Consider the following 120,944-nt stretch of genomic DNA (forward strand, 5'->3'; position numbering starts at 1 on the left):
TTTTGCCTAGTTCAGCTCACTAAGGCTACATCTACACTGGAGACCTTACAGTGGCACAGCTGTACTGGTGGAGTTGCGCTGCTGTAAGATCTCTCACGTAGCCACTCTGTGCTGACAGGAGAGATCGCTCCCATCAACATAATTAACTCATCTCCTACAAGTGGCAGTAGCTATATCAGTGGGAGAAGCTCTCCCACACACATAGCGCTGTACACATTTCCACTTATGCCAGTGTAACTTATATCACTCAGGGGTGTGTTTTTTTTAACATCCCTGAGTGGCAGAGATGGTAATATAGACATGGCTTAAAAGCTTGCTTTCTTCTCTAGAGCTGGTCTTTTCTCCTTAGGAGCTTTTTTCTTTTTTTCAGCTGAGCTCTCCTAAGCTTTTTATTAGGCCCAGGTGCTCCTTCTTTAATTACCTGTCTTCCAGCTACTTAAGCAGTTCACTGTTTCCTAGTGGACCTGGGTTGGCTCATTCCCTTCAAGTAGGTTGGGCATCTGACTCCTTTAAAGGGCCAGCCCTGTGACAGGTATATGTGGGAATGCAAATACTATTGCAGTTCCGTTGTGGCAGGAAAAAAAATTGCAGTGAGGTTGTGCTGAACTGTGTTAGCTCTAAATGTCAGGTGTGTGTGTGTCAGCACCCACTTGCACAAACACAGTTCTGTCTTCAGTGCTCATGATCTTTCTTTCTCATCACCATGGTATCAGAGCACCTTAATCTATAAGAGTCTTCAAACATTTTGATTGCTCCGCGAACTGTTTTTGCCCCATTCAGAGAGTTAATTATTACTAAAAAGGACTTGAAGAGGCTATACATGAAAGGAGGTCTTTTGATCCTGGATGATCTTTAGACTCTGAAGGCTGCTGTGGTGATGAAAAGGAACCATTGTTTGTTTTGGATTTTCTTTAAAGTAACTAGTTAAAAATAATAAATAAACCTTTTAAAATGAGACATTTTCTATCATTGCCAAGCTGCCTTTTAAAGGAGTCAGCAGCTTGTCTCTAGAAAGTTGTTTTTTGGGTAGGGCATTAGACTTTGCTCCTTGTTTTTTATGTCTATACTAACAAATCCCTGTGGCTTTTTTTAATTCTGTTTTAATTTTCTGCCATCATTTGAGATATTATAGTGCCCCCTTGGTACCTTGGAGATACATCTGTGTTATGCATTGATATTTAAAGACTTCAGAGATGAACCCAAACAAGAATCCTGAATCCAAATGCTTTCACATCTTTGAGGTTTTAAAAATCTAGGTCCTGATCTGAATCTTGTGGCTTAAACTCACGCTATTAAAAAAAAACAAAATAAAACAAGCCTCTAGCCCCCAAAGGTATACACTCTCAGATATGCACTCCTTGGACATATCAGCTTGTAGTCTGCTGTCCTCTTCATTGTGAGGTCATGTTCCTGCCACTTCCATGTAACCCCACAGTTGGCAAATTTCCTTCTGGTCCTGCATAGTTTGTCTTTGTCTTGATTCACCTCTGCTTCATACTCTTGGCTAGTTGGCAATGCAGGAATTTGAATGCTATGGAGAGCAACATTCAGGGGTGGGGAAAGGATAAACAAGATCCAAAGGCACCAGTAATCCAAGGCTTCACCCATCTCCCACAATACTTTTCCTCCCAAATGAATTCCTTCCAATCTTGAATCCCAAGTGTGGCAGCTAAGCTCAGATGGCTTGTGGGCAGCAATTATCTGTGTTGCTGCAACTCAATCTGCTGTTCTCAACTTCTGACTCACTGTTCCCTCTGGGTCTCCTCTGAATTTGAGACCATTTTCCATGTAAATGCACAGTGTATGCAATGGGTCTAAGCCTGAATCCTTTATTCATACTAAACTCTCATTGAAATTTGAGGGATAGAAGGATAGCCTTATGGTTAAGGCACTGGCCTGGAACTCGGGGAGATTTGGGCTCAATTTCTGGCTTAGCCTTGGGCAAGTCCCTTAATGTCTCTGTGCTTCAGATTCCTTATCTGTAAAATGAAGATAACAGTACTGTTACGAACCTTAATGTTTATAAAGTAAGTTGAGATCAGTGGATTGAAGGTGATATATAGAAATGGAAAATAGTTAGTCAGTGGGAGTTTCAATTAAGAAAGTACAGCTGGATAGGGCCCAGATGCAGCAGTGTTTTTGTAAGACATCTCTTACTGTTGCTCTCTTTCAAACCGCCAAGACATTCGGGTTATGATCTGTGTGTTTATTATCGACTTATATCTATAGCATTAGTTTGTTGGAATATCTGCAAATCATATTACACCCTCTTTTCAAAGTTTGCGTTCCTCTGTTGATTGGATTTGTGAGCTCTGTGATCAAGAGACCCGCATCTCAGGCACTGCTGCACTTACATGGACCTCCTTGCAGGATTACAGCTTGAGAGGCTGTCTTTGCTGGAAGCTCTTGCTTACTTGGATACTTGCTTACACCAACAAGGTGTTAATTTATATAAAATTGGTTCCACTAACATTTAACATTGCAATCCACCCATGGCAATTTGCAGATAGAGCTTTCTTTTTCCTGGAATGGGTTAATTCTGCAATCTATTGAGAATTCTGCTGAGTCTAGGGTTGCCAACTGTTCACTTTTCACCTGGACAGTCCAGTTTTCAGCTTGTGTGTCTGGGTGCCATTTGACAACCCTTGATTTTCAGTTTTTTTTAATCTGGAGAGGAAGAGCTGGAGCAGGGGCCGGGCATTGGGGGAAGAGGTGGAGAATGGGGCAGGGCCTCAAGGGAAGAGATGGAGCAAGGCGTGACCTTGGAGGGAAGAGGCAGAGCAGGGGGTGGAGCTTTGGGGGTCCAGTTACCAGCCATTAGAAAGGTTGAAACCCGAGCTGAGTCTGTGTATTCAGATAAAAATTCATAGGGCCTGATGCAGTCATGGTTATTCAGTTAAGCAGACCCAGTGACCCAGTTCCTAAAAGGTACTGAGCACATGCTACAACCATTGCCTTCAGTGAGAGTATTGCTTGGGTAAGTACTGAATAAAAGCTTCATTGTCTGATCCATTGACATCACTGGTTCTATTAGCGTGAGTTAGGTCTCAGGATCTGGCCTACAACATGGCAATAGTTTCTTTGCATTCTTTTTAAAGCATTATTTGATCTATATTAGGGCTGTCAAGCAATTAAAAAAATTGTGATTAATTGCACGATTAATTGTGCTGTTAAACAATAATAGAATACCATTTATTTAAATATTTTTTGATGTTTTCTACATTTTCAAATATACCAGTGGTTCCCAAACTTTAACAGCCTGCGAACCCTTTTCTCTGAATTGTGAAATCTCATGAACCGCCTCCTAAAAATGAATATTTCCAGGGTTTTAAGTTTAAATTTCCTCAATGTGATGGATGCACTTGCTTTGTTCTGCATAGCTCTTGGAAGTCCAGAACCTCTGGAGAAAGATAAAGTCTCAGGTCTGGTTCGGCATCAAGTCTGTTTCTGTATTTAGTTTTCAGATGTGCATATGAGGAAAACGCTTTCTCGCATGAGTATGTTGTTGAAAATGGTAACAAAACTGCAGCAGCTTTTTCTGCCAGAAGGGGGTACTCGTTTCTTAAACTCAGCCAAAAGTTGATCAGTGACAGATTTCTGAAACTCCTTTTCAGTTCATAATGACAGAGATCTCAATCAAGTTCTCTTTTTCCTCAGTGTTCAATATCTGTGTTGAAAAACTGCTATCATCAAAAGGGTTGCGAATCCCGTCATTATCGCCAGATATAGCTGGAAAGTAATCCCTAAAAGTTGTGCAAAGTCCTTTTAGGTGTGCAGTTATATTGGTTTTAGTGCACTGATCCAACAGAAGTTTATGTTCTGCTACGAAGTCATGAAGATTACTGAAAGACTCGGTTTGATTGTTTTCCGAACAACTTGCCCAGAACTGCAACTTCTTTATCATGGATTCAGCTCACTCTTGCACACTGAAAACTGTTATATTGAGACCTTGAAGAGATAAATTTAGGTCATTAATTCTTGAGAAAATATCTGCTAAATAAGCTAGGCTCTGGAGCCAGATTTCCATACAGTTGGCAAGGTGGAAAGGGTGGCTGTTGAAAAAAACTAGGATTTCCGTTCTAAGCTCAAACAAGCTCACAAGGATTTTGCCCCGTGAGAGCCATCTAACTTCAGTATGGGTCAACAGACAATTGTGTATATTACGCATTTCTTCACAAAGTACTTGAAATATTCTGGAATTTGTTAGCCGTGCTCGGGGAGGAGGCGGGGCAGGGGTGAGCTGGGGCGGGGAGTTCCCCTGCATGCTGCCCCCCCCGCCTCTTACTTGCTGCAGGCGGCCCTCCCTGCATTCCCCTGCCCCAGCTCCCTCCACCTAAATGCCGGCGGCGACCGGGGTGGCCGAAGATCCGGCCACCATGGTCGCTGCCGAAGAAAATGATGCCCCCCAAATCCTAGTGCCCTGGGTCGCCTAAGTGGTTGCACCGGCCCTGTCCAGGACCATCATGATCATTAGACTTAGATTTTCCAAAGTATGCACTTGAGGAAACACTAGGTGATTCTTGCATCTTAACACTTTCCTTTTTCAGCCACTTATCCATTGAACTTGTGTGCAAAAGTTCTAATAAAAACAACAGAGAGACTGCTAACAACCAACAAACTAGAAAATGAGACCATTAAGTCTCACTGAAGCAAACAGCACTCCAGGGAGAATGGCAATTACTGAGGCACTTTACCACTGCTACACTGGCTACAACATGCTTCCAGCTGGTTTGGCTTGCAAACAGCTTTTCTTTTGCCATGAGGTCTCTCCCTACAAGAGTGTCCTGCGAGTGACAAATTAGCTTGCACCACCCCCCCATGTACAGAGTGGCTCCTGCTCACTCTGCCCTCCATATCAGCTTCCCCTGTCTGACAAGGACAGGAGTCTGAGCTGCCACCTGCAGGCCTAGGGGGTCTCAGCTCACTTTATATTTATAACTGCATTCAAAAATAAAACAATGTAAAACTTTAGAGCTTACAAGCAGGGCTGGCTCCAGGGCTTTTGCTGCCCCAAGCAACAAAATAAAAAACAAAAAAAGCCGTGATCGTGATCTGCAGCTCTACTGCTGCCGCTTCAGTCTTCGGCGGCAATTCGGCAGCTGGTCCTTCGCTCCGAGAAGGAGTGACGGACCCACCACCGAATTGCGCTGAAGACCCTGATGTGCCACCCCTCTCAACTGGCCGCCCCAAGCAGCTGCTTGCTGGGCTGGTGCCTGGAGCTGGCCCTGCCTACAAGTCCATTCAGTCCTACTTCAACCAATCAGACAAACAAGTTTGATTGCAATTTGCAGGAGATAATGCTGCCTGCTTCTTGTTTACAATGTCATCTGAAAATGAGAACAGGAGTTTGCATGGCACAGTTGTAGTCGGCGTCACAAGATATTTACATGCCAGGTGTGCTAAAGATTCATATGTCCCTTCATGCTTCAACCACCCTGATGATGGATTCTGCTTGATAATGATCCAAAGGAGAGCAGACTAACGCATGTTCATTTTCATCATCTGAGTCAGATGCCACCAGCAGAAGGTTGATTTTCTTTTTTGATGGTTCGGGTTCTGTAGTTTCCATATCTAAGTATTGCTCTTTAAAGACTTTTGAAAGCAGGCCCCACACCTAGTCCCTTTCAGATTTTGGATGGCAATTCATATTCTTAAACCTTGGGTCAAGTGCTGTGCCTATTTTTAGAAATCTCACATTGGTGTCTTTTTTGTGTTTTGTCTAATCTGCTGTGAAAATGTTCTCAAACGAATATGTGCTGGGTCATCTCTGAGACTGCTATAACATGAAATATATGGCAGAATGCATGTAAAACATAACATGAGACATACAATTCTCCCCCAAGGAGTTCAGTCACAAATGTAATTAACGCTTTTTTTTTTAATGAGGATCGTCGGCAGGGAATCATGTCCTCTGGAATGGTGGTTGAAGCATGAAGGGGAATACGAATGTTTAGCATATCTGGCACGTAAATGTAAAAAACCTGTTTGTCTTAGTGATTGGCTGAACAAAAAGTAGGACCGACTGGACTTGTAGGCTCTAAAGTTTTACATTGTTTTGTTTTTGAGTGCAGTTATGTAACAAAAAAATCTACATTTGTAAGTTATACTTTCATGATAAAGAGATTGCACTACCGTACTTTTATGAGGTGAATTGAAAAGTACCATTTCTTTTATCATTTTTACAGTGCAAATATTTGTAATAAAAAATAATATAAAGTGAGCACTATATACTTTGTATTCTGTGTTGTAACAGAACTCAATATATTTGAAAATGTAGAAAAACATCCAAAATATTTAACAAATTTCAATTGATATTCTATTGTTTAGCAGTGCGATTAATCGTGATTCATTTTTTTGAGTTAATCATGTGAATTAACTGCGATTAATCAATAGCCCTAGTCTACATACATGTCTATTTAAACAAATATTGCAACAGATACTCTTTTGATTAACTAGTCTCTTATTATATTTACGCTCCTGTCATACTGTGTCTGGACTAGAATTTTCTAACTTTGCACAGAGTTCAAGTATAACATTTACTAAAAACAAATGGAAGGGGGAAGCAAAAACCTTACAATACAGTATAGAGATGAAAGTTATGCAACAGAGAACAAAGACCAAGCCTCTGCGATTGTGTTGAATAAACACCTCCTGCAAGGTCATGAGTGCCCTTGGTTAAGTCAGTGGGAGCTGATGATTCATAGATTCATAGATTCATAGACTCTAGGACTGGAAGGGACCTCGAGAGGTCATCGAGTCCAGTCCCCTGCCCTCATGGCAGGACCAAATATTGTCTAGACCATCCCTAATAGACATTTATCTAACCGACTCTTAAATATCTCCAGAGATGGAGATTCCACAACTTCCCTAGGCAATCTATTCCAGTGTTTAACTACCCTGACAGTTAGAAACTTTTTCCTAATGTCCAACCTAAATCTCCCTTGCTGCAGTTTAAGCCCATTGCTTCTTGTTCTATCATTGGAGGCTAAGGTGAACAAGTTTTCTCCCTCCTCCTGATGACACCCTTTTAGATACCTGAAAACTGCTATCATGTCCCCTCTCAGTCTTCTCTTTTCCAAACTAAACAAACCCAATTCCTTCAGCCTTCCTTCATAGGTCATGTTCTCAAGACCTTTAATCATTCTTGTTGCTCTTCTCTGGACCCTCTCCAATTTCTCCACATCTTTCTTGAAATGCGGTGCCCAGAGCTGGACACAATACTCCAGCTGAGGCCTGACCAGCGCAGAGTAAAGCGGAAGAATGACTTCTCGTGTCTTGTTTACAACACACCTGTTAATGCATCCCAGAATCACGTTTGCTTTTTTTGCAACAGTATCACACTGTTGACTCATATTAAGCTTGTGGTCTGCTATGACCCCTAGATCTCTTTCTGCCATACTCCTTCCTAGACAGTCTCTTCCTATTCTGTATGTGTGAAACTGATTGTTCCTTCCTAAGTGGAGCACTTTGCATTTATCTTTATTGAATTTCATCCTGTTTACCTCAGACCATTTCTCCAATTTGTCCAGATCATTTTCAATTTTGACTTTTGACTTTTGATACTTAGTACCTTGTCGTATTGAGGCAATAGGGATATAATATTTTATTTGGGCCAATAGAAATCCATTTCAGAAATGGATACAAATCCAGATCAGAAACTGTATTAGTCAAGAAGATAAATACTTAAAGAAATATGCCAATGGCTTCAGGACTATTATTTAACTTATTTTAAAATTACTGGGCATTTCTAGATTCTGCAGACTCAATTTTCAACCAACATCCAAAAATGTGTGTGCATAATTTTCGGGAGCACCTGTTTGTGTAACTATAGGGAGATATCTCTTTAAGAGACCCATTGCGGGGAGATAGGAGTGAGTTGTGTCTGGATCATTGTTCCTCGCCTGCCCATTGCTAAAGGACCTCACCCCAGCCTAAGGCGAGGATCCACAGGTCTATGACACCAAATAAATCACATGGGACAACCCATGAAAAAAGCAGGATCGGGAGTGAGGTCATAGGGCTAAACGAAGGGAACCTGATGGGGACACTGAGCAGAGAACCCCAGACAACTGGGTCATTGTTGCTAGGCAGGTTAAGCACTCCACATCCAGAAGCTTCTGGAATTGGATGTGGCAGTTTTGGGTATGCTCCAATAGGTTCCCTGTTGTTAGGGTCAGATTCCATGAGGCAAGCAGTCAGGGCAGCTGCTTTGCAGAAAGCCATGTGTCCTGTGTGAGTTGGGAGATACTGACCCCAGGAGCAGAAAGCAGGCTATTATCCCCAACTCTGAAGCATTTTGCTGCAGCTCCTCTAACAGGGAAGCCTGGGCAATGCTAATTACAGCAAAGGGAAACTGGGAGGGAAAAATAACTTCTATTTTAATTATATGCTTTGAATATTGTTTTGATTTTAGCAAAACTGTTCCAGTTAAATGATCTCAGCTAGTCTGATTCACCAACTTGTCTTTAAATGTAGTTAATGGGGAAAGAGTTGTTTATATTTTGCTATTCTCAGTTTTGTATTTTCTTATAACAGGGTTTCTGTATACAAAACTGAGTGGTTAATCAGTTAGCTGACTGGCTAGCAGTGATTTCAGCAGAGGAAGAGTCTGCATGGATTTCAACTGAAGATTCCTACAAGCAAGTGGAGGGAAGATGTTGTTTTAGACTCAGCAGACTGTGTAGATTTGGCGATCAAAGACTCTAACTGAGACTTAGGTGAACAAAACCTAAGCTTTTGGGACCTCTCAGTTTCTTCTCACTGTATTTCTGTGGGGACTGAACTGTTCAGATTTTAATTTGTTTTATTTATGTTTATGTATAACTGTGACAGTAATGTCTCTGGATTATAAAATAGCCATGTCAAGCTGTAAAAATTTGATTATTTGTTTCTTTATCATAAGATTTTATGAAGTTATTTAATTAAATTCATTTCTTTAGTTCCTTTTGGGACTTGAATGGGAGGAGGTTGACCCTGTACAATTCTTGCTGAAAATCTTTAGAGACTGAACTCTGGGTCTCCAGCTACTTTCTACGGGAGTTTTTTTTTTCCCCCTTAAGGTACTGGAGATGGGAAATGAAGTGAAGTCTAGCCCACCCAAAGGTTACATTTGCATGTGCAAAACTAGGTATTGTGTGCTCACACAAATCAGACAGTTCAGCTCCAAAGCCAGTTTGGTGTGAGGCGGCATGCTTTTGAAGGATGGCTGAACATTAGGCCTTAAATACCAAGATTTTCTTTTGTTAGTTTTGAAGCTACTCTTCCACAGCCAATTTTTTGGGAGATCCATAAAACCACATTTTGTATTCTCATGCTGGCTCTGCATAGCAGTTAAGTATGAAACCCTATCCCCAGAGCTGTAAAAACACTATCAAGCTACTCTGAAGCCAAAGAAATGAAAGTTGTTAAACAAAGTCAGCCATGTTAACTTCAGGCCCATTTAAGATAGATGGGAAAACAATCAGTTTGTTACATTGGAAAAGACAAAAATAAGTGGAAAAAATGTTGTTTACAAACTTCTAAGGATGTGTTACAAACAATTAAACCCCCCCGCCCTACACTGGACAGTCTATTTTTATGGAGGAAAATTCTCAACATCATTCAAGCTGATGCAAAATGAATGAAAAGTCTAAAAGTTAAAACAGTGATCTGGGAATAAGGAGATCCAGGGGCCACTCCCAGTTATGCCACTGATTCTCTGTGTTCTGCAATTACTAATCTTTCTGGGCCTGATTCTCAGTTACTCTATGTCTCTTACCTAGCTGGAGCAGAGCTGACCCTTCTTCCAGCCCAGCTTCTCCAGTTTATACCAGGGTCTAAAAAAGCTCTTATGTAGCCACTCCATCTTGCCTCATGTATAGGAATGGAGCAACTAATAATAAATAAAATATGGAGATATAACTATCTCATAGAACTAGAAGGGACCCTGAAAGGTCATTGAGCCCAGCCCCCTGCCTTCACTAGCAGGATCAAGTATTGGATTTTGCCCCAGATACCTAGGTGAACTCCCTCAAGAACTGAGCTCTCAACCCTACGTTTAGCAGGCTAATGCACAAACCAGTGAGCTATTCCTCCCCTCTCTCTGTGTTTCTTTCCTCAGCTGTAAAGTAGGAATAATAATATTTATGTACATGTCAGTGGGGTCATGAGGCTTAATTAGCAAATGTTGGTAAAGCATTCTGAGATTCTCAGATGGAGGATATTGAAGAAGTGGAAAATGTTTACTCAAGTAAAATAAAATATATTAATCAAATCAATAATAAATAATGCTTTGCACTTCTATAGCAAGGTGTAATGCAAATATCTCCGATTGCTGCAGAGATATTAATTAATTTACTCTCACAATACCCTCCATGGTGCAAGGAAGTATTATGCCCATTTTACAGATGGAGAAAGTGAGGCACAGAGAGCTTAAGTGACTTGCTTACAATCACATTGTTCATCTCAAGGAGAGCTGGTAAAATAACCCCACACTTGTGATTCCCAGTTCTCTGCTCTAGCTGGTAGACAACACTCCTTCCAAACCAATAACATCAGAAGCATTTAAGAAAATCTGCGAGAAATAAAACACTACACATCCCTCAGTTAATCCAATTATCTCTCTCTAAAAAAAGGTTTTTCACACCTCCCACACATAACAGCAAATTGGTGATGTTAACAGTGCATAATCAAGAAACAGGAGGCTGTGCTTTTGGGTAATGTATATCCCATTCTGTGGATGAGATTTTTGTTTCATTTTAATAAATATACATGTTTGGAAATGTTTAATTTTTAAGTGTCTTCTGGACGATTTGTCATAATACTACTCATTGTATTAGCCTAATATAGTTGCTACAAATGTCTCACTGCAGAAACATCTGTAGGTAGATTGTACAATTCCTGGTGATGGTAGGTTAGAGGGTAGATTTTTGTATCTTTGTCACTCTGATAGTTATTTTTCTGAAGGCAAAGAGCAACATGGGCAAGTAGTTAAAGCATGGGACTGGGAGTTAGATTTCCTGTATTCTACTCTTGGCTTCACTGACTCACTGTGCACTTTTTTCTGACTCACAATACCTTATTGTATCACACTTAGAAAATGGCACTGGGAAATTTTGCACTCTGACTAGTACCTCTGATGATATCCTAGCAGAGTGGTCCCCAGCCTTTTTGTGGCCGGTAGCACATTCATGTTTTCAGAAGAGTGGGGCGGGCGCCAACAATTTTTCAAGGTTTATTTTGTATTTGTACATTAAATAATACAAAAAAATCATATTTAATCTCACATAATATATGAAGCCGGAGAGAAGCCGCAAGGACAGAAAACACCGGCACCTGCAGCCCCAGAGTTCTCTGTCCCGGGGAGGCACGGGGTTGCGGCTTCTCTCTGGCTGCACCTGCCATAGACTGAGAACACTGGCACCCACAGCCTACAGCTCTGGAGTTCTCTGTCCCCGGCAGGCACGGGGCTGCGGCTTGTCTCCCCTGCTGGGCACTAGGCGGGCCTCGCGCCTGCTGGGAACAGAGAACACCATGCTTGCAGCCTGAGTTCTCTGTCCCCATCAGGTGTGGGGCCGCGGCTTCTCTCCCGTGCTGGGCACTAGGTGGGCGCACATAAATGCCCCGGCGGGCGCCATGGCACCCGTGGGCACCATGTTGGGGGCCACTGTCCTAGCATAGCACCCAGGATATTGTTGGCATCTTACTGGTTTAAAGGCCTGACGTTCAGTTTTGATAGGTGGATTGTGCAATAAATGTATCTGCTGTATCTAAGACACACTAACTGCTTGTGGTCTCACTGCTGAAATGAGAACATCTTTATATTGTAAACTTATGAAATGGCTACAGATGTATCTATAATCCTATTGTATGAGGCACCTAGATACTATGGTGACTTCCACGTCAGACATGGCTACACTGATATGTATAAGATGTGGTCTTTTATCACATCTGCAGTGATAGTGCTGTAGTCTGGATAATAATGATAGAAAATGTGGACCCAACTAGGGCCGTAGCAACAAAGAACGTGGCCCCCTCCGAACATATGTCCAGGGCACCTTGCAATGCAGAAACTGGAATGCGGTATTTATTTTATACAATATACAGGGTTCATATTATGTATACATAGGCCTACAGTGTACATGTATTCCGTATTTACGCAAAGCGCTTCTTTCGAGCCTTGTTCTCCACAAATTGGTTAATCAATGCGTCATAGTCCAGAGATCTGGCAATCTTGTTTTCGATTGAGATAACTGCAAGCGCAGAAAGCCTGTCATCTGTCATGGTTGAGCGCAGGATATTCTTGATCAGTTTCATTCTGCTGAAGCTCCTTTCAGCACCAGCGACAGTAACTGGTGTGGTCAGAAGAATTCTGATGCAAATGCAAAGATTCGGATATATCTCCTGAAGGCTGTTCTTGTATATGTATGTTAAAAAATTGTTTGCAGTGACAAGTCCTCTCTCTTTCTTGATGACATAAAAAAAAACAATTCAATTCCATTATGAGTTCGTTGGCATCAATGTCTCCCATTTTTCTTTCAAAATTTTTGCTGTGATTCTCTAGTTCATTTTCTCTGTGACACTGCTTCAGGCTGTTAACGTTGCACAGAAATCCAAACAACTTATACCACTCCACGAGTTGGTCAAATCACGACGAAACAGAAGATATGGCCTGATCAGTAAGAACAAGAAAGAACTGCGATTTGAATTTTTCTTCGGCAGAAAGATGACTTGAATTATCAGCACATTCGTAATCAAACATTCTCTTCTTACGTCGCACCCTGGTTTCTGGAAACACCTGCTCAATACCCATATGCTCTGCTATTTCACGTGCATTTGTGACCACAGAGTTATATCCTGTATTTCGATAGTCTTCCAAAAACTTCATTGTAGCACCGACTTCTGCCTGCAGTACGTCAACTGACACATCTGGTGACTGAATTAATTTGCTGGTTTTATTGACGTGAAATAGTATATCGTACCATGTGTACACAGTCAGAACAAAAGGCCACGTAGTAACATGGTCTAAAAGCGCACCGGCTTCTGTTGCTGTATTGCCATCTTTCTTTTCGAGCGCATATTCTTGCAAAGATGACAAAGCACTGCACAATTCTTCAAGGTGATAACGCAATGGCTTCACAGCATCAATTCTCGACTCCCAGCGAGTGTTCGATAACCCTTTAACAGATAGTGGCATATGTTCTTGAAGTATATCTCAACGTGAAGGTGAAGAAGAAAAGATAACGTATATTCTGTTAATCAGACCGAAAAAGTCAACGGCATATTTCGATGACTTTGCCGCATCTGAGATCACAAGATTCCAAGTGTGAGCTCCACATGGTACATACAAGGCACGGTCATTTATTTCTAGCATGCGGGCTTGAACTCCTTTATTTTTTCCTCTCATATTTGCGCCGTTATCATAAGCTTGGCCTTTCATGTCAGCAATGTCTATTCCTAAGTTGTTTGTCTTTTCAAGAAACGCTTCCAATAAGCCCTCGCCAGTTGTATCATGAACATTAAGAAAACCAACAAACACTTCACGAATATTGACACCATCTTCACCGATGCATTCAACAAAGCGTAACACCACAGACATCTGTTCTTCATGTGACACGTCGGGAGTACAGTCCAAAATAACTGAATAATATTTTGCTTTTTTAAGCTGCGCTGTGTTGGCCTCTTGAATGTTTCTGGCAACAAGTTGAATCAGCTCGTTTTGGATCTGTGGACTGAGGTACTGAACATGTGTCTCTGCCTTCTTAATCCTCTGTAAAAGTTCTGAGGACAGTTTCATACTTTGCAAGCAATTCAAACAGTCCCAAAAAGTTGCCATTTGAAGGATCGCCGAGCTTTTCATTCCTTCCTTGAAATGCCAAGTTTCTTTCGGACAAGAAAATAACGACATCAACCATGCGTTTGACAACATTTCTCCAGAAATCTCTTTCTTTCAGAAAAGCCTGCAATTCGAGTTGGTCAATAGATGTACAGTTTACTATGCCTGACCGAAGGTCAAACCATTTCACCATACAGTCTTGATGATCTTTGCCTGTTTCATGCTGCTGAAGTCTTTTTGACAGTGCTTTCCAAGCAGATGTTCCACGATGTAGCGGTATGTCGCCAGTGCCAAATAATTTACAACAAAAACAAAAAATGGCATCTTTCTGAACTGAGTACATTAACCATGAACGTCTTATTTTCTCGCCATTTGCCATGTTTCGATAGAAATGAGTACTTGTGAACCTCCGTCTTTCCTCGTTAAATGGAAATTCGTAACTTTCATTCTGCTGCGGTGGGCCACGTGCAACAATGTCACACACTTGCCTGTCCGATATTATAGACGGCCAATCTCCTGGATCATCAGTCAGTGGTTCAGATTCAGATACTTCTTTCCCGGCAGCAGCTGGAATATCTGTCACAGTTTGTTTGGTAGAACAACTGGTTTCACCTTCGACCTCACTTGAAGCACTTCTGGATACTTCTGGATATGATTCATCGCTGCTAGCGCTGTCCATTTCATGTGCCTGTACCTGTACGTTGGATTGCAGCGCAAAATACATTGACAACTTTGGAATTTTCTCAAGTTCCTTCTCGGCATCTTTTGCTGCCTTTCGTTTACTAGCTCCGCTCTTATACATTCTCTTAGACATCGCAAAGCACGCTTCTGCATTGGAAATGATAAAAAACTAAACAACTAAAGTAATAACATTTATCCGCCAACCGCCATTATGAACGCAAATACACATTCTTTGAATGGGTCCAACTAAAATTCGAAACTGACCGACAGACAACTGATGTAGCCAATAGCATTATGATGTATCATAATGACTTCACGGTTTTGTCAGTAAAACCAGCATGGATTGTGCAATAGCGTCAATAAATGTCACTTACCTAGTTATTCCTTACATTTTTTTTGCCACTTTTAGGGGCCCCCGTCCTTGCGGGTCCCCCTCCGGTTGGAGGGTACGGAGGGCACTCGCTACACCTCTGGACCCAACACAAGATAGAGGGAGACAGAAAGGCCCCAGTACAAATGTCCTTGTGACAGAAGAACCCACTTAGTGCTGCTAAGGGGGTACAAGATTATCCTGATTCTGGTACGTACATTCTGGCTACCGAAGAATGTCATGTGAGGTCATAAATGTAAGACAGGGTCACTCTGGTCAGTAATATCATTGTCAAATGTATGTACAGATACTATTTAGGAAGTTACATACCTATACTGAAAATGTTTTAAAGCCTGTGTAAAGGCAGGGTTGACAAACAGGTTTTCAGTCAGACAAAAGATGTTTATTCACCTGTCTGTTTGGGCAGCATGTAAATTAAGCATTGTAAGCCAACACAATGGATGGATGTTCACATTCAAAATCAACAGGGAAGAGCACATAGGTAAAACAAGCAATGGTGGGGTTATATTGTCTGTGAGTACATACAATTAACTATGGCGATATAAGGAGAAGGCAAAAAGGATACCCCCCTTATCCTGGACCTAGGAAGTAAACTCGCAGTGTGCTGTATATTCATGAAAATGGGATCACAATCACCTTTGGCTGAAGACGCTGCAAAAGGCTCTGGGTGAGCTAAACTTCTTTAGACAGGAGGTTAACCTGTTAAGTTTAGTCTCTAGAAAGCGTATTATGATTTTGTTTTATATGTAATCTTTTGTTTACATTATCCTTACACACTATTTCTTGAAACTTTGGTAATAAAGTTATCCTTGTTTTCACTATAAATATACCTAAGTGCTGTGATATTAAGCAAAGTGCTGATCCTGAGCTGAATCATATAAGCTGGTGTGTGCACTGTTTCCTTGGGGACAGCAGACCTGCTGTTTCTGTGAGCGTTCCATGGATATGAGGCTGGACACTACAGGGGAACACTTAAAATGCACTTGGGGACTAAGAGAAAAATCAGGCCCAGATATTTTAGGGTGAAAGAAACTGCTTTTCCACCTAATTCCTCTCCTTCGTAAGGGTAAGAATGACTAGTTGACAACAGTTATGTCTGTGCTGTATGTAGCCTTGTAACTATTATGATTTTGTTTTCTGTGTACTGCACTGTGATTAGTCCCACTTATTGAGGGTGTTACCCACTGTAAACTTCTTCCTCAGGGACTACAATGGTAAACTAATAATGCAAAAATCTGGCACATCACACCTTAACCCTCTGGGACATGCCTTCTACATTACTGTCCTTTGGACATTCCCCTGTTCCTCTCTCAAGTCATATCTCTGGGCAGAGTTCCTCTAGGTCATGTCCACCAGGACCCCGGACGCCTTTGAGGAGCAGTGGGTGCTCTCTGCTCAGTGTCCCCCTCTGGATCCCTGATTTTTATTTGTTGCCTCCCGAAATTATATGATGCCTGGGTCTGGTGGCTCCTCCCCTTAAGATGAAGTGAGGGAGGGGACTCCTGCGTATCCCCAGTGCTTCAGTAGGTGCACTCTGATGGGGTGTCTACCGCACACAAGGCCTGACTAGATAAAAAAAGGCCAATTAACTCAGTGACAGGCTGCACCTGGAGGAGAATCAGGCCTGAGAAGGCCTAATGGCTGATGAAACCCAGCTGGGGGAGGAGCTTGGCTAGGCATAAATAGAGGAAGTTGCAGGGGGGAGGGATGGGATTCTACACCCACTTGTTAGAGAGCAGGGGTGTTGGTGAGAGACAAAGAGGAGTCCTAGGGGAACAAACCCTGGGATCCTGCCTGAGAATACAGACTTTGGCAAGAACATGAGAGAATGTGAAGTAGCCACAGGGAGCAGAGGAGGCTCCAGTTGTAACCTGGGGTAGGGTGGATGGCTATCTGGTTTTTGACTATAAAGTCTGGTCAAAAAGGGGACCTGAGAGTTTCTAGCTAGATCTATGGACTGGACATCCAAAGTCAGTTACTGTGGGTGGGGGAGGCACTTGGTCATTACCTCCACCATTCCCTACTTTTACCTGCATCTGGTGGTTGCATCTACCAGCCCTGGCTCTGCAAGTGAGTTCCTCCTGACTAGGGAGGCGGGAAAGCAGTGAGCAATGAGGGGCAGAGGGTAAAAAGAAGCAAGTGGGGAGTGGGGCCTTGGGGAGGAGAGGCGGGTGGGAGGGATGTCTTTGGGGAAGAGGTGGGGCAGGTGTGAGGCCTCGGGGCGGAAGTAGTGGGTGTGACACTCTGTACCTTCATGCAGCACCCTGGAACCCCCATATTTACCACTGTCATAATTATTATATGTTTTGTAGGATGACCAGATAGCAAGTGTGAAAAATCATGACCAGGAGTTGGGGGTAATAGATGCCTATATAAGAAAAAGTCCCTAATATCAGGACTGTCCCTATAAAATTGAGATGTCTGATCACCTACCTACTTGTGAGTTATCATTTTAAAAGTCTTGACCTGTTGAACATATGTGCTATCATTGTTTATGAAGTTTTAATATATGTGTGTTATTGAAATACATTGTGAGTTTGAGAACACATGCAAGCAGCCTTTCAGGTACAACAATGGAGGAGCCAGAGGTGCTGATGGTCCATTAAAGGGAAGCCACACTCCCAACAACTATCCCAAAAACTGTACACAATGGAGACTTCTCGGAGAGAGTATGTATACAATGGAGGCTGCTTGATCCATGTCATAGCAAAAGATCTTTCCAGGAGGCAGAAGAAACTATAAAAGAAGAGGAGTCACATCATGACTTGGCCTCACTCCCTCCCACAACTCAACACCTGGAAATAGGTCTGAGGGCCAAAGATTTTGAACTGGGGAGATGGTCCTGGGATGGAAGAGAATTCCAGCCTGTGTATTGAAGATCTGTGACTTGTGTGTACTATCTATCAGGGTGAGACACTGCTTGACCCAAATCCTGTTTAGTTCATAAAACTAAGACTATGAATCTGTTTTATTTCTTAGGTAATCAACTTTGATCTCTATGCTCACTACTTAAAATCTATCTTTCTTAGTTAATAAATCTGTTTGATATTTTACCTAAAACAGTTTGTTTTGGTTGAAGTGCTTGGGAAAACTCAGCTCTGTGTACAAAGGCTAGTGTATGTCCTCTCCACTTTGAGGGAGGGGTGGACTGGGTGATAAACTTACGCTGGTCAGGCTTCTGACCAAGACAAGGTGGTATATTCTGGGGGTGCAAGGCTGGGGAGCTGGGGGAATTGGCTGGAGCCTCTCTATTGTTGGTTCATGAGTGGCTGGGAGAAGCATTCATGTAAATCAGTTGTGTGTGTCCCTGCCTGTGGATGTCCGTGTAAGTGAGGTACCTGCCAGAGGGTTATAGCTTATCACAATGTGAGAGGGATACTCCAGGTTGGTGGGACAGAGGTCTAAATAGTCCCACAGTTCAGGTTGAACCCCAGGAAAAGGTGAGGTGGGGGAGGTTCCATCTCTCCTGCTAGAGTGTCTGGTTTTTAAATTATTACTAAGTTGGCAACCCTAACCTGGGGGTGGAGGGTAGGAGGCAAAAGACATGGGAAAGAGCCCAGGGAAACACTGACAGGGTCTGAAATGGGGTAGACTGTGGTTGCTGAGGCACAGGATTCCTGGGCTGGGATCTGGAGTAGACAGTGGGCCTGGCTACCCCTACTAGCCATTGGGAAAGTGGTACAGTCTGGGAAGCAAATTGGAAGACTGGCTGGGATAGTTAGGGACTCTGATACCTGGAAGGGGAATACTATAATGACCTGGCAGAAGGGCCAAGCCTCAAAGAGGGAGCACACTGCGTCATAAAGAGGGAGTAACCAGACCCCAGAGAGAGAGACCACAGGGTGAGCAACTGAAGGAGGCGGCATAAGACTGGTCAAAAGCTAAGCTCCAATGAGCCACAAGGAGGTGTCACTGAAGTGAATAGTGAACCCTGTCACATCCACTTTAATATTTCTATTCTGTCTGAAGGAGCAGCTGCAATTTTCTGAGGCAGAGTTAATGTAGTATATTACAAATGAGACACGCTCTACTCTCTCATGGAAAGCTTACTTTTTGTTCTTCTCTTGTTTTGTTGTTTTCCCTCAATCTGAAATAAGTCATTCAGATTGAAGCTATATGGTTATTTTTTCCATGTACAAACAAGATCAATTTGTGGGTAATATTAATCCACAAACACATTCATTTTAGGGCTAACTTCTGCCCTCCAATGTCTGAGGCGTGCACTGATAGTCAAATAAAAGATGCTCTGGAATGGTTCACTGCTGGTTTTTAAGAACTGACAGTATGGAGCTTTAACAATACAGAAAATGTATTCTAAAATCAAAAAAATTTCTGCATAGCACTGTGCAAGCAAAATATTTCTGAGAAAAAGGAAAACTAATTAGAACACCTTAAGAATATGGGTCAGTTGGTAATAAAATTGATGCCATCAAGCCAGCGATAGGATATTTAAAGGAGACACAGAATAGTTTGAGTTGAAGTGGATGCTTTTTTTGGGGCAAAATGACCTTAGAAAAAAAACTGCTTCAAGATGTAGGAAGAATTTGGGTTTGCGTGTTGTCCTGGACATAATGTCATAATTTCCATTTAGTTCATATAACTTTGAAGTCTTACCTGTGCAGTTAATGACTATATCTTTAAACAATTTGTGCTCCGACAGCCATTATCTAATCTTGATGTAAATAGCCTTTTCTGCTGAATTATTGGGAAACTGGGAACCTAATTTGCTACCCATATCATATGTCTCAACTTTTCCTCATTATATATAGCACCTCATTTATTAAGATTAAAAACACCCATTTATTACACTTAATATTGTCACCTTGCTTTAACTTATTGTAATTTTTAAATGTCAGAAGAATTATGAACCTAAAACATAGGAATCTGTATCTTATTTCTACATCCTCTGGTGTTTTTCATTTTCATTTAGAGTGTTCTTTATTGAGGTCATGTTCAGCATTAGAAATCTACATGCTGCACAGACTGTATTTAGGTGTGCCCATCTGTGACTGTCCTTGTTGTCACGGTGCTCCCCTGAGAACTATTCCCCCAAGGAGTACAAATAATCCAAGTTTAGTGGTCACTGATAGGGTGGAGCTATATGTGTACTGTTGTCCCTTTCTCAAGCTGAGAGGCTGGTCAAAGTTTGGGGCTCTGTGGATGTTCCAGTACGAAAGAGAAGTAGGCATTTCTTTGCAGTTTATTTTAGCTATAAAGAATGTACATAGTGCACGGGGCATTTGACCCCAGGAAGCCAAAAGGGTTTAAACTACACCCTAGGTGTCTAGGCCAGGGGCCCAGCTAGCTCAGGCAGATGGTGACCAGTGGTGGCACTGGCACAGGCACAGACACAGGCAAGGTGTGATGAGAGGGATTACACCACTGCTAGTGACATAAGGAGAACCTTGGCTCTAGCCTTGGCTTCTCAGGGGATGAATCCATGATAACAGAGGTGCCCAAGGATGAAAGTAACTTAAAGGACTTACGGGTACACTGGAGTCCTGAGTAGGGGGTGTGGTCTCAACTGGAACAGGAGGGCCTTTAAATCAAGATTTAAAGGCCCTAGGGCTCCAGCTGCAATAGTGGCGGCCGGGAACCCTGGTCCCTTTAACTCACCCCAGAGCTCCCAGCTGCAGAGGTAGCTGGGAGCTCCAGGGCTTAGGGGCGAATTAAAGGGCCTGGGGCTGTGGCTGCTGCTACCACAGCGGAGCCCTGGGCCCTTTAAATCGCTGACAGAGCCCCAGGGGCTTCTGGCTGCTGCTGCTACCCCAGGGCTCAGGCGGAGATTTAAAGGGTCCACGGCTCCACTGTGGTAATGGTGGCCGGGAGCCCCTGGCTCTTTAAATCACCGCCACAGCCTTGCCACTGCTATCCCAGGACTTTGGCAAGGGGGGCCCGGGGCTCTGGCTGCTGCGAGGAGCCCATGGCCCTTTAAACCACCACCAGAGCCCTGCTGCCGCTACCCCAGGGCTCCGGGAGCTAGGCTCGGGTGGCTATTTAAAGGGACCGGGGCTCCGGCCTATGCCGGGAGCCCCATGCCCTTTAAACTGCAGGCCCTGGGAAGCTGGTCCGGTCTGGCACGGTGCTCTGGCTCTGCCAGTACGCCATATCTTATCGGCTGACTTTCACCTCTGGGGGTGCCTAGCTACCAGACGGGACGTGTTGGTGGCATGTGCTAGGGAGCTGAGGCCACAGGAGCCAGTGGGTGCTGGCATCCCACAACATGAGGGGTCAGGGAGCTGGGGTTCCCCAAAGGGTACTGCTCCCCCGCCCCCTCCAGGGGTGCTGCTCTCACTTCCCTTTCCTCCTTCCAGGGGGCGCTATTATCCCACCTCCTCCCATCAAGCCTCTTTGCGCACCCGCATCCTTTTAGTCCCACCTCCTGAATCTGCGGTGCCCTAGAATCGAGTTAGCTCCGCCCCTTTGTAACGCCCTAGCCATATCCGAAACGTACACTGATAGGTAGACCTACTTGTCAGTCACGCGTTCGCTCCGCCTCACTGCCCTGCTCGGTGCGGGTTGGACTGCCGGCACGGATTAACACCGTCCTTACCCTACTCCCGCCTCCGGAGCGTGAGGCTCAGGCGGATTGGTGCTTAGGAATGTCAATCGTCGATTAGCTCCACCTCTCCTGGTCAGGTAGCCCGGAAGATGGCGGCGGGTGCGGGGGCTGGTTGGGTTCTGTGAGGGGACGGGGGATTGTGGTGTCCGATGCCGGAGACCGCCTGGCCGTGGCGGAGGGGGGAAGCGGCTGCAGGGGGCGCTCGCCAGAGACCCTGAGATCTAAGTGCCCGTGTCCGGCGTTGAACGTTGGGGCCTGGAGCGGGCGAGATGCGGTGGCGGCTCTGGGGGCGCTGCGGGGGGAGCGGGCAGCGGCGGGGGTCGCTCCTGCCTCTCGGACCCGGGCTCGGACTCGGGCTTTTTCCCCTCTTGCTGCTGCTGCTAGGAGGTGGCGAGGCGGCTCCACTTCCGCAAACAGGTGCAGGTGAGAGCGGTCGGAAGCGCCTCGCGTAAGGGGGTCCGGGGCCAGGGGAGCGGGCGCGTTGGGATGAGGGGCGAGACCTGCGAGGGAGACCTACTGTGCGGGGGGGTTGGGGGAGGAGGAGAGACCCGCTGTTCGCGGGGGCTGGGGAACGGGTGGGGAGAGACCTCCTGGGGGGGGGGGGCTGTGAGGGGAGAGAGACTTGGTAGACGAGGGGGTCAGAGAGGTTACGGGGGGGCGAAGAGACCTGTGGGGGGGGGGGGGGTTGGGGGAGGAGGAGGAGACCGGTTGTGTGATGGGGTTACGGGAGGGCGTAGGAGGGAAACTTGCTGTGTGAAGGGGCTGTGATGTGTACTGGTTCGAGGGGGCTGGCCGGGAGGGAAGAGGCAGATCTGGAGGGGAGTAAGCTGGGAGGAGCAGTGCATGGGGGTGAGAGACACACTATGGTCCTTGCTGAGGGTGCTCATTGTGATTTGGGGTAGGACAGGAAGGCTGCAGTCTTGGGGGGTTAGGTGATCCATGGTGGGAGTGGGAAAGCAGGATCAAGTGTATCCAGTAAATTCTCCCAATATAATTTCGGTAACATTTGTGCTATTTGGAGTCAGGGAGGAGCTGCTCCCCTTCCTTGTTCCACCTACAAGGTGTCACATTTAGCTAGGTATGTTGTTATGGTATGTGTTAAGGGTTTTATCTTCTCTGAAGCATCAGGTATTGGCTATTGACTGAGTCAGAATCCTAGATTACATGGTCCAGTGTTCTGATCCAGTTGAGCAAATCCTGTGCTTGTATCATAATTAAATATTGTCTGTCTTTATTTATCTAAGTCTCTGAAGCTGTTGAATTTTGTGGCTTATTCCATCTATTTCCACAGTTTTAAGTTCTTTGTGTGTCTTCTACCTCTGTGGCCCCCAGCTATGAGACCTTTACATGATTCTCTTTTTTTCTAATTTTGGGAATGAATCGCTGAGACTAACATGCAGGGATTGGAGGCGCCCTAGTACAGATTTTGCTTACCCTGTTTCTGGCCAGATTACTGTAATTTTTTACTTGCTGCTTGTAGTTTACCTTTGCCTGTCACTTTTGTTTGCTGGCTCTCAGCCTTCATTGGGTTTTCTTCCTGTTTTCCTGTACACCAATTAAAAGTATGCATTTGGGGAAAAAAACCCTCTCTGTATTGGTAGTATAATTTGGTTTTTAAAATCTTGCTAGTGGTAATGGGAATGATGTAGTTTGTTTATTTATTTGTATTATGTTAGGGGCTAGCAGCCCTAACTGAGCCTGGGACCCTATTTTGCTAGGCACTGTACAAAAGCAGAGTTAAAATGGTCCCTGCCCCGAAGAGCTTTCAGTTGGAATAGACAATATGGTCAAAGGGTGGGAGAACGGGATACAGCATGTAAGCAGAGATTGGGATCTAATGGACAGAGATTAAATGATTTGTCCAAGGTGCCACAAGAAGTCTGTAGCAAAACTGGGGACTGAACTCAGTTCTTCTTTAATTTAGGCCAGAGCCGTAACCACAAAACCACCCTCACTCCTGAATTTTCTTCTGAGTAAGCAATTTTAAATTGTTTATAAACCACTTTTTTAGTTCTCCTCTTCAAATATTCATATTTACATAGAAATTGGTAAATCAAATGTATATGCTTGTTAAGAATGGAATGGCAGTTTTCTTACTTATGAATTTTTTGAAGATTATCCAAATAGGATAAATTTGTCAACAGGCTGTATGACTTCTACCTTGCAAATTCAGTTTTGTGATTTTTCCTTCCTTAATTGGAATGTGGGGTTTGTTTTTCTAGCATGATCTCAAAAGCAGAGGACTTTTCCTGATGACATTGAACTCATTCTCAAAGTATCTCAGCTTTGTTTTTTCTGTTTAAGTTCTTCTTTACTATCAGTATTATGCAGTATATCTTACAAAGCTAGAGACTCAAAACATTAGTTTTTTAGTGTTAGTAACAAGCTTCATCCTCAGTCTGGAAGATTGGTCCAAAACTGAATAGATGTTATATGGGATATAGTAATAAAGATGTATTAATAACCTAAATATGATGTGCCATGTACAGTGCAGTTAAAGAGATACTAAGGTATAAAGCCCTTTGCTTGAGAAAAGCTATTACTGAATGGAGTATTGTATCTCTGCATGAATTCAGTGTTAGACCAAAAAGGCATTGAATACTTACTAGACCAGTTGAATTCAACTTTTTTCATATTGGGAATGCCAAGTGTCAGTAGGTCACCACCATCACTTCTCATTTTGTGATCCCCAAGTTGAGTTTTCATATTCTGTCTCTGGAGGTAAGCATTCAAAGCAAGCCAGTGCTGATCAGTGTAGTATTCTGCAAGAGTAGAGGAATGTTCAACATGGAAAATTCTTGGCTCTTCTCTGAGCTTAACCAAATGAGTGATTTTTTTTGCCATGAGAAAGTCAGTGAACTTTCGTGTGGAAAGGGGAGCTGCTGATGTTGCATGACCATTTCTTTGCGTAAAATAGTGGAGGCGTGCATTGGGCTTAACTTTTAATAAAGGTCAAAACTGTTAGTCTCATAGAACCTTTGTCAGTTCCACTGGCATCCTCTTTACTTTCAAAAGTTCTCAGTGTATTCACTGAACAAAGTGTTCAAATGGTTTGGTGAGTAAGAGACTGGCTTCTAGTCTCAAGGCTTCTATGAGAGTTCCTGTCATAGCTCAGGCACCATCAGTGGTAAATATCAGTACAGCAATACCAATTCAGTAGCAAGAGTCAATTGTTAGAAAGCTTCTCTTTTTTTCTCCTGTAGCATAACCTGTCAGTGGACAAAAAAACTGGCAGTCCTCATGTATGAGCCCTTTGCGCTTGCACCGAACAAATGCTGAAAGTTGGGTAGAAGACCCATCTGTAATTTGATCCTGTTGTATTGAGAAGCTCTGTTCCCAAACATCTGCAGCCATGTCACAAATTCATCAGGTAACTGCATCACAAAGAGAAAGTGTTTTGACTGACTGACAGCAGTAGATTCCGAGACAACATTTAATGACATTTGAAACACAGTCTGCAGTGTTTCCCATGTTATGAAGATAGCAGCTTTCATTATTTGCAATGACAAAGTATGATGCTCGGAGGGCAGTCATGCTTACAAAATTGCTGTTGTTAAGTCATATAGGTTTGTAAATCTGTAGCTTTTGCTTGAATAATTCAGTTGGTTTCTTTCATAAAGATGGATGATTGATCTCGAAAGAGCTCAGTTGTCCCTCTTTTTAATGTCTGTCTGCATGCCTCAGAATCCTTTGCCAGCTATTGTGACTGCTCCTTTGAAGACTTTTGGTAGCTAACAAGCATTCTGGGGTATGTGTGTGCATGCGTGTGCTGAGCCCATAAGAGGTAAGTGAAGAAGGGGTGGGAAAAACTGCTCTGTTGCCAGGCTCTCTTGAACAGTGTAGGGAACAGACACTGTAATCAAGTTAACTTCCTTCTGGCCTTGGCTACACTCACACTTTACAGCGCTGCAACTGGGGTGTGAAAAAACACCCCCCTGAGCGCTGCAAGATACAGCGATGTAAAGCGTCAGTGTAATCAGGGCAGCAGCGCATGCTCCCAGCGCTGCATGCTACACCCGTAAGGGATGTGGTTTACATGCAGCGCTGGGAGAGCTCTCTCCCAGCGCTGCCGCTCTGACTACACTCACACTTCAAAGCGCTGCCACGGCAGCGCTCCAAAATTCCAAATGTAGCCATACCCTTAGAAGCTAAAGCTGAAGAGAAGTTGCAGCTACAGGCAGATCCAAGCAAGACAGATAGACAAAAAGATTACATTGGACATGTGACTAGAAAAAGTTGAATTCCAAAATAAAAAAATTGCTTCATTTTGTGGCATCATGGAAACATGCTAGATTCCATGACCACAGAATTTCAGAGTTGCCATGGCCTTGATTGAGATGAATGAGGCAGTTCATACCTCTTGGAGTTACTGTTTTTCAGGGTGTTTGGAGACTCAGACAGCCATTTCTGCATCAATTTACATTTGGCTCAGATTTTTGAGGTTATCTTCCCAACCATAAGGGTTAAAAATATGCCTTTTTTTAAAAAAAACAACAAAAAAGTAGGGAGGAAAGGGAGAAAAAAGAAGGATGGCTGTGATCCCCTGGTGATTGCAGCCCAGAGATTGAGTGCCACTGTGGTACACACAAGAAAAAGTTAGATGGGAAGGGAAAGAGTGGCTGAAGAAAGCACCAGCTAAAAGTAAATTGACCAAGATCAACTTAGTTGATGCTGTGAATGTAAAAACCTGAATGGTAATATGCATAATAATTGAGAGCTGGAGTGAAGGCTTAATCTTGGGTCAGGGAAAAGTAGATGTCCGATGCTTACGGATTTACCCAGTATCCCTTCAGCATAGAGAAGTCCAGAAGGAAGCATAGTTGTTAGCTATACTTGGAGCGTCAGTGGTTTTAAATCTGAACGCCTTAGGATGAGAGGCCTGTCTTGTAAAATTTTTATATTTTGTGTGGCACAGAGCTAAAGGGGTTGGTGGAAGAATACACTTCTATGAAGATCCGTGTTTGCAAACAAATCTACTGCACCACCATCTGACACTTCTGTGTTAGCACCTGCTTGAGTTAAGTCCAAAGTCAACCCCCTTTCCAGTATTGCCAGCTTCTGCCCTCATATCTGACCGTATGCTCTTAAAACGTGACTCAATCCCCTTCCCCAACAATGAAAATAATTGAAATTAATAGGATTATGTACCTCCCATCAAACAAAATGTCTGTCATGATTATAATGCCAGAGTCCCTGTCAAGGAATGAAAAGAAGGAACAGCAATTCCAAAAATAAATTCTTCTCTGCTGTAAAACTTGAATAGGTGGTAGAATTTTTTCTGAGAGTGGGTGTGTCTGATTTTATATGTATGAAGAGTTATTCTGAAAATGCTAAATAAAAGAAATGGGTTTTGCATTTAATTCCATATGCTGTGAAGTTGACTGTCATGTTGCTTTTGCAGGAATAGGTTCCGTTACCTGGATCTGGCTCCCATGAAAACTTCTATTGGTGCTCACAAGTCCGTCTCAGTTGCCAGTTTTGCAGTTCCAGTGGAATGTAGCTGTTAAGGGTGGTCATGGTCCACAGATAACTGGGAGGTGATCTGTTATCTAGCTTAGGCCACTTTTGGAGCAGGTTTTAAATATTAGGTGGACACGTGGAAATAGATTGCATATTCAATAGATAGTCAATGTTAAGAGGAGAGCGTTGGGTGTGGTGTGTTCATAATCACCTACGTGGGACTGTTGCATTTTGTACTGGTTGTAGCTCTTTCAGGGTGTGGCCTCATTTCTAGTTAGAACTTGCAGTAATCTGCTTTGGTTATCACTGTGGCCAGATCTATGCCTCATAGAGTGAGGTATAATCTTCTAGACATCTGCAAGTGGAAGTGAGACTCTCTCTCAGTCACGGGCAGTTAGGAAGTTGAGAAGGACAATGGGGACAACTTTTCAATCAATTGTTTGGTGCCCTTGATAATGAGAGATGTTATGGAGGAGGAAAGTCCTTAAAAGCATTTCCGTCTTAGAACTAGTGTCAGCTATGTCTTTCCTTGGTTCATCTTAAGATAGCTGCTTTTGAAGTAGGTGCTATTCTTCAGTAGGTCTTGGAAGAGCTGGGAGACAATAGTGTTGAAATCTGCCCTTAAAAGATGTGAACTGTGTATTGTTAGAGTTTCAACTTGTGTTGTCTACCAAGCTTTCTTCTAGTTGAGGAATTCTAGTTGAATCTCTTTTCTACCTCTGATAGTTATTACTTACTGTTATATCTAATTTAAATGGTGAAGCACTTGGAGTTAATTTCTGTGAGTCCCATGCCAAATCTACCCCACTATACAAGTAACAAAATAGTATATTTAGTAATCTTCAGCTAGGTGCTATAGAATTTGTATATTCTTGGAACTTAGCTGTTTAGGTAGTTAAACAGGCTTTTTGTAGCATATGCAGGGAAAAGGGAAGAATTAGAGCCACCGCTATCAAATTAGATAAGATTATACATCCTGTCATATTATGTGCTAGCACATGTTTCTGTTCTTGAATGTCTTAGGGTTCACCCAACTAGGGAGGTGGTAATTTCAAAGGCATGTGTCTGCAAAATGTACTTAATCTGTGAACTGTGTGTGAAGTTTAATTCACAGTTTTATGGATCACTATTCTCTCAACAACATAGCAACAGCAGATGCTGGTTTGGAGAGGCCAGTGTTTCAATCTTTGCTCAACTGCAGCAGATCCACATGGCCAATTAGTGAATGTCAGGCTAGGGTGCTGTAGATATACACTCTGGTTTGCTGTGCAGTAAATTGTGATATAGTCAAGCCCGTTAACATCTGAGTTTCCTTTGAACTGTGGCAGATTTAAGAAGTCTGTGTGAGAGGTTCAGGTTTAACCTAATAAAAACCCCTGTATGCTGTTATATCTTTCTGCTGTTTTATGGACACATTGAAATGAGTGAACATGTTTAGTCTCCACTTGAAATAGTTTCAGTGGTCTGAAATATATTATTTTTTCAAAATACTAACATTGTGCTGAAATTACCACATCAGCAGAAGTCAGATGAATTGATAGTGTATTTTCTTACTGAGTACCAGTTGCTAATAGATGTTTGCAGTACAATATAAGACAATAAGAGCTACCTGAAGGTGTATGAAGAGCATGTTTCAATTTTCTTTACTTCCTTTTAAGAGGTTGAACTTCAGGTTACATTCCTTCACCAGTTCCTATTAACCTGTGCTTGTTGCTTGATTGCAGTGTCTCAGAAGATGATGAATGGTGCTTTCTGAGTAGCAGACCTAGTGTAAAACGTATAAATGCTGTAATTTTAAGGACTGTTTGATTTTATTATGCAATGATATATTTTATTGTACCACTGCAGAAAAGGCAAAAAGTTGTTAAAGGCATGAACCTGAGATGAGAAAAAATGTTATTTTTGACTCAGAGTTGCTCAATAGAGCACAGGATTAAAAATGCAGGATGACAGGAATGGGGCGAGCAATGGAATGCGCTCCAGAGTCTGTCATTCTGAATCTAGGAATGTCCACTGGTGGTACTGTTTTATTTTAACGTACAAATCGGGCCTTATCAAGAATATGTATTGTGACATAGTTTTAAACAAGCTAATTGGTTTAAGGTCCTAGCCTGTCATCTGTATGCATTCAAAACTCATGGACTTGAGTAAGAAAATACTAGGAATGGCACCATCATGTTTCCATGTCTATGCATGCTATAGATGTCCTGTTGATGTTTAGATAGCTCTTAAAATGTATTTTGGAGATTTTGTAGAGCAAACAAAGGTCTGATATGGTCCTTCTTCTGAACTGCTAACAATCTAAGAATCAAAGACTTGTGAAGAAGTCAGGTAGAATTTCCAGAATATTTCTCCATTTGAAAACAATTGCTAACATGGAAGAAAAGTCGATACCACTGTAATTTCTCACCAGTATGTCTCTTGTTTGAAGCGTGAAATCTCACATCTATCTGTAAAATTGATTATATCCAAACATGTGCTCTCAGTAATACCTTGATAAGACAGACCCTCAAATAATACATTGTCCAGAAAGAGAGAGGCATGATACTTATAAGTATGAAGTAATGAACTGGAAAACCAGAGAATGGCCATAGAACTACCAGAGACACCTATCTAGCATAAATATTTCAGAATAATAGAGACTACTCTGGGTCTGACTCAATGTCAAAAAAAAGCGCTATTGTCCACTATCACATTAGTATTGTGATGTTAACTCTCAGTAGTAATATTGCTCACTCCCTTCATGATCCCCCCCAATTCACCTTGCTTATGGATTCTATTTGTGACCTCCGTTGGGCCCCCCCCAAGCTCCCATTGTCCTAGTTTAATGCTAAGTGTGTAGATGCATATGTGAAATAAGTGTTCCCTTCAGGTTTTTACCTTTCTCAGTGCATGTTCAGTTGATACTCATATATTATATGATAACTTCAGGATTAGCGCTGTAGTAGCTCTGTTGTTTTCCATGGAGTGCCAGAGGATTCTGGACAGTTTTGACAGCATCAGCTAGAGTGCTACCATGATAGTGCTGGAAGTAGATACAGCTACAAGCATAGAACCACCAGGTAAGTAGCTACTCCCAAAAGAGGGATATTAAGTCATGCAATGGGACTGCAACATAGCAAATACTAGGAAACTGCTGAAAACTTAAAATCAGATACCGCTTTGAAGACTATCCCATTTCCTAATTCTTTAATTCTATATAGGGGTAGGCAACCTATGGCACACGTGCCAAAGGCGGCATGTGAGCTGATATTCAGTGGCACTCACACTGCCTGGGTCCTGGCCACCGGTCTGGGGGCTCTGCATTGTAATTTAATTTTAAATGAAGCTTCTTAAACATTTAAAAAACCTTATTTACTTTACATACAACAATAGTTAGTTATATATTATAGACTACTAGAAAGAGACCTCCTAAAAACGTTAAAATGTATTTACTGCCTGCAAAACCTTAAATTAGACTGAATAAATGAAGACTTGGCACACCACTTCTGAAAGGTTACTGACCCCTGTTCTATATAGACACTTGTAAAATAATCACCGTGTTATCTGAGTACCTTCCGGTAGTCCATTGAGTGACATGACTGACATCTGTCATGTGTGACTTTCTTTCTCTTATCTTCCTGGCAACTGGAGAATATTTGTTCAGTATAGTGTTTTCTTTTGGTAGGGTTTTGTTGTTGTTTTTGGTCTGCTATAATTACTGTTTGTTAGAGTAAGCAGTGTTGAAGTGCATCTTGTGCTTAGAAGACACTTGCCTTGCTGTTGAAAGCCAATACTTGATATGCTGTAAAGAGAATACACTTTTGTGTGCGTAGGTGCTAAAATTGACAGATTATCTCATGCATGGAGTAGTTCATTTACGGACTACAAGACAAATAAAAGGAGAGCTGGGGACCTAAGCCCATATAAATTTCTTTTGAAAGGCACTGTGCACCAAAGTAACTTTCCTTGCATTGAGAGTACTAAAACACAGATTGAGGCTTAAAAGAAAATAGTTTAAGTGAAGCATATGTATTTCACCTTTATGCATATTTTACACTCCAAATTATTTAATGTTGGGAGTTACAGAGCTCTTCCTTCCCCCTCTCTCTGGAATTTCTGTGCTCAGCTCTCTATTCTGAGGTTGTCATCTACCTTTTTTTTCTTCACTAGCTTCCCCAATTGATTGTTGTGTCTTCACATTCTTCCTGTAGCTTGGAAGGTATAAGTAGTCTCTCTTTTAAGGCTGTTGTTTTGATGCTCCTTCCTAAACCAAGCAATAGAAGTAATATGTTCAAATTCTCTATATTTATCCCAATGCATTTTCAAGGGATTATGTGAAGAGGAGACAGATATTGCCAAGGGCTTTTGAAAAAATCTGATTTGTATATAAACATTTTTTCAAGCTTTTAGACTCCAATGCTGTTATGATTTTCTTCTGAAAGCTATTTTGCACATTTTAAAACTGGCATTCAGAGTCTTAATGAGCCACTTTTTAATGTAAGTTGCATGGACAATGAATTTAGTATGTTAATTCAGTAGTAAATAAAGCTCATAAACATGACTTCCTTCACTCCCTGTATCCAATTCTAAAATGTGGTAAGCACAACAATAAAAGAGTGGACAGAAAGTTTGGATTCACAGACATGAAGAATTAAGTCATGAGGATTTGGAAACAAGTATCTCAGACAACTTTATAAGTGAGTATACAGGTTTTAGCAGTTCTAGCCACCTATAACTTTTACTAATCCTGTTTCCATTGTTAAAGGGGTACTATATCCTGAGTATACTTTTTTGCTATTAACTGCAAACTGATTGTTCAATAGACATCCATGTTTTCATTATGCACTTTCATCAGACAAATATATTTTGGGATAATCCAAGGAAAATCTATTCTAAATGTGTAAATTTTCAAATATCCCAATATCTGATGCAGTCTGAGATTGTTTCATGCCGTTATTTTGTATTTCAGTTTTCATAGATGGAACCACTGTGTTTCTTGACTTAGTACATATCTGTCTTGAAAAGCAAATAGGAAATTCCAAAGGTCTAGGTTTGTGTCTCTTCTCCTCTCTCCCACATTCAGGGCTTGTCTACATCAGAAAGTTGCAGCGCTGGTGAGGGAGTTACAGCGCTGCAACTTAGGAGGTGTACACATCTGCAGGGCACCACCAGCGCTGCAACTCCCTGTTTGCAGCGCTGGCCGTACTCCCGTTTTGTCTCGGGTGTAGAGGATCCAGCGCTGGTGATCCAGCGCTGGTAATCCAATGTAGACAGTTACCAGCGCTTTTCTTGACCTCCGTGGAAGGAGGAAGCCTCTGGTAATCAAGCTGGTTTCCTTTCCCGGTTTGCTCTCTCGGTCCCGGAGCCACCCAGCAAACCGCAGGGAAGGAGACCTGCTTGCTCGGGGTTCCGGGACCGAGAGAGCAAACCGGGAAAGGAGACCAGCTTCGCTGCGGTTTGCTCTCGCGTTCCCGGAGCCACCCAGCAAACCGCAGGGAAGGAGACCTGCTTGCTCGGGGTTCCGGGACCGAGAGAGCAAACCGGGAACGCCGCGGTTTGCTCTCTCGGTCCCGGAGCCACCCAGCAAACCGCAGGGAAGGAGACCTGCTTGCTCGGGGTTCCGGGACCGAGAGAGCAAACCGGGAAAGGAAACCAGCTTCGCCGCGGTTTGCTCTCTCGGTCCCGGAACCCCGAGCAAGCAGGTCTCCTTCCCTGCGGTTTGCTGGCTGGCTCCGGGACCGAGAGAGCAAACCGCGGCGTTCCCGGTTTGCTCTCTCGGTCCCGGAACCCCGAGCAAGCAGGTCTCCTTCCCTGCGGTTTGCTGGGTGGCTCCGGGACCGAGAGAGCAAACCGCGGCGTTCCCGGTTTGCTCTCTCGGTCCCGGAACCCCGAGCAAGCAGGTCTCCTTCCCTGCGGTTTGCTGGCTGGCTCCGGGACCGAGAGAGCAAACCGCGGGGAAGCTGGTTTCCTTTCCCGGTTTGCTCTCTCGTCCCGGAACCCCCCTTGAAGCCGCCCAACAGCGCTGCAGTGTGGCCACATCTAACACCACTTGCAGCGCTGGTTGCTGTAAGTGTGGCCACTCTGCAGCGCTGGCCCTATACAGCTGTACTAATACAGCTGTAACAACCAGCGCTGCAAAATTTTAGATGTAGACATGGCCTCAGTGACAGGACAGACTGTATGGTGATAGCCAATTTGTAGTGTTGCAAGTAGTTTCCCTGTATGGTGAAAGGAGATGGTAACATTTCACATGGAAACACATTTTGGACTGTACAACCAGCCTACTTGTTGAAGAAAAACCTTTCAAAGACTTGCTTGAAATAGCTGAGTGTTGCTTCCTTCACAAGGAGCATTTTAGTTGGTCAATTTCCAGTAAAAATCAACCTAGATTATACAGTATTGTCAAATCAAATTTTTTTGAATAGGCAATCTACTTAACACGTCTTTCCTAATGGTTCTACATTTTATGATTTGGTTTAAATTAGAAGGTCAATGTATATTTCTTCAGCTCTCCAACTAAGGCTATCTCAAATTGATTGCAGCACCTGAGAAACCACAGTAACCTTACTACTTATATCTCAGATTCAACAGAATAGGAAGTAAACAATTTTCCGTGCTCTACCTGAGGTTACTGATGACAGAGTACTGGCTAACTGATTTTACAAATGAGCTGTTGAGTAACAGCCTCACCTTTTCCCTAATTATATTAGCAGTACTTGTCTAACACAGATTGAAGTCTGCTTAACAGTCCAGTTCGATTGCTTGAGAAATAATTTTTCAAAATTAGCAAGAGCAAAAATTCCAAACTTCATGAAAAGAATGTGTCTGATCTCCAAGAGTGACTTTAGTTTGTGTGTTTGGTAAATAACTGAAAAATAAAGTAAGAGTAGTACAGTTTTAAATCAGCTACATTTCTTAATTTCTTTCCACATTTAACAACTCTTTTGGAGGACTACTTTTCTTACTTATGTTTCAAATAGGCTGTTTTCCTTGATTAAAGTATTGAGATACCGTTTTTGTACCTCATTCAATATAGCTAGAATAATGTTTTCAAAATTTAAGATGTTAGTTTGAGCTAGGATTTATATTCTTTAAAATGTAATGAGTTATTGTTATGTGGCCTGTTGAAATACTTCCCTCAGTTAATTTTCCTATTGACAGATATTTTTTCCCTTTAAAGACTTAGAATTTCTCAGCCCCATGTTCAGATACAGAGGAGGATTTTAGGTTTGGCTTTTGTCTAAGGCAGTTTTGCATGAAAGAGCTCTTTTAATGGAATTTAATATCACATGACTCTGGTGAACACCCCACCCATATTATAAAAAAAAAAATTTCCTGCTAAATTATAAACAGCTTTTTAAAAAATGCCACTACAAGTAGGGTATCTTACTTGAGTTTTATAGAACTGCTTTAGGCAAAAAAACAAAGTATTAAGGACCTGAGCAGATATGTAACTTTACTCAAACAAATAGTCCCATTGAGGGCAGGGGTTTCTCATGTGCTTAAAATTAAGCATGTGTATGAGTGTTTGTACAACAAGGACTAAAATTTTGTTTTCATTAAGAATGTCTTATTGGCTGGCATCAAACCTGTCACTTCAAAACAATATTGCATTTGTGTTAACAGGGCAAAGTTTTATTTAGATTTTTAGTGCATTAACAAAGTTATTGTGAACTTTTTTTATACACACAGGCCAAAATTGTACCAAAGGGTGGAATTTTAAAAGCACCTATGGGAATTAGGTACAAGTCTCATTGAGTTTAGACTGCAAACCCTGACAGAATATAGCCTGGTCAAAGCATTTCAGCTTTCTTGACTTGTGGAAGTTGAATTCGTTGGGGGGAAGTGGTGTTTGCAAATAAATCACGGACTATTTGCTTAACTATCTTGTGTTTGGGTTTGTGGTGTTTCAATAGTAAGTGTATTAAGGAGACCTGGGTTTGTCCTTTTCAGCAGCTGAACATTTTAAGGGTGGAACCTCTTAGTAGTTTAAAAAAAAAAGTCTCTGTAAAATCTGAAATTCTACTACTAGGAAACTAAAGAAACAAGTACAGAGTACATTTTTTTTAAACCCTGTTTAGCATTAACTTTCTCTCTTTGAAAAACTTTTGCCTTAGACAACAGTTGTTGACCTCAGTCACAGAAAAATATATACTAATTAATTTTTATGAATTGTACATATTTTTGAAATAGGCTTTTCATAAATCAAAATGTCATGATTGTAATAGTTGATGTCTTTTGATCAGATAGTAGGAATAAATAAAGAAATAAACTTATTACTGTTAGAGTGGGAGTCTTGGCCAGTCACAAGATACAGAATCTTAAAACTATCATTGGTTTTTGACTGAATATAGAGGATCTGATTCATTCATATGCAGAGTGCCGTTCTGGTGTTTCAAAGAAAAGTGCCTGTTACACCAGCGCTACATCTACTTTTCGTTGCCAGAGCAGTGAAGAGCACCCTGGTTGTGCTGGTAAATATAGCCCCAAAAATGTAATTTTCAGTCAGTGCTTTTATCTGAAGCACAGCTAGGTGGGAAAGAAGGAAAGTTTTGTGTAACTTTCTTTTCATTAAAAGGCAGTTACTTCTAAGGTTCAAGTAGCTTTCAGCCATCCTAAAAGAAATGGATTTGTGGAGAGAAAGGTCTAAGGTACAAAGTAAATCTACAAACAAGTATACTGATTCATCGAAGTCATTGTCAACATTTCTTGTTTTAAACATCTGTAAACGTTACATTTTCAGTGTTATAGGTACTGTTGCTTCCAGAATTCCGAAAATTTGGTTTATGGGTGTGTGTGTGTGTATAACTTCATATGCTCTACCCAGCCTTATTAACTGAGGAAACGTGATTCATAGATGTGGAATAGATTATGTAACAAATTGCTGACATTTCTAAATAGGCAATTACAAATGAAAAATATACAGGCATTATATAGAAGACTTTATTTGAATGCATATAATTTGTTTTGCCAACAGAGCTCTTCGCGTGCCTGGCTACATAATTCTGATTCAAAGGCGATAGTTGAGTAACCCTATGGTGTACTAAGATGTCTGTGGTGTTCAGATAAATAGTCAATATTTACAGTAGCAGTGTGTGTGTAATCTAATTAGATTAGCATGCCTAGAGCCATTTTGAGGGAATAAATCAAAGCACCAACTGCAGTTGAAGTCTCTTAACTTTTGAACTTGTTATAATTTGTGCATTAATAATATTTCATACTCTTTGTCTGAGTAAAAAAGTTTGTCAACTGAAGTAATTTTAAAATGTGTACAGAATAAGTGAGGGTTTTTTTTTCTGTTTAACTCACATGCTGAAGACCAAGGCAAAAATCTGTTTTACAATGAATCTGTTAAAGCTTCAACACTAAGGGCTTGTCTACATCACAAAGTTGCAGCGCTGGTGAGGGCGTTACAGCGCTGCAACTTAGGAGGTGTACACATCTGCAGGGCATCACCAGCGCTGCAACTCCCTGTTTGCAGCGCTGGCCGTACTCCCGTTTTGTCTCGGGTGTAGAGGATCCAGCGCTGGTGATCCAGCGCTGGTAATCAAGTATAGACACTTACCAGCGCTTTTCTTGACCTCCGTGGAATAAGCAGGTATCCCAGCATACCTGAGGAAGCCTCTCTGGTAATCAAGCAGGTCTCCTTCCCCGGTTTGCTCTCGCGTTCCCCGAACCCCCGTGCAAGCAGGTCTCCTTCCCTGCGGTTTGCAGGGGGGTTCGGGGAACGCGAGAGCAAACCGCGGGGAAGCTGGTCTCCTTCCCCGGTTTGCTCTCACGTTCCCCGAACCCCAGTGCAAGCAGGTCTCCTTCCCTGCGGTTTGCTCTCGCGTTCGCCGAGCCCCCGAGCAAGCAGGTCTCCTTCCCTGCGGTTTGCAGGGGGGTTCGGGGAACGCGAGAGCAAACCGCGGGGAAGCTGGTCTCCTTCCCCGGTTTGCTCTCGCGTTCCCCGAACCCCCCTTGAAGCCGCCCAACAGCGCTACAGTGTGGCCACATCTAACACCACTTGCAGCGCTGGTTGCTGTAAGTGTGGCCACTCTGCAGCGCTGGCCCTATACAGCTGTACTAATACAGCTGTAACAACCAGCGCTGCAAAATTGTAGATGTAGACATACCCTAAGCCCTGGAAAGAATATTGAAAAGGTAGAAACAGACGTTTATATGTGTTTTCTCTGTAACAAATAGTTGACCTTCAATAAGTAAAGTAATTGTGTCAGAAATAAAATTCCTTTGATTGTAGCCCTACACTGTTGTTTTTGTTCAGATGACTTGAACATTGTCCACAGTAATTGAGGGTTACCTTTAGGGACAATTAGTTGACTACTTTTTTCCTTTTAAGTTCTGACCCTATATCAAGATGTCATTTTGGGTGGATGTTCTTAGTCATGAAAGTGTTTCAGAGTGCATTTTGTTTCAAAGTGTAGCTTTTGATGTTAGTAAAATTTTATGGAAATGAGTGTGTTTGTGTGCTTTAATTAGTACAATATTTTAAAAAGACTGTAGTATCTTAAAGAAAGAGAAAAGACAAAAATTAACTCAAATTCTTAGGCTTTCCTGCACTTGGTTACTAGTTGACTAGGGTGGTTTTATAGATGTCAGTTTTGATCTAAATGGTATAATATAATGTTCTATAATGAGGTATTCCAGCTGTCCCTCCCCAGCCCATTCCAGGATTTTTGTGTATTACAATGGTTACTTAGTATTAAAAGTAAATGGGAAGTTAACTTAGCAGTCACTCAAGACTTCCAAATAAACATTAATATTTTCTAATTGAAAATGTGTTCTCCTGACCAGATCAGGTATTCCTTTGCTGCATATGCAAGGTTAGAAAAGTCATAGAATCATTATGTATTGACGTGTTGGAGTAGAAAGGAAAAGTTTACAGGGAGGCAACAAAAGGAAATGTTGAATCACTTTGTGCGGTGGAGTACTGACATTCTGCGGCAAAACACTGGCAGAACTGGTGAGTCTGCAACTGAGAGTATGCACTGGCTTTAACCCCTTTGTTTAGGGTGACCAGACAGCAACTGTGAAAAATTGGGATGGGGGTGGGGAGTAATAGGAGTGTATATAAGAAAAGGCCCCAAATATCGGGACTGTCCCTATAAAATTGGGACATCTGGTCACCCTACCTTTGTTTGGAGGAATACAACGGGCATTGATATACTGGCTTTCTGCACTCTCCTGTTTGAGATGAATTGACAGCTCTACTTCCTATACTCCCCTAAATAACCCTTACTCACATTTTATAAGGGTTTTCATTACGTGTACTTTGGTGCACATGCAAAGTCCTTGCCTTGCTCTGATAATTGGCCATTCATCTGCAACCTGAAAGACTATATGCCTTGACATTTTGCATTGTAACAACTCAGATTTATCCTTCAGATTTATGGTCAATTATGCTAACTCTCATGCTCATGTTTGTATTTCCTTAACCTTTTTAAAATGTTTTGAATAACTTGTGTTCATGAATGTGAGACAAATGACAAGGGGTAGCATTCTTGTTTGCAGTGTTGTAACTGTGTTGGTCCATATCATGAAAGGAAACCTGCACAATGCTTTAAAAAGCTTGAAAGCATAACTTTGGGTATGGCTACACTTGGAGGTGTGCAGCGCTGGGAGTTACAGCTGTCTTCGTACAGCTGTGTAGGGACAGCGCTGCAGTGTGGCCACACTGACAGCTACCAGTGCTGCAGTGGGTCACATTTGCAGTGCTGTTGGGAGTGGTGCATTGTGGGCAGCTATCCCAGCGTTCAAGTGGCTGCAACGTGCTTTTCAAAAGAGGGGGATGTGGGGGAGAGAGAGTGGATTTTTGGAGCTGTCAGCTCCCTGCCTTGCAAGTTCTAAGGACTGGATCTAAGGATACACATCACCAACCTGCAATCACTTTAAAAGTTTCGAGCCCTTCCTCCACCCCTCTCTTATTCTCTAAATGCAAATTATGCACTCTGAGCTCCAACACGGACTCCTCCCTCCCCCTCTGCCCTGTGGCTTCTCTACTGAAGTAAACAGCTGTGAACGTTCCAAAGCAATTCCCCTGCCTCTTCTCTAGCAAACAGGAGCAGTGTTTGTTTTTTAGATAAGCAGCTCCTGGGAGCCCGGTCTTCCGGTTTGTTGTGAACAGGCATTCTGGGATACCTCCTAATAACCTGGAGGCCAATAACAGCGCTTTTGGTGGCCACACTTGACGAGCATCGCTGCATCACCAGCGCTGCAATCGTTATACCCCAAGCAGACCAGGTGTACAGCCAGCGCTGCAGCCAGGGAGTTGCAGCGCTGGATGTGCCTTGCAGGTGTGGACAGTTATTAAGTTGCAGCGCTGTAAATCCACCACCACTGCTGCAACTCTCCAGTTTAGCCATGGATTGTTGGACACTAAAAATCATGGATTCAGTAAAAAGACATTGGATTTATGGCTCAATAGAACAATATGTAACTCACTAGTGCTCCTTTGGTTTAGGACTGTGAGGTATTAACTGCCCACTTCACCTTTAATGGTCTCTTGCAACATGTTAACTTATTTGCTTAATGGTCTGTTCCACCTTGTATATAGCTGTAGTACTCTGAGTACCTTTCCAAGACTTGGGCCTTAGCTATAATGACGTTTTACAGCGCTGCAACGTTCTTGCTCAGGGGTGTGAAAAAACACCCCCCCTGAGTGCAGCAAGTTACAGCGCTATAAAGCGCCAGTGTAAACAGTGCCCCAGCACTGGGAGCCCGGCTCCCAGCGCTGTAAGTTAATCCCTACGGGGAGGTGGAGTACATGCAGTGCTGGGAGAGCTCTCTCCCAGCGCTGGTGCTGGGACCACACTCACACTTCAAAGCGCTGCCGTGGGAGTGCTCCCGCAGCAGCGCTGTACACTTGCAAGTGTAGCCATACCCTTGAAGGAGAAGAGCTCTGTGTAAGCTCAAAACCCTGTCTGGTTTGCCAACAGAAGTTGGTCCAATAAAAGATTACATCACCCACCTTATCTCTCATAAGGGCTATCATTGCGAATAGAAAAGCAGTGTTCTATACCAGCTTTCCCACATAACTGTCATCTTCCAGCTAGAGATATGTCCTGAGTTTGTTCGTTCATGATATAATTTATGACAACTGAGAACCAATTGAAGACTTCTAAGCAAGTTTGACCTACATTGAAATAACTTTTGCTGACCTGAATTCTATCTACTGTACATGTCCACTAACCTGGTTTTTGTATTGCCCTTCTGTTCCCCTTTTGGCTTTCTCCTCTTCACTCTTGCTCTGTTTCACAGCAGCTTTGGCTCCCAGCAGTCTACCATAGTCATCTCTGTCGTGCCTATGCTCATGCTTTCCAAACCTTATGGTGTCCTATATGATCTTAAGACTCATCTGCAAGCTCAAGCTGTGTCAAAAACTGAACTAATCATTCTCTCTTATTTTATCATTTTCAATATGTTTATTAGTCTCTCTTTCCACATGTCAGCAAGTTTGGTGTTATATTTGGCTCCTTTCTCTTGTTCTGTCTTATGAACATGATCCCTAAATTCTGTCAGTTTTGTCCCTGATGTTTAAGATGCTCTCATTCCTCTGTTCGCACTGTAAAAATCTTGTTCAGTTCTATATCTTCGCTTCATCTCTTTGGCCTTCCTAACACTTGAATCACCTTCAGCTTCACTACAAAATGATTGAGTGTGATTGTAATATCATGTAATGCCCAGTGGCTGAAGCAGGTTGGAGCAGTCCAGAGCACACCTTCAGGAAGTGATGAAGTTGATGTTCAAAGGTTACCGAGTTGATTTGCCTGCGGATCTGGTAGGGTCCTCGATGCTCGTGATCCAGCTTATGTGCAATCTATTCATTTTGAATTATTTGTCCATTAGCCATACCTTCAGCCCTACTGCAAATGTAGAGCTCTCCTGCCGGCAATGGTGAGCATGATGTTTGTATAGTGCCTTGGCTGCATCTGTTTTGTTTCAGCTCTTCCTGTGTTTGATGAATATGATGACCCAGATCTAAGGCAGTAGGAACTATGAGTGCTATGGGTAGTGTCGGAGAAAAACTCAGTTCTCGCTTTTTGTTTGGGTGCAGCAAAATCAAAGGGCTTGTCTACATCAGAAAGTTGCAGCGCTGGTGAGGGAGTTACAGCGCTGCAACTTTGAAGGTGTACATATCTGCAGGGCATCACCAGCGCTGCAACTCCCTGTTTGCAGCGCTGGCCGTACTCCCGTTTTGTCTCGGGTGTAGAGGATCCAGCGCTGGAGATCCAGCGCTGGTAATCCAATGTAAACACTTACCAGCGCTTTTCTTGACCTCCGTGGAAGGAGGAAGCCTCTGGTAATCAAGCTGGTCTCCTTTCCCAGCTTGCTCTCGCGTTCCCGGAACCCCGAGCAAGCAGGTCTCCTTCCCTGTGGTTTGCTGGGTGGCTCCGGGAACGCGAGAGCAAACCGGGAAAGGAGACCAGCTTCGCCGCGGTTTGCTCTCCCGTTCCCCCAGCAAGCAGGTCTCCTTCCCTGCGGTTTGCAGGGGGTTCGGGAACGCGAGAGCAAACCGCGGCGAAGCGGGTCTCCTTTCCCGGTTTGCTCTCTAGTTCCCGGAGCCCCGAGCAAGCAGGTCTCCTTCCCTGCGGTTTGCTGGGTGGCTCCGGGAACGCGAGAGCAAACCGCGGCGAAGCGGGTCTCCTTTCCCGGTTTGCTCTCTAGTTCCCGGAGCCCCGAGCAAGCAGGTCTCCTTCCCTGCGGTTTGCTGGGTGGCTCCGGGAACGCGAGAGCAAACCGCGGCGAAGCGGGTCTCCTTTCCCGGTTTGCTCTCTAGTTCCCGGAGCCCCGAGCAAGCAGGTCTCCTTCCCTGCGGTTTGCTGGGTGGCTCCGGGAACGCGAGAGCAAACCGGGAAAGGAGACCAGCTTCGCCGCGGTTTGCTCTCCCGTTCCCCCAGCAAGCAGGTCTCCTTCCCTGCGGTTTGCAGGGGGTTCGGGAACGCGAGAGCAAACCGCGGCGAAGCGGGTCTCCTTTCCCGGTTTGCTCTCTCGTTCCCCGAACCCCGAGCAAGCAGGTCTCCTTCCCTGCGGTTTGCAGGGGGTTCGGGAACGCGAGAGCAAACCGCGGCGAAGCTGGTCTCCTTTCCCGGTTTGCTCTCTCGTTCCCCGAACCCCGAGCAAGCAGGTCTCCTTCCCTGCGGTTTGCAGAGGGGTTCGGGGAACGCGAGAGCAAACCGCGGCGAAGCTGGTCTCCTTTCCTGGTTTGCTCTCCCGTTCCCCGAACCCCCCCTTGAAGCCGCCCAACAGCGCTGCAGTGTGGCCACATCTAACACCACTTGCAGCGCTGGTTGCTGTAAGTGTGGCCACTCTGCAGCGCTGGCCCTATACAGCTGTACTAATACAGCTGTAACTACCAGCGCTGCAGAATTTTAGATGTAGACATGGCCAAATACTTTATTCTAACTCCAGCAATTGCAATAGAGGGAGGGAGTGCCCTAGGACACTGGGTCGCCCCAGTCCCGGACAAGTCTCTCCACAGGTAAACAATTACAGCAAGTATTTATACCTTTGTTACAGACAATAACAAGCAATAATATAGACAATAATGAGCAACAACTGCATTTTGTTTATACATAGGCTATCCTGCTATCTTATTTTCCTCATGTTGGGCGCCAGTCTACATATTTAATTATTAGTGCAAGGTCGTGATAACTTCTCACACAGTTCTTTCCTACTCGCCTCACACTAACCTCGCTTCTACAAATCTCGTGTCATTAGGGTTACAGCTGGCCTAACTCTTGCTAACAGACTGACATGCATTAAGATCCCCTACAAATCCTCAATTCTTTCCCTACTTCCACAGTAGTGTGGGCTGGGAACAGAGGTGGAATCCATAAGTGGCAAAAAGTGGGCTCATCTTGGTCAAGGCATGGTCTGCATTGTTGTACAAGAATTGTGCATATGGAAGCAGTAAAGCCCAGTAATTTTGGTGATAATTTGTGAAGCATTGCGGGTATTGGTCCAGTACCTGGTTCAGTCTTTCTGATTGACTGTTTATTTGTGGATGGTAGGCAGTTGATGAATAGACATGCACTTCTAGTAGGTGGCATGCCTCCTGCCAAACCTGAGATATGAAGTAGGACCCTCGGTCTGAAGTGATGTAGTTTGGAAGGCTGTAGAGTAAGGGTGGGAACCTCTTTTCTATCACGGACCATTGACCCACAGAAAAAATCAGTCGCAGGCCACACCCGAGTAAAAAGCAACTTGCTTTATTTTATTTTTTTAGAGAGAAATATAAAACGTTCAACTCACCTGCTTTTTTAGTGTCATGGCTGAGGTTGCAAATTCAGTCAGATAGCAGTTTTTCACACGACAGCCCTTGCAACTGAACACCACCGTAGGCACACGTGGGCTTGGGGACACTACTGGCTGCTCCACACTAGAGCGCTGGAAGCACGCGAGGGCCAGGGACAAGGTATGTGCTCCTGGGCTCCAGCACCAGCCGTTGTGGGGTCATAACACACTAGAGTGGCTGGAGGCTCCACCTTGCCCCGCATTGCTATTACAGCTGCTGTTTGCAGCTTACCTCCTTCCTTGTCCCTGCCACTGTCTCCTCCACCCCCCCATAGGCTACTGTCATAGGATTAGTCAGTATTTAGAAATACTTGCTGCAGGCCAGATGAAATTAAGCAATGGGCTGGATCCAGCCCGTGGGTCATAGGTTCCCACCCCTGCCGTAGAGGGAAAACATGTGCAATGAGGAGACTAGCAGTATCCTTGGCTGTGGGAAGATGTGTCCCATTGACAAAAGGCATTGCTTTTGTCAATTAATCCATTACTATCGATATGGTTTGGTGTCTCAGGTTCTTGATGATGAAGTGTGTTGTAATACTGGCCAAAGGCCTTGAGGGGGTCTTGGCAGGTATTAATATACCAGAGTTTTATTTAGGGCACTTTGGTACAGCTGCAGGCATCACAAGACCTAATGGAGACCTGAATGTCAAATTGGAACTTTGGCCACCAGAACGACTGATATGCCATGCAAGTAGTCTTTGCTTGGCTAAAGTCTCTGGGCTAAGGGACATTGTCACAGATGCACTATGACAAATGGGGGCTTTACTCAGGGACATAAATACACCAATGAACAAGGAGAACTTAATCCTTTTGTGTGAGCTTTTCCTGAGGTTTGGTGAGCCTCCAAGGAAATGGTGTGGTTTCAGGATGCCGGGAGGCTCCTCATAGGATCTTTTAGGATCATTGGCATTTTCCCTGTTGTGGAGCAGATTGTCTGCCTTCCTGTTGCGGGAGCAGGGCAGTAGGTGATAGTGAAATCAAATCTTGAAGAAAGATCCAAGCTTAACTGTTGTTGGGTTAGGGCTTTAGCAGTGTACAAATATTCTAGATTTTTGTAATCCGTGAACATTTTAACTGGGCATCTGGCTTCTTCTAGGTCAGGGTTTCTCAACCTGTGGGTGGGGACTCAACATTGGGTTGCTAGAATGTTTCAAAGGGTCATCTGACAACTCCTCTGGCTCATGTCAGGGAGGAGGGATAGCTCAGTGGTTTGAGCATTGGCCTGCTAAACCCAGGGTTGTGAGTTCAATCCTTGAGGGGGCCACTTAGGAGTCTGGGGCAAAAATCAGTACTTGGTCCAGCTAGTGAAGGCAGGGGGCTGGACTTTGATGACCTTTCAAGGTCCCTTCCATTTCTAGGAGATAGGTATATCTCCAATTATTATTATTTTTTTATTATATTATGTCGCACTTGGTTGGCTGGGGCTCACCTCCCTGCTCTATGCACTGCAACCTCTGGGGTCCCAGTGGCAACTCAGGTTTGGCCCAGCAGTCATGATTATGGCAATCCGGGTAGGCCAAACTTGAGTGAGTGGCCCTGCAACCCTGTGAGCCGGGTCACAATTCCACTCTGACAAATTTGGTCCAGTCAGGGGAATGAGGTCAAAACTGAGTGGCACTGCAACCCTGGAGGTTACAATGCCCGGAGTGGAGAGCCAAGCCAAGCCCAGCCAGCCACACCGCACAGGAGCTGCCAGTGTAGGGTAAGTGCTGGGCAGGATCTCTCACCCCCCTCGGGCCAGGACCTGACCAAAACCACCCATGAGCCTTTACCCCCAGATGGGTTGCAAGAGGCCACAAACATTTACAAATGGGTCCTAAAACCAGTAAGGTTGAGAACCACTGTTCTAGGTTAGTGATTCTCAATCAGGGGTACAGGTACCCCTGGGGGTACAGAGAGGCCTTCTGGGGGGTACATCAACTCATCTAGATGTTTGCCTAGTTTTACAATGGGCTACATAAAAAGCACTAGCGAAGTCAGTACAAACTCAAGTTTCATACAATTACTTGTTTATACTGCTCTATATACTATACACTGAAATATAAGTACTGTATTTATATTCCAATTGATTTATTTTATAATTACACTGCTACCTCGATATAAAGCTGTCCTCGGGAGCCAAAAAACCTTACCACGTTACAGGTGAAAGCGCGTTATAGCAGACTTGATTTGATCCGCCAGAGCACACTGCCCCGCCCCCTCTGAGCGCTGCTTTACTGCGTTATATCTGAATTTGTGTTATATCGGGTGGCATTATATCGGGAAGAGGTGTATATGGTAAAAATGAGAAAGTAAGCCATTTTTCAATAATAGTGTCCTGTGACACTTCTGTATTTTGATGTCTGATTTTGTAAGCAAGTAGTTTTTAAGTGATGTGTAATGTGGGGTATGCGAGACAAATCAGACTCCTGGGAAGGGGTACATAGTCAGGAAAGGTTGTGAGCCACTGTTCTAGGTAATGCCTCCAGGTCTTGAAAGCTGCTTTGATGGAAAGTAGCTCCTCGTCTGAAATCTGATAATTAGTTTTAGAATGTGAGAGCACAAGGCTGAACTTTTGTCGAGGCCCTGTTTCTGTGACAGTGCTGCCTGATAATGACATTAGAATAATCAGTTTCCAGGATGAATGGCTGGCTTGGATCAGGGTGTAAGAGGCTGAGTGTGGGAGTAAATGCTGTCTTCAAATGTTTGAAGCCTCTTTGGGCTTCTGGTTTCCAAGCAAACTTGGCGAGGTTCCACAGCAAAGATCTTGTAGGGGCTAGGATTCAGGAGTAGTCCTGTATAAAATGTCTATAGAAATTTGCCAATCCATTGAAATGTTGAATTTCTCAAATGCTTTGGGGTGTTGCCCAATCACAGTGCTTTCTGATCTCCATGTGAACTCCCTTTGCAGGCAGAATGTAGCCTAAAGAATTTGATGGGCTGATCGAAGATGCATTTCTCCAGGTTAGCATGGAGCCCATGTTGGCAAAGTTTTTTTTTCTAGAATGTTGTGCACATGCTGGTTTTGCATAGACTGGTCTTCAGAGTAAATTGGGATGTCATCTAAGTAGGTGTCCACACAGCAGTTTAGCATATCCCATAAGACATCATTTATTAGATGCTGAAAGATTGTGGATGCATTAGTAACTCTGAAAGGCATCAGTAGATATTCATAATGGCCATCCTGAGTTCAAAAGTCAGTTTTCCAGTGATTTCTGGACTGGATTGTAACTGGGTTTTAAGCCCCTCTGATGTTTAACTTGGTAATACTCTAGCTGCTCTTACTTGATCCAGGAGCTCTGGGATGTAGCAGGTATCAATTTTGCACTGTGATTTTTATTTAGGGCATTGTAGTCCATACATAGTCTTGGGGAGCAGTCTTTCTTTTTCTTTTTCAGAGGACAGAGGCCCTGATGGGAAGGTGGAATGCCAGATAAAAATAGTCGTTAATGGCAGTTAATTCAGGCTCTGACATGGGGTACATTTGCCCAAATGGAGTCTTGGTTCCAGGTTGTAAGTTAATTGGGAAGGTGTATTCCTGCTGAGGGGGTAGTGTCTGTGTTTTGTTTTTTGAATGCATCTGAAAATTCTTGGTACTTTGTGGGGAAAGCGATGGCTGACCCTAGCAGCAGAGAAGCCCACTGTGTTGCTTGAGCATCTCTCCCTGTTTTTGGAGTCTGGGCAAGGCATCCAATCTGAGGTTCTGGGGAGTCAAATTTGGAAGTTGAGAGGCAGTTGTCCTAGCAAAACTCAGAGTTAAATGTCGTCGATTTGCTGTTGCCAGGAGATATTTGGGTCATGTTTCACCAATTCAGGGATTCAGAGAATGAAAGGCAAATGTAGGGACTGGGTCAGGCTGAACTGGAAGGGCTCATGGTGCTCCCCAGCCATCACCTCCGAAACTGTAGTTTCTTGTTTGACTGGACCAGAGGTGAGCAGTGAACAGTCAACTGTTTTGACTAAATCAGTGGTGGCATTTGACTGTATGGGTATTTGAGCCACATCCATGAAATTGACTCTGAGGCAGGTGATAATCAGGACTTGCTAGGGGAGAGGTACCTGTTGGGAATCCTAAAGACAGAGTTGCAACTGGAGCTCTAAGTATAGGGACAACTTCTACGTATTGGGTGGAATGTGTGGTATGGGTTGCGGGAGGGGGTTTCCTGGGGCTTTCCTGGTATTGCCCAGGCTCAACCTCTTTATTGTGGCTTGGAGTGGTCTTTTTCCTAGGGCCATGTGGTTCAGGGACTTGGCAGATAGTTGCCACCGCACAAGTTTTATTGCCATCGATTTTCCCACTTGGGCTTGTGCTGAGTTCACTTGTATGGGCTTAGGTGAGTGGACCTTTGCAGAGGTTGGCTGTGGGTGGAATCCCTCTTCTCTTGAGTTGCTGCTCACTGTATCTTGTGTTGATTCAGATCAAAGCTCAATAAATGTATCTAGACCCACTGGAGACTCTGTGTGTGCAAGCTCGTCTTTTATTTCCTTGCTGAGACCAAGACAGAATTGGTGTAGCTGGTCTGACTCATTCAAGGCGTGTCTGCTGCTAGACATTGGAAATGAGCTGCATACATTGCAGCTGACCCTGAGGTTTGATAGACTCTCTATAAGGCTGCCTCTTCTGGGTGAGCCCAGTGAGGGTCAAAGAAAATTGCTGTGAAGGTCCTGAGGAAGGTGTCCCAGCTAGCCAGTATGGCTAGCAGAGAGAACACATACTCTAGGACCTTGCCTGTTAAAAGGCTGATGATCTGTCCCACCTTTGCCTGGTCCGTCCTGTATATGTTGAGCCATAGCAGGAAATGGATCCTGCACTACTTCACAAACCCTCAAAACTGGATACAGGTCCTGTCTTGGCAGTCTGGTAAAGATGCCATGCGTTCAGGTTCAGAAGGCGACACTGACCTGGGAAAGGCATTCCTGCTTGTAATTCTGTAATCTGTTCCTGAAAAGTGTGGTTTTCTGCTCAAAACTGGTCCATAGTGTCCTGTAAGGTTTGGTTTTCCTGCCTATAAGTGGGTGATCCGCTCCTGGGGGCTCAGCATCCCCTCGGGATCCTTTGATGCCATACCTATTGGGTCCATACCATTTTGGAGTAGGATGAGCTTAGGAGGAGACTGAGCAGTGTGAGCAAACTCATGCCCAGTGCCTGAAGTGGGTTAGGGGAAGTCCAGAGCCGTGCTCAAATGGTGCATGGGTGGTCTGGTATTCAGGAGGTCAGCTGCTATTAGAGGCAGTACAGAGCTATGGTCGGAGTTCTTACAGGGAGTTCTTGTTTGTAGCTGGGAGATCTAGTTCTAAGGGCTGGGATGTCAAGATAGGTAGGCAAGGTCAGATGGGGCAGCAGGGCAAGAAGGCCAGGTGCTCTAGGCAGCAACCGGTAGGCAAGAACATGTTGCTCCAACAGCTTCCTCTTCCTGTTGGGGTGTTTATATAGTCCAGGTATCCAATGGGAATGCTGCCTGTCCAGCCAATCAGGGGTCTGGAGTGTGATTCCTTTGGAACTGTACACCCTTAGAGCTAAGGCTGCTGGTTGGGGCAGTGGCTCAGCATTACTGCCATGGCACAGAGGCTGTGGGATGTGGTTTAGATACCCAGCAGGCCTGAGTTCAATACTAGGGTCCTGTCACAGCAGGCATCCTCTCTGAAAATCTCTTCACTGGCATTCTGGCCTCCCAAATAAAATTCAGACTCCTCGTTCTTGCCTTGAAAGTAACCCTCAGCTTAAATCTAATTACTTCCCTGATTTTTTTTATTAGTATTTTTTACTTAGCCCCAATAATTTCTCCTTCATACAATCCAAGCTCTTCTGCTTTATTTATTTGGTAAAATGCCATGCAAATCTGTGACTATGTATGTGATGACCCAGTTTCTCTATAGGCAGTATTTTTGGACATTTCTCATAAAGTCCCTACTAAAAAGCAGTTGATCCTAATCGATTGTACATGTGCAGTGCTGTAAAGGAAAGTGAAAAAACTTCTAGATATTTGCTAATATGTCATATTTCTCCACAAGCCAAACTTAATTCTTTGGATGTGAGCAGGAATTATCATAAGCACTTAGGGTACATCTACACTGCAGTCGAATACCTTGGCTGACCGACATCAACTGACCCGGGCACTAAGGGTATAAAATTACAGTAAAGGTGTTTGGGCTTGGGTTGAACCTCGGAAACCCCACAAGGGGGTGGGTCCTGGAGCCTGGGCTCCAGCCTGGGCCCAAATGTCTATACTGCAGTTTTACAGCCCGGCAAGCCCAAGTCAGCTGATAGGTCAGTCATAGATGTTTAATTGCAGCATGGACATATACCCTAAAACTCATTTGTATCTTACATTGCCAGTCACTATTTATTTTGCATGTTTTAAAAGGTTTTAAACTTTAAGACTTAAATAAATTTGTTTAAAACTGCATGTGTGTTTATTTCTAGGGGAAATAGCTGCAGCTGAAGTTTCTTCCTCTTTTGTGGCTTTGGCTGCATGTAGTTTAGTAGTCCTGGTAATACTGCTTGTGAACTGTGTGTCCTGCTGTAAGGATCCAGAGATAGACTTTAAGGTAAGCATCGAAGTTAAAAATGATACAAAAGTAATCTGGGATGGATAATGATATAACTAACGTACAAATGATTCAGAATATTGCTCTACAATGGATGTGATTTAAACATTTTTCCTCCCCTGAAATGGCCAAATTCTGCACTTGCTTGCATGCTGTGCAACACCATTGAACACAAATAAGTGCAGAACTTGGCCCAGAGTGCATACTATAGCAAGTTACTTGTAATTTACTACAGTAAAAAGTTACCATAAGTGTATATATTTGCTAATAATTTTACTAGTAGTTTAGTACTTTGCAAGACTATATGATAAAGATCAGTTCTTCCTGTATTGTCCTTGTTTTGTTTGTCTAATTGCCATTTTTACTTATTGACAGGATTACAGAACTTCTGTTAGGTTGTACCTTCTAATGACTTACTTAACAATAGCTAAACTCTGCCTAGTGGAAAAATTCTGATTAGTATTCAAATACAGTTATCTTTGTGACCTCTGTGAATTTGGAATTACGTTTTATTCATTGGAAGTGAAGCTTAGGGCTCAGCTGCTTTGAGATAATGTAGATGTTTGATCAAGTTATTTGCATCATTTGGGGCAACATCTTTTGAAATCTTTCTGTAATTTTTAGCATATCAGACTAGCAATGCTTCTGCCTTATAATATTGTGATTAAATGAGAAAAGAATAAAGTTATTGCTACTGATTGGTTTTGGAAATGCAGGGCCTCCGGGGAATCTTGTTTTCAAACGAAGTCCTTTTTTAAAATGGAAGTCGTTTGTTGACAAGAATAAATTTGTTCAACTGCTAGAGAATTTGAAAAGAGATTAGATCTGAATGAATTTTTTTAATCAAAACCAGTTAAATATATTATAACACACATTGCAATTGTCTCTGAATGGGGTATTTGTCACCTCGGAGTTAATAATTGTGATATAATCAAGTTTTCATGTTCAAATCTGATGCATTGTGAAAGAATTTATTAGTCTTCCAGTTTGAAGGCAGTAAGACTCCTTGTATTGTGGTTTCCTAAAATCTTTGCTCTTGCAGGAATTTGAAGATAATTTTGATGATGAAATAGATTTTACACCACCAGCAGAAGATACCCCATCTGTTCAGTCTCCGGCAGAAGTGTTTACTCTTTCAGTTCCGACCATTGCTTTACCAGCTCCATCCCAGTTTCAGCCTCCTGCAGGTGATGTGAACCTTTTTTTACTATGAAACTGAAGATGATCAAGTGATATTCATCTAGAATTCTAGTATCTGAAATATAGTATTCATATGTGAATCTTGTTTATACTGTGTATATTACACAAATCTGTTGTTTATTTACTAAAGAGTTTACTGAGTCTAGGCAAATGTTTATTTGTAAATTATTTTTATTGCAGCATTAGAACTTTATGAAATCCAGAAAAAATTGTTTTTCTGTTAAATACAAAATAAAATTTATTCATATTTTCTCTCTTCAGAAATCAGCTATAAAATAGTTTACAGAATCTAAATTTTCAACAATTAAAGTGCATAGTAAATATATTAAAATATGTCTTTTTCCACTCTTAAACTAATATTAAAAAAAAAGGACTAGATGAAGATACTTAGTTTGGCCATGTATAATTTTTGCCTCTTAATAGTCCTGGTTCATGGACCAGGGTCTGTTCCCAATGAAGCTAGTAGAATTTTAGCCACTGACTTAAGTGGGAGCAAGACTGAGCTTCATTTTAGCAGATTTTTGGGGTGATCTGAAACTTGTATCTGTAACCCTGTTTGTCACACCATTAGCTTATTTTTACTGTGAACATCCTTTGCTTCAAATCTGTGAGGATGATGCTGAAAAATGGAATCAGATTAATTTTCCCCCTGTGATTAAAATGGTTTCATGTATACTTTCCAAAAAACAACAGCAACAACAAAAAAGGCACAGGCCCCATATAGTAGTTACCTTTAACTGAATTGCAGCATCTCAAATATTATGCACAAATTACTATTTAATATAAAATATGGAATTATTATTTCCAGTTGCACATAACACTTCTGATTAATACAAAGAAATCTCTCTGGCAATGCAACCATGGCCAACTGCAAGTGTTTAGAGAGGAGACCCAAAGAAGACTTCAGTAACTATCCAGAGTTTTAAAAAGAAAACCATTAACTAAATGACTTCTAACATTTTTGCTTAAGAAATACATTACTTTATATTTCAGTAGTGTGCATGCTGAATTTTCTATATATCTGCTACCTATTAATGTGGTCTTTCCAGGTTACCAATGATTCCATGAGAATGTCTAACTTTGCCACAAGAATTTTCTCTAGGCAAATGCATGAACTGGATTGCGCCTTTGAAATGCTTGGAAGCTTTGAAGTTAATAGTGAGAATTGTAAACCATAGTGATTTCAGGTGCCTTTTTGCTCTCTTATCAGAAGATACCTATTTTTTTACACAGCTTTTTAAAGGCCATTGATCCAGACTGTAAAGTAGGCTAATACCTTTGGAGCATTTTGTATGGAGTAGAAATGGCTTAGAAATGTCTAGGAATTGTCACGCCCACTGTGTATAATATGTACAATAATCAGTGTAATTTAAAGGTGTTTGAGCCCATGTGTTAAATCTGTAAGTACTGCAGATATATTTGCATGATGTGCTGTGAAATGATACGCTTTTGTTGTGGTTCACAAATCAGTGAACTCTAGGCCTTGATACAGTGGAATATAACAGTTCCACCGGAACTGTCCTAGTCTATCATGTCTGGAATTCACATGCTGAAGAAGGCTTAAAGATCCTTCCAAACTACAGATCAATGGTGACTGTTCTTAATTGATCAGGGTCCAATTATAAGATTTCTGGGAGTTCTGGCAGTCAGCCTCCTTCGTCTGTGTATGTAAATCCGTGCTTGAAAAATGAACTCAACTACTGCTAGCTTGTATACTAAGCCTACTGCCATCCCCACTAGTTTACACCCCCTTCAACTTTAAAAGGAAAAAGCATTTGTATACTATGTGTGTTTAAAAAAAACCTTCCTGTTTATGCTTTTAAAAATATTACTACTAAGTCTGACCAAACAGTAGAAAAAAATTAATCCTGTTCGGTGCAATTCAGTAAATATCTTTGTCAGATAGTGTTCAGTCAGGCCTACTTACTGTCACTATAGCATTTGCTTTTCCTCTTTTCCCCTCCTGACTTCACTCTACTTTTTCTTTTTCTTATATTAGATCATGGGTATTTCTTTCTGAGTTGTTTTACGCACATTCCTGCCATTCTCACCACCCTTCTGTTTCTCAAAGTTGTGCTGTTTGTCTGTTCTCTTATATTTTCTCACAAAACTTTTGTGCCTTATGTGTTCCTGTTTATCTTTATTTTATCGCTTACACAGTCTCATGCCCTACCGGCAGATATCTAGCAGAAATTTCTAAGCCTTAATTGTCAAAAGACTAAACTTACTAGACACAGGCTAATACAAAAGGTGGGATTTGAGAGGGTCTTATGTCCAGAGACAATAACAGATGAAAAGTCAGCTACTGTGAAAATCGGAAGGTGCTGGGATTTGATATTAGGGTTCTCTCTTTGGACCCTAATTCTGAGTCCAATTTTTATCTTTCTCCAGATAGTAGGTTTTTATGCTTAAAGGTGCCCTTCAGTCTCCTGTGCCTTCTCCCAGTTTCTTTGTACAAGGGTGAAGAAAGACGGTTGTTCCTCCTGTTACAATGAGAGGAGTCTCTGCTACTCAACGCATCTCTCAGACTCCATTAAAAATAAAATAAAAAAATAATAAAAAAAAATCTTTCTGGTGAACAGGTCTACTGCTTTCCTTTGCTGTTGCTCTTAGTTTTTCCCAACACCAGCAGAATGAAAATAACTATCAGTTTTACTGTTTCTCATGAGATTCCGATAATCAGCAGTGGAACCTGACAAGGCTAGTTAACGTTCATTCTTCTGCAGGCTGAGGAAGAATATGAGCAGCAATAGATGCTCTGGATCTGTCTGTAGAAGAAAAAAGCATTGTATTAGTTAGACTTCCTAATATGAACTGAGTATGTCTTTGCAACCTTAAGGTCTTGAAAATTTTTGTTTGGGTCAAGCTTAGCTTTAGCAGAAGCTGATGGCACTCACCTAAGCACTTTTGATCAGCTCTCAGCGAGGGAACTTTTAAACCCTGTGTGGGACAACTTACTGCAAGCACTCAATTCTCGCCCCTTCCCTCTCTTTCCCCTCGCCCCCCCCAAGAAAAAAAACAAAACAGCAAATCAAAAATCTTAGATCCGTGAGGTTAAAGATCTAAAAAGCAGGAGACTTTCTGAAAGAGGCCTGTTTTCCCTTTCTTGCCCTCTTTCTTCTGCCTATTTGCTGATATTTGCATTTCCCCCTCTTTTTGTGCTGTTTGTCTCTTTGTACCTGGGTGGTTTTATTTGTATTGTTTTTTTTGTCCTGCTTATTTTTAAACAGAGTTGAGTGCTGTAAAGGAAAACTGATTAGGATTAATCAGCTGCTTCTTTAAGCTCTGCAGAGCTGACTCTTAAGCAAAACTGACTAGGATCACAAAATCTCAGCATTTGATTTAACACTCTCCCCCCCCCCTTTACTTTCCCAAAAGGAGAGACTGTTGTCACCTCAGCAGATTGCTGCCTCTCCCAATATTGTTTCCATGGCAAGGTCTTACACTACAAACTATTACTGTTATAGCTGTATTGGTTAGAATTGTGATGACGTATGATTCCTGACTGACATAGTTGTGCTGACAAAAGCCCTTAGTTTAGACAGGTGTACTGGCAAAACTGTTCATTTTCATATATTGCATGTTTTGCTTTGGGGAAGGGGAAGGAGGGCCTGAAATAAGCTATACTGGTAAAATGCTCCTAGTATAGACCTGGCCTACAGTGGCAAAAATGGGAGCTACCATTAGAGCAACTCATGGTACCAGTGACAAAAGTTGTATTGTACTGTCGACAGGGCTTAGGTGTCTTTACCACTGTGTTCCTTACCAGTTAAAATGGTTGAACACATCTGAGCCTTGTCTACCCTGCCACTTCTTGTTACCACCAGTGGAACTGCACTGGCAGTGAATTATGGGTATATTTTTGCCAGTGTAGATAAAGGCTAAGGTTTCAGATTTCCCAGCAGTTGGCCAAGGGGGATTTTCATGTGAAGTACGTTTTTTACAAAAGAAAATTTCCCCTCACGTAGGTAGAGGCTGCAATTAGAGCAGCAGGGTCGGTGTGTAAAGAACTGGAGCTCTGCTGGTAAAGTGGCTAATCAGGGCTTGTAAAAGCCGTGAGTATTCCATGATCTGCTGTGTGCTTGTGTTCTGCCATTTATGTAGGACTCCTGTAAACAGTGATTTAATAGATTCCGTAACTGTCTAATGCAGATATATTTACAGAGATAAATGCAAATTCAGCTGTTTTGACTTTCTTGCTTTTGTTGGTTTGCAGTATATCTGGTTGTGTTGAAAGCTAAAGTTTACACGTCATTCTTAACTTGCATTATTGTGCAAAGATATTTCATTGGTCTTGGATTGGTTTCTAGTTGAATCTGTTGAAAAGCCTAAATAAGTTGAGAAGTGTCAGCCTTGGCTTTCGTTCATCTGTCGTTAGGTTAGCCTTGTTTGATACTTTTGTCATTTTGTATGTTTAACAATAATTTCTGCTGCTTAGCTTAATATGTGCATTTGTATTGTAGTGTGCTGTAATTGATGTAAGAACTAATGTTTTTTAGCATTTTAGGATCATGCCTTATTTCTTCAACAGTAGTGTAGGTACTTTTGGCCATTTTGAGTGGCTTGATGTGTGTCTGTTTTTTTTCTTTTTTATAACAGAAGGATCAAAGTCTCAAGTTGCACGTCAGAGTCTAAACTATATTCAAGAAATTGGAAATGGCTGGTTTGGAAAGGTGAAAAGTCCTTCTTTAATATTGTAGTTCTGCAGTTGAGATTTTATTCCTAAGCAGAGACCTATATTACCATTTTAAATGATATTTATCCAAAGTGATAACAAAATAAGAAAATTGTCTTTAGAACTTAATTTGTATTGCTGTTTGCATGTACTTTGTTTTCTATCTCTTTAATTCAGATGCAGTGCTGCTTAACAAAACATACTTAAAATAGTCAGAAATTCCACTTCAGTAGATTGAGCATGTAAATCGCTGTTTTAATTTTAGCAGCTTTTTTAGAAAAAGCACTTTATCTCCAATTTTTATTTAAAAAAAATACATAATTTTTTTTAAATGCAGAGGATTAATATCACTTGTCAGAATAATTTCTTAAGTGTGGAAGGTTAATAATCAAAGCTTTGGATGTGTTAGGAAAAGAGTCAGAAGACACCCGTAGCCACATGTTTCTAGTGGCTTTGTTTTTTCTTTGCGTTGTAATTGAGGTATAACAGGAAACCGGATACTTCCTCTTTAAATGTGACTGAAACTATGTAATGTAGAATTGTTTGTTTTTCAGGTTCTTCTTGGGGAAATCTACTCAGGTACTAGTGTAGCAAGAGTAATAGTGAAGGAATTAAAGGCAAATGCAGATCCCAAAGAACAAGAACAGTTTTTGAGAAATGGAGAACCTTACTAGTAAGTCTCTCATACTTTGGGTAACTTGAAGACAGTCCATGCATGCTACTGATATATATGTAAACCATGGAAAGCTGTCTTATTCAGTATTATGGTTCTTTTTTTATATAAAACTCAACTCTGTCCTTCCTCTTCAGTCTGTTAATAAAAAGTAAATGTTGGTAGTTTAAGAAAAGAAAAATACACATTCAATATTGTCAACATTAAATTATCAAAAATTGAGTCAGACATATCCCCCCAGATCATGAGATTTTTAAAGAGTGCAGTTTTGTGTTTTTATTTCCTTCCAATTTTTGAGCCTTTAAGAGTACACTTGGTTTGCATTCTTGGGTTTTTCTCTGCAGGCATGAAGACTAGAGATTTTTTTTAAATTGATGCTGAGATTTTCATGTAGTCACTTGCCTCTAGGAGCGTGAACTTTGAGAGAAAAACCAAATATAGTGAAACTTGTGATAAAGCATTGCCAACTCCTGTGCTTTTATGTACTTTATTTTTTTAACAAAACTTATTTTTAAGCAGCATCTTATCTATTTTTAAACATTAAACAAATGTTAAATCCAGTCAAAGAAGTGATTAGGTTATACAAATAGCTTTTTATGATTGTGTTTGGGTCACTTGTAATTTAACTTGGTGGTGGGGAAAAAAACTAACATAGAATGGACATGAACAAGCGCTCGAAAAAGAAAAAACTGTTACTAACCTTACCACAACTGTTGTTCTTCAAGATGTGTTGCTCATGTCCATTCCATGACCTGTCCTCCTGCCCCTCTTCAGAGTTAGCTGGCAAGAAGGAATGGAGAGGGTGTGGGGCTGTCTGGGTCCCTTCGACTGGTGTATGAACATGGGGCATCAGTGTGTGCTAGAGCTGGCCTGATGGATACCACTGCGGGAAGAATCTCCAGTGATGGTGCATGCGGCACACGCATACCTAATGTGGAATATACATGAGCAACAGATCTTGAAGAACAACAGTTACAGAAAAGTTAGTAACTGTTTTTGACATGAGCTCCGATGGAGAAGGCTTGGGATAAACAGCTACTGATGCTCCCATCCACTTCTAGAGTTGATGCGGTACTGATAGCGACCTGGCCCTGGAGGGAGCTGACCACGATGACCAGGGAAGCTCTGGTTCTGAGGACTTTGCCCTGAGGTACAAAGAGAGTCTATTTGCTATCAGAGACCTACGTCTTCCTGGAGGACATCTTTGCTCTTCACTATCCACGTTCACCCCTCCTATTAGGACCATCTCTATTCTGGAACTTTAATACACCAGAAGAAGAGACCATCTTGATGAGGCAGTTGTATCCATCCCATCTGCAAGCCTTGAGGCACAGCCATTGGTATTGTTGGTTCTGCTGCAGGTGAGGGATCTGGCTTTCTCTTCAAATGAGTCTGAGGCCCTGCAACTGGGGTGGTTCTCTGCCAGATGATCCATCCTACTGTTAATATTGGAGGCTGTGGGAGCCCTAGGCTAGATACCCAGGATCAGTTCAGGAGTCCTATTTGCCATAACCTGGACTCTTGCAACTGGCCCTATCAGAATACTTGGAAGGGGAAGGTGAGCTGGATTCGCTGTTTCTGGAAGCAACTTCATTGTCTTCACTGGATGAGGTGGTTACTCCAGCTACTCCCTCTCTGCCAGATGACTTCAGACAATATCAAAAGCTCATGTACAGGTACAGATTCAGCCTGAGAGAGTGCAGGAGCCTCAGGTTAATTTACCATACACCGGGGTATAGGACAAGACTGCATCTCAGCTGTTTTACCACCAGTATACTCAGGAGGCGCCATGCAAGAAACAGAGGGTTTTATAGACCAGGTACCCAGCTTCTACAGCATCCAATGCCACATCATATTTTAATCCTCAGTCAAAAAGTTTCTATTGATGGACAATTCTTACACGGTATTCCAGCAGGCAGGAGGTGTTCTGCTCAACCTTCTGTCTTCCCTGTGTCAATCATGAAAAATGCATGTTGACCCCCATGAGTTGCATGAGTTTTATGGGAAAGACATTGGACTCGACTACAGCAAAATCATGTCTACCTCTGGAGAGGTTTCTCATACATCAGGTCACTATCAGATCCAGGCCATCAATCAGAAGTTGCCTTTTCTTGCTTGGCCTCATATACACATGTGATTCTGTTAGGGAGGCTTCATCCTTGCTGACTACAAGCTTGGCTTCTCTCCATGTACTCAACAGAGAAAGGCAATATAAGCAGCAAGGGAATAGTTCTGCTTAGAGTTTTAGACTCTCTCGTCTAGTGGACAAAACCAGAGAAGATTTTGGTGGGGATCTCTTTCCTCACACAATTCCTGAGGGCAGCCATCATTACTGATGCCTCCCTCTTTAGTTGGGGTGCTCATGTTGGCAATCGTATGGCACAAGGCTCTGAACTATATGGGAGTCCAGAATGCATGTCACATCACTAGTACTCTGGGCAGTCCACTGAGCCCGCGATGCCTTTCTCCAACTCATCCAATCCAGACATGTCCAAATAATATTGGACAACATAGGGGTATTTTATGTAAACAAGTGGAGGGAGGGTCAGCCATCTCATAACACTATCAGCAGCATATTTTACCAGGGGTGCAAAACTCCCTAGCAGAGTGCCTGAGCAGACATTTTTTCACAAGTCAGCGATTCACACTTTGGTTCTTGACAACATCTTTGCCCATTCAGGGAACGCTGACCTGGAACCTTTTTGCCTCATGGGAGAACAGGAAACTTCCTCAGTACTTCTCCAGAGCAGCCCTGGGCAAGGGCTACAAGACAGATGCCCTGCTGGTGTCATGGCAGGGCTGCATGGGGTATATCTTTCCTCCCATGTCATTGATACAAGTTCTATGGAAGATCCAACAAGACAGAGCTTGAGTCATCCTGATTGCATCCAGCTGACCAAGACAGTTTTGGTTTACACATCTGCTTATGTGGTCAGTTCACCCACCCATGAACACCCACACACTGCTGGACCTTCTAACACAGTATAAGGGCAGGTTCAAGCTCATGGCCAGGTATTTGGATGGGCATCAGAAATAGAGTGCTCATGTTCTAAAAGAGTGAAGTCCATTCTTAACCAAAGGCAGAAAATACTGCTATGAGAAGCTGTTATTCCAAGGATGGAAGCGTTTCTTCTCTGTGGCTCACAGTGTACCTTGTTTATGGAATTTGCTGGGATTCCTGCTATTTTAGAGTATCTGCTTACTCTTAAGTCTTTGGGTCTTGTGCTCAGTTCTCTGAGTGTGCATTTAGCAATGATCAGCGTTTTCCATCCTCTGATGGATAACCATACATGTCACTCATCCTGTTACAACCAGATTTCTCAGATCCTTTCTGTTGTAGGAGCACCAGTGGTCTGTATGTTATGTATAACCTGTATGCTCCAAAAAGTCTGTTACACTCCCCCTCCCGCCTTTTGTCTCCTCCCCCTATCTAAATTCCATGAAGTGGCTTTTCCCCTCCCCCTCCTGGAATGCTTGTAAAATGAATGGGCTGCTTGAACAACTGGACAATCAGAAGAGCTCCCAGGTAGACAAGGTGTCTGGGACTCTAATTAGGCAGCATTCACACACACAATGCATGGACACTGCCCACGGTGGAGTGTGACCAACCAGATGTGGCCAAGTCATCTCTAGTCGCAGGCCATGAGGAGCAGGTCCTTAAAAGGGGAAGGGGCCATGTGCTCAGCAGTACACTCACAAGATTGTATCTCCTGTGAAGGCCCTTCGCCCAGACTGCCTGGCCAGTGGTTTGCTGCGTTGCATTCCATCCTGCCTTGGGAAGGCTTACCTTCATTGCACCATCCATCAGTGCTCTGGGGGACACTTACCTTGAAAAATCCTGACATCTCCAGTGCCGTGCCTGTCCTGGGAGCTTGAGTGTGCAAGTGTGAGTGTGACCTCCCTGCGCTTCTTTTGATCTTAGTTCTCAGTATAATAAAAGTGCTGCTTTCTGCCAGACTCCGGTGGGTCATTAGTCTTCCCTAAGGTTACTAGCTGGCCCAATTTTGGGTAACACTTTCCACGATTGAAATTTGCACCTCAGTGGGACCTCAATTTTGTTTTATATTTGCTCACTAAGCCCCCCATTGAGCCTCTAGGCATGTCTCTATGGCCTGTCTGACCATGAAGTTGGCCTTTCTAATAGCCATAGTGTCAGTCAGAAGACATTGAATAGGTTATTGATGTACCACAACCACTTGAAAAAGACAGCAGCCAAAGTTAGCATTCAGAACACCTTGCTCAGAAAACTGGCCAGCTCAATCTGGAGTTCTTGTGCCCAGGTGCTTAGAACATCAGCCCTTGCCCTCTGCGACTCAAGAGCAGAGTATTGTGTTCCTGTCTGGTGTCACTTCTCATATGAAGCTGATCGATGTAGAGATTTAAAAAGCTATGTGTATTGTTACTGGGACTTTAAGTGCAACTCCATTACCAGGGCTGCCAATATTTATAACATAGCACTGCCCCATATTCGCTGTGAGGGGGCCTCCATCATGCGCCTGGTTAAGATCCGTGAGAACAGTGACTTGCCTCTGTATTCAGACCTCATCATCCACCTGCCAGTTTGCCTCTCTTTCAGGCTTCCTTTGTGGTCACTTATCCCTCCACAGGACGTGACGGTGGAATCCACTTGGCGTAATGAGTGATCAGCAACGACAGTTGTTAATCACTCTCTCATCACCGACCCAACCATCTGCCTGTCAGGTTTTGACTTGCCAAGGTATCTGTAATCATCCCTGAACTGGTTTTGGACAGAGCAAGGCAATGGTGCTGCCAGCATTTTCAAATGGGGTTTCATCCCACGTTGTAGATGTGGTCAACTTCAGACTATGTTGCACATCCTGGACAAGTGCCTGCTGACTTGCTTCGATAGTGGACTATTGGCTCTTCGTTGGCTAATGACAATGCAGTCAAATGGCTGGGCGTGCTGTGGCTATGCTGAGAGAGTCAGAACAGTCAGCGAGCTGGGAGCACTCATGGCAGACTCACCATATACTATCTTCTATAAAGAAAAGATCTCTTACGATCCCACCCTGGATTCATTCCCAAAGTAGTTTCTAAGTTTCATATGAGTTAGGTAATCCACTTACCAGAATTTTTTCCAAAACCCACATGTCTCGAGTGAGGAGAGATGGCTGCATTCTCTAAATGTCCAAAGGGCTTTGGCCTTTTATCTGCAAAGAACAAAGGATGTTAGATACCGAAACTCTTTGTTTACATAACAGAGCGATCAAGGGGTTAAGCAAAATTGACATAGAGACCTTCCAACCAGATCTCAGGTTGTATTACCCTTTGTTACAACTAGCTCATAGTCCCCCTCCAGAGGTGTGAGGGCTCATTCCATTAAAGGGCTAACTACTCTGGCTGCATTGCTGAGAGATATACACCTCCTAAAGATGTGTAGGAGACATACTTGTAGCAATTTGCATACCTTCATGAGATATTACACTCTGGTCTAGTCGTCAACTGCAAATACAGCTGTGGGGACAGCAGTATTACAGTCGACTATCGAATCTGCATGCCATCTGACTGCTGGGTTATTAATTTCCCATGTGTAGAATACACATAGGGACTATCACTCAAAGAAGAAATTGAAGTTACTTACCTGTAACTGGAGGTTCTTCAAGATGTGTGGTCCCTATCTGTATTCCACTACCCCCCCGTCCCTGCAGATTATTCTGAACTGCAGTTAGAATGGGAAACAGGAATGGCGTTGGCATGCACCGCCTTTATACCCTTGATTCTGAGCCCAACGGGAACTACAACGGAGGTGTAGGCCAACTGACAGTGCTTGCAAAAAAATTCCTGACTCAGGCACATGGTGCGCATACATATCTGACTTGTGGAATACAGACAGGAGCCACATATCTTGAAGAACCTCCGGTTACAGGTAAGTAAACTCTATTTGTTTGGTCTCCTGTTTTGGAGTCCAAGGATACTCAAGAGAATTGGCTGGAAACGAAAAGCTGAATTTTCATGTGCTTTTCAAGGAGTGGGCAAAAGTGGCTGTCATGTTTCCACTGCTAGTTCTGGGGGCAGAGGGGGCACCGAGTAACTGGCTGCTTTAAATAGTTGTACAGTCCCACTGGGGTACTGGAGCACAGTATGCCCCAGCTATGCCCTTATATGCTCTCGACACACACACCATGGGGGAGAGGGGAAACAGGGTGTAGCAGCATTGTCTTTACACCACTTAAGGTTCCCCACGCCAGGAGAATTCTCAGCTGTCCACTTAAGGCATCTTGAAGATTTCCTTGCACTGCTAGAGCATATCAAAGGGAATTTTATTGAGTTTGAAGATCTGCCTCTTATGCTGTTTCTATGTGGATTTAAATCTGACTTTCAAAAGAGGAAACTGAGATGCATGGGGGGTAGTAGTATTCAGTCATGTTAGAGCTATTAGTGTGTACTGCTGTCTTTCTGACTTAAAATAATCTGTTTGTATTTTATTATAGCATTCTTCAGCATCCAAATGTTCTGCAATGTATTGGGCAGTGTGTGGAAGCCATCCCGTATCTTCTGGTGTTTGAGTTGTGTGATTTAGTAAGTAAACTTAATAGTGAAAATAGTAAATTTAATAATAGTTTATAGTTAGAAAATACTGTTTTCTTTTGAGTACGTTTTAAGAGGTTTTTGTGAACCTCATTATTGAAACCACCTGTTCATTTTTTAAATATTCCTCGAAAAGAGTCAAATGAAGGTATCTTAAAAGGTAAATAACATTTACTTTTTTTCATTTGTGGACCACAAAAGCAATATTTGTTTGTTCTTAGCTCTCTAAGTTCAGGATTTAACTTCTAGTTCATTGTGGGACTTTCTAAAGAGGAAAATAATTGTACAGAAAGTAAACTTTGCCACTTTGTTCTTCCTGGACAACAGAATTGTTAGTATATCACATTTTGAAAAAAAACCCTGTTAATTCTATGCATGAATGAGGCAGAAGTCCTGTGGGGGGTGGAGGGAGGAAAGGGAAGTGGGGAGTACAGGATCATCTAACTAAAGACTGGTATCGTAATGCATAAGCCCAAGGGAACCAAATAAAGGTTGCATGGGTAACCTTAATTCATACATTTCCAGCTTTTGAGAATTTGATTTTAGTGTTAACATTCTTTTAATGTCATTTATTAATGTAAATTCTTAAAAAATTAAGAACTTTAAAATTGAAAAAAAACCAAACCCCAAATTCAGTAAGGTGGAATTCTGTTAATACTTCATATGGATTTTCATCAGGGTTTGGGATCTTTAGATCCACAGCACAGTTCTCAGGCTTCTAACTGATAGCATAGAACAGTAGTTCTCAAACTGGGGCTGCCGTTTGTGTAGGGAAAGCCCCCGGTGGGCCTGGCTGGTTTGTTTACCTGCTGGGGCCGCAGGTCCCACTGGCCACGGTTTGCTGCTCCAGGCCAATGGAAGCGGCGCGGCCTGGCCTGCTGGGGACTTTGCCTACACAAGTGGCGGCCCTGATTTGAGAACCACTGGCATAGAAGGCTGTTATCTTTCTCATGGATTTGCCACTAGAGGGACATGGTGATGAGATTTCCCAGTGGGTTTCACAGCAATTTGTTAGACAGCAGAAGAATGTTGAGACTCAGGAATAATAGGTTCAATTTCAGGTTCTGTAGGGAAGGATTCTCTTTGCTGCTCTCACTCTTTGCTTCCCTTAGATTCATGAAATTTATCATTTCATGATCACTGTCTCCAAGTTGCCTTTCACCTTCAGATTCGCAGCCAATTCCTCTTTTTGTCCGAAGATACAGGTGTGGGTAGGTGAGATTCTGTGGCCTGCGTTGTGCAGGAGGTCAGACTAGATGATCATAATGGTCCCTGCTGACCTTAAAGTCTATGATTCTATGGTTAACAGACTCTTCTGTCCCTGCCCCTCAATCTCTCCATGTCCCTTTCTACTCCTATTTTTCCTGGTTTCGGTCCCTCTTGTTCCTGTGCAGTCATCTTTTCCCTCTGTTCCTGATCCTATCCTCCCTGCCTCCAACACTCTCTCTTCCCCCTTGCTCCTCTACATTAAAGTCAGGCAGCTTCCTCTTTCTCCATGCTGCCAAGTGGCAGCAGGTGGAGCATTGAGAGCATAGGAATGACAGTCTCCCTGGTTTCAGTTCCAGTTTTTGCTGCCACAGCAGCCATTGACAGTGGGAAGAGCAGTTGCAGCAAAGGTTCTGCTTAGTCCTAGTAACCTTGGGTTGGAATATGTTCGGTCTCTGTGGGTATGGTGCGTGCAGAGTCTGGTTGAAATGTAGAGGCTGTTAGGAAATGGAGCATACGAAGTGGAAAAACAGAATCTTTGGAGAATCTAGTTGCCTAACTCTAACAAGCCTCTTCTGAGCATGTGCAAACTGAGATTTCAGAGGCTTATAAACTGGCCAAATGTAAGCATATTTTTATTGGCACATCCCTAATGCCAGTGTGACCTCCTTGCCAAACTTCAGTTCTCTGCTCGAAAACATGGAAAGTTAGAGCTTCTCAGATGCTTTTTTTACTCAATTTTTGTAATATGGGCAAAGCAACTTATTTTCCCCTAAATTTATTTTTGGAAGTGTTTGAACTGTTTTACCATAAATTTCCTAGAAAAATTCAGCCTGAGGATTGAAATTTTCTGTGCCCAAATGGCTAATTTGGCAAAGTTGCAAGCAACTGAAAACAACCGTGTAATGGACAAGGAGCTGCTATGTAATAATCAAAGAATACTGAGATGTAACAATTTTATGATCACTCTGTGACCTTGTCAGTGAAGTCAAGTTGTTGTATATTGGGTTCTAAGACTTTTCTGTGTGAATTTATTGATTTAGTTTAAGAGACTGGGGAAGAACAAACAGGAAGGCAACACAGTAACTCCCTGTTCAAGCAACCTCTGACAAAACACTTCAGGGGTCAGGGCCAATTACAGAACAATGCTATATTTCTAGGCCCCTGGCCAAAGTGACACAGCTGTTCTATCAGTATTCTGAATGAAGAGACCAAAAGAACAGTAAACAGTTAAAAAGCCCTTCTGAGGAAACAGGGAGGTGGTGGTGGAGAGGAGTCCCGTTGTCAGCAGCTGTCAGGGGGACAGTTTGATACGGAGAGGCTCTGTAGAAGAGTCTGAAAGAGTTGGATTTTTTCCCCAGCTTCCAGGAAATGGTAAGCCTTGCAGACAGATGGACAGGCAAACATAGGGATTGACTTACTGTTTTTTGGGAGCTGTTTTTTCTGAAATGCTTTTGTTTTAAATATATACTTTGCTTTAAGAAAGCTGTGTGGTCACTGGTTACCACTGTCATTCTTTCTAGAGAGAAGAAAACAGCAGGTGCTGAACATAAGTCAGACCTGCTGAGGAATTGCAATTAATCACTGGGGACTGCAGCGAGATCCAAGTCTGTGAGAGGGAGAATCATGCAGTTCCATCTCAAGATAGAGGTGACTGCTTGAGGCCTAGTACCTCAGTGGTACACTTCAGATGAGAAGGGGTCAGAGGTGCAGTTACTTGGGAATCGTGACATATAGTACTTAGTTGAATTTTTTGTTTTATTTTTCTATGTTTGGATGAGTTTAAAGATTAGCTATAGAACCAACTCTTTTTAAAGTATTGTGGTTTCAAAGAATTCTTAAAGCAGGATTTCATTGCAAAATGTATGAAGACAGAAATAGACTCAAATGTGCATGTATAAGGTACATCAAAAGTAAATCTCCCAGAAGCAATAGAGTAGTGATTAGGCTTTGCTTGTAAAATTTTCACTGTTAATCAGTTTTACTAATATAAAATTATTTCCAGGAAAGCTCAGTGCACAAATATGATTGTATTCACATTAATTGATTCAAGCAATTTCAAACAGAATAGCCGGGTGAGCATATGACATTTCTCAGAGAAAATGCTAGTTAACCTCCAAAGATGACTACCCTGTTTTAATCATTGTCTTTTGCTCAGATTGTATTAGCTGTATTTAAATAAAATGAGGCAGATGAATCCCTGATAGAATATCAGTCATCTTTTCTCTTTATAGAAAAATGGTTTGAGCTTAGAAGAAAGTTGCGTTTTACATTGCTTATGTTAACACAGATAAGCACATAATCAGCCCTTACTGCCATATTTCTGAGTAGTTGAATTATTTAACTTGACTTTAAAAATTACTCAATCTTCAAATGTAAAAGTTGCCCTGCTTCTCTTATTACAGAAATATTTTTTTATACTCTCGTTTGGTTTGAGACTTAACAATTAATGCCAGAATTTATCATGGTAGAAGGTAATAGACTCATAGGTCAGAAGGGACCAATATGATCATCTAGTCTGACCTCCTGCACAAGGCAGGCCACAGAACCCTACCCATCCACTTTTATACAACCCCTAATCCAGGACTGAGTTATTGAAATCCTCAAAACTGGTTTGAAGGATTTTACTTATGTGAGATAAAATAAATGTTCAGTTTAATTGAAGCCAGTAAACTTGACAGCCAAAGAAGTGGCTTTCATAAACCTGAATGCAGTTGAATTATCTCATTGGCATGAAAAATAAACACTGCTGCTTTCCGTTCCAAGCAAACTAAAAATGTATCTGGAAAATAGAGTAATAAATGTCAAAAACTATATAGTAAATTAAAGTTAAATAATGCTTGCCTGTATAATTTGTGTTTCTCAGTCTGAATATCTAGCCTACCTTGGGTAGGGTTCTACCTATTATTGTTTGTTTGTTTAATTCACTGAGCATACTTGTGTGCTAGATGCCAAACAGGCAAATAAGATGTGATCCCTACCCCAGAGATCTTAAAGTTAATCAGACATCATAACGGGAGAAGAAAGGATAATGAAAAACAAGATTTACTACTTCAAGAACATACGTGCAGTACTGTTAAACTAATTTCTCTGTCTCATGTCTGTTTTGATGGGGGGGGAGGAGGGAGGGAAGGGGCTAGGGAGGAGTAATGTAAAAATGGGTGAAATTTAAAAGGCTGTAAGATTTGGAGTGAGGGTGGTAGAGAGAGGGAATATGGGATGGGTGAGGAAGGGCCGCAGGGGTTGGAGTTCTGTGATTGGAGAAGTCCAAAGAAAACTCAAGTATAGATATCAGTTTTGATGTCCAGAGTCTTCTGTTGTAGAATCTGCTTCTACTGCTGTGGCTGCAGTGGAAACTGCTGGTGGAATTTCTGGGCAGTTCAGGCATTTGTAGAAAAGGTGGCAGGCCCTACACTAACCTTGTCCCCAGCTGGCTACTGCTAGGTGTACATGGGTATTTGCAATGACTTGAACCTTGAGTACTCTGCCATTCAAGTTTCCTCAGTCCCACTGTGGTCCTGGCAAGGTTAGTGGCTAGAGTCATTGGTGCCTGGAGTGGCTGCATGTGGGTCTAGTGGGAGGCAATATATTATATATACTATAGAAATATCATACCACTAAAATCCTTCACTTTGTTACTAGTATTTGTGAAAATGTGTGAAATTCTAGTCAATAAAAAAATTGCCTGTGTTAACATCTGCATGAAGAGGAAACTGATTTCTAGCAATGAGGGGCCTAAGGTGCAAATCATGTTTGATGCAGGAACTGTAATGCTTTCAGAAATGACCTAAAGTGACTGTCTTTTCTGGGAGTGAGAAGTAATCCATTGTTCATGGGACTTCTGGCAGTAATGTGTCTTTGTGACAGAGCTAGGAGATTAAAAGTCAGGCCATTAAATTTATTTTACTTTACTCATTTTACAGAACTGAAAAGGAAGCAAAAGAGCACTCTGAAAGCCTGTAAATTTACACAGGTGGTTGGGTAAAGAGATTAAATCCCAGTTTTCACTTCGTAACATAAAGAAGTTGGCTATAATTCTTTAAAATAGTTACTGTAGAAGATGTATGTGCTTAATATGTTACTTAATCTTAAATGATCCTGTAACAGTTTACATGATATTTTGGGTGCAGTCTTCTGATCTATAATTACTTAATGGTGTCTCAAGATGGTGCCAGGTTAGTAAAGTAGCCAGCTTATTTGCCTTAATATATTACCAGCCAGATGCGGCCAACTTTTTGTTAGCACAGCAAATCTTCTGATAGAATGATCTAAGTTATGAGTAAATAAAACTTTAGAATAAGTGGAGTTAACATTTGTATTGTGAGGTTGGATTGCCTGTCAAAATCTACTTCTGCAGAAACTCACTCTCCAGGAACCATCAATTCCATGAGCAGATGAGGTCAGCAGTCTACAGTTATTTGAAGTGCTCTGCGTGTGCTTAAAGCATTGTGTTGCTGGTGGAGTCTGAAATAGTTGGAGTCACAAAAAGTGCAGCCTTCCACTGACAGTCATTTTTAAAACTTCAGAAGCTAGGTTATTTGTTTTTACAAATATCTTAATCTTTCAGTATATAAGACTCAGGACTCTCAATCGTGATTAAATTCTGATGCTTATGTTTTTCCAGACATCTCATTTCATAAACTTAACTTGTCTTAGGACACTGAAAATCTTCTTCCTCCACACCCTTTGATGCAATCAAATGCTGAGCACCTCTTCATTTTGTCACAAACCGTCAACTGAGTACACTACTTGTTGAGAAGTAGTAGCAAAATGGCAGCATTCATTGAAATAAATTAACATGAATCCCAGTGAGATCTAAGCTGACCAGGGACAACCTGAATTTTCAGAACTTTTTATTAGTAAATGCACAATGCTGTAGTGTCATAAAGGTTTTATAAGCATGTTCGGGATGGCTGCATTACTTAGAGTGATAAAGCCATGAGTAAGTAACATGTGTCATCTCAAGTGAATCCCAGAAAAGTCATTATAAAGCCACATACAAGTTGTTTTTGTGTCCTCCTTTACTGATACTTTTTATATTGCTTCTTGGAAGGTAGATTGCCAGAGATCTTCTCTAGATGGAGAGTCAGTACATGGCTGTAAATTTATAGCGCACTAGCATGCGGTGCATGAACTGTCTGTGTGGACCTTGCTACTGCTCATTAAAAGTTCACTAGTGCTCTCTGATCTGAGATCAAAGCACACTAAGGAACTTACAGAGCACGGCAATAGAGTCCACATGGATGGTTAGTATGTGGCACACTGATGTACTGTAGATTACCCCCCAACTTACTGTGCACTGACTCTCCCTTTTGATAAACCCTTAGTTATTGTTTACAGTGATTAATTAAAAATAGCTCATCTATAAAACATGGTTTTATATAAAACATGTATAGCTAAATTATTTACTAAATGAGAGCCATATAGTCCATTTTTCTCCCTAAATTTTAAATATGAGTATCAGAAACTCCTATTCAGTGCACTTGAAACACATTCTAGGACTTTAATTCAGCTGGAGCAAACCATAAATGAACAGTTGCTGTTTATTCTGAATGATAGTTTCACAAAGGACATACTAACTGTTACTCTTGCATCTTGCTGCCATCTAGAGCTAATTAGGCAGTTCTGTTCAATGCTTTTTTAACATGTAATTTGAAACTGAATTGTAAAAGTGAGGATACTATTTGCTTAGTGAACTAAATTTTAGATTCTGTGTGTTCCCTGGCAAGGTAAGTAAACCAGATGCATATGTCGATATATACACTGTCTATGGAATATAATTCACATACCAAATTAAAACAATTGTCTAATCATACATTTAATGCAAGCATTAGGAAAAAAAATTACTGTTCTAAAAGACTAATTCTATAGCACAATGAAAATGTCAAATATTTCAAACTTTATGAAATTAGCAATGAAAACAGGGCAGAAGAAGAGATTATAATGAAGGACCCGATGTACCATAATAGAAAAGCTACATGATTGCTTTAATTATAAGTAGTTATACTGATTTAAAACAAAGGATTTATACTACACTTCTTGTAAAAGCAGATGTGGATAGAATAGTAACTTGTACTGTAGACATAATTTTAATGTCCAGATTATTTAAAGTAATTTGTTTTAAACAGGAATGGCGGCTGCTTATTTTTTTAACAATCCTTATTTAGTAAGTTCTCCATTGCCACATCATTCATCATGCAGTACGCTGCTACCTCAATGTAACGCCACCCGATGTAACATGAATTTGGATATAACGCAGTAAAGCAGTGCTCTTCGGGGGTGGGGCTGCACATGCCGGTGGATCAGACCAAGTTCAATATAACATGGTTTCACCTATAATGCGGTAGGATTTTTTGGCTCCCAAGGACAGTGTTATATCAAGGTAGAGGTGTATTAGATGAAAATGACATGTTAGTAACCCTTTTCATAACCTATATGTCCATGACACCATGCGTGAATACCTAGGAAGGAGTATCATAGAAAGGGATCTGGGCATCATAGTGGATCACAAGCTAAATATGAGTGAACAGTGTTGCAAAAAAAGCAAATATTCTGGGATGTATTAGCGGGAGTGTTGTAAGCAAGACACGAGAAGTACTGTAATTCTTCCACTGTACTCAGCACAGGTTAGGTCTCTACTGGACTATTGTGTTCAGTTCTGGGCGCCGCATTTCAGGAAAGATGTGGACAAATGGGAGAAAGTCCAGAGAAGAGCAACAAAAATGATTAAAGGTCTAGAAAATCTGCCCTATGATAGAATATTGAACAAATTAGGTTTGTTTTAGTTTGGAGAAGAAAAGACTGAGAGAGGACACAAGTTTTCAAATACATAAAAGCTTGTTACAAGGAGGAGGGAGAAAAATTGTTCTCGTTAACCTCTGAGGATAGGACAAGAAGCAATGGGCTTAAACTGCAGCAAGGAAGGTGGTTTAGGTTGGACATTAGGAAACATTCCTAACTCTCAGGGTAAGTTAAGCATGGAATAAATTGCCTAGGGGTGTTGTGGAATCTCCATCATTGGGAGATTTTTAAGAGCAGGTTAGATGAATACCTGTTAGGGATGGTCTAGTTAATACTTAGTCCTGCCATGAGTGCTGGGGCTAGACTAGATAACCTCTCGAGGTCCCTTCCAGTCCTATGATTCTTAACTTGGGTATTCATATAACATACAACCAGTTAAGATCTTTGAGTAAATTAATTCTAGTGACATTTCAGCCAAGTATGTATATAAGTGTATGCTGCATTCCTGGCTGTGTTCCAAATGATTCATTATGTAGGAGTATCTTACCTTCTGCAGGACTGGAGCAGTGTACCCACCCAGCATTGTTGTAGGATATGCCTATAAAAGACTACAAAGACGATAGCACCATAGTTATGTCAGCATCTCTATGCTGGCATAGCCCCATAGTGTAGATGCAGTCTACACTGACAGAAGGTGTTTTTCTGTTGGTATATGAATACCACTTCCCCGGAAACTAACTATTGATGGATGCCCCCTTCTGTTGGCATAGTTATAGTTACACTGCAGATTATGGTTCCATAGCTACATTGGCCAGGGGTTGGTTTTGTTTCACACCCTTGACCAATATAGCTATGCTGATATAACTTTCCAGTGTAGAACAGGCTCTAGATACCTTACAAGATCATCATAAATTCAGTTAAAACAGCTGTTTCTGCATAAGCCATCGGCATTTGTACATTAATTTAGTCCTTCCCAGCATAATTCCAATAACTGACATTTATTTCCACAAAATACAAAAATAAGTAAATTGAGCATCATTTTCTTTTACTACTAAGTCATTAGTATTGTTTGCCCAAACCCTTACTGAAAATGAATCACTAAAATGTTTTGAGTTGATAAGGTATTGTTTGGCTTGATATTGTTTTCTGTGTACCTTTTATTATCACCTGCGTATTGACAATGTTAGTTGATGCTGAGACCTTTTCTTTGCTTAGCATAAATCTCTAATCAAGAGTTTATAGATATCATTTGCACTGACTTTCATTTTTTGGAAATGAACCAGGTTGATATATATGAAGTTTAGAGGACTGCAAATATCAGTGTTTTGAAAGACAAAACTTGAGCATGCACAGTCTTTAAAGATCAGCAGCTGCGAAGGGCTTAGTTTTGTTTACCATCTTTTTTTCCTGGAAGAGATGTTTGTGATTAGTCCTAAAATGATAAATACAAGACAAATATTTGGATTTAATAACAATTTTATTGCAGCTTAGTGTTGAAGTTGTGACTTCATATCTTTATAAACAAGACAAATGTATTTTTGTGCTAGAAATGAAACTTCAAATGGTCACCTTAAAATGTGGGTGATACTGGCTCAGTGGATTACAGAACTGTAGTTGGGTTAGTATTATATACTGCTATGAAGGACACAGTTTCCTCTTTACACAGCTCTTCATCTAATCTGCATTCCTCCTTCTCAGCTCAGCAGGCTCCTTGCCCATTAATTCTCTCTGGTCTATTTTTTTGTTCCCTCTGTATTGAAATCAGGCTGGTTTGTCCTCCATGCTGCCTGGGGTCCAGCTGGAGAAAGTTATTTAGAGTAAAGGAGAAGCAGTGCCTGTTCCAGAGTGGCCATTACAGGGAAAGACTCCTGCTTGGTTATAGAGTCCTGCAACCCAACTCAAATCAGATTTCAAGTGTTGGGTCAGGTGGGAAAACAACTAGACCCCATCTGGTTGGAACGGTGGTGGCTGCATGCCGTGCTGGCTGCTGACATCTTGCTATGTTGTGTGCACAGCAGAGTGAGTGTGCCGAGGAGTCTCAGCACCCCCCACCCTGCAGTACACACACTGCAGCAGAGGATGGTGGATGGAAGGAACAGGGCACACAGCCACCACTGGGACAACCCCATGGGAGGAGGTGACAATGGCACTGACTTAGGTTCTTGGGGAAGAGTTGAATCGTACAGGCGTGGGTCTGGGCTGGGCTTAAAAATTAGTCTCCGGCAGAGCTCTACTTTGCTCCTGTAGCATGCTCAGTCATTATGTAATAGTGAATGTGCAGTCTGGTCAATGCTAGAAGCTGAGAGAGACTCAAATATGCTCGGCTCAAATATGCTCAGCACAAATGGAATCTTATAGAAGTGTAGGGCTGGAAGGGACCTTGAGAGGTCATCTAGTGCACACACCTCCATGTTAAGGCAGGACAGAGTATATCTAGACCATCCGTGGCAGGAGTTTGTCTAAACTCTTTTTAAATTCTTGGAAACCTATTACAATACTTAATACTTTTTTCCTAATCTCTTCCCTGTCTCCTTTGCTGCAATTTAAGCCAATTACTTCTTGTGCTACCTTTAGTGAACATAAGGACTGTGATCCATTGTTCTCTAACACATTTGGAGACTATCAGGTTCTCCCTGCAGTCTCCTTTTTTCCAAGATAAAACTTATTCAGTTTTTTTAACCTTTCCTCATAGATCATGTTTTCTGTACCTTTAATCATTTTTGTTGCTCTCCTTGTTCCTACACATTTTTATTTCATCTTTCTTGCTCCTATTGTATTTCTAGAATCTATTGCCTTTTATGTCCCTTTCTAGTTGTAATTCATTTCATGCTGTAGCCTTTCTGATTTTTGTCCCTACATGCTCGTGCAATTCTTTTGTACCTGTCTTTAGTAATTTCTCCATGTTCCCACTTTTTGTAGGATTCTTTTTTTATTTTCAGGTCATTAGAGCTCCTGATGCAGCCATGTAAGTCTCTTACTGTTCTTCATATTTTTCCTTCACATTGCGATAGTTTGCTGTTGTGCCTTATATATTGTCACTTTGAGAATCTGCAGGCTCTCCTGAACCTCTTTGATTTTGTTCCCATGGAACCCTACCTACCAGTCCTTGGAATTTGTTAGTTTGGTTTTTTGAAGTGCTTTGGAGATTTTAGCTGGTAAAATCAAAGAAGTCTCTACTTATCAAATGAATTGAAGTTTTTCAAAGGCTTGGAACTTGGCCAAATTTAGGCACATTTTCAATGGGTGGCAAAGTCACATACCTGACACATAAGCTATACCCTGCCAAATTTCAAGTCACTGATCCAAAGCGTATGGTACAGAGCTGTTTTAAAAAAATGGTCCCCAGAATTTAAGATGGACAAAACATTTTTATCTGAGCTTCCTTCTTGGAAACAAGAGAACTATTTTGGCTGAAATTATTTGGAAAACTTCAGCCTGAGGCAGACACCTGGGCATCTAAAATTTCAGCCCAAGTGGTTGGTCTGACAAAGTTATAAATAACTGCAACAGGATCTTGTGATGGGAAGAATTGGGCAGGCTTAGTAGGTGGTGCTGCCAGCCCCACCTGAAATGAATTCCTCTTTGTGCTTTTTGCCTGTTTGTTGAATTGAATCTTATTGTGATCTACCAAAGACACTCTAGCACTGCGAAGTCTAGTGCTGGTAACTCTCTAAATCCAAACATAGGAGTTATAGTGTCATTTTGGAGAGATTTAGACTTTCACCTTTATTACTGGATACAATTAATGTATTCTTGCTTCTGGACACTTTTGATAAACTGGTTAATTTTGTTTGAATGTTTAAGAACATTATTGTAAACTATCTTCTCAATTGCCAAATGTTTCTAGCAGAGTTTATGGCAAGGACTTTACCATTTTTATATGATTTCCTTTGTTACATCTGGTCCAAACTCATAAACCAAACCAGATGGAGCCCTCCTATGGACTCATTCACCTGTGTACCGTTTATTCACAGTATCACTTAGGTTCCATCCACATTCTGTCCTCCTGTGGTACCTGAATTCTCAGACTAGGAAGGTGGCAAATAAGGCATGCAATTGACATTGAAAGACCTGGCCAGTTGGGGATCTCTTGTGTTTCCCCACTTCCAAGGTCAGCTCTGCTGGTTTACAGAATGTTGTCTTTAGATGGCTTCACACCTGTCTCTTTGTGGTAGCACAAGGCCATCAAGCCATATTTTTCATTTTAAGTGTTATTGCTGTACATTATATACATATGAAAAAGTGATCTAGAGTGTGTGCTGAATGACTTGAAATGAAATATCCTTAAAAGAAAAGTATCATATGCCTTAGATGCCTTCTGTAAGAATACCAATAGAATAGACACTTGAAACTGATGAGGAGACTCTTTATTAAGCACTTGTTTTTTAAATACTAATAATAACCTTGTTGACTAATGAGGACTAATGTTTTGTTGCTTCTTCATTAAGTATCTGGGTGCAGCCAATGTAAGAGATAGTTGATAAGAATTTCCATCTTGTTTTACAGGGTGACCTAAAAACCTATCTCTTCAATGAGCAGGAGCATATTAATGGAGATTCACAAATAATGCTGCTACAGAGAATGGCATGTGAGATCGCTGCTGGACTTGCCATAATGCATAAACATAATTTTGTGCATAGGTATGCTTTCCAAATAAGTAAGAATGTTTGTTATGCTGCACTCCAAAACTCATGTAGACTTTTCTTTAAGTATCATGATTGAAATAAAAGCAATATGTATCAAAGTAAAAAGATATTCTATAAGGTATGATTCTGAATCAGTTAGACGATGATTTCCTTCGTTAAGAAGGGTTGATTTGTATTCATTGAGTTGGAAACTAAATTGTAGTATTTAAAGCCTATAACTCATAATTGATGAAATGCTGCAGAACTAGACTCCAAGTGGCGAAGTAGATGTCTCTGCTACCATGTGGAAGAACTAGCTGTACAAACAACTTGAAAAAAAAAATTGAGTTTGAGATGGTCTCTGGACATTCCTCCTTCATCTGGTTGAGCACCGGTGTATTGCTGTGATGTATGAAGGAAGTATGAGCATAATGGTTGTGTTCTGCAGATGATCTCTGTATCCGCTTAAAGGGTCAACAATTGCTTAAGTTGACTGACTGAGCAAGAATTTCAGAATCATTTTGTCTTAATGAATTTCCCCAAGACTGAGCATCTATGTAAATAGTATTGTCAAGGAAGCTTATTAAATCTCATGATTCCAGATACTGCATACTGTCAAATCTTACTACAGACCTTAAATCTTAACCCTAAAAATGCCAGTTTATAGGGCAATAGAAAATATATGTCCCAAAACAGCATGGCCCAGCTAGAGAATAACTGGAAATAACTGCAAGGTAATTGCTTTCATGTCATTTCAAAAATTGCTTTTACTTTTTAAAAATCACCAGTTAAGTGTAAGACTTAGCTATAGAGCTGTATACTTTATTATGAAAGCTCTTAAAACTTAGAGCTTTAACTTGAATGCAACCATTAATCAGTTTCATTACTAAAATGGAGTAAACTGGTTAAGATTGCATTACAAGGTGAAAGGTTTGCATTAGATCCAATTTATGCCATTTTTTTGTTTGTAGGGTAAGGAGATGAGGTTAATTGGTCCTTTAGCCAAATTCAGCTTCAGTTTAAGCAGTGCAATTCCACTTAATTTACAACAGACTTCTATAACATTTTCTTCAAATTACATTTTTACTCAGTTGAATAGCTAGAGTTTCAAAAGATTATATGAAGTATAAGTGATCTATTCTGACTTTTTTTAAATCTTGGAAAAAGTAATATGGAATTTTTCCTTTCCTTGCTGGCTTAACTGCATCTAGTGCAGGGAATAGTATTTGAAAGTGGAACAGTGGAGGTGTCAAACTGGAAAAACCTTCATCTATGTATGATGAAACTAAATACAAGGGAATATCATAAGGAACAAGATTAATTGAGGAGAGACTTGCTCCTGTGTTTATTAGTCGTACGTTCTGAAATAGCAAATCTGACAGTCTTCAAGTCCTGTCTGATTCTGTAGCTGTAGTTCTAATATAACACACCATTCCCAGCCTTCATTGGCTAGAAGCCTAGGACTTTCTGTTCCTTAGATTCAAGATTTCCCATGCAATATGTTGCTTTAATGCTGCTGGACCAATTCAACCCTGAATTTGAGTTGCTTCCATTGGTGTATTGGCAGTGTTATAAACAGCATATGTAGCTCAAACATGCATCTTAAAATAAAGACAAACCTAGAAAATAGAAACTGCTTTTTCTCTCAGTGAGTAAAGTAAGCCTAAATGGAAAGATGGCTGTGAATGTAAATCTGTTCCTCTGCTTATCTGATCTTTTCTACATGTTGAGAAAAGTAGGGGTTATTGAATTACACAACTCAAATAAATGGATGGGTGTCACAACTGTTACAGGAATATGATGAATATGCATTTTAAAGTTAGGGGTCATTTGATACTTGATTTTTTACCCTAGTCTGTACCTGTGCCTCAGAATTAGTGAGGCATAGATAATTTGTAAGTTCATTCATACTACCAATGATATTACATAGTTGCATGGCAACTGCTGACTTGATTTATGGAAGTACACAGTTTGTAAAATGTCAGGTTTGTCTTAAGTACTTTCCCATTCCTATCTTATGACCTACAGGAAGTCTGTTTTAAATTATACCTTGTACCTGGCTTATGTGTCTGTGTTTTTGCTTACATTGAAATACATTGTCTAATGACAGGAGGGAGATGAATGAAGGGAGTAGTAAATATGAAAGGTGGTGTGGTTTAATTTGTGCTCAGTGTATCCTCCTTTTTATTAATTGGGATTTTGAGCATATAAAAATACATCTAATTCATTTTTGTTAACATTTGTAGAGAACCTCTTTATTAATAGTAATAGGTCTGTGGACAAGATTATGGCAAGAGGTTTGATTTAGGTGGAGTAATGTAACACTTGAATTGGTGCTCCTGAAGATAGACCAGAGGTCGGCAACCTCTAGCACGCGGCTGGCCAGGGTAAGCACCCTGGCGGGCCGGGCCAAGCCAGTTTGTTTACCTGCCATGTCGGCAGGTTCAGCCGATCGTGGCTCCCACTGGTTGCGGTTCCCTGTCCCAGACCAGTGGGGGCAGCGCGAAGCACTGCGGGCAGAGGGATGTGCTGGCCGTGGCTTCCTGCTGCCCCCATTGGCCTGGGACAGCGATCCACAGTCAGTGGCAGCCGCGATTGACCAAACCTGCCCATGTAGCAGGTAAACAAACTGGCATAGCCCGCCACGGTGCTTACCCTGTCGAGCTGTTTGCTAGAGGTTGCTGACCCCTGAGATAGGCTAATAGTTCGGACAGAGTTCAGGCATGTGGTGTGCAAATTCCCCACAAAGCTTTACCAGTACATCTCTATTCTGACCTGAAATCCCCTTGCTATTTCAGTCCTGTGTTCTTTTTGATCAGATTGCCAATGTGCCAAATTATTGTGGTGACTCTGTGTGTAAATGTTCACTAAAGACAGATCTGAAATGACCAAATTTATTTTTGTTTGTGACCTAAAAGTACTATGCCTTGTTCTCCAGAAGTGGTATATGTCTTGAGGATACCTTTTACACATACATGAGCATGTTATGTTTCTAGTTGTTTGAGAGAGCAGAAGAACCTAAATGTACCAAAGCAAAATCTTTGCTCTACTTTCCCAAAAAAGATGTGGCATGCTTCTTGAGCTCTAACCACAGACTGTGATTACTAAGAGTTAAAAATAGAACACAAGGCATCCATTTTTCAGATAAGGTAGTCAGGTGCCAAAGGCATGTGTATATTTGGATACTTTAACAGAGCTTTTGGTTCAGTCTCTTCAGCATCCCAAGTAGTGCTTACACTGTGGATTTTCATGACTGGGATGGTAGGAGAGCACACAATGAATTATTTAGTATTTGCATGTTAATAATACTTTATTTTAGTTTGGTAGTACCAGTGGTAGATCCAAAAAGTATAATGTTCCCAAAACCTTTCTGGGAGGTATTACTGATCCTCAGCCTGAGCTGACTCACAGTATTGGTTGCTTGCAAGAACTTAAAAAAATTAAGGGTCATGATTGCTTCAGTTTAGAGGGTGCGGGGAAATAACTTGGCACCAGAATATTTTGAAGATATGTATATGCAGCAAAATACCATATTTTCCTGGTTTGTTCCAAAACTGGAATACTTCTAATAAGAATTTCCATTTATTCTAATGTTTGTTCCCAGGGGTTTGCACTGTAGTCCTGGTAGCTGTGAGAAGAATATGCATATGTTCATGCATTTTGTTTGGATAACTGGTCATGGGTTATCGCAGTTGCTTCAAGGTCATAAGAACCATAAGAACTATCAAGTGAAGAAAAACACTATTTTTAGTGCTCTCCCAATTTCTTACCATCTTCTGGATCCAGTTCAGCTGGGATAGTAATACATTGGAAAAGATAACTAGGATCAGAGGCAGTGACAATGCACTGCCAGTCATAAGTGGTGCTTTTAGGTCAGGATGCATCCTGTCAAGGCCTAGTAACTTAGGTTAAGCCAAACACCTGCTCAGTATTTAATAAACAGCATCCTGTCCTAGTAGTACTAATATAGAAACTAAGTGGCAGGTGGGCATTGTGCTTAGAATTCTTATCTGAACAAGCAAGAACAGAAATCAAGAACTTAAATAAGCTGGCCATCACCACCATCTCTTATCTATTCAAATCTGTCCACCTTGCACAATCTCAACAAGACAGCCAGTTGATTGAGACAAATGGTCCTCCCAGATGAATGGTAATTTAGTTGGTAGGTCTTTTAACAGATTTGCATCATCTGGAGGTCTGTCGCTAAACCTGTTCCTAACCTGGGTACAAGATTGTCCAGAGTTTTTTTTTTTTTTTTGCAGTAGTTGCTGCAAGCCATTGATGTTAACAATAGTTTATCTAGTGAGGTATTCAGTCTGAGATATTTTTCCTTTTCCCAGCTGGACTTGTTCTGTTGGTTCCCAGAAAGATCCATAATATTAGTGGGATTCCATTTTCAGATTGTAGCCCTGGTTATGAAGTATTCTTGCAATGTAACAGCATGTCTCAGTGCAAAAGAAAGACCCGTAGTCCAACACTCCTTGTTTTCTTAACAACTTTTCCCACCAGAAAGATTTATGATGACCATTTCAAAGGTATAATATATGAAGTAGGGCCAGGAACAAAATGGTGGCATTCCAAATTATTTATTCAATGAAGTACTCTATTGCCACTCCAAGACTTCCTACTAGCTCTGGATAAAGAACTAGCTGTTGAAGATTTTTCTATAATCAGTAGCAACGCTGATAGGACTAATTTTTTCAAGGTTACCTTTAGCCATTGGACCTGTAGTGGCTGTACTACTGTGTGGAGATGAAATATGCTCATTGGGATCCTGGAGCTCTTAATATATGATGCATGGACTCAAGATGCTTGCAAAATACTCAAACCCATTTTATAATAAAGCAAACACTATAAAACACAACGAGAGGAGACTGTCCGAAGCTAATCAGACCGTATTTAACAGAGTTTGGTTCTTTCAGCTAGGTTCCTTCACTTCTAAATACTTCCTCTGTTGCAGCTTCGGTCAGACTGAGGCTGTGTCCGTACTATAAGCTAGAAGTGTTATTTCCCCAGCTGTGTTCACATACTCACTCTAGCTCTCATCAAGCTAATGCAAGGATAAATAGCATAGGTGGTGGCAGCAGAGTCACAGCTGAATCATGACACACACAAACCTATTTGAAAGTGGTAGGTATGTACTTGGCATAGCCTAGCCAGACTTCTGCTGCCGCTTCCTGTGCTACTGGCGTTATGCTAATATTTATACTTGAGTTAGCTGGATGAAAGCTAGCACAAGTTTAAAGGTAGCCTGAGTGTCCTCCGGTAACAGTTCTAAGTGTTTCCCACCATGCACCAGTTGTAAAGGGGTGTACTCTTTCCCAGATAGTGCAAAACACAGAAAAAGGAGAAAATATAAGAGTAGAATTATGTTGGCAAGTGCCTTCATAGGCAAAGAAAATTAGAGAATTCGAATTTTGGGTTACTACTGTCAGAGAAAACTGTACAGGGATATTGCCCAATCCCACAATCCTTATACTGCAAAAATGCAGCTAGTTAGCTTGAGACAGATATGATGCATTATATTATAAAAATGTAGAAATGTAGGGCTGGAAGGAAACTCAGGAGCTCATCTATCCCATCTGCCCTGCACTGTGGCTAACCTGTTCTTAAAAACGTCCATGGGCAGGGATTCCAAAATATCCCTTGGCAACCTATTGCAGTATTTAACTAGGATACTAGGAAAAACTTTCTAATTATAAGCAAACTTAAATCTCCCTTTCTGCAGTTTGAGCAAATCATTTCTTGTCCTACCTTCAGTGGACATGGGAAAATAATTGTCACTGTTCTCTCTGTAACAATCCTTAACATATTTGAACTCTGTCAGATCCCCCCCCCCCCCAGTCTTCTTTCCTCAAGACTAAACATGCCATGTTTCACTTTTCTGCATAGGTCAGGTTTTCTAAACCTTGTGTCATTTTTGTTGCTCTCCTCTGCACCCTCTAATTTGTGCATACCTTTCCTGAAGTGTGATGCCCAGAATTGGACATACTACTCTAACTGAGTAAAAGGAATAATTATGTCCCATGTCTTACATATGACACTCCGGTTAAAACACTCCAGAATATTAGTTTTTTTCACAACTGCATTTTTTAGCTCATATTCAATTTGTGATCCACTATGACCCCCAGATTCTTTTCAGCAATGCTACTGCCTACTTAGTTATTCCGCATTTTGTATTTTATGCATTTAATCTTTGCCTTCCTAAGTGTAGTACTTTGCACTTGTCTTTATTTAAGTTCATCTTATTGATTTCAGACGAATTTTTCAATTTGTCAAGGTATTTTGAATTCTAATCCTGCCCTCCAAAGAGTTTGTGACTGTTCTGAGCTTGGTGTCATCCACAAATGTTATCCATTATCCAAACCATTAATGAAAATATTGAATAATACCAGACCCAGGACAGACCCCTGCGAGACCCCACTAGAAATGTCTTCCCAGTTTGACAGTGAACTGTTGATAACTGTTCAGTGTGGTCTTTCAATCACTGGGGCACCCACCTTGTAGTAATTTCATCTAGACCATATTTCACTAGTTTGCTTATGAGAATTTCATGCAGGACTGACAGAAGCCTTACTAAAACCAAGATATATCACCTCACAGCTTCCACCCTCTGTTAAGCCCGTAACCCTGTCAAAGAAGGAAATAGGTTGGTTTGGCATGATTTGCTCTTGACAAATCCATGCTCTTTATTCCTTATAACCCTATTATACCCATGGCGCATACAAATTGATTGTTTAATGTTATGTTCCAGTATCTTTCCAGGTATCGGGGTTAGGCTGACTAGTCTGTAATTCCCTCGGTCCTCTTTGTTCCCCTTTTTAAAGATAGATACTATGTTTGCCTTTCTCCAGTATGCTGGGACTTTCACCTATCCTTCATGAGTTCTTGAAGATAATTGCTAACAGTTCTGAGATTGCTTCCGTTACCGCATTCAGTATCCTAGGATGACTTTCATCATACCCTGCTGACTTGAATACATATCTTATCTATTCTTAACCTGTTCTTTCCCTGTTCTAGCTTGTGTTCCTTCCTCCTTGTTGTTAATAGTGACTTGAGTATCTGTTCACAATTAACTTTTTTAATGAAGATTGAAGCAAAGGCATGCATCTCATCCTGATTTGATGGTGATGTGTCTGAGATACTCCAGCAATGGGGGCAACTGACTTGACCCACTGTATAAGTTGCAGGAGAATTACGTTTGACTTCTGGGCTCAATATTTCTGTCCTTGGAACTGGGAGTATCATTGAGCATTAGCCTGCTAAACCCAGTGTTGTGAGTTCAATCCTTGAGGGGGCCATTTAGGGATCTGGGGCAAAAGTCTGTCTGGGGATTGGTCCTGCTTTGAGCAGGGGATTGGACTAGATGACCACCTGAGGTTCCTTCCAACTCTGATATTCTATGATTTCTATGTCACTGCTACAATTCCTCCAGCAGGGTAGGAATAGTATTGATGAGCTCCAAAAAAGCATCCCTTCCCTCAGCCAAGGAAAGTAGTGGATAAGAAGGGTTTTGTTTTAGAGCAGGGGCTGGAATATAAAAACTAGAGTCCTCAACGGAGGATGAATAGATGATGGCTCTTACATCCTCTAAGATTACCTGACAAGTAGAAAGCTTTTATTTTAATCTGTATTTAACAGTTTTGAATAATGACTTATAATAGTACCACCAGTCTTAACTGCCAATATGAGCAATGGTGCTGTAACACAAGAAACAACGGTTTTGCAATTATTAAATGAACAATTTTTTTTGCAAAATGTAGCTAAGTTTAGTAGATAACTGCCTGTGGACCTGCAAGACTGTCATTGCAAATGTTTATTTCTGGCAACACTATCCTGATGCTGTCAGAGTATGTGGTAAAGCTCCAGCATCAGTGATTTTGTTGTTAGTGGTAAATTCAAGCAGCTAGAACTGTATTCTATTAATATTTTCTTCCAGGGTTATTTTCCAGCTGTAGTTGCCTGAAATTAGATGGGGAATTTGTTGTGTGTGTAAATATAAATGCATTGACAAGTTGTCTGTCAAATGATGACATTTTCTAAAGATATTGTTAAAGGGGAACAAGTTCCCCCAGCTTAAAGGTGAAGAACGAAGTGCTAATATTTTTATGTGGAATCTTTTCCTTCAACTGCTACTGACTTACTATCATTAGCTGGAGCAGCTATAGCTACCTTACTGATCATGTGTATCTGTGATGAATTTATAATGGAAACTGGATATGAGTAGCGTTGGTGTTTCTCTAAGCTTTTGGGTTTGTTTCTTGTGAGACAACTTCTGTGCACCTCTACTTTTTTCCTTTGATAAATTGCCTTTTTATGGATAATTCAATTCAGTTCAAGGTATATTAATATTAACAGGAATTTAAGTGCAACTTAATCATTATGCAGAACATTGATTAGTTCTTATTTGTGTAACAAATTTGTGCTTCTGTTGAAAACCATTTCAAATGTTTAAATCTAGTATCTAAAACCTAAATTATTTGTATCTTCAGTTTTGACAGGAACTGTTACCATGGCAGAAATGAAATGTTAGGTGTGTCAAGTAAGAGGGTTCTTTTAGATAGAGTAGAAGAAGTGAGAACTCATGTGATGCGCAACTTGCTGTCAGTGGCATAAAATGATTGAACATACATTATTCAAACAGCTTTGTGGAGGGTGAGCATTTTTTTTAAGAGCATGCATAATTACAGGTGACCACAAGGGGGTAGTAACTGCTGCATTTTGAACTTTGTTTATAATGCTCAACAAAGTCAGTTCATTACTTTTTATTGTCTGGCTATACTCAAAGAAGGACAGGAGACGTTTGATATGTTTTTTTAATCAGGCCGCAACTTTATTATTAGATGTCTGGGACTATCTGGCAGATAAGTGTGCAGTGTGGTAACACCATGTTCATTCAATAACTTCCCTGGGGGTGTGGGTTCTGCCAGGTGCCCCTGACCCCACCCCTTTTTCCATCAAGGTGCCCCACCCTATCCAGTGCTGGGACCTTACCATCCACCCCCTGCATAGGAGGGTTAAGATGGGCGATAAGAAAGGGGAGTTGGCTCCCTGCTGTACCAATCATAGGAGCTCCAACTGCCCCTTCCCCTCGGTTCCATTCCTTTAATCAACACCTCCTTTTGAAGTCCTTTACCAAGCCATTTCTCCAGTCACTGTATACCTTCCCCATGGAGTACCTGCACTGAACATCCACCCCACTTACACAATGAGTTGTGACATATCGCCTAATTCCCTTCATGCCACATATCAACAAAGCCCTTCCCAAACTCACTGTGGGGATGGTGAAAACCTCCCAAATCTACCTAGGCCAATCTAGTGGTAAGGGAAAAATTCCTTCCCAGCCCCTCTAAAAAGGGGCAGCTACTGCAGTGCCCACAGCAGGCCTAGACCAAACCTGGTATTTCAGCACCTAAAGCGGAAGGAGCCTGCTCTGTGTAAAAGGGGGCTTCACTGCATGGGCTGCCCCTTTTAAACTCTTCCACTCATCCAGATTCCAGGGGATGAGTCAGTGTTTTCTCCTGTCTCCTTTTGCAGCAGTTTGACCTCTTGTCCCGCACCCAAGTCTTAAAGCACTGTTCCTTTCATTCTGCCAAATTCCCTGCCTCCCTGCTTAAAGGAGCGGTGCGGTCATTTTCAGCAATGCATGTTAGAAAGTTTATCATACTATTAGATGGTGGTAGATTTAATCACACTGATTATTCATTATTGGAAATCCTGGCATTTATTTTTCGTTTGGCACAGTGTGTTGTCACTTTCTAATATTCTGAGATTTGAATGACTTTGTGTTTTGTCTCTAGATTTGTCATATTCAAATGTGTTCAGATACTTCTGATACCTAAAAAATGTTGTGAAGGGCTTTCACTTAAGAGCATGCTTTGAAATGATTGTCGTATGCTAATAAACATGACCCACATCTGTGATTGAATAGATTCCCCCCCCCCCCCAACCAGTAGCTGTGGGAACCTTCAAAGTAGCCATGTGGTTGGTAATTTTAATTTTTTTTTGGTAGAATGGCTTTAAAATTTCTTGGAGGGAAAAAAACATTGATGGCAAAATATTCATCTTTTGGAATTACAGAAACAAGAAAATAAATTCATCTCAGGATTGCTCAGACTTCTAATACCTTAACTTCATGCACAGGGCATGATGACAAATTCAGGTTGTGACAGCACAATTCAACCACAACCTCCCCTGTGTATAAGGTACATAGTGGGCTAGTGCCTGGTCAGTGAAAGATTATAGAATGCTCTGATTGAGAGTATCCCCTCTGCAGCCTCCTCCATTGGGAGGAGTCCTTAGCAGGCACTAGCATTGCTTTCACTGGGGGATATCACCATCTGCCTTTCCTGTGGTGAATGCTCTGGGAGGTATAGTGAGGTGGGCTGGCATAAGGAGGAGTCATTTGTAGCTCCATGTACCACAAAAGTATATCTGGTCCAATAAGTCTGTTAATACCTACTCTTTATAAAGAGAGATGGATAACTTCTTAGGACATCAGCTGTTAAATTTACACTTCTAGAAGAATGATTGACAGAAGCATAAATGATCTCTACTGTTGCAGTGCAACATAATGTGATCTTTTGTTGGCTTGTGTGGCGTCTGAAATGCACTGAAAATGTAAACAAGAATAGTACTGAAAGGGCATGTAATATTTTGTGATTGCATTTTCTGTAGATTTTTGTGCATTTAACATCATAATTGGTCTTTAAGCTCTGGTATAGTCTGATGCTAAATTTAATTTCGTTACCTTAGCCAAGTTATTGATTTTTCTCTCAAACTTGTATTGAATATCCGTTTGTCTTGTTTTTGTTCTCATTACTGTACTCTTTGTTTTCCAGTGATTTAGCCTTAAGGAATTGCTTTCTTACATCTGATTTAAATGTAAAAGTAGGAGATTATGGAATAGGATTCAGTAGATACAAGGTAAGTCAATGTATCTGTTTTCTTTGCCTAAATAAATTTTAAAGAGATTCAGAGCAGCTTTAAATATATCGAATATATTTGGACTAAACACATTAAGGTTACAAACCCGTATTTTATGGGATGACTGCTTTTATGGGGTTATGATTTTGATCAGTTGCTTTACAAATTAGATAGTTGGTTTTCATATAGGTACAGGATGTATAAAACTTAACTGAATGTTAACACAATGACATCACTTATTAGAGAACTGATGAATGGATAGAGTTCTTAACATGACTAAAGTGTAATTGTGAAATGCACAGGGAGATGATGCTACAAAACCAAAAAACCCAGTAATAATGGGGGATTTCAGTTAACCCGATATTGCCTCGGTACGTGTCACCTCAGGACAAGATGCAGAGATAAAAGTTCTAGACACTGTTAATGACTGCTTCTTAAAGCAGTTAGTTTTGGAACCCACAAGGGGAGAGGCAAGTCTTAATTTAGTCTTAAGTGGAGCACAGAATCTGGTCCAGAGGTAAATATAGCTGAACCACTTGGTAATAATGACCACAATGTAATCAAATGTAACATCCTTGAAGGGGGGGGGGCAGACCAAAGAAACATTTAACTTCAAGGGGAACTACACAAAAATGACGACACTAGTTAAATGCAACTAAAAGGAGCAGTCATAAGTGAAATGCCTGCAAACTGCATGAAAACTATATATTTAAAACACCATAATAGAGGCACAGACTAAATGTATACACCAGTTACAACGAAAAAAAAAACCAAAACAGAAGACCAGAAAAATGCCACCAGGGCTAAAAGCAGAGTAAAAGAGGTGGTGTTAGAGGCAAAAATGCATCCTTTAAAAACAGGAAGTCAAATCCTACTGAAGAAAATGGAAAGGAGCATAAACTCTGGCAAGTCAAGTGTAAGTGTATAGATAGGCAGGCCAAAAAAGAATATGAAAAGCAACCAGTAAAAGACATATGAACTAATAGCAAAAAAAATTAAGTACATAAGCAGGAAGACTGCCAAACAATCAGTGGGGGTTGTTGGCTGACTTAGGTACCAATGAGCACTCAAGAAAGACATGGCCATTGCAGAGAAGCTAAATGAGTTCTTTGCATTTATCTTCACTGCAGAGGATGTGAGATGTGAAGATTCCTATGCCTAAGCCATTCTTTTTCGGTGAGAAATCTGAGGAACTGTCCCAGATTGAGGTGTCAGTAGAGGAGGCTTTGGAACAAATTGATAAATTAAACAGTAATAAGTCACCAGGACCAAATGGTATTTATCCAAGAGTTCTGAAGGAACTCAGATATGAAATTGCAGAACTGTGGTATGTAACCTATCACTTAAATCAGCCTCTGTACCAGATGACTGGAGGAACGTGTGACAAAGTTCCTCCTCTGCCTTTGGGGGTCCTGCGCTTATTGGCGGATTTGCTTGCCTCAGAGATTCATGGCAGCCCTAAGTTTGGCCACTTCTGCTAATGGCTCAAACCTGCCGTTCACTCAGCTAACCTCATCACTGGCCAGCATGGGGAAAAGAAAGGAGAACAATCCCCACAGTCTCTGCTGATCCACCTAGTGGGTCAGGGGACAGACCAGGGACCTTCCCCTCTGGTGGGACCCACAGTCCAGGTCAACTCCTCTATATCCAATATGGGGGAGTGGGATGGGGGGAACCCAGGCCCACCCTCTACTCCAGGTTCCAGCCCAGAGCCCTGTGGATCACAGCTATCTACAGTGTTTCATGTGACAGCTACAACTCCCTGGGCTACTTCCCCATAGCCGCCTCCCCTTCTTTATCCTTACCACCGGACCTTGCTTCTGATGCCAGATAGCATTTGTACTCCTCAGTCCTCCAGCAGCACACCCTCTCACTTCCCACTCCTTAGGCACACCTCACTGACTGAAGTGAGGTCCTTTTTTAAACCACATGCCCTGATTAGCCTGCCTGTCTTAATTGATTCTGTAGTGTCTTAATTGGCTCCAGGTGTCCTAATTAGCCTGCCTGCCTTAACTGCTTCCAGCAAGTTCCTGATTGTTCTGGAACTGCCCTTGTTACCTTACCCAGGGAAAAGGGACCTGCTTAATTGGGGGGCTAATATACCTGCCTTCTATCGCTCTCCTGTAGCCATCTGGCCTGATCCTGTCACAAAAGCTAATGAAGCACTAATTTTTAAAAAAGGCTCCTGAGGTGATCTTTGCAATTAAAGGCTGATTTCAGTACCAGGCAAATTGTTTGAAATTATAGTAAAGAACAGAATTATCAGACACACAGATGAACATGATATGTTGGGGAAGAGTCAGCATGGCTTTTGTGCTTTGGGAAATCATGCCTCACCAATCTATTAGAATTCTTTGGGTGGGTCAAGGGCGATCCAGTGGATATAGTTTATTTGGACTTTCAGAAAGCTTTTGAGTAGGTCCAACACCAAAGGCTCTTAAGCAGAGTAATCAGTCATGGGATAAGAGGAAAGGTCCTCTTGTGGATCAGTAACTGGTTAAATGATAAGAAACAAAGGGTAGGAATAAATGCTCAGTTGTCACACTGGAAAGTGGTAAATAGCGGGGTCCTCACTGGTCCCTGTACAGATCCATGGCTGTTCAACATATTCAAATGATCTGGACAAAGGGGTAAACAGTGAGGTGGCCAAGTTTGCAGGTCATACTAAATTACTCAAAGTAGTCAAGTCCTATTTGCCTGCCTGCCTGCAAAGAGTTACAAAGGGATCTCACAAAATTGACTGACTCAGCAACAAAATGGCAGATGAAATTCAGTGTCGATAAGTGGAAAGTAATGCACATTGGGGAAAAAAAATCCCAATGATACATAGAACACACCATTTTGTAACTTGACTGTCACCATTCAAGAAAGAGAGCGTGGAGTCATCATTGATAGTTCTCTGAAAACATCTGCTTAATGTGAAGTGGTAGTCAAATAAGCTGTAAAATAAACAATGTTAGGAACCATTAGAAAAGGAATTGATAATAAGACAGAAAATGTCATAACACCACTATATAAAACTGTGGTATACCCACACTTTGAATACTACATCTAGTTCTGATCACCTCCTCTCAAAAAAGACTTACTAAAATTAGAAAAGATGCAGAGATGAGCAACAACGTTTAGGGGTATGGAATAGCTTCCATATGAGGAGAGATTAAAAAACTGGGACTGTTCAGCATGGAAAAGAGCTGACTGAGGGGGTAAGGCTACTATTTAGTCATGGAGGTCACCGAATCTGTCACTTCCAGCGATGTCCGTGACTTCAGTGGTGGGGAACTGCAGGGTCCCCTGCCGGGGCTGGGAGCTGCGGGGAACCCCAGGGTGGCAGGGGAACCCCCAAGTTCCTGGCAGCTGGGGGCGGCGGAGGAATCCCTGAGTTCCTGGCAGCCGAGGGGCCCCATGCTCAGAGTGGTTGGGGTACCCCACAGCTCCTGACTGACGTGGGAAGCCAAGGACACCCCACAGCTCCCTGCCCCCATGGGCATGGGGGGATCCATGGAGCTGCAGGTGGCAGGGGTACCCCACTGCCCCCAGCTGCTGTGCGGGTAGCTTCTAGCCCTGCACAGCTTCCCTGTTTCAGGTGGTATGAGGAATCCGCAGATCCTCATTTTGTCCCAGATATTTTTAGTAAAAGTCACGGACAGGTCATGGCTTCTGTGAATTTTTCTGTTTTTGCTCGTCACCTGTCCCTGACTTTTACTAAAAATATCCATGACAAAATCTTAGCCTTAATCATGAGTTCTGTGCAGAAAGTTAACAGGGGAGGTGTTGTCTACCTTTCTAGCTCACAAACCAGGGGTCACCCAATAAATTAGCAGGCAACTGGTTTAAAACACATATAAGGAGGTATTTCTTCACACAACATGCCGTCAACCTGTGGAACTCATTGCCAAGGGATGTTGTGAAGACCAAAAGTATAACTGCTTTCTAAAAACATTTAAATAAATTCATAGAGGATAGGTCTATCCAGGGCTATTAGCCAAGATAGTGAGAAATACAACCCCATGCTGTTGGTTTCTGTCTTTAAACCTCTGACTGCTAGAAGCTGGGACTAGATGACGGGATGGATCATTGGTTAAATTGCTCTGTTCTGTTCATTTCTCCTGAAGCATCTGGCACCATCCACTTTTGGAAGACTATACTGGGCTAGGTGGACTATATGTCTGACCCAGCATGGCCATTCTTATGTTCTTAAACTTCAACTTACCATTTAGGCTTGCATGCCCCATCCTACAAGAGTCCTAAAATGAAAGAATGCAGGGGATGATGTAGAATTTAAACTTTTATTAAACAAGATATGCATTAAAGTCAAGGTAAAACAATTTTAAATAATATTGTTTGAAATTAAGTGTTCGTAATATTTCATATTAATTCAAACTATTATACTCAACAAATTGGGTAGAGGAGGGAGAAGGGAATGTCAATTGAAATCCATTTTCTTACTTAATCAATTTTCTAAGTATTTTCGATACCAAACTATTTCTAAATGTTTTTACTATGTTGAGAATTGTTCTCTCAATACAAATTGATTGAACTTTGAAATACACTTGTGGAAGATATTCTTGTTCAATAGGGACCTCTCTGCTGCGTAGAAAATTACCTTAATTTTTTATGGTGAGAAGGATGCTGAGATCACTTACTCTCTGTGTAATCATTTTATAGAAAGATTTAAGGACCTTCAGAGAATATTTACTTGCGCTTCTGCTGAAAGAAAATATTGAGAAGAAAGGAAGAGGCTACAAACATCTCTTAATGAGAGAAATCAGGGATACAGACAAATTAAAAAACAAACCTTGAAGCCCCTAGAAAGTGTAAACCTCGGATTAGCTTTTATTTTAGTTTTCTTTTTGTCATCACTAGGAGGATTATGTTGAGACAGATGAGAAGAAGTTTGTTCCTCTTCGATGGATTGCACCTGAGCTAGTAACAAGCTTTCAAGACAGATTGTTAGCAGCAGAGCAAACCAAGTATAGTAACATATGGTATGTAGTAGACTTTTAAATATTTGAAAGAATTGGAGTTCATACATTTTTCAGTGTAAAATACACCATTATTAATCAGTGTATTTTCATTGTAAAGAATGCACTGAATGGACTGACGGTTTGATTTGCTGGATTTAATATTCTGCTATCATTCATTTTCTAGGAATTTTTCAGATTAATCTTTATTGGCTTGAAATTGTACTTAACACTCTAAATTTGCTGTTAAGTGGTTCTAACATCAAAATAAAATTATGGAAATATATTTAGCAGAACAGGTTTTTACATTTCAGTTGTAAAAGAAATACTTGCTGTATGCAAGGCAAACATTTGCCAGCAGTTAATAAGAAGTGAAACAGCAAATTATTCAGTCATTAAGGTAACTGCCATTGATAATGTAGAAAGTTTTGATAGTGGTGGCCAAAATATTATTCATGTGTCACATGTGGTCTTGGCACAATATACTACAGTAGAGCTTTAACATTTGTGTTCCACAATATAACATTCATCTCACAGAAGTGAAGTTAAATACATTCACTTGCTCCCATTTGCATTGGTTGTTGCCATGGGTTAATAAGCATGGCCTGCAAAGAATCTAGGCTATGGGTAAAATTTTCAAAATCACCTAAGTTCTATCTTCAAAGTCTTATTTCTTTCAGTGATATTTTAGGCTTCTAAATTACTTTGAAAAAGGGACATTGGCTCCTGAGTCACTTAAGTGCTCTTCAAGATTTTACCCAAAATCCTATTTTCCTATTTTACCTAGACAGTAGAATAAAAGGCATTGAATAGTAGAATAAGATGATTTTCTGCTTATTGCACTAGTCAGAAAGCAGGTGACCTGTGACAGTAATGGCTCCAAGCCTCAGTTTGTAATATCTGTTCATCTTACATGCCAGATCCTCAGATAAGACATTGTGCTATTATGAGCCTATGCAGTTAAACTTTAAGCATTCCAAGTGAAACTCTGGTGGCTAGTCTATGCATCATACATGCTAGATACTTCAGGGTGGTGGTGGTTGTTTTTTATAGGTAAGCATCAGATCTTAATATTACTGGTATTTTAACGTTTCTGGGTTTTGTTTTGTTTTTTTTTTTCAGAGATAGGGATAAGAGGGCAGGTTGGCCAGGGTGGTAGTTCCTCATATTTTAAGGGATAAATTGCTCTGAATAGAGATTTTAGATAGGGTGAGGGTTAAGGTGTCGCTGTATATGTTTCTGCCATAACTCATTATGACTTTGTTTATAACATTTATTTTACACAGCTGAGCAAGAAATGCTGCACTTTGCACTTAAAACAAATTTGTCCAGTGCAATGCAGGGGGATAGGCTGACCCTCGCCAGGACAGAAATTAAATAAAAATAATTCTTATAGTAGAACTCCCTTAAGGTTCTTATGTTCCATAGGCTAAGGATTTTGATTTTTGTTGCATTAGCAACAGGCTGAATTGGAGCTGTCATATATATACACCTGTTCTATGCTTCTTGAGTAGAGGAGGGTTTGCTAAAAGCTGGCATCCGTAGGGTTGTCTAGGTGCTCATTCAAAACAAAATCTGTCTTGATTTTAATCTTTCATGGGCATGTGTGTCTCACATCTAGTACAAGAGACAGGCTACTATATAGTATGTCAATACAAATAATAAAAAACTGTTTAATAGAAAACTGTCACTTCTCTTTTTCAGGTCACTGGGTATAACATTGTGGGAGCTTTTTGACAATGCTGCTCAGCCTTATTCACACTTTTCTGACAGAGAAGTTCTAATCCAGGTCATAAAAGAGAAACTTGTTAAACTCTCTAAGCCACATCTGGAACAGCCATATTCTGATAGATGGTAATTTTCTTTTTAGACTCTTTCTATTTAAAAAAACCCTCTGAACTGTTCGAGGTTTCTTAAATGTAATTTTTATACTGTCAAAAATAAGTCAGAAGAGCTGCATGTTCATATATTTTGGGAAAAGTGATTCTAGCTAACAAGCAAAAGGAATTGCAACAGATAAGGAAAGCATTTTTGCAAAATATATGAATACAAAAGGAAACATCTTGAGTTTAATTGCCTGATGTAAAGTAATGAACTGAAAAGTGTAGCCTGTCCATGCAGTGAATGGAAGGGGAATGCAGTTATTTTTGTATATTGTAACTGTTGAAAATATCCTTTTCTTCTTCACAGGTATGAAGTTTTACAGTTCTGCTGGCTACCTCCAGATAAGAGACCAACAGCAGAGGAAGTACACAGACTTTTAACATATCTCCGCATGCAAAGCCAAAGGGACTCTGAGATAGATTTTGAACAGCAGTGGAATGCTCTTAAGCCAAACACTTCCAATAGAGAATCAAATAACTCTGCATTTCCAATCCTAGATCATTTCACAGGAGATCGACTTGGGCAGGAAATGGAAGAAGTCCTCACTGTAACTGAAACAAGTCAGGGACTCAGCTTTGAATATATCTGGGAGGCAGCTAAACATGATCATTTTGATGAATGCAGTCAGGTGAATCCTGATGAAGCAATGACATATAAAAACATTTTCTTTCCAGTTGAGGTTTTTGAAAGGTCACTTTCAGAGCAACTGTCTGGAGCACAGGATGAAAGTGGTCAGGAAGCATCATTTAATGTACCTGGAGTGCTTCCTGTTTTTGATGCTCACAAACGTTCTCTTGGAAGTGATTACTATATCCAGTTAGAAGAAAAAGATGGGGGCAATAGCATGAATTTTGATAATCAGTCAGCTGTACTAACAACAGAAGTTGATCATGAGGAAATTGTACAGGACAAAAATTCTCTTTTCATGGTTCCCAGAGATTTTGATGCTGAAGAATCCAGCACAGATGGGGAGTTTTTCCACTATAACAGAGATCCTAAAGATGAGGCTTTGCATGTTACTAATGGTTCTGAAAGCCCTTTCCAGAATATATTTAGTGATATTGACAGAGCAGAGGAATTGACAAATAACAGAAATATATTTGACTTAACTGAACTAAATGATATTCTTGTAGAATTTAAGCCAACAGTTTTAAGTTCAAGTCTAGAGGTATCAAAAGCAGTCAGTTATCTTGATAAGGAGAGTTCTAGTCATGTTTCTGAAAATGAGGCTGTTTCCTTATATGAAAATATGAGAGAGTCTGATTTTAGCGTGCTTTCTGTAGAAGAACTCTCTGATAACTTTCTGTTTCTTCAAGAGAAGAATTTATTAAAGGGGATATTGACTAACAAAGATAGCAGTGATGATATCAGGCCAAAATCAGAAAAAGCAGATTTTAAAAATATATCAGAAACATCAAATGGGAATTCTCTGGACATCGAGCTAAAACTGGCTAAAAATACACCACACTTTTCTTTATTGCATGATGATTTAAAAGCTGGGAACAAAGAAGATCATGTCCATGTGCCTGCAGATGAAGATGTGAGTGTTCTGCCTCAGTCTCTTGCAGAAACGCAGGTTCCTTATGCTTCACTTGTAACAGATGAGAAGTCACAAGATAAATACCAGAACCTCCCCATACTGAAAGGCGGTGATACATTTTCATATGTAGAAGTGGATAAAAACTCATCCCACAGTATTAATGATAGTCTCTGTCAAGGAAAGGAAAAAGGCATTGAAGATGCCCCCATTGAAATACTATCCAGTAATGCCAAAAATCAAAGTTTTGGAAACGATTCATGTTCTGGTGTCACATTTGAAATTGAAGAGTCTGAGGGACAAATAAAAAATGAAACACTTGTTAATTATGATAAAATTACTTTTGGGAGAAACCTTGGTGAAGAGAAAGGAAATACTAATAAGGAATCTATGAACTATGATTTACAGAAGACTTTTTCTGCATTAGAACAGGATGATGGGGGTTTACTGGAGAACAACAATGAAATTTCAAATCATCTTCAAAAATATAGTGATGCTCCTAAAGAAGTGACTTTAATATCTGGCATTTCATCAGACAGTGCAAGTCAAGATCATCTGTTGGAAGACAGCTCATCATCTCCCTCACAGACTATAGAACAGTCCGTAAAAACACCAGACTCTATGGATTCATTAGATGTGAATGAGGTATTAGAGTCTTTAGGGGTCCAAAGTCCCCAGAAACTTTTGCCACCTGATAAACCTGCTGATAGTGGCTATGAAACTGAAAATCTGGAGTCTCCAGAATGGTCTTCACATCTTACTGTTGACAATCTGTCTAACACAGACATTGCACTATGTGTTGTTGGTGATAGGCATGCTAGTGATTTGCCAACCAATCCAGTAATCATTGTTTCTGCAGAAACAGCTTGCTCAGATTCAATAAATAGCAATAGTAATTTTGAAATAACCACAAAGAATTTTGCCAGTGGAAATCGAAACTCTTACAGAGACTCTGCCTATTTTTCTGATAATGATTCTGAGCCAGACAAAAAACCAGAAGAGATTGTAAATAAATCAGCAGAACCAACAGTACTTACAGTAGATACTTGTGGTACCTCTTCCAGCATAGAAGAGAATAAAACTGAAGATTATTATTGTTTTGAAGATATACAGTCAAAGCACAGTCAAATAGAGAATTACCAGGACCCCAGTAATTTAGACACACAGTTAGAATTAAATAACAAGTTGGGGACACAGAAGACAGATGTAATGATGCAGGTGTGTCCTGACAAATGGAGTAAAGAAACTCCAATATTTGCAGTGAATTCTGAACAAAACTGTAGGGGCGAAATTAAATTACATGAGGAATCTCACAGGAACGTCTCTTGTGTTGGCACTAATACTTCAGAATTTCTCCCATGCAGAGACTTAAAGTCTATTAATAACATACACAGTCCTTCAGGTTCAACTGATACTGAAAAATCCTTGTGCCACATTGAAGGACCTAAACTGAAAGAGCCAGATATTGAAGGAAAATACCTTGGTAAACTTGATGTTTCTGGAATGCTTGATTCATCAGAGGATGGAGATGATGCAGATGAAGAAGATGAAAACAGTGATGATTCTGATGATGATATGAGAACTTTCCATATGCGTAGTCTTAGCTCTGACAGTGAAGATGAAACTGTGCATCAAGTGCCTGTGATACTTTCTGATAAAGATGATGGAAAACATCTGAGAAGCCTGCTGAAACTTCCAAAATCTCTTAAACATGACAGGCCCTCTGAGTATTGGAAAAGTGAGAAAAAGGCAGTAACATTCTTTGATGATGTCACAGTCTATCTGTTTGATCAAGTATGTTGACCTTTTAATTACTAAGCATTGATTTTAGAATTTAGATATTTGCTTTTAAAAAAGGACATGATCAAAATTTTAAAGCCCAGATTCAAGATATGCCAGCAGATTTTATTATTGTTGTCAAGTCTCGTCAAGTCTTTACAAATTTAGCCACTCATCTAATTAAAAACTAATAAACATGTATGCACATTAGGCAAGGACCTTTTGCGATTCTTTCCAAGGTTCAGTGCAGTGCATTGATGCAAGTTAGTATTTGTAAAGTGAAATGTAGTTTGCTTTACATGAAAAGAATGAGAGAGCTTGAATAACCACACCTGCGCTGGATGGAAGAATACAGTCTTCAAGATTGTCATTTTGACACCTTTTACAAGCACTTCTTTTGTCTGGGCTATTTTTTAATGTATAACACAAATATTTTTATAGGTCAGGACCGTTCTTACACTGATGGTAGAAATATTGCCATTTTTGTATTTAACTGGTTTAAGGATTTGAATTTTAATATACTTCCAATACAAGTATCTTCATTTACTATTTCAAACTAGCTATTCCCTGCATTTCAGCTATCCAGGGTGGTGATATACATGTATCTAATGAGCCTAAACTAAATGATTACATGTGGTCACAGTAGAGCAGTTCAGTATTTGAAATGAATATTATTTTCTTCTTTTTTAATCTGATACATGTGATTCTTGAAGTTAATCCAGTACAAATATAATATAAATGCTTGACCTACTTAATAAAACCAAGGTTACGTTTGCTTCCTTATTCACTTGATACAATAACAAGCTGTGTTTTTTTTTAATTTTATGGCAACCCAGACTAGCGTAGTAATTTTAAATGAATAGAGACCTACTGTAAAGCCTTGGAAATGTTGCTTGTGAAGAAGTGGATAAAAAAAATATTAAAAGGACTATTGCATATTGGAGTAAAAAAATAGAGGTGACTCTTTTGCTCTGTGGCCTCTGCCATAAAAGAAATAGCAATCCTTTTGTTAGAGGAAAAACACTTGCTACCTTAGAACTATATCTCTACCAATATTTGGTCTCTTATTTCTCAGTTTCACTAACTGATTACGTTAGTAGCTTTTTCATATACCATGCCTACTAAACTTCTAATTACTTCCCTTACCTTGAAGTATTATTAAAGGATAGACCTGAAATGGAGGTGGGTGGAACTGAAAGGTGGATTTTGAAAATGAAAAATAGTTAACTAAATGGTTTCATGCAGAGAAGACAACAATGGTCAGTCTAAAAGTCTTACACTTCATTGCTATATGCCTTTTTTAAGGACCCTCTCTAAGCAGAGGACAGTAGGGGGGAGAGAGAGTTTAAAAATACACACTTCCTGCACACATTGTAGTGTTCATCCGTGCAACTTTACTGTGGATTACAATGTATAATATTTCAATTCAAATATATATATATAAAATATAAATGAGATTTTGGTTGTGATCTTGGTTGAAGAGCGACTGTACAGTCTAAGTGGGTTTGGGAAATAACATGATTTTGGAACCCCTGGCATCTGGGTATATTTGTTTATATTTATCAGATGTGCAGTAAGGTAATTGAACTAATTTTTTTTTTTGGTTGTCTTAGGAAACACCAACCAAAGAGCTGGGAAACCGTGCAACAGAATCAAATAACCAAGGCTCTGCTAGCACTCCTGTCCTATCTTCAGGTCTCAGTTACTTGAACAGATTTACAAATTCAGAAAGCTCTACTGATGACGAAGGTACTTCTGGTTAACAAAACAGTATATTTTAAACAAAACCTAGTTCTGGGTCCTTTGGTAGCAATTTAAATGGGTTTTTATGGAATATAATAAATCTTCATAAATATGCCATACAACACTGCCTTCAGTGCCTCAGTTTTATAAGATACTCTTTAGCAGGGCTCAAACATTTTACGCTGACACATACTAGGGCCTTGAAAACTTTACTGGCCCTGCAGAGTATTCCTGTTCCTGGTGACCTGTTGTAACTGCTTAAAACCATAAATGTCATCCAGTTGATTAACTTTCCAACTATTCTTTCCTTGTAAATTTGTAAACCATGCTTCATTAAAAATATGTCTTCACAGAGTCTCCCTCTCCTGGTAAAGCCAGAGAAGCTGTTTGAAGGGAGTTTTTGCTGCTATACCGGAGGAGTTTCAATGGCCTAATGAAGCAAGAGGAGAAAATAAAACTTCCTTTTTTTTCTTAAGTAATATTTTCTCCACTTAATTTCACTGCGCTGTTGTAGCTCCTCTTGGCCTGGAAACAAACTTTTCATGATGATAGCATGTGAGTCTGTAGCATCTTAAGCTTCATTAAGATAGAGAGATGTGGAGATATCAAAAAACTTAATTTTGGAAACTTCTGAATAGGCCCACAAGATTTACTGTAGAGAACATAACATAATTATTTTTAATAAAGAATAATCTTTAAAAATCAGAATTCCTACCTTGCATCCCCATTCCATTTAATTTTTCTCAATAATATTGGCATACATCTCAAAGCCATTAGTTAGAAACTTATTGCTTTATTACTTTGAAAACGAGTTCCCCTAGCTTCTCTCAGATAGCAAGCAATATTTTCCTATAGCAACTCTCAGTAACAGCCACTAACATTGGAATTGACATGGTAGAAAGAAAATGTTGGGATTTTTAAGGCCCCTTATTCTGTGACCTGTACATTCTACCATCAGAAAGCTAGTAACTACAGATTTCCTTCAGCATTCGTTTGTACCCCAATGATTCCCTAAGATATAGAACTTTTAAATGAAATTGTAATTTCTGACTAGCAGTTGTTTTTATGGAGCTGAACTGTGATATACCATGTTGTACTCCTCAAATCCAGTACACTTTTTCGCTGCTTGCTTTTTAAACTGATTACTTCACACTACCTTAAATTATGAATATACATATCAATTATGATTGTTTATTGTAGGTGGAGGTTTTGAATGGGATGATGATTTCTCTTCTCCAGAACCTTCTTTTATAGCTAAGTCAGCGAATAACCTCATTAGTTCTAAGCCACCTTTTCAGACTTCAAAGTACTTTTCTCCACCTCCGCCTTCCCGGAGTCTTGAACAAAACTGGTCACATTTATCACCTTATTCCAGGTTCTCTATCTCTCCTGCAAACATTGCAAGTTTTTCTCTCACACATGTTACAGATTCAGACATTGAGCAAGGAGGTAAGTAAATTTAGCTTTCTTTCAAGTAAACAGTGTACATTATGATAACTTTTCTAATATTTTGGCTTTTAAGTAAGACCTATTCTTAATAGCCTGTTAAACGTGTTACATTTAAAATACAGTGCAGAGATGTAAATATTGCAAATACTGTCAGTGAACTGAATATAAATCTTGGTGTTGGGGCCTGTATTTGTGTGTTTATTGTATTGGTAAATCCAAATAACACTTTTTCTTTGCTAATAAGATCTTAGGGGATTTTCCTGTTTTAAACAAGTAATTTATTAATAGTTCTCATACTGGGCTCAAAACATTTTAGATCAAAAATAATTTTGTTTTTGTTACTAAATGTTCTCCAGAAAAACTTGTGCACAAGCACTGCCAAAATTCTGGGTTTGTTCCCAAGGCACAGTACTGAGTTATCCCTTCTAGGAAAAACAATAAGATATCTACCTCGGTGGCCACTCTGTGGTACTTTGGAAGAAACCATGCTCCCTCATAAAGAGCAAAAACGTATAGCTTCTAAAGTATTTGAAAATCTTTCCACGATGGCCCCATCACTGGCCATAATTTGATTTTTGTGTTTATTTCCACTAGTTAAGGACCTTTAAGAGCAGTATTGAACTATTGTAGTACCTACATTTGTTTTATAATCTAGTTTCTTGTAGGAAGTATGTCCCTAAGACTCTGCTAGGGATTGCAACATGTTTTTAGAGCTTGATCTGTTGTGGGAAGGGGATTTCCTTCTTAAAGGAGGGTTTAGCAGTAGACCCATATACAGTAATGTTAAGATACTGATGATATTTCTGTACTGAGCAGTTTCCTATATATTCCTGCCTCTACTAAAGTGCTCCTCTGTACATCTTAGTACCCAAATGCCTCAGAAAAAAGATAAAATTAGAATAGGAACAGACTCAGAAATAATTTCAAAGTATCATTATAAATCCAATATTTTTATCAAGAGATTAAAAATAAATATTATTAGCCACTGAGGTTCCCTGGTTCTCAGTTTTTATAGAAAATAAATCAATATTAGTTTTATTTGCATTGTATTATATTTGCTGCTTTGTAATTTATTGATAAGAGATGTTTGAGATCATACATCACTTTCTCATGTGACCTAAACAGTGTCATTGAACTGTGTGATTTAAGCAGATGTCCCTATGTTTGTGTGTGCCACATGTTTAACGTTGGAGTAGCTGAAAGGTTTTTAAAAAAACCCAAGGAAATTTTAACCAGACTTCAGAAAGTGAACCAGAATATCACGTTCTAGGAAAAGTCTAGCTAAGAATTAAGGGAAGTCTTGTACAGAAAATTCTTAGTATATTTTTAAATAATAAAGAAAACGTGCAAGTATCTTACCTATGTCTTCTGACTTTTCCTCTCCTAATAGGAAGCAGTGAAGATGGAGAAAAAGATTAGATGAGTTAAAGTTTCCTCACTGGAATTACACATGTGGTACGTACCCACTCTGGACTAATGTCTGATAAACTCTGTCTAAAACTTGTGGATCTGCTGGAGTGAAATACAGGTAATCAAGAAATACTAAGAATTAAAATAAACACTGAAAGCAATCAGGACATTAATTTGAATGTGTATTTAACTTTGTAATGTATTGTTTTTAAATCAATGCAATTTGCTTTTCATTGAATGATGATTCTGCCGCTGTTTTCAAGTACTTGAAGTATTCAGATAATTATTCGTAACAAACATGTAAAGCAGTTACACTACATTCTGGTTTATGTATGGGATTGTATCATATTCTTTTTATATTTTTCCATGTAGTTCGTTATCTATTTGAACATACTACCTGTTGTAGAATTGTGTATAATTGTCCTGTGCAGCAGGTGCCTGTGTTGTTGAAACTGTATGAATGATAGGTGATCAGTAGTGAGCCATATTTATTCTGAAAGATATCACTTACTACATATTACTTTGCTTACTGCAATTGCACTATGGATTTTTCTTCCCATATTCCCCAACGTTGTATAGAATCAAAATCTTAATTTTTTTCAAGGAATTGAAATTAAGACAAATTGAATTGGTCCAGTTAACCAGTTCATTTTGTACTATTACAGTCTTTGCTATGCACTGCACTTGTAAAACATACAACATTTCTGAGTGTTGTGTTAGAATTGCTGGAATCTTACATGCAGTACCATTTAAAGTGGTAGCTACTACAAATTGTGAGAGTGCCTGTATTTCATAGGAAATTTGGGGAGGGATGTCTGAAATATCTTTGGGATCCATTTTGGATTAAGTGAATATCTTATTTTCACTCCTGAAAGTAATCATAGTCATTTAAATTATAGTAGCACCTTCCTAGGTAGTCATATTTGATGGCCTTTCTGCATTCCATTAAAACTGCCAATGTTTGGAGGGAGGTAGGTATATGTTGGCCCTGAAAATTTGCATTGAAACTGGGTATCTTGTAGAAAGATTAATTTTAATAAAAATGGACCCATCAGGCCTACCTGGCTGCTCACTTGTTCATCCTATGAATTCTGAAGCCCAAATTATTTTCTTTTGACTATGCATTGGGCCTTCCATGCCTCCTTCCTCTTCAGAAACCTGTTGATTCCCCCTATTTCAATTACTGCAAAAACTATTTAGTATTAGGATTAACAACAAGGGATTTAAGCATGCTAATAGTCCTGCTTCTAAATTGGCAGAAAACTGGCATTCGTACTTTGTCACCTAGAGAACTGTCCAGGCCTGTATTAAGACATCATCAGGGCTCCATGGTGCTGCTTGAAATGTGCACTGATCCAAAGATGTAAGATAGTAAAGCTTGCCATTAAGCTGTCCAAGTGAAGTGAACAGGGAGAGAGAAAACTATCACAAATCCAGCTAGTTTTAATTAATCCTTTAAATAAGTTGTTTAACAAGTTCCCTCACTGTCTCACTAAATACAGTTGGGCAGTAATTCCTTCACCTGTGAAATGCATTATGCAGCTGCAAATGTGGGGCTAGATTGGAAAAAGCTGAAAAATGCTGGCATTTAGTGCTTTGTGGTCAACCCTTCTATCTGGCTGTACAGCATACTGCAGTTTAGTGGCATAAATATTTTTTACTCTGCTTTAGGATAGGACTAGTCTTTCTGCTGAATAAGTCTGGGTACAGAAAAGCTAAGAACTGTAATCAGCAGCAGCATAAAGAACTACATGTTTTCAGCTGTTAAGCTCTGTTTGATGTTACAATTTTATTTTATACACAGTTTGGTTTAAAACAGGGCATTGGTTTTAAGCGACACAAATACAAAAAAGTAATTTTTTTTCTCTTTTTTATAAACTGCTATTTCACCCTTACAGCGAGAATGGCTTTCATACCCCTCAAGGGAAAGAGATTAATTCTAAAATAAAATGCTTCAAAGTTGTCAGTGTATTGCTGAGGTATGAGTTGTCCTAGTGAGGAGCTCAGGTCCAGAGGGAATCTGAGAGTCACAGGGAGAGTTGTACTTCAGTGTCAGTAACATCATAGATATTTGCTGCTGCACATGCACAGCAACAACTTTTCACAGAATTTTTCAAGTATCTTTAAATGCAAAGCCAGTTCGAAATATACACTCACAGTATATACTGTAATGGGTTTAAAGGCGCTATTACGTGGTATGCTCTTTATACATATTAAAATATAAACAATAGGCCTTGGCACACTAAACATTATATCCTATTAGTTCTGTAATACAGACTTTTAAAATTCCTTAAACACACACCAGGTTAAGGTGTTTCATCAATCCTTGATTTTTTCTGTAACACTTTTATATTACCATGAATAAAAAAGCAAGGAAATCCAAAATTAAGAATGAAACTCCATATGCTGAGTCGCCAGAGAACGTATGGAATTGTCTACCTTAGATGTGCTGAAACACCTAAAGTATCACAGGGTTAGAGAAGGAGTTTCAGCCTTAATTCTGAATCTCTTGATTTTGAACATAGTTTCTGAGGTTAAATAAAAGCTAATATAGTTTGACTGGGATATTGAGATGCAGCTTCACTTTTGTTCCTGTTGTAACTTCAGAAATTTAGATTATGGAACAGATCTTGTGCAGCTGGGTAGTATTTAACCTTGTATTCAACACATCAGGATTTTCCTCAGTTGGTGGGGCTTCTCTTTAGTAAGAGTACCATGTCTTAAAAACCTTACGTAACAATGAAAGTTTACTCCTGTGTCCAAATGGACTGTTTGCTAATGAATTGCCAAACAGACATTTTTTGTTCAAAATGCGCGTGTGTGATGTTATACAAAGTAATGTGCTGCTTTAGCAATATTACAGAGAAAAATCATTGTTATATCTGTTCAATTATATCTGAATTGCCACACTTCCTTAATCTCAGTGGATATTAATTTCAGTAATCCAATTCACTAGATTAAAATTGTAATAATTTTTTTGGAAATATGTCGTTAAATTTTATTACAAACTACTACCCTGTTCAAGTGGTAAACCATCTTCCAGAAATGAATTATGCAAGGAAGGCAAATTTGTGGAGTAGCTGAAATGTAATCAAGTTGAGGTGATTTGTCAAATGGGCCATATATTACATTCTGTTATCTCTTGCACTACTTATCCAAGTGGTTTCAGTTTTAGAAATACTTATCTGTTTTTTCAATGGTTTATTACGAGGGTTGATTCCATTTTAGTTTCTTCTGTAATAGAAGATCTTGATTTATTTATTTAAATGTTAAAAGGTATTATCTTAATTTGGCTACTTAAATATCTTACAAAAAAGATCCCATGTACAGTCTAAAATGGAAGCTGATAACATGATTTTAAAATTTCTTGGTGAGAAAATGTGACTAGGTCACACAGTGAGAGGCCAATAAAGTGAGAAGAAAGTCAATTTTTTTATTTGAAACACCTGTACCTTCCAAGTCCCTAACTTTCAGCTATATGTTATACATGTTAAACTGCCATTTCCATGGAAACAAACAGATTGAACACTTTTTTTCATATCCTTGGTGATGCACTAATGAAAGCCATTCAAGCCTCTTTCTTTTATCAGTATTTTAAGTAATACATTTATATGTAGTATTGAATCTTTTTTCATGAGGGGCTGGTTGGTGGGGAAATACTTGTGTGTTTTTTTAACTATTAAGCACTATGCTAAAATTTCAGTGGTAAGTCAGGTGTTAGTGACATGGCTATTTTTGGATTTAGTGAAAGGTGGAATCAAGGTATATTAGCCTTATAAAAATAGCCTTAAAATAAGAATGGAGTGTACAAAATTACTTCAGCTGTAAGTCATACAAAAATCTCCTTAAATATTAATGTTTTGGTTCAAGTCTTTGATATGAAAAAATCTGGAGAAGAGTACAAGAGCATATAAATATATTGAAAATAAGTATTTGTGATACCAGCAGCCTGTTTTTCAGATAAACTTGAATATGACTTAAAATTATTAGTTTTATTAAATTGTTTGAACTTGCACAGTAATAGGTGTAATTTAATGATAAATGGTACTGATCTGTATATACAATGTTTAATGCAATTTGTAAATGAGAAGCTATGTAATAAAATCATAGGTATGAGGTTTTCCTATTGTAATTTAATACAGGTATGAGGTTTTTGGCAATACATCATAGTTAATGAAATTTCAGGTCAAATCGTCTTGCAATTGTGTACATTTTAAAATTGTAATATTTCTACTGTATATTGATTATCATGCATAGTGTGATTCAATAAATTGCTTGTAATTTAAAAACACTATTTAATATTCAAAAATAAAATAGTTATATATTTATAACCTTTGTGTCTGTGTTCGTTTATTCTTAGCCCAACTCATTTCTGGTACTTGTTCAGCTCTTCGTTTCAGTGAAGTGAATGGGACTACTTTTGGAAATTAAATCTATGTGCTCATAAGCAAGGAACTGGGCAGCATCTGTTCTACCCTAGGTGCCTGAAGCCCCAGACCCTTCAACCTACACAGCACAACAAAACCTATATGAGAGGGTGTATTTTAGGCCTGGTCTACACTACGCGTTTAAACCGATTTTAGCAGCGTTAAACCGATTTAACGCTGTACCCGTCCACACAACGAGGCCCTTTCTATTGATATAAATGGCTCTTTAAATCGGTTTCTGTACTCCTCCCCAATGAGAGGAGTAGCACTAAAATCTGTATTACCATATCGGATTAGGGTTAGTGTGGCCACAAATCGACGGTATTGGCCTCTGGGCGGTATCCCACAGTGCTCCACTGTGACCGCTCTGGACAGCAATCTGAACTCTGATGCAGTGGCCAGGTAGACAGGAAAAGCCCCGCGAACTTTTGAATTTCATTTCCTGTTTGTCCAGCGTGGAGCTCTGATCAGCACGGGTGGCGATGCAGTCCCAAATCCAAAAAGAGCTCCAGCATGGACTATACGGGAGATACTGGATCTGATCACTGTATGGGGAGACAAATCTGTTCTATCAGAGCTCTGTTACAGAAGACGAAATGCCAAAGCATTTGAAAAAAATCTCCAGGCTATGATACAGAGTCCACAGCACAGTGCTGCGTGACATGCGTAACGGAGAGCCAAAGAATCAAATGGACGCTCATGGAGGGAGGGAGGACTCCAGCTATCCCGCAGTCTCCAAAAATCATTTGCATTCTTGGCTGAGCTCCCAATGCCTGTAGGGTCAAACACATTGTCCGGGGTGGTTCAGGGTCTCTCTCGTCAATTTACCACCCCTCCCCCTCCGTGATAGAAAAGGGGGAAAAATCGTTTCTTGACTTTTTTTATATGTCACCCTATGTATACTGCATGCTGCTGGTAGACACGGTGCTGCAGCAGTAAACAGTAGCATCCTCTCTCCTCCCCTCCCCGGCGGCAGATGGTACAGTGCAGTAGGACTGATAACCGTCCTGGTCATGAGCCCTGAGTGTTCCTGGCTGGCCTCAGGTGAGGCCGGTCGGGGGCGCCTGGGTAAAAATAGGAATAATTTCTGGTCATTCCCAGTAGATGGTACAGAACGGCTAGTAACCATCCTCATCATAGCAACTGGGGGCTGAGCTCCATCAGCCCTCTTCCTTTCATGTGTAAAGAAAAGATTCTGTACTGCCTGGACTATCATAGCAGCAGGATGCTGGGCTCCTCTCCCCCACACCACTTAATGTCCTGCCTGGACTATCATAGCAGCTGGAGTCTGCCTCCCCCTCATTTTATCTCAGTAACAAGTCAGTGTTTCTTATTCCTGCATTCTTTATTAGTTCATTACACAAATGGGGGGGACACTGCCACGGGAGCCCAGGAAGGTTTGGGGAGGAGGGAAGCAACGGGTGGGGTTGTTGCAGGGACACCCCCTAGAATGGCATGCAGCTCATCATTTCTGCAGGATCTGACACGGAGCGGCTGTGCTCTCTGATACACTGGTTCTCTAGTACACTTGCCCCATATTCTAGGCAGGACTGACCCTATTTTTAGATACCATAAAGGAGGGATTGACTCGGGGAGTCATTCCCATTTTTGTCTTTGCGCCCCTGGCCGACCTCAGCCAAGGGCACCCATGACAGCAGCAGACGGTACAGAACGACAGATAACTGTCTCTGCTGTCATGCAAAGGCAAATGAATGCTGCTGTGTAGCGCTGCAGTATCACCTCTGTCAGCAGCATCCAGTACACATATGGTGGTTGCCGTGCTATGGCGTCTGCCAGGGCAATCCAGGGAAGAAGGGCGCGAAATGATTGTCTGCCGTTGCTTTCCCAGAGGAAGGAACGATTGACGGCATTTACCCAGAACCACCCGCGACAATGATTTTTGCCCCATCAGGCACTGGGCTCTCAACCCAGAATTCCAAGGGGCGGGGGAGACTGCGGGAACTATGTGATAGCTACGGAATAGCTACCCACAGTGCAACACTCCAGAAATTGACGCTAGCCTCAGACCATGGACGCACACCACTGAATTAATGTGCTTAGTGTGGACGCATGCACTCGACTTTATACAATCTGTTTTACAAAACTGGTTTATGTAAAATCGGAATAATCCCGTAGTGTAAACGTACCCTCAGATCCCTGAGCTCTTCTGCTAGTACGTGTCACCATCATTTGAACATCACAGAACACATACCCTCTACAGGGAAGCACTGTACAGCATGGATTTAATTTGTAGTAATATCTTTTAAATTAAAATTTCTTGAAATGTGTTAACATCTAAAATCGTCACAGTGGGTTTTGCTATCATTATGTGAGGTTTAATAAAGACTACACTTGAATGTGCATGTCTTTATATAAAGAAAACAAACCCTGCTGTTATGTAGTAGGCATGGATTCCTGCTCTTTGGCACAAAGAGGTCCCAGTAGAACAGACATACTCACTGTCTTGTTGTGAAGAGGTTGCATATCATTCCTCCCTTTACAGACAAGTAACTGGGTGAGTGGCATTGGTATAAACCTCTGAGCTCCTGTTTTCCTGGTTTAGATGATGATGGAAAATATTCTAAAATGAAAAAAATAATGTAAATGAAGTGCTCAAAAATGCTTCAGTAATAAGACAATTCTTTATGCCTGGGCCTTCTAAAGCTGCCATTACCAACACCACCAAAATTGCATATAGTGAGAAGAAAGGTGGGCTCTCGTATAGGGGATTAGAAGTCACAAGACTTAGACTCTATTTCCAGCTCCTTAGCAAACTTCTTGTGTGACTTTGGAGCAAGTCAAAAAGAGCTCATGCTTCCAAAAATGGCCTTTAATTTTCAATGCTTTAGATTTTGGGTGCCCAGCTTAGGGGCACTTACATCCTGACTTTCATAGTGCTGAACACCTGCATTTCCTATTGACTTAAATTGGAGTTGCACGGTCATCACTTCCACAAACAAGGCTGTATGTGTCCCAAGTTAGCCATATCAAGTTAGAGACCTCTTCTGAAAATGTGGGCCAAAAATTCTGTATGCCTCAGTTTTCCCATCTGTAAATGGGGATAGTGCTTCCCTAGTCACAGGTCATTGAAGCTTCATGTTTGTAAAGCACTTTGATTTCCATGTGGCAGGATAGGCTCAAAGTATTTGTTGTGCTTGCAACTCTTGACTCTTCTACCTGAGCAATGTTAAAAACATGCAAGAAACTAACACTGAAAAATGGAAACAGTGCAAGAAACTTGTGAACATATTGAACAGGTGAATATATTTTAAAACAGGTGACATAATTAGCTACTAACAAGAAATCCATTATTATAACATTTGTACTTTTAAAAAATGCAACTGAAATGGAATTTTAGTGAGGATGAATTTGGCACAAAATTATAAAATTTCTGAATTTGTAGCATATGTTTAGTGAACAGCAGTATAGATTGTGTAGTGTTAAGGTGATAAACTGTTTCTGTGTTACTAATTCCACTACTTTTGTTCCTGTCTTAAGTTTAGGAAGTGACAAAACTGCCCCAAGGGGCACAATAAATAGAAATAATTCTGTTTTCATTAGGGTGACCAGATGTCCCATTTTTATAGGGACAGTCCTGTTTTGGGGACTTTTTCTTATATAGGTACCTATTACCCTCCACCCCCTGTCCTGCTTTTTCACAGTTGCTATCTGGTCACCCTAGTTTTCATAGACCTTTTGCATTGTCATGATCCTAAAATGCATGTAAAGATTTAAAAAGAAATGTTTTCAATTCTAGCCTTCTGAAAAGAAAAAACTTTGGTTACACTATACAAAGGAATATATTAATCTTTTGGTATCTGCCTTTAAGAAATGGAAAAAAACTGCACAATTACAACTTAAATTTCCTTCCATGGATTTTAACAAACTTAAATCACAGTAGGAACTTTAAGTAGGCAAAATATAATCACTCAGGTTGAAATTTGACTAGGATGTGGGAGCTTTTTCCACAGCTCTTAAAGATCCCATGGCACTTTTATCACTTTCATATCTCATGGTCCCTATCACCATAGTATCTGAACACCTCACAGTCTTACGCATTTACCACTACAACACTACTGTGAAATAGGGAAGTGCTATTCACTGTATTTTATAAATGGTAAATTGTAGCACAGAGAGCCTAGGTGACTTGCCCAAGGTGTTAGTTTGTAGTGGAATAGGGAATTGAATCCAGTTCTGTGAAGTCCTAGTAGTGCCCTATCACTCACCCATCCTTTCTCTCTAGGGCTGGATATCTGACTAGTCAAATATTGTCAAATGTCAAAAATGGTCAAATATTTTAAAGCAGTAACTTCTTAGAACAGTAACAAAAAAAAGTGTAAGACCTTATAGCCTCCAATAGGCTTAGCCTTAGATTCTTATGTCTATAAAAACAAGCTAGTTAAAAGTTATTTTAATTCAGAAAAATGCAAAACATATTGTCCTTTAAAAAAATGATGGAATAGTATCATGATGCAATCAAGAAGATAGGCCACTACCTACATCAGGGAACTCTTAGGGGAACATGACTATATTTAACCATGGACAAATAAGTCAATTGACTTGATTAGATAGGTCAGTTGACCGGCTTGCCAAGCCTGTTCCTCTTTAATGACAAGTAGTCATGATAACCTCATTTATCTGTGCTGTCTGGAAGGGTCTATCAGCACAGTGCCAACTACAATTATGTTGGAGCATTGTTCCAGTACTGACTGAGGGAAGAGTTTCTGCTTGTTGAATCGCCAGTCCTGCTTGCAACACCTTGGTATTGAACTGGAAGTCTCCCAGAATACTGACCCATCCAAAACCAGCTCAGTCGGAGTGACCAGATGGAATTGCAGCACAACGCCCAGCACCTCTTCCAACAATAAAAAAAAATCCCTCTGAAATTTTGGGAATATTAAGTTTGCACGCAGAAACTGTCCTCAGGTGAACTGACGCAATGTTTGCAGGAAAAGAGCCCTGTTTAGAGTGACCCGATGTCCCTATTGGGGGGTCCTTTTCTTACATAGGCTCCTATTACCCCCCACCCCCGTCTGATCTTTCACACTCGCTGTCTGGTCACCCTAGCTGTGCTGCACTGATGTGGGCAGCTTTCCCGCTGTTTTATTTTCCTATGACTTAGCCTGTGTTTGAACAAGTTCTCCAACATGTTACACAAACCGGCTTTTATTCGTTGGGGAGGCGGGGGGGGGGAATCTCACGCTTAAATGGGGCCGCACAATGCCGCCCTGTGTGCTGCAGGAGCGGGCGGTACCGCCCGCGCGATAAGGACCCACGTTCTCACCGCGCTGCTCAGTGGAAACCACCACCTGCCCCGCGGCTCTACGGGCCCGGCTCTGCCGCCGGGCAGCGGCCCCTCGGCCAGCCCCGCCCGCAGCTGCCGCCCCCCATTGCGGATTTGCCTGGAAGCTCCCGCTGCGCCAGGCTCCGCCTCCCGCTGGCTCCGGCACTAAAGCGACGTGTCCCAGGCCCGCCGGGCGGGCAGGCTGCGGTCACACGCGCCTCAGCCACCTGCCGCGCTGGAGCGGCTGCTGGCCCGGCGGCCCGCGCTCCACGCCGGCTCCCAGGTACGCGTGCCGGGCACCGGGCTCCCGGCGCGGTGGGGGGCTAGGGAAGGGCTCCCGCTGTCTGCAATTGCACTGACCGCTCCAAGCCCGCTGTGCCCGCCGCCTGTCCCCCTCCGCCCTCGGTAGGTCTTTCCTCCGCTCGCTCTCTCCTGTGCCTTCCCCCGCTTCCCTCCAGGCAGTTTGCTCCTTCCCCCGCTGCCCCGAGTTCCTCCTCTGCCTGCCCGCTTGCTCCCTCGCGAGCCTTCGCCTCTCCTCCCGCTCTGCAAGCTCCGAATGCCACCTCTGGCCTCCTACTCCCCCCTCCCAAGCCCCTTCTGCTCTTCCCCCTTGCATTGCCCAAGCCCCTGGCAGACCCCAAACTCCCACCAGGACTCTCCCTCATTCCCACTGTCTCCCCATCTCTTCTGGAGGTAGTGCCAAGCCTGTCAGGTTACACTATAGGGCTGTGGGCTAGAGGAGGGGAGATTTTTTGGGGGGTGGGTAGCAGATGGGTCTGAGGTGTGTAGCTGTATTTGAAAGCAACCTTCCTCCAAGCCAGTTCACCTACCCTATTGTCACCTGCTGTCCTTAGTCTATTGGCTCTACCACGCTCCATGCTCCCCTTAATCTGCCAAATTCTCTTCTCCTAGGAGTTCCGTCCTTTCCTCTGCTGACTGCCACGCCCAGTCCAGGAAGGTGGGTATCTGTCAAGGAGCAGCTGGTTGCCTTCCCAGTGGCAGTGCCTTCTGCACAGGAGGCAGGGATTTGGCTGCTTTCCTTGGTGCCTGTTTGCACTGTTCCATCCTACTTCTGATTTGCCATCTCTCCTACAGAGAGAGAAGCTCCAAGGTTTCTCCTGGCTTGGCTTTAGTTTTTCTTTTCCCCAGTATCAGCCCTGTCTCCCAGCTTTTTTCCTTAGGCGCCCATGACTCTCAGGCAGCATGGTGTGGGGCTGGTGGGTGAAACCTGAGATGCAGTCCTGTCTTGCTCCCTGGCAGCCTTGGGCTGGAGGCCCCCTAATCAAACCACTTTGTGAGGTGAGCAGAGATCCTTGGCCTGGAAACTTGAGTACCCTGTGATGAGGTATGAACCCAAAGAATGGCCAGAATAGCTGGCACAGTGCAGCTGGAATGCTGTGGATACGGAGAAGGGAGCAGCTGAGGATGTTCCTAGGTGGTGGCAGGGATGTCAGTTTTCCCAGCATCCTCAATCAGTTTTATTCTCTACTGCAAGAGGTGGAGATGTGGAGTGGTGGTGCACCTCTCCTGTCCTTCCAGGAGGGGAGTTAAGCTCTGTGCTCAGTCTCTAACAGCAGTCTGACTCTCCAGCCACTCACATTTCAATGCATCACCAGAAATATTTTTTAAGACTGGAACTAGGGGGAGTTAATGGACTCTCCCTCCCATTAATACCAATCACCAGGACAAGGAGGGCTGCTGTCAGATGGCTGCCATTGTACCAAGCATTGGCACAGAGTGGAGGTGGGAGTGCTGCTGCATCGTCTCTGTCTTATCGCTCATCCACCTGGAAGGAAGGGGCATTGCTGCACCTGTGCAGGTGCCCTGTCCCGTGGCACAGGAAGAATAGACTCTGCCATCCTGCCAGCGTTGGCTAGATTATTGACTTGGGAGGTGTAGAAATTGCTGTTCTGCTTGGTGTTGAAACTGTTGTACCCTTGCCATTAGCTGGTGAAAGAAGAGAGACTGCAACCTACTCCCCCTCCTGCACTGCTGCTATCAGTGCTGGAGGAGGTACAGCTGCCAGCATGCCAGTCTTCACTGTGCAGCAGGAACTCTGCTGTTGCTGCACCATACTGTGGGTACTGATAACGGCCAGTCTTCCTCCTCTAAATGCAGCAGTCCAAAATAGCAAGGTGGTGTCCCTGGAAGAGAGCTGGGAAGACCATCAAGGAGGAGAAGCAGTCTGAGCCTTCCACCAGTTGTGGACAAAGCTGACACAGCTGGCATTTTAAAGGCGAGACTAAAAGCAAATGACAAATAGAAGGGCATTGGCTTGTGAATGAGAAATGAATAAAAATTTGAGTTAATGACTCCTAAAAGGTATCTGGCTGGCACTGAGAGAAGGTGGGGAGGCATGTGGTGAGATTGGGAGAGCTGTGAGAGGAAGCAGGAGAGCAGCACTCAAAGGAATGAGGGGAAAGAGAAAGGGGGCATTCAGAGGAAAGCATAATGTGTTGACTTTGTGATGTGAGTGTGTGATGCTGCCCACAAACAGGACCTCTTACTCTCACAAGTTTTCCTTTAGCTCCAGTGGAAGAGACTTGCCTTTTTTGGAGCTGGATATCCAGGGTTCTAGTCCCAAACCGCTTCTGTGTGCGTGCGTGATGTTCACTGCACGTGGATGTGATTCAGCTCATAAGGAGTGGGTGCCAGGAGCTGGGAGGAAAGGGAGTTTATAACTAAGCCTTTACTGACAGTCATGCTCCTGTCATGCTTCTCGCTTTCTGGTTTGCTGAGGCCGAAGACCTCTTTTCGCTGTTGAGATCTCTAAACTGGAAACGCTAAATCTCACTCCAGCCTTTAAATCCCTTTCCTGTTTTCCCTCAGGTCAGCTCTTGCTTAAGGGAACAGACTCGGCTCACCAATGTTTGCAGTCACTTTTTTTTTTTTTTTTATATTATTCTGTTTCTAGTTGCTCATGACAGACCAAAATCTTCTCTCACTTAAACTAGTGATACCATTGTAGCCAAGAGGAGAACTTGGCCAAATGTTTCCACCGTCCATCTACCTTGTAATGCCTTATACACTGTGGTTATCAGCATTGTCACATTGTAGTCATTTAAGTTGGCCTGTGGCATGTGTGAAATGGAACTGGATTGAAAGCTACTAGGCTCTAGTGGACAGGAGCCCACATCAAACACTCATTTTGCTCCAGTTTTAGCGTGCTCATTGGCATTCTCAGCAGAGAGGCCAAGGACTGAATGAACCCGGAGAGGATATTGCCACAGAGAACTACAGTGGCTTCTCCTTCAGTTAGAGGAGAGGGGCACAAACAGAGGCCCACTGAATCAGACAAATGAGACAATGAATGTTGCCAGTTGGAAACTGAAATCCAAAGCAACTACATTATGAGCAGATGTAGTAACAGGCTCCTTCCCTCATTCTCCACCCCCCCGCCCCCCGAGTCCCACTAACATGCCTGAATCAAGATGCAAATACATCACCACCACCACCGCCCACATGCTGTGGTTAAGAGGATCCTCTCCAGGGGCTCTGCTTCCATTCACAGAGCCCAGATGGGCTGACGTTAACAATCACTAAAACTTATAAACAAAAGATCCAGCTGTTAGTTTCACAGTATTGTGCAGGTTAATGCTGGTACAAAGCAAAACGGCACAATGACTTTCCATTTGTTCTGTATGAAATGTAACGACAGCTGAAGATGTTGATGTTTATGTTTTTGCAGCATGTTGATGGCAAGTACCAGAAGATTAACTTAGTGGGAGAACAGGCTGGGTGACATTTCCCCATCATCTACTAAAACATGAAGACCAAAAGCAAAAGAACGAAGCACAGGCTTGCTGTTGACAAAGAAGCCTTTCTTGGGGAGACAACTTTGAGCAAACAGGAACCGGTAAAATGTGTGCGACGCAAAGAAAGGAGAAAAGGCGGAAACAATGAGAGTAGCAAGACCGGTACAGTCAAAGCCAAGCATTCTTGGAACAACAAAGACAGACACTTAAGGAGATTGGAAAGCAATGAACGGGAGAGGCAGAGAATGCACAAGCTCAATAATGCATTCCAGGCCTTGCGGGAGGTTATCCCTCATGTGAGAGCTGAGAACAAACTTTCTAAAATTGAGACTCTGACGCTAGCCAAAAATTACATTAAGTCACTGACTTCCACCATACTCCATATGTCCAGTGGGCATCTTCCAACTGTAGAAGGAACTGGGGCATCCAGTGGCTCCAAACTGTACCAGCATTACCAACAGCAACACGGTGATGAGGAACGCGATGAACAACTAAAAAAATACTCCACACAAATTCACAGCTTCAGACAAGGCAGCTAAAGTTAGCTACTGGCTTCAATCTCTCATCTCAATGCATTCCTGTATATTTCAGCATTTGGAGGATTAAGGAGTTATTTCCTCCTAGTGGGTTTCTTTTTTGTTTGTTTTTGGAAAGACAAATGTTTAGTGACTAGATCTCATAATTCTTGTTGAAATTATCCTAAATTGTAGGTTAGGCTTTTCAAAGAGATTAGTGATTTTGGTTGCCCGATTTGAAACACCTTCTCTGTTCTTACAGTTTTTTGTTTACCTGCTTTGTTTGTAATTTTCTTGAGGTCAGAATGTTCCTTTAATTTGTAATGAGAAATGTTTGATTGTTCAGCACCTACATTGCTTTTGCAGGGCGGGCTTTATAAACAAATTATTTTTCAGTGGGAGGGGGTTCTCTGCACTTTAGGAAAATTACTCTTTTTATAAGGTACCTTGAGTTGGGCACCCAACAGTGATGTCCTAAATCACTAGTCATTATTGAAAATACTGGCTGTAACTTTTTTCCTCCCAAGTGACACCATGTAATGGGGAAGCTTGGTGCAGGAATAATGAAATTTATGGCCCGGTACAGTATTTTGGAATGTATACAGCTATTGGAGGGACAGATCTAACTGGCCTGATATTTGGATAGCAGGACTAATTTCTTTAACCACAGTTACCTGGATTTTTTCCCTTGAATTCTTAAATATCCTGCTACTTGGCGAAGGAACAAATTTAATGACGATAGAAACGTATTTTGAGTAGCTTGATTAGTATGATCAAACAGGTATGAATACTACCTAACAAAATGGCCTTGGACCAGACCCTAAATGCCCTAAACCAGCGGTTCTCAAACTTCATTGCACCATGACCCACTTCTGACAACAAAAATTACTACACGACCCCAGGAGGGGGGATCGAAGACTGAGCCCCACTGCCTGGGCAGGGGGCGCCAAAGCTGGAGCCTAAGGGCTTCTGCCCTGGGCAGGGGAATGTAACCTTAGCCCTGTGAGGTGGGGCTCGGGTTTTGGCTTCAGCCCCTGGCAGTGGGGCTTAGGCTTCAGACTTGCTGGGGCCCACAGCCAACACTAGCCTTGGCTACCCCATTAAAATGGGGTTGTGACCCACTGTGAGCTCCCCACCCACAGTTTGAGAACCCTTGCCCTGAACTCTTTGAACTAAATGGAAAGGTTCCAGTTCATTTCAGTGTGCTTTGGCTCACGTTCCTAAAATGTAGTCCTACAACTTCACTTAAAATGCACAATAATTAATGTGATCCTTGTTGCGTTATATATATTTGAAAGTGACTTTCAACGGAAACATTAAAAGAGATTTGTTAGATTGTAAGATCTTCTAGACAGGAGCTTGTCTTTGGCTGTGTTTTGTACAGCATCCAGTCCAACGGGACCCCAGTTCCATTTGGACCCTTTGGGTGCTATTGTAATATAAATATTTAACAGTTAATTCACTTGTGATCTTTGCAAAAATGATGTGATTACAGAACAAATATTTTGTATATTTACCAGTTGGACAATGATAATCTGTGCATTTAAAATGATCTCTCTTAATAAAGCCTGCATTGTAATCAGTTAGGATTCATTCTGGGCTAGGTACTGTTAAATACAATAAATGAAACAGGAGATCTCGAAACAAGAAAAGAAACTTTTAAAAAAAATGTTGGAATAAAAACTTGCATTACTCCTAGCCCCTCTCTTCTTTGCCAGGCTAACATTTCTTTGTTTGGAAATGTTGCATGTACAGCATATGTCACGGCTGTCCCCACCTAGAGCCCTAGAGTGCTGATGTTAGCAGGCTAGTTGTGGTTATGCTGCAGAGGGGCAAGGGCAGGATTTAAGTGCTCATGCACTACATCACAGGATGTAGCTTCATGGGCCCTACCTTTGTCCCCACAGAGTAGGGTAGTGCAAGGGGGAAGCAGGCTGGTGGCTGAGTGAGGGAGAGATTGGTGGATCCTTTGCAGGGGGCGTTGAAGAGAACAGCTGCAGAGACCCCTAGAACATAAGAACGTCCATACTGGGTCAGACCAATGGTCCATTAGCCCAATATCCAGTCTTCCGGCAGTGGCCAATGCCAGGTGCTTCAGAGGGAATGAACAGAACAGCGAGTCATCAAGTGATCCATCCCCTGTTGTCCACTCCCAGTTTCTGGCAAAACAGAGGCTAGGGACACTCAGAGCATGGTGTTGCATCCCTGCCCATCCTGGCTAATAGGCACTGATGGACCTATCCTTCAGGAACTTCTCCAGTTCTTTCATTGAATCCTGTTACAGTTTTGGCCTTCACAACAGCTCCTGGCAAAGAGTTCTACAGGTTGTGTGTTGTGTGAAGAACCTGTGCAACCCAAGGTGCTCTGAGTGCAACAGGAAGCCATTCTGACCCTCATAGGTGTGTCTACACTGCTATACAGAACTTGTGGCATGGCCACGGCTGGCCAGAGTCAGCTGACGTGGGCTTGTGAGGCTCAAGCTGCGGGGCTAAAAGTAGCAGTGTAGCTCCTCATGCTTGGGCTCTGAGACCCATTCCCCTCATCAGGTCTCAGAGCTGGGCTCCAGCTCAAGCCTGAACAGCTACACTGCTATTTTTAGCCCTGTAGCTGGAGGCATGCCAGCCAGAGTCAGCTGCCCAGCCTCAGCCTTGGTGCCATGGGATTTTTACTGCAATTTAGACAGACTATGAGTTCTCCCTACTCTAATGCTTGGTGCAGTTTGGAGAGACTTTGGCCATTAAAAGAACAGGAGTACTTGTTGCACCTTAGAGACTTAGAAATTTATTTCAGCATGAGCTTTCATGAGCTACAGCCCATGTCTTCGGATGTATAGAATGGAACTCACAGGCAGAAGATATTTATACATACAGAGAACACGAAAAGGTGGAAGTACCCATACCAACTGGAAGAGTCTAATCAATTGAGATGAGCTATCAGCAGCAGGAGAAAAAATACTTTTGAAGTGATAATTAAGATGACCCATAGAAGATGTGAGAAGAACTTAACATAGGGAAATATATTCAATTAGTGTAATGACCCAACCATTCCCAGTCTCTGTTTAGGCCTGAGTTAATTGTATCTAATTTGCATATTAGAGTTCAGCAGTCTCTCTTTGGAGTCTGTTTTTGACTTTTTTTTTGGTTGCAAAATTGCCACCTTCAAGTCTGTCACTGAATGGTTAGAGAGGTTGAAGTGTAATGTGATATTTATTCCACTGTGGGAATCCTGAAGGGTTGGCAACGCAGGTGGGAGGTGGCATAGGCAGCAGCCCAGGGAGAGAGCAGCAAGGTTTGGGACTGAGCAGACCTTGGCTGGGTGTTGCAGGATCCTTGGGCTGGAATGTGGAGTAGTGGGTGGCCCTGGGTTCCCCTACCCATCAGTGATGGAGTGGCATAGCCTGGACTAGTGGTTTTCAACCTGCTGGTATGCAGAGTTCTTCCGGAGTGTATTCAACTTATCTAGAATGGTGCTTCTCAACCTGGAGATTTCAGTGCCCAGGGAGGTCATGTGATGGGTTTAGGGGGATTGCAAATGCAGAGCTGGCATTAAGCAGCGCAGTTGCCTGGGTCCCCACGCCACAGGGGCCCCTGCAAAACTAAGTTACATGCTTCAGCCCCCTCCGCCTGGGGGCCCAGGCTTCAGACAAGGCTCACAAGTGAAAAAACACACTCAAGTATCACAGTGACATGTAAGTACAATATTTATATTCCAATTGATTTTATAATTATATGGTTAAAAGCGAAAGCAAGCAATTCTTCAGTAATAGTGTCCTCTGACACTTTTGTATTTTTAAGTCTGATTTTGTAAGCAAATATTTTTTAAGTGAGGTGAAACTTGGGGTACGTGAGATAAATCAGCATCCTGAAAGGGGTATGGTAGTCTGGAAAAGTTGAGAACGACTGGCCGTATCAACAGATCCTGGGGTATAAAGTCTTACTGAAGGAGAAAGCACATCGTTTGGCTGGAAGGCCAAGTTACAAAGCCAAAGCTGAAGCCTCTGAAGTGAGGGGTGAGTGGCGGTAAGCAAGAGGACAATTGGTTGAGAGCCTGCAAGGGCAGCTGTTAGACCTGGAAGAGAGCTGTTCTCCAGAGCAGCTAGGAGGAAGTGGTGGGTGCCCTGTGACAAGTCTAAATAATGTGACAACCTTCCTGCTATTTTGGTTTTAAAAACCCAGATCCCTGTGGGCCCAGAGCCTTGGTCTGGCATTTAAAGTCATTGTTGCAAATGAAGTGCTAACCAGCCATTGGCCCAAAGTGAATTAGGCTGAAGGCTCTCATCTGCCTACATGACAAGCAATGGTAAGGTCCAGATCACTTTAGCAAATGCTTCTAATATGTAACAGGTGCAGTTAAGTATGTTCAGGATTTTGTCTCCCCTCCCTGCCCAAAATGAATTCTAGTGATCCCTATGTCAGCTGGAGAAAGCTGGCTTAGGAGGAAAATGGGTGCAGCAGTTGGGAAGCCGCCAACCTGGAAAGGCTAATGAAGGTCAGAAACATTTTTAAATACTTTAATTGCAATGTAAATACTGGATTGTTTGAGTAAATGTTGAAGTGCATGACAGGAGCAGCACCGCAGCCATTTGTGCCTGTCTCTCTGGGTCAATTAGTTTTTGTACAACTCTGTTTTAACTAAATGAAAGAGGGGGATAAGAGGAGTTACATGTCACCATCCCTGAGTCCAGTGTACGTTTTAGGGCCCTGGTGCCTGCTCTGCACAGTCTTACTTGCTGCAGGGATCCTAGAGGCAGCTATGACTGGGTGGAGGGCCTGGTAGTCTGGCTGTCATGGACAGTGGCCAGAACCACTGAGGCACAGGCTCAGAGCCTCCCACAGTCATCAGAGGGAACTCACCAAGGAGGTCTTGGCAGCTTTTTTTGGTGAGTCCCCTCTGGTAGGATTCTTCGTGGCCAGGGGAGAAATGGACCCAACTTCCTACCTTTCAAACATTGCTGCTGCTACTTCTTCAGTAGGACTCTCCATATACTTCTGAAATATTCTCTTTGCATCTCTTACAGAGACCGGACCCCACATTGCTAAACAGCACTTTAGCAGGAACAAAGCTGCCTCTCTTAGAACCTCAAAATAATTTAATTTGGGCCACTAACAGAGTCTAATCCCCCTTAAACACACAAGTTATGCAAGTACCCACTTACAATTCAAGTTCAGATGTCATGTAAAAGGCATTTTATATGGATGGGGTTACCCTAGTTCCTGGGGATGTGGTCCAGACAGATAACTCGGTGCACTAGCCAGGCTTTGGAAGACAACAAAGGGTGATGCCATGTACATGGCTCTCTAGTTTTCTTGCTATGCCGAGATTTACAGACAGTTTAGCTGTGGTGGATCCTGGTCCCATTTCTTAAAAGCTCTCGACTGTTTATATGACCCTGATTCAGCAAAGCACTGAAGTGTGTGCTTAAATGCTTTGCTGAATCTGTCTAGGCACAGTAATGAAAGTCAGAGAAGTAATATTGAGTGACAAACACTGACTAATGAATCTTGCAGGGGTTTTTAAGCTCCTCAGTGACCAGTACATTACAATGGAGATTCCCACAGCAGCATTCTGTGTACTTTAAAATCCTTCTCTGGATTTTTTATGGGGAGGGACAGACAGCATTTTAGCTGCCAGGATGGCATATCAGTATCTGGATTCAAATCTTAGTGTAAATAAAGGGGCATTATTACAAGTTATTAAAGCATTTGGCAAACAATACTGCACGTAGTATCAGGTAGCTAGTGGTACAGAGATCCGATATGAAGGGTATGCCTTCCCTCAGTAACTACTGCCCTGCTGTCAGCTATGACCTGCTTTTCACTGAAGCAAATTGCTAGGGTATTTTATTTCTTCCAGTAGTGTTAGCATTGTAGCTTAAGGCAAGTAGCTACCCCCAGT

At 41.6% G+C, this 120,944-nt stretch overlaps 2 protein-coding genes across 5 annotated transcripts; both read left to right on the forward strand.

Moving 5' to 3' along the window:
• Positions 1-21,535: 21,535 nt before the first annotated feature.
• Positions 21,536-105,379, forward strand: LMTK2 (lemur tyrosine kinase 2). Of its 2 annotated transcripts, XM_030577220.1 has the most exons (14): positions 21,536-21,870; positions 49,586-49,710; positions 50,753-50,897; positions 55,510-55,583; positions 56,140-56,258; positions 62,711-62,798; positions 75,261-75,394; positions 86,221-86,305; positions 91,169-91,290; positions 92,971-93,120; positions 93,457-96,481; positions 98,080-98,215; positions 99,410-99,658; positions 101,049-105,379. In XM_030577220.1, the coding sequence occupies exons 1-14, from the start codon at positions 21,717-21,719 to the stop codon at positions 101,075-101,077; spliced, it is 4,635 nt and encodes a 1,544-aa protein (XP_030433080.1). In that variant the 5' UTR covers positions 21,536-21,716; the 3' UTR covers positions 101,078-105,379. The 2 variants fall into 2 exon arrangements, with proteins under 2 accessions (XP_030433080.1, XP_030433081.1); XM_030577221.1 differs by lacking the exons at positions 21,536-21,870; positions 49,586-49,710; positions 50,753-50,897; positions 55,510-55,583; positions 75,261-75,394 and having other exon boundaries at positions 56,152-56,258; positions 101,049-105,378.
• A 5,605-nt stretch (positions 105,380-110,984) lies between these two features.
• BHLHA15 (basic helix-loop-helix family member a15) lies at positions 110,985-116,730 on the forward strand. Of its 3 annotated transcripts, XM_030577995.1 has the most exons (3): positions 110,995-111,062; positions 111,692-111,737; positions 114,468-116,730. In XM_030577995.1, exon 3 carries the CDS (start codon positions 114,546-114,548, stop codon positions 115,071-115,073), a length of 528 nt encoding a protein of 175 aa, XP_030433855.1. In that variant the 5' UTR covers positions 110,995-111,062; positions 111,692-111,737; positions 114,468-114,545; the 3' UTR covers positions 115,074-116,730. The 3 variants fall into 3 exon arrangements, with proteins under 3 accessions (XP_030433856.1, XP_030433855.1, XP_030433857.1); XM_030577996.1 differs by lacking the exon at positions 111,692-111,737 and having other exon boundaries at positions 110,985-111,062; XM_030577997.1 differs by lacking the exons at positions 110,995-111,062; positions 111,692-111,737 and adding an exon at positions 111,135-111,184.
• Positions 116,731-120,944: the final 4,214 nt, after the last annotated feature.

This window comes from Gopherus evgoodei, chromosome 10 (genome assembly GCF_007399415.2).
Source record: "Gopherus evgoodei ecotype Sinaloan lineage chromosome 10, rGopEvg1_v1.p, whole genome shotgun sequence".
NCBI classification, from domain to species: domain Eukaryota; kingdom Metazoa; phylum Chordata; order Testudines; family Testudinidae; genus Gopherus; species Gopherus evgoodei.

Bases quoted from the DNA above. Each gene is read 5' to 3' on its own strand.
- LMTK2 (XM_030577220.1), top strand. From the start codon at position 21,717: ATGCGGTGGCGGCTCTGGGGGCGCTGCGGGGGGAGCGGGCAGCGGCGG. The intron at 62,799-75,260 runs GTAAGTAAACTT...CTTGTTTTACAG, and splicing joins TGTTTGAGTTGTGTGATTTA to GGTGACCTAAAAACCTATCT. The intron at 75,395-86,220 runs GTATGCTTTCCA...TTTGTTTTCCAG, and splicing joins AAACATAATTTTGTGCATAG to TGATTTAGCCTTAAGGAATT.
- BHLHA15 (XM_030577996.1), top strand. From the start codon at position 114,546: ATGAAGACCAAAAGCAAAAGAACGAAGCACAGGCTTGCTGTTGACAAA.